Source organism: Paroedura picta, chromosome 4, assembly GCF_049243985.1.
Source record: "Paroedura picta isolate Pp20150507F chromosome 4, Ppicta_v3.0, whole genome shotgun sequence".
NCBI classification, from domain to species: Eukaryota; Metazoa; Chordata; class Lepidosauria; order Squamata; family Gekkonidae; genus Paroedura; species Paroedura picta.
In genome coordinates this window covers 4,520,646-4,649,799 of record NC_135372.1, presented here as the reverse complement: position 1 = coordinate 4,649,799, position 129,154 = coordinate 4,520,646, and the positions used below count along the sequence as shown (strand labels likewise).

The 129,154-nt window shown below is 47.6% G+C and overlaps 1 protein-coding gene and 2 long non-coding RNA genes across 12 annotated transcripts; 2 read left to right on the top strand and 1 right to left on the bottom strand.

Annotated features, from left to right (window-relative positions):
- Positions 1-7,878: 7,878 nt before the first annotated feature.
- LOC143834802 (uncharacterized) lies at positions 7,879-19,562 on the bottom strand. Its single transcript, XR_013229898.1, has 3 exons — positions 18,845-19,562; positions 10,967-11,149; positions 7,879-10,238 (listed from the first exon to the last, which is right to left on the bottom strand). It is a non-coding gene; the product is annotated as an uncharacterized LOC143834802 (long non-coding RNA).
- A 27-nt stretch (positions 19,563-19,589) lies between these two features.
- On the top strand, positions 19,590-57,556 carry LOC143834801 (uncharacterized). The gene is made up of 2 exons (XR_013229897.1): positions 19,590-19,819; positions 55,722-57,556. It is a non-coding gene; the product is annotated as an uncharacterized LOC143834801 (long non-coding RNA).
- Positions 57,557-62,617: 5,061 nt separating this feature from the next.
- LOC143834800 (maestro heat-like repeat family member 5) lies at positions 62,618-71,875 on the top strand. 10 transcript variants are annotated; one of them, XM_077331584.1, is made up of 6 exons: positions 62,618-64,302; positions 65,421-65,525; positions 66,031-66,166; positions 68,115-68,233; positions 70,647-70,730; positions 71,289-71,875. In XM_077331584.1, the coding sequence occupies exons 1-6, from the start codon at positions 64,225-64,227 to the stop codon at positions 71,373-71,375; spliced, it is 609 nt and encodes a 202-aa protein (XP_077187699.1). In that variant the 5' UTR covers positions 62,618-64,224; the 3' UTR covers positions 71,376-71,875. The 10 variants fall into 10 exon arrangements, 7 of the variants coding, with proteins under 7 accessions (XP_077187699.1, XP_077187700.1, XP_077187697.1 ...); XM_077331585.1 differs by lacking the exon at positions 71,289-71,875 and adding an exon at positions 71,091-71,235; XM_077331582.1 differs by lacking the exon at positions 71,289-71,875 and having other exon boundaries at positions 62,618-63,006; positions 64,207-64,302; positions 70,265-70,967.
- Positions 71,876-129,154: the final 57,279 nt, after the last annotated feature.

The following is a 129,154-nucleotide window of genomic DNA, read 5'->3' as shown; positions in this document are numbered from 1 at the left end:
TGGCAGGACCTGTTGGAGACAAATCCATGCTGACTTCCTTGGATCACCAAATTGTCCTCCAGATGTTTGCAGATCGCTCCCTTTAATATCTGCTCCATTATCTTCCCCACAACAGAGGTCAGACTCACTGGTCTGTAGTTTCCTGGGTCATCCTTCCTCCCTTTTTTGAAGATCGGAATAACGTTTGCTCTTTTCCAGTCCTCCGGGACATCTCCAGTCCTTAAAGAGGTTCCGAAGATGATGGACAAGGGCTGTGCAAGTTCTCTGGAAAGTTCTTTGAGTACTCTCGGGTGCATTTCATCTGGACCAGGGGATTTGAACTCATCCAGTGCAGCTAAATGCCTCTCGACAACCTCTCTATCCATGTTAACCTGCCACCCAGACACTATCCTTTGGCTACAGCCATCTCTAGATGTGCCTAAACACTTTGACCTGTGGGAAAAAACTGATGTAAAATAGGCACTAAGCCTTTCTGCTTTCTCTACATCTTTCGTTAGAGTTTGTCCATCAGCACCCAACAGTGGGCCTATTGCCTCCTTGACTTTACGTTTGCTCCTCACATAACTGAAAAATCTTTTCTTGTTACAATGGGCTTCCCTGGCCAATCTTAGCTCACTCTCAGCTTTGGCCTTTCTGATGATTGATCTACAGTGCCTAGTAACCTGTAGGTACTCTTCTTTAGAGCTCTGTCCTTCCCTCCATTTCCTGAACATTTTCTTTTTCTTTCTTAGTTCCTCGAAGTTCGCTGTTCATCCAAATAGGCTTCTTAGAGCTCCTGCAGTGTTTTCGTCTTTCTGGAATAGTCATTGATTGAGCATGCAATAGCTCTTGTTTGAGTAGCGCCCACCCTTCACATGCTCCCTTCCCTTCCAGCATTCTTGTCCATGGTATGACACTCATCATGTCTCTGAGTTTATTAAAGTTTGCCCTACGAAAATCCAACATCCGCGTCTGGCTACAAGCTTCCTTGGCTCCCCATCTCAAAAGGAATTCTATGAGGACATGGTCACTTCCCCCTAGGGTCCCCACCACCTTCACCTCATCCACCAACTCTTGCCTGTTGGTCAGTATTAAGTCCAGTATGGCTGAACCTCTTGTGGGTTCATCTACCATTTGATAAATGAAGTTATCAGCCAGGCAGGTCAGAAACTTGCATGACTGAGGACGCTTCGCAGAGTTAGTTTCCCAGCACACATCTGGGAAATTGAAGTCACCCATGATGACAAGGTCCTGCCGTTTGGATATTTTCTCAAGCTGCTCACAAAGTGCAGCATCCACATCCTCTCGTTGGTCAGGCGGTCGGTAGCAGACACCAACCACCACACTGTTTGTTTTCCCCTCGCTTATTTTCACCCAGATGCTTTCCACTGCAGATATGCTCTCCTTCACTAGAATTTCCTGACAGGTAAGCCCTTTCCTCACATACAGTGCCACTCCTCCACCTCTTTGATCTATTCTGTTTTTTCTGAACAGTTCATATCCATCCACCATTACATTCCAGTCATGAGAATCATTCCACCAAGTTTCTGTGATGCCTACTAGATCATACCTTTCCATCAGCATGAGAAGTTCCAGCTCTTCCTTTTTATTGCCCATGCTTCGGGCGTTAGTATAAAGACAACTGAATCCTTTTACTTTTGGTTCCCTATGAGCTGGCCTTGCCGGTTGGGCTGCCTCCGATCGTTTTCCTTCCATACACTCCCTATGTTGATCGTCTCCTTCCCCTAGTGGCTTTAGTTTAAAGCTCTCCTGATGAATCTCTCCAGGTTCCTGCCAAACACATTCTTCCCCAGTTTCGATAAGTGCAGTCCATCAGGTGCTAGTAGGCCTTCCTCAAGAAAGCCTATCCCATGGTCCCAGAAACCAAATCTCTCCTGCCGGCACCAACTACGCAGCCAGTGATTCACCTCCATTATCTTCCTCTCCCGATGCATTCCTCTTCCCTTCAGGCAAGATTGAAGAGAATACCACTTGTGCCCCCATTTGCTTGAGCTTCCTCCCCAGATCTTGATAGTCTTTTTTAATAGGAGCGATGGTATTCAGGGACATGTCATTTGTTCCCACATGGACCATCACAAATGGGTAGCGATCCGTAGATTTGAGGAGTTTGGGCAGCCTTTCTGAAACATCTTTAATTTTTGCCCCTGGCAAGCAACACACCTCTCGGGTTAGGGGGTCGGGCCCAGCCACATGGCGATCCATTCCTCTTAGCAGGGAGTCTCCAATTACCAGTACTCTCCTTTTTTTTTTCTTCTCAACTCCATTTCCTTCTGTCCCCGTGGCCTCTTCCCTTTGTCTTAGAGTTTGTTTTGGGACCTCTTCCCTTGTTGACCCTTGCACCTCCTCTGCAAGGGCCTGAAATCTATTCTGGAGCTCCAAAGGCCCCGAGAACTGTCTCGCCCTTCGCCGTTCAGTCTTTTTCCGAACTGCCTGCAGAGGCTCCCTATTGTGGTCAATCTCCTTGTCCTCTTCAGGACTGGTTGTATTCTCTTTATTCTCTTTATTCCATGTTGCAGAGCTCTGGACTACGAACTCCTCCCCTTTCTTACTTTGGGTCAGAGTAATAATTCTGTTTTCTAGTCCCCTAATCTTTTCCTCCAAAAGTCTTACCAGCTTACACTTGGGGCAGCTGTAGTCCATCTTGTCTTCTGGGAGGAAGGCAATCATGTCACACTCACTGCAGATGATGGGATGAGTGTCCTGGAGGTCCATTGTAATGTCTAGGCAGTGCAAGTACTAGGGAAATATAATCTACTGATATAATCTACTGATTCTAATTGCTCGGCCAAGAACCCCAGGTTAAGAGCCACAGGCCAAGAGCCCTTTGTCTCTCTCGCTCTTCGGCTCGCGCCAAAGGCTCGCGCCTCTGGTGAGGAGCAGCCCTTTTTAAGCCTCCCAACAATTACCCAGCAATCACCTCACCCAGGCAGAACAATAGCCTCACCTGGTCAGCAGCAACTCTCCCCAGTAGGTCTCTCCACGTGCTCTCAGTTGTCTGAGCTCTGCCTCTGGCGAGGAGCAGCCCTTTTTAAGCCTCCAAACAATTACCCAGCAATCACCTCACCCAGGCAGAAAAATAGCCTCACCTGGTCAGCAGCAACTCTCCCCAGTAGCTCTCTCCACGTGCTCTCAAATAACCCGCCTCTGACACTGGTGCTGTGCAACGCCAGGTCAATAAACAACAAAACCTCTACCCTGCAAAACTATTTTGCAGAGCAAAGAGTGGACCTGGTGTGCTTGACAGAAACCTGGACCAGGGAAGGTGAAACAGTCGCCCTCAAAGACCTAGCCCCTGCCGGGTTCTCTGTCCTTCACCAGTCTCGGTCAGCGGGGCGGGGAGGAGGGGTGGCAATCCAAACCCGAGAGGCTTTCTCCTTCAGGGCCCTTCCTGCGCCGTCAATACCAGGCATTGAATGTGTCGGCCTCGGATGGGGATCAACCGAGAGCGTGGCCATCTGGCTAGCGTACTGCACGCCCAATGCACCACCAGATGCCCTGCCTGCCCTGCTAGAGGTGGTGGCGGCCTGGACGCTATTAGTCCTGGGGGACTTTAATGTCCATGTTGAGCTGCCATCCTCTAGAACTGGGCAGGACCTAGTGTCAACCATGGCGACACTAGGGCTCTCGCAGTTTGTTTTTGGCCCCACCCACCAAGCAGGTCACACCCTGGATCTTATTTTCGGCGTAGGTCTGAATGTGGATCTGGTCACAGCAACTGCCGTGCCATGGTCAGATCACTATGCCCTGAAGGCTCGGCTATGGCTACCACTCCCACCTCAGTTGGGCGCCGAGCAAATTTTAGCTCGCCCGGGAGACTTATGGATCCGATTGGATTCCTGAACGCTCTGCGGGAGCCAATGCCTCCTGGCACTTTTCTCAATGGCCTGGTCAGCGACTGGCATGACAGACTGCTGACTGCCATTGATGAGATAGCTCCCCGACGCTCTCTCCAGCCCCGTCTCAAGCGTGCTCCCTGGTACACCGAGGAGCTCCACAACAAGAAACGGGAACTGAGATGGCTAAAGCAAGTTTGGAGGAAGAGTCGTGACGAAGCCTCGAGAACATCTTATAGAATGCAAATGAAGGCCTATGAGATGGCGGTGAAGTCAGTCAAATGCAATTTTTACTCGGCTACCATCGCATCTGCATGCCCGGCTCAATTGTTTAAGGTAGTTCGGTCTCTCATTGTCCTGGCTGAAGGGCAACAAAACAAAACACTAGCAAATTGGATATCAGCTGTGAGGCATTTGCGAGTCACTTTGCAGATAAAATCTCGACACTCCGCCATGACCTCCCTCCAACCTTAGATACAGAAAGTGAACTAGAGACCCTTTGGCCATCTTTGGAGAAAACCCTGAGTAGCTTCAGATGACTCACGCTGACCGATGGACAGGATACTAGCAACAGCGAGGCCAACCACATGCCCCTTGCCCATCCTGGCTCTTAAGAACAGCTGACATAAGGATAAAGGGCCCCCTCCGGGAGATAATCAATCTATCACAACGGGAGAATTCCCGGAGGGACTAAAAGAGGCTGTGGTACACCCACTGCTGAAAAAAACATCCTTAGACACATGAGAGCCCAACAATTATCGACCTGTCTCGCATTTAGCGTTTCTGGGGAAGATGATAGAAAGGGCTGTCGCAAACCAACTAACAGAGTACCTGGAAGAAGCTTCGGTCCTAGACCCATCCCAGTCAGGCTTCCGGCCTGGTCATGGGGTAGAGACAGCGCTAGTCACCCTGACGGACGACCTCCGTCGCCAGTTGGACCGAGGCGGGTCGGCACTGCTGATATTACTAGACCTCTCAGCAGCGTTCGACACAGTCGATCACGAGCTTCTAGCTCGCCGTCTCATCGATGCCGGAATACGAGAGACAGCCCTCCAATGGCTGATCTCCTTCCTCCGGGATCGTGTACAGAGGGTTGCAATAGGAGAGAAAACATCAGACTGCCAACAACTTACTTGTGGAGTCCCACAAGTTGCGGTCCTCTCTCCTATCCTATTCAACATCTTTATGCGCCCTCTTGCACAACTGGTATGGAGGTTTGGGCTGGGTTGCCATCAATATGCCGATGACACCCAGCTCTTCCTCCTGATGGATGGCCACCCTGACTCCCCCCAGAAGCATTAGCCAGCTGCCTGGAAGCAGTGACAAGATGGATCAAGCAGAGTTGCCTGAAGTTCAATCCTTCAAAGATGGAGGTCCTGTGGCTGGGTAGGAAGGGACCATGTGAGGAAGCGCGCCTGCCTGCCCTGGATGGTGTACAGCTCTCTACAGAGCAAAGAGTGGACCTGGCGTGCTTGACAGAAACCTGGACTCCGCCAGGAACCTAGGCGTGATTCTGGATGCTTCCCTTACAATGGAAGCCCAGATCACAAAGATGGCGCGGCTGGCATTCTACCATCTCCGCCAAGCCAAACTACTAGCGCCCTACCTGGCTCCGGAACACTTAGCCACAGTGATCCATGCGACGGTCACCTCTAGACTGGACTTGGTCTATGCAAGCCTGCCCTTAGCCTTGACCTGATACTACGGCTGGTCCAAAATGCAGCGGCCAGGATCCTCACAGCAACACCGTGGAGGTCCCACATCCAGCCCATTCTCCACCAACTGCAGTGGCTGCCAGTTGAATTCCGGATCAGACTAAAGGTTCCGGTAATTACCTTCAAGGCCATTCGTGGTCAGGGCCCAGTGTACCTGAGGGACCGCCTCCCTGCCTATGCCCCCAAAAGACCTCTGCGCTCCTCCGCCACCAACCGGCTAATGGTCCCTGGCCCTAAAGAAGTCCGCCTGGTCTCGAACAGGGCCAGAGCATTCTCTGTCCTGGCCCCCACCTGGTGGAATGAGCTTCCAGAAGAGATCAGGGCCCTGACGGAGCTTAAACAGTTGCGCAGGGCCTGCAAAAAGGAGCTCTTCCGCCAGGCATTTGGTTGAGACCAGGCACAACCAACAGCGAATGAAGGGCCCCCGCTCTCCCCCCTTCCTCCCAGAACTCCACCAGAGTGCTCTGGACCTGTTGTGCCATTTGCACGGTTGCATTGTTATACTGTTATAATATTATTGTTGTTATACTGTTCACTATACTGTTTTCTGTTACAACCACTGTTATTATTATTATGTATGAATATTAATGAAGACTGTTCCATGTATTATTTATATGTTTGATATAAACCGCCCTGAGCCTCCAGGGAGGGTGGTATCAAAATATAATAAATAAATAAATCAATCAATAAATAAATAAGTGTCACATAATTTTAATATCTTCCAAACATAGGAATATAGAGCATATTGAGGAAACTATACAGAACTTGTGGGATTGTGGGACAAATTATATTGGCATTTTGATGTTATAAGTGTTGAGAATTTATAGAGCTATAGAATAAGTAAATATATTAGTAAATATATAGAAAAAGTAAATATATATACTGTGATAGTGTTTAGATTATTTGTGTTATTAGATTATAAAGCCATAAAATGACAAAATACATATACTGATAAATAGGCTCAGGAGATATAGGTCTGGATTGTGGAAAGGCTAATAACAAAAAAGAAAGGTTGATTTTTGATATTTTGCTTTTGATATTTTGCTTTGTACTCTGTTTTGGCTGTAGTAGGGACACAGCTATATACACATTGCTAAGTATTGGCTATAAGATAATAAGGGGGTATTGATTAACTATATACAATTAAAGTTAGTCAATTTGAATTGAAGGCGCACAAATTACTGTTGACACACAACTAATTTTGTGGTCGGTACATGCAGAAAAAGGAAAGGAAGGAAAGGAAGATACCTAAGACAACTATTTAAGATACCTAAGACAACCTATTTAAAAATTAACAACAGATATTATAGCTTTTTGGAAAAGGAAAAGGGTGATGGCGGGTGATGGCGGGAGCAGCCAAAACCAAAAAAATAAAAGAGTTGAAAGAAAAGACAAAGAAGGTGAAGGGAATTGAGGTGGCAACAGAGGAAGAAGATTAAGAGGAGGAGAGAGTAATAGGGATGTCACAATTGATTAGACTACTAGAAAAACAAAGTAAGGCTATAAAGACCTCAACGGAAAATTTGCTAAAACAACAATCTAAAGAAATTCTTAAAGAAATACAAACCTGTAAACAAGAGCTAACTGAGAAGATCGAAGGACTGAAAGTGGTAGTTGAAGATAATAGAAAGAGATTAGAGGAACAAGAGAAAGAGATTGAAAGTCTACAAACTTGGAAGAAATCGGTAGAGGTAAAGTTGGAGATATTAGAAGTGGAGAACAGATCTAGAAATCTGAGATTTAGAGGAATTAAAGAATCTTTTGGGAGGTAAGATTTAAGATCAGAACTTACAAAAGAACTACAAGAATATTTACCAGGGGAGGAAATCTCCCTAGAGAAGATCTACAGAATTAATTACAAGGGAGAAAAATGGAAGGATCAGCCAAGGGATATACTGACTAGCTTTGCTTGTAAAAGTACAAAAAAACACATTCCAACTTAAAAATCATACAGAACCATTCAAAATAGACAAACAAGAAATACAAATGTTCCAGGATCTCCCAGCTGAAACGCTATGTAAGAGAGCTCAATTCCACTTCCTAAGACAAATCTTATTAAGGAAGAACATTTCTGGAGAATTCCATGTGCTCTAGAGCAATGGTCCCCAACCTTTTTATCACCAGGGACCACTCAACGCCGGGGACCACTCACCGGGGACCACTCAATGCCTTTTACTGAGGCCCGGTGAGGAGGGGGTAGTTTACTCCTTTACTCTCAACCACTGCCCTAGCTCTCTCTGATCGCTATGGTAATGTTTAAACATCCCTTCAAAATAAGATACAAAGACACCACAACAATGAAGTATGTTGTAAAGGGGTGGGGGGGATGAAGTAAAGGGCCAGGGGAGGGAGAAGGCGTCCTTCAGGGCCCACCTCCAATTAGTCGAAGGACCACATGTGGTCCGTGGCCCACAGGTTGGGGATCGTTACTCTAGAGGTGATACTGCCATCGGATAAGAAAACCATAGAAACAAGCACAAGAGCTGGCCAATACCGTCACATCGGACAAAGTTCAACAATAAACAGAACAACGTTCAACAAAATAGAACAGTGAGATCTTTTGGATATAGTAGATCATCATATTATATAAAATTTATCATAGCATATGGAAACGCTGAAAATTATTTGGGTTAACGTTAATGGTTTGAACATATTAAGCAAAAGACAGAAAATCTTTAACCAGCTCAAAAGACTAAAACCAGATATTATATGCCTATAAGAGACGCCTATGAATATTAAACATCAACATTTACTGAAATCGAAAAGACTAGGACAAGAATTCATAGCTGTTACTTGTTACCCAGAAGCATTTACTACAAAAAACAATTCACATTCACATTCTTTAGAAAATGCAGACACTGTCCCTCCAGAGACTGTCCTTGAGACAGCTTATGAAGTAAAACATAATAAAAATGTAAATAAAATCATTAAAATGTACAATTAAAAGCCTGGCCAGATGATAAAAAGGTTAAAAAGGGTTAAATGATTCTCATAAAACAGACCAGAAGTATTTATTTGTACTTGTGTGTTCTTTTTTGTAGCTTTACCCAGGATTAGTTCTCTCTTGACAAAGACGATTCCTCTCCTGTCTCTCCTTTTTACCTCCTCCATTCTCCTGCCTTTCTTGCCCACCTCAGTTTCTGTCTCTTCCCCTCCTCCTGTTTCACATCTCTTCCATGTGCACCAAAATTGCAAGAAGAGATGCAAGTAACATGTGAAAGAACCACATGTAGCTCACAAGCTACTATTACTCTCCTAGGTAATCTTTTCGAGCTTTTTCGTGTAGATATTAAACAGCATGAGATACAAGATGAACTCCTGTAGGATTCTACAACATAAATGCCACAGGGCTAAGTACTAGTCACCCAACACTACCTCATGAAATTGGCTGGGTCATGTAAGAGAAGAACCACCAAAGCACAATCAATGCCCTCCCACAACCCAGCAAGCTTCTCAGCAGGACCCCATAACTGATGGTAATGAAAACCACTGAGAAATCAAAGAGAATCCACCACTAGGTTCAGTTTAAGATGCTGGCTATCACATACACAGCCCTTGGTGGCCTTGCCCCCTCTTATTTGTAGGACCGCCTCTTCCTCTCTGCTCCAACATTACGGGGGCTTCTGCAGGTGGTCATAGTGAACTGCCTGTACACCTGTTTTCCATGTTGTAGGTCTAGCCTTGTGGATTGACCTGCCTGAGGAGATCAAGACAGTTTCCATGCTCCCAGCTTTCCAGAAACAATGGAACAATTCAACCCAGGTCTTTTGGGACAGGAAATAAGGTAACACTGAATACAATTTGTTTGGATAAATAATTAGAAATTGTGGCCTATATCACTGTGTACAGCTTATTGTAAGTAGAATCTTATTATGTAATTCCTGTGCCACTTGAACGTATTCATACATATGCTGTGCTTCAGCTCTTTCTGGTGGTTCCAGACTTCTACAATCTTAAGGCATTGCTTACGGAATGTGCCATTTTGTTGACTGTACTGGCTGACTATATGTGCTCCACTGGAGTCCCTGTGAGACATACGGACTATAAATGTTGTAAATAAATATAAAATAAATGTACAGCAATGTACTCTCTTGGTTGAAGCTATCACTTAGGGCAGCCTTTCGTAACTTGTTTTTTATACTGCTGAGAACCCCCTGAAACATTCTTCAGGCTTCAAGTGGTGCTATCATGCAGAATATGGTTGGGAAGCCCAGCTGTGTACATGCACCTCTAGTTCAAAGCAGCTGAACTAAAGCCTCTCACAATAAGGCATTTATTACCCCTCCCATCCTGGAAAAGCCCCACCAGACAACTCTGCCTGGATCCAAGGGTGATGTTATTCATTTTCTTGAATTTCTATATCACCCTCCCATAAGGCTCAGGGCAGTTTACATAAAACGTCATGGGTATACAGCATAACGTATGACTGACGGCATGATGGAGAACATAGCCACCACTACTGTCACACAGCAGGCACAGTAAAACAGAAGGCACAGATAAGAACACTTTACTATTAACAATTAAATGCATTTTTTACATATTAAATAAAAATAATTCAATCCAAAGCTTTCTATAACTCAGACATTTTCTGTAACACTTGAGGCAATGTCATATCCTCAGTCACAGGACAAGGGACCAATTCATGTGAAAAGGCAACAATATGAGAATCTTTTTCTGTTCGTGCAACAACCTATCAGGAAAAAAAGGTTTAATGAAATTAGATAATACAGCCATAACGACTCTTCAGTTTCCTTTTGTTGCAGTTATTATAAATTTGGGTAGAAATGAGAGGTCAGTGCATCCGAAACGACCAGAATAGTGTGGTCCTATTGGGAAGCAAAACAGCCTTAGGTGTGATTTTTGAAAAACAAAAACAACCAGATTTTACTGAATATGCAAGCTGAAAATCCTTCTCTTCCAAGAAGACATAACACCAGTGTCTTTCAATCCACCCTTCCGCTCACTATGCACGATGACACTGACTTCCTCAGATATATGCATGTTTCAACATATTTCCTCCATTCTTCCACCCTCTCTTCTCTTCTCTATTCAGTCCCAACTTCTACGGTATGCCTCCATACACCCCATCAATCTTCCATTACTCCCGCTGCACTCCCATGACCTGCTGCGCCTCTTGCATTGTTACAACCAAAGTTCAGAGAAGAATAGCATTCGTGATGGCTCCTTCTTCCCTTTCCACAATCGTTGTTTCTGGGTGGCTCCATAATGACCACCACAGTCACCCTAGCAAGGGAGGAACAGGCCATCATGATACTACTTCTTCCCAGGCAAAACAACTAAAGAAATACTGCTGAAAATTAGTGGGTGTCGTGTGAGTTGTGAGATGATGTGAGGAGCTGCAGAAGACAGACTGGAATGGCACATAGGGGTGGGGGGAGGCTCCAAGCATACACTAACCTCAACAGTGAAGACATTCCAGTTGTCATTCTGACTCTACATCATCCACAAAATCTCCTCCACATGGAATGTCAAAAACCATGTTACTTGAGAATGAGAGAGTCATGACAAATGGCCTTTTTCTATTTGACCTGTGGGGTCTTTTTCATTCATAGAGAATTTCAGATTGATTGCAGGGATCCTCTGTAAGACATGAGAAAAAAACTGGAGTATCTGAAGCAAAAGAATTTGAGTGGGCAGACAAGCCGGGCAGATGGCTGGCGCAGAAACTAAGAGTGAAATCACAAAAACAAAGCAGTTTGTTTAACTAAAAACCAAAGGAAAAGAGTATATGAATGAACTAGAAATACAAAAATGCCTCACCAAATTCTTTCAGCAGTTGTATCAACAAGAAGAAAATCTAACAGATAACACCGATATACCATTAAAACAGTTTACAGACTATCATAAAAGAATTTTAAACCAGAAGATAACAACTCAGGAAATACATGAAACAATAAAGTCAACTAAAGTTCAAAAAGTGCCAGGGCCAGATGGTCTAACATCGATCTATTACAAAAAAAATGTACATGTGGTTACTCCAATACTGCTTCTATTATTAAATGAAGTAATTGAGGAAGGAAACAAAAAGTTACCAGACTCATGGAACCAAGCTCGCATTTCTTTAATTTTTAAGGAAGGGGGAGATTGCCTTTCTCCTCACTCATATAGGCCCATATCGCTGTTAAATAATGATTATAAAATCTTTACAAAAATATTAGCAGAAAGATTTTAAAAATGTATTGGAGAAGTGGTGAATATAGATCAAACGGGCTTTATGCCCAGAAGATTAATGAGGCATAATATAAAATTTGTCTTAAGTGCAATGGATTTTGCCAAACAGCAAAAACTCCAGACAGCATTTCTTTTTCTTGATGCCGAAAAAGCATTCGATAATGTCCTCTGGAATTTCCTAATGGAAACGCTGCAAAATTTGGACTGCGGAGACATTTTTTTGAAGTTGGTGGCCAAAATCTATTCCCAGCAAGAGGCAAGAATCCTAGTAAACGGTCTGCTGACAGAAGATATCATTAAAATCAAAAGAGGGACAAGACAGGGCTGCCCGCTATCACCGCTACTCTTCAATCTAATTCTGGAAATGCTGGCAACAAAAATACATGCATCAGATGATTTATTATTATTATTATTATTATTATTATTATTATTATTATTATTTTAGATTTATTTCCCGCCTCTCCCGACAAGCTCGAGGCAGGTCACAACAACTAACCCCATTAAAATTCCCATTAAAACATCAATCTACTAACATGACAGCTAAAAATCCCATCCCTCCCCCAATTATCAAAGCAGTGGAAAGGATAGGGGAGTAGCGTACACTCCAACTCCTAGGCGGGGAGCGATGGCCCTGATTCGCTGACCCCAGCCTCAACCATAGACCTGGTGGAAGAGCTCCATTTTACAGGCCCTGCGGAAAGCTGACAAATCCCGCAGGGCCCGCAGATCACCCAGGAGCTCATTTCACCAGGTAGGGGCCAGGACCGAAAAAGCCCTGGCCCTGGTCGAGGCTAGGCGCACTTCCTTCTTGCCGGGGACGACCAACAGGTTCTCACCCACAGAGCGTAAGACCCTGCGGGGGGCATAGAGCGGTAGGCGGTCCCTCAGGTATGTGGGTCCCAACCTGCATATGGCCTTGAAGGTTAAAACCAAAACCTTGAACCAGATCCGAGCAGCAATTGGCAGCCAATGCAGCTGCCTCAGCACTGGCTGGATGTGGGCCCTCCAAGATGTTCCCTGGCAGCTGCATTTTGCACCAGCTGTAGTTTCCGGGTCAGGGACAAGGGTAGGCCTGCGTGGAGCGAGTTACAGAAATCTATTCTGGAGGTGACTGTTGCATGGATCACTGTGGCCAAGTGGTCAGGGAACAGGTAGGGCACTAGTAGCCGAGCCTGGCGAAGATAGAAAAATGCCTGGCCCGCTACTCTCTTGACCTGAACCTCCGTAGTCAGGGAGGCATCAATGGTCACACCCAAATTCCTAGCTTGGGGCATGATGTTAAGTTGCACCCCTGCTAGGGTGGGTAGACGCGCTGCCTGTTCCCGCCCCCTTCTCCCCAGCCACAGGACCTCTGTCTTGGAGTGTTGAGTTTCAGGTGACTCTGCTCGAACCATTCAGACACTGCTTCCAAACATCTGCCCAATGGTTCCAGGGGGGAGTTCGGATGACCGTCCATTAGGAGATAGAGCTGGGTGTCATCAGCGTACTGATGGCAACCCAGCCCAAAACTCCATATCAGCTGGGCCAGAGGGTGCATAAAGATGTTAAACAATGTGGGGGAGAGGACTGCACCCTGAAGGACCCCGCAATGGAGTCTATAGGGCCACGAGAACTCTTCCCCCACAACAACTCTCTGGGACCAGTTCTGGAGGAAGGAGCGTATCCAGCACAAGGCTGTGCCCTGTATCCCCGTACCGGCCAGGCGATGGACCAACTGTGGTCCACGATGTCAAAGGCCGCCGATAGGTCTAAAAGGACCAACACGGCTGACCCGCCTCTATCCAGCTGGCAACATAAGTCATCCAGCAGGGTGACCAAAACTGTCTCCATCCCGTGGCCAGGGCAGAAGCCAGACTGATATGGATCGAGTGCTGAAGTTTCCTCCAAGGAGCTGGTCCGCTGCAGCCCTCTCCACCACCTTGCCCAGGAACGCTAAATGTGACACTGGGCAGTAGTTAGCAGGTCCAGCGGATCCTGCGATGGTTTCTTCAGGAGAGGGTGGACCACCGCCTCCTTGAGACGCTCAGGAAACTTTCCCATACCTAGGGAGGAGTTGATGATGTCTCTGAGTTGGCCTCCTATCTTCTGGCCACCTCCCTTGAGGAGCCAAGAAGGACAGGAGTCGAGGGGGCAGGTGGTCGCCGTGACCGAACCTAGCAACTTGTCCACTTCAGAAGAAGAGAGCTGCCTGAAGCCATCAAACCTCACTACCAATGGCGCCAACAGGTTTCCAGTTCATTCACTGTATTAATTGTGGCGGGAAGGTCGCGGTGGAGTGACAAGACTTTATCTGCAAAATAGCTCGCAAATGCCTCGCAGCAGATTTCCAATTGTCTAGTGTTTTGGCGCCTCTCAAGGGCAGTGAGTGATCTAACTACCCTGAATAATTGGGCCGGGCGAGAGCTTGTGGACGCGATATCCGTGGCAAAAAACTCACGTTTAGCCACTTTCACTGCCATCTCATACGCCCTCATAAGCGTGCGATAAGATGTTCTTGTAGCCTCATCACGAGTCTTCTCCCGGAGCACCCCCTTGTACCAGGGGGCCCATTTGAGTCGAGGGCAGAGAGGACGTTTATGGGCGATCTCATCTATGGCGGCCATCAGGCTGGACTGCCAGTCCCCCACCATGGCCGCAAGTGAGCCGCCAGGAGGCATTGGGTCCCGCAGAGCATTCTGGAAACCGAGCGGATCCATGAGCAAAAATACGCCCGCCACCCAAGTGGAGAGGGGGTGGTATCTCGAGCCGGACCCGCAGGGCATAGTGGTCTGACCACGGCACAGCCAAAGCTGTATCCAGATCCACCTCTATCCCAGCGCCAAAAATCAAGTTGAGCGTGTGACCGGCATAATGGGTGGGCCCAGCAACAAATTGCGAGAGCCCCAGTGTCACCTTGGATGACACCAGGTCCCTGCCAAGTCCTGAAGAGGGCGCGTCCGCGTGGACGTTGAAGTCACCCATGATTAGAAGCCTCCAGCAGGTGGGGCAGGGCATCTGGCGGGGCGTTGGGCAGGCAATATACCAGCCAGATAGCCAAACTCTCAACTGAGCCCAACTCAATACCAACACACTCCACCCCACCGTTTTCCGGCCCCAGGAGAGCCCTGTAGGAGAAAGCCTCCCGGACCAAGTTTGCCACCCCCCTCCTCTTTTGTGGGTCCAGGATTGGTGATGAATGGAGTAACCTGCTGGGGCCAATTCTCTCAAGGCCACCTCCTCTCCATCTCTCAGCCAGGTCTCCGTTATGCACGCAAGGTCAGCCTTCGACTCCGCAAAGAAGTGTTGCAGAGTCGCAGCCTTATTCTTGATTGACCTTGCATTGCACAAGACCAATGTCAGACCCACTTTCCCCTTAGCCTCCACCCTCACATCCCTGGGGATGGGATGGAGGTTAGAAGGGAATTGAGCACACCCAGAGCGCCGGACGTGTTTCCACGGCCGGGCCCTATACGAGTCACCAGTGCTCCCAACCCTTCTGTTGTCCAACCTCCTCCCCCAGCCATAGCGCCCCTGGCCCGTGATCGTCGGGATCCCAGCCCCTCTATATGTTCCCCCCCTGACCAGAACTCTCCCTCCATAATTCCTCCCACCTACCCCCCAAGAGAGGGCACTAATACACCTAAGCTAGGTCCTTCTCCCTACAACTACATCCCACCCTAGCCTGCCCAGCCCACTTACACTATCACCCGCCCAACCCCACCTCCCCCCACTCACCAATTCTAGCAGCTAGCGAGAGGTGTCCGATCGCAGGGTGAGATCCCGCCTATCTCAGGGGTTCTCTCTGTCCTCCGGCTGATCCTCTCTAATTAGCTGACCTAACCTAATCTCAAGCCTCTCTTGGTGAAGATCTCAAAAATCACCCTTCCATCCACAGCAAGTCAGTATTGACAGCAATAAGAAAGGAGCAGGTCTAAATGCTGTTCTGGCCAGAGCCACTAGGTGGAACCCGAGAGGGCAAAGCTAAACCCAGCGACCAAGCTCTGGGAGATATTCCGGTTGCCTCTGGGTGGCAGTCTGGGGACCAAATTCTCCTCTCCTCCAGTCTTGGTTTCGCTCTTAAAGTGAAAGCATCAAAGGCTTTCCCATCCTCCAGGTCGCACTTCCACTGGTGAGGGATCTCCTTAACTACCGCGTAGGGCCCTGGGCAAGCAGCTCCGCCAGGGAGCCTCCTCCCGTTCCCGCGCTGGTCCAAAGACTGAGGCACGACCCCCGACTCTTACAGCAGGCTCCCCAGACTCCAAAATGCTCCTCCGCTGCCGCCGCCGCATTCTGCCACCACACCAGCCAGGAACCAAGCCGGAGCCCAGAGAGACCAGCTGCAAGTAGTTCTTTCGTCGTGTTACCCTCCTCTCCCAGCAAGCGCCGATTTTCCTCTTCTCCCCCACTGCAGCTGGATCAGGGGGGGATACTCTGGGGGCTCCAAGCTTAGGGAAAGGGGCGCACAGCCCAACAGATGGAGAGAAGATCTTTCGCAGGGCTCTGTACCGTCCTGGGATCCTGTGCTGCAGTCTGGCACTAGCTTGAATCGCCCCTAAGGCTCACGTCGGTCAACCTTCCCCCAGCACAGCTGACTCACGCTGGGGTGGCCTCCGATGCGAGCTCGGTGATGTAATTGGCATGCTAGGCCGCTGTTATTTCCTTCTTTGCGTTGCTGCCTCCTTGAGGTTACTGCCAAGCCAACTCAGTGAAAGGGAAAGGGGGGAAGAAACTAACCCAGTCCCCCAAAAATTGCCAGGGGGAGAGTGCCTGGTAGTCCCCAGGCACTCATAACCAGTGGTGCAGGGCGGAGCTCTAAACCCCTGCGTCCGGCACAGCCGCCATGTTTTCCAAAAAAAAAAAAAGGGCTTAAAGTAGGAAACTAAGAGTTTAGAATAAAATGCTACGCAGAAGATGTGGTGTGTGTTGTAACTGATCCTATTACTTCAATTCCCACATTGTTTGAACTATTAAATTTATTTGGCAGACATGTAGGATACAAGATCAACAAGTCCAAGACTAAAATATTTCTACAAGGAATAACCGATGATGAAAAAGACCTCATTAAACAACTATCTGGATGTGAAATTAATCCAAAACTGATAAAATAAAATTTGACTAGTTTGCTGAAAATAACTATGAGAGAACATGGAAAAAGGTCCAAAGTGACTTGGAAAGGTGGGCAAAGATGAAGATTTCGTGGTCAGCTCGCATGGCAATAGTAAAAATGAACACACTACCAAAGATCAACTTCCTATTCCAAGTTTTGCCTATAGCGTTGGCCGACAAACAGATAAATAAATGGCAATCAGAGCTACATAATTTTATCTGGGCATATAAAAAACATAGAGTAGCAGCTAAAATACTACAAGATGCCAAGAAAAGAAGAGGTTTAGCCCTGCCAAATTTAAAATTATATTCACATGCAGGCATGTTGACTATGCTTTCTGACTGGATGATTGATCCAACGAACAAAGACCTAGTGCTGGATAGAGAAAACTTTTGGACTAGATTTCATGAAATCTTATAGCCATCAATAAATCTAAAGACCAGACAAAAAATAAAGAAAAATCCGTGGAAACATGGGGCTGTTAAAATATGGCAAAAATATAAAGAAAGACTGTCTCCCTCCAAGCTAAAATCGCCCGTAGAGGCATATATGACTTTTTCCCAGCAAGCTAGGATCACATGTCTTAAATATCAAATTATATCAAAAACAAAGAAAATGAAAGATCTGCAAACATTAACCCAAGAAGGATTTTTAATAAAATTGTTAGAATATAATCAATTAAAATCCAGGTTTAAAACAGAATTTAAAACACAGGATAGTATAAACATGGAACTCACAGAATTCAAGGAAATTATCCTGCAACAGAAATCACATCTGCAAGGCCACATATACAAGATATTGTTAAAATATAAGACCGAAACAGAAGTGGTCAAAACTTGCGCAATTAAGTGTTTGACTATTAGTATACTTTGGTATTCTAGACCATACTAGCTCCCATTGTTCCATTGTCACATTAGTCTCAATATTTTGCATCCATTTGATCATACATGGCTTAACCCGTTCCATTTCTGTCTCATACCAATAACAATTTGTATATTTGACCCTGTAAGTGTGGTTTGTCTTGGATTACTAAGTTTTCAAACTCTGGTATTGGAGCCTCTAGATTTAACGGTTGCTGAAACTCTGCTTTAAATCTAGATATTAATTGGTTATATAACCATTGAATTTCTACTCCTTTCTTTATTGTTTGTATATCCTTGAACTTGCCGGTCTTTGATATTAAGTCTTTGTACTGGAGACAAGTCAGCCTTTTCTGTTGAGCTTTCCCAAAATATGCCTCAATTGGTGATTTAATATGGATGGTGCTGGGGATAGTCTCTTATTATATCTTGACCATACGTTCAAGAGTCCACTAATCCAGGTGTTTGCTGCTGCTTTTTGTTTTTTGTTTTCCTGCTGGCCATAGTCTTTCATGGAAGCTATTACCCAAGGTTTTTCTTTCAAATACCAATTCTCTTGAATGTGGTTCCCGAATCCAGTCCACTACATATGTAAGTGCTACTGCGTCTTTATATAGTTTTAGATTAGGAACACCTTGACCTCCTCTCTCCACATCTTGAAGTATTTTAAAAGCAACCCTTGGCCTTTTTCCACTCCAGATAAATTTATTGATCTCTGATTGCCATTTTCTCAGCGTTTTCTCCTGGATCTCTATTAGTAACATTTGGAACAAAAAGTTAAATTTAGGCAACAAGTTCATTTAACCGTGGCCATTCGGGCCAACCAGGACAGTTTTGACTCATTCCATCTTTTGATATCCAGTTGCATAATCTTCCATAGTCTTTCATACTTACCAGTGAAGAGTTCTCGGAAGTCTTTGTCTAGGTAAATTCCCAGATATTTCACCCATTTGGGATTTGTCTCACATCCAGTTTTTTGGTTGATATTTTGCACGTCAAGATCTGTGGTTCATTGATTATATTATATTAATTGGCAAGTGGTTATGTCACCTGGTATGTGTCACTTTTAAAACTCTGTTATTACAAAACACTATTAAATCAACATATATAATGGTATACCCAATATACTTTATAGCCAAGTTATAGAAAAATAGTTACACCAGTGTTCTACCCTCCAATCCTGCAGTGCCTCCTTGGTGTTCTAACTTTACTCCGCTTCACTTCTTCAACCCTTCTTGTCTGCAGCGTTTCATCAGCAACAGATGGGGGGCTTGTCCAGGTTATCTGCACCTGCACCTTAACCTGTCAGGCGCCCCTAGAAGCAAAAAGAGATAAAGGTGTGTTAGGTGTGGTTTGAGAGCAAAAAAGGAGAAAAAAGAGGGGGGGGAAAGTAAATCAGGGCTAAAAAATTGCCAAAAAGAGGGTTTAAAAAGAAAAAGAATAATAATAGAAAGAAAGGTGATTAAAAAATAGAATAAAAATGATGATAAAAAAAACCAATGTGCTAGAAATACCAGCAACCAAAAGGGAAAAAAAAGAAAAGAAAAAGGAGTGTATGCTTTAGTCCACCAGATGGCAGCAGAGTCTTGATAGTCTATCAGTCTCTCCGTATAAAACTTGTATTCAGAGGAAACAGCTCTGGCGGTATACCCATGAGAAGATTCAAAGTCCTGAGGAATCAGCCAGAGAAAAAGAAAGACGGAGCAAAAAAAAAGACCAGAGGTAAAAATGGCACTCCAGATAGAATTTTGCCTCTTTGCACACTCTAGTCCCTGAAGCTGTCAATGGGAAACCAAAACTATTTTCTTCACCAGCTGTCGTTCGTCGCTTTAATGACCTGTTGAAGCTTTCCCAAGCCTGAGTTCTCGTTCTGGCAAGCAGCTCGCGCGAGACCCTTGTATCTGCGTTTCAATCTCCGGTTTATAAACAGTGGCAAGGGGATGTTCTAGTTGTATTAGCCCCTTTTCTACCTCCTCTCACTTATCTTCCTGTCACTCTAGCTTGCTTAAATTAAAGAAAGCAGCTTTCCACGCCGAGAGTTTGTTCCAGGGGAGGAGGTGCCGGGGGAAACCCCCACTCACTGTTTGTAGGCTCGATCTGATGTCTGCCAGTTGTTTTCACTCCGGAGTTGTGGTGAGTCGAAAGTCTTGCAGGAAAATATCCAGTTAGCTTTGTAGATTAAAATAAAGAGCTTTGTTGATTACAGAGTAGAAAAGAGAGAAAAAAGTTTTAAAATGGCGTGCGGCACTTGCTGGACTCTGTGCACACTGAGCTTGTGTTCCATGGGATATTAATTTCCCTGTGGAACAGAGATGTCCCAAAGATTCACATGGAATTCCTGGGTAGATAGTGGGTGGGTTAGCATACCCAAAACCCGATTCTGTCAATCACAGCAGTGATTGACCCTCAGTGGAACAGGAGCTCAAAGTATTCGAGCTATCCAAGTGCCATGTCTCTGCTCTGGTGTTACATACCACCTGTAAAACATTTTATACCAATTTTCTTTGACTATTTCTTGCGCAATTAAGTGGATGAGGAATTTTTAAAAAGTGATTACAGTGGAAGAATGGGAAAACGTGAATAAGTTAACAAAAAGTCAAATCATAAAAGAGAACTGGTTTAAGATGTTTTACCGGTGGTACATGACTCCCAAAATGATAGCTAAAATGGCAAAAGAAAGCAGTAATAAATGCTGGAAATGCAAAAGTAAAGTAGGATCATTTTTTCATTTATGGTGGAGGTGTCCTGGCATAAACAGGTTTTGGAAAAAAATTAATCAAGAACTGGAGAAGATGTTAGGCATTAACTTCAGCATGACTGAGGAATATTTCTTACTGCGCTTTATTCCAGACAATGTTCAGCCCCAAATGAAACCTTTATTTTTTCATGCAACGACAGTGGCAAGAATGGTAACAGCTAAAAAATGGAAACTAAAAGAAATTCCTACAATAGACATGTGGCTAGAGAAACTAACTGAATTGGCGAAAATGGCCAGACTAACAACCTTAATAAATTTCCGAGAAGAGATTTATAGAACAGTGGAAATGGTTTCTGGACTAACAATCAAATAGATAAGGAAAGATGAGGAGGCAAATAAGACCATAAGAATATATAGAAGTCACGTCACAGCAAGGTCCCGAGCCCTGATACTTCAACTAAACAAATAACACCCATCCTGGAGCATACTCTCCCTAACTCTAACCCTAAGATTAGAACTTAACCGGGTGCAAAACTGTAATGTGAACAAATATTTATACTCTCCTTGACCTTTCCCAACACTGGGGAACTTGCTGTGACATGGTTGGGAAAGGCCAAAGAGACTATAAATATTATTTCACATTATTTAACCTGTAAAAATTATGTAAAAATACAGTTTTGCACCCGGTTAAGTTCTCAATTTGGGTTAGTGTTAGGAAAAGTAGGCTTCAGGATTGGTAGGTTTTTAGTTTTGTGGAAGCTTGAGGGCTGGGGAAGAAGCTATGACATGGTTGGGAAAGGCCAAGGAGAGTATAAATATTATTTCACATTATTTTACCTGCAAGAAATATGTAAAAAAATAGGATTTTTGTGCTGCCCTAGCCGGGCACACACAGGGTTAGTTCAAGGGCAAGCAAGTTCAAAGGGCGTACCAGAGAGTAGTCATAAGTTCAAGCAAGTTCAAAGGGCGTACCAGAGAGTAGTCATAAGTCCAGTTCACGTCTTATCAGGAATTGTTAGCTGACGAAGTCCAAAGGAGAACCGAAAGAACTGGTGTAGAGGGCATAATGCTTGTCTGGGACCTGGTTGTCGCTCCCTATCGGGACTTGCCTCTCTAAGCAGCACCCTGCTGCTTTGCTCCAGTTCCTCCACATCTTCCTCCGAGGGAGCTGGCAGAATGAGCTCAGGCAGTGGTACAAAGGCACCCTCTGGAGACGGCGCCATGACAATTTTGCACCCGGTTAAGTTTTCAATTTGGGTTAGGGGTAGGGAAAATACACTTCAGAATCTGTAGGTTGTTGGTTTAGTGGAAGTCTTAGGGCTTGGGAAGATGCTGTGACATGATTGGGAAAGGCCAAGGAGGGTATAAATGTTTTTTCACAATATTTTATCTGCAAGAATTATGTAAAAAATAGGATTCTGTACCCAGTTAATTTCTCAAGTTACAGTTAGAGTAAGAGAAAGTATGCTTCTGGATGGGTAGGTTTTTGGTTTAGTGGAAGCCTTAAGCCTGTTGAAGAAGCTATTACATGGTTTGGAAAGTCCAAGGACTAGTTATTTGGAAAGGCCAAATAACTATTTTTTCACAATATTTTACCTTTAAGAATTATGTAAAAATAGAATATTGCAACCTCTGGAGACGGCGCCATGACAATTTTGCACTCGGTTAAGTTCTCAAGTAAGGGTTAGTGTTACAGAAAGTATGCTTCAGGATGGGTATGTTTTTGGTTCTAAATTTGGGTTAAGGGTAGGGAAAGTACACCAGAATGGGTAGGTTGTTAGTTTAGTGGAAGCCTTAGGGCTGGGGAAGATGCTGTGACATGGTTGGGAAAGGCCAATATTAATATTTTACCTGTAAAAATTATGTAAAAAATAGAATTTTGCAACTTTTTAAGTTAGGGTTAAGGTAAGGGAAAGTATGATTCAGGATGGGTAGGTTTTTGGTTTAGTGGAACCATTAGGCCTGGGAAAGAAGCTGTGACATGGTTGGGAAAGGCCATGGAGAGTATAAATAGTTTTTTCAGATTATTTTACCTGTAAATATTTTGTAAAGAATACGATTTTCACCCGGATAAGTTCTCAATTTGGGTTAGTGTTAGGGAAAGTATACTTCAGGATGGGTAGGTTTTTGGTTTAGTGGAAGCCTTAGGGCTGGAGAACTTGCTGTGACATGGTTGGGAAAGGCCAAGGAGAGTATAAATGGGATATATACCTGCTATTAGCATGTATGCTAAAGACACCTTAAATACTTGGCTAAGAAATTACATCCATACAACGTATAGGAAATCTGCATACCTTTATTACTTTGTATGTCTTCATATAGTTAGCAGATGGAGTCTCTTGATATTGTTTCTTAAAACCATCACAACTAGTAGGAGATTCCGAAATAGTTTCTTTTGGCTTCATCAAGGAATGTCACATATTTAACAATTATGGTTAAATAGCAAAACCAAGTATTGCTATTTCCAAATTCTCTATTATTATTACATGTTATTACATGTCATTATTACATGTCTGACCCTTGGGGTGATGCGCTCTAGCGTTTTCTTGGCAGACTCAATACAGGGTGGTTTGCCAGTGCCTTCCCCAGTCATTACCGTTTACCCCCCAGCAAGCTGGGTACTCATTTTACGGACCTCGGAAGGATGGAAGGCTGAGTCGACCTTGAGCCGGGTGCTGGGATTGAATTCCCAGCCTCATGGCTGCTGCCTTACCACTCTGTGCCAGGAGGCTCTTATTATTACATAGTATTAGGAAATTCTACCATCTACTGGGTATGATAATGTTAAATACTCATTGGCTAATTAATTACGTTATGTCACTGATTAAATCCATACAACGAATAGAAAATATACCTGCCAAGCGTTGCTTAGTGTTATGGAATTCTATCTTTTGCTGCCTATAACCGGAAATACTTGTGCGCTAAGAAATTAGTTTTTGTCATTGATTACACCCATACAACGAATGGGATATATACCTGAAAAATGTTGCACACTTGAACAGGACCTGGCCTGCTGATTCACATAGCATGCATGCTAAAAACACCCTTTTGTTTATACCAATGCGGTGTGTTGTTGTTGTTATGTGCGAAGTCGTGTCCGACCCATCGTGACCCCATGGACAATGATCCTCCAGGCCTTCCTGTCCTCTACCATTCCCCGGAGTCCATTTAAGTTTGCACCTACTGCTTCAGTGACTCCATCCATCCACCTCATTCTCTGTCGTCCCCTTCTTCTTTTGCCCTCGATCTCTCCCAGCATTAGGCTCTTCTCCAGGGAGTCCTTCCTTCTCATGAGGTGGCCAAAATATTTGAGTTTCATCTTCAGGATCTGGCCTTCTAAAGAGCAGTCAGGGCTGATCTCCTCTAGGACTGACTGGTTTGTTCGCCTTGCAGTCCAAGGGACTCGCAAGAGTCTTCTCCAGCACCAGAGTTCAAAAGCCTCAATTCTTTGACGCTCGGCCTTCCTTATGGTCCAACTTTCGCAGCCATACATTGCAACTGGGAAGACCATAGCCTTGACTAAACGCACTTTCGTTGGCAGGGTGATGTCTCTGCTTTTTAGGATGCTGTCTAGATTTGCCATAGCTTTCCTCCCCAGGAGCAAGCGTCTTTTAATTTCTTTGCTGCAGTCCCCATCTGCAGTGATCTTGGAGCCCAGGAAAATAAAATCTGTCACTATCTCCATTTCTTCCCCTTCTATTTGCCAGGAATTGAGAGGGCCGGATGCCATGATCTTTGTTTTCTTGATGTTGAGTTTCAAGCCAACTTTGGCACTCTCCTCCTTCACCCGCATCAACAGGCTCTTTAGTTCCTCTTCACTTTCTGCCATTAGAGTGGTATCATCTGCATATCTGAGGTTGTTGATATTTCTCCCTGCAATCTTGATCCCAATTTGTGACTCCTCTAATCCCGCATTTCTCATGATGTGCTCTGCATACAAGTTAAATAGGCAAGGCGACAGTATACAGCCTTGCCGAACTCCTTTCTCAATTTTGAACCAGTCAGTGATTCCATGTTCAGTTCTCACTGTTGCTTCTTGACCTGCATATAAATTTCTCAAGAGACAAATAAGATGCTCTGGTATTCCCATCTCTTTAAGAACTTGCCACAATTTGTTGTGCTCCACACAATCAAAGGCTTTAGCATAGTCAATGAAGCAGAAGTAGACGTTCTTCTGGTACTCCCTAGCTTTCTCCATGATCCAGCGTATGTTGGCAATTTGATCTCTAGTTCCTCTGCCTCTTCGAAATCCTGCCTGTACTTCTGGAAGTTCTCGGTCCACATATTGCTGGAGCCTAGCTTGTAGGATTTTGAGCATAACTTTGCTAGCATGAGAAATTAGTGCGATGGTGCGGTAGTTTGAACATTCTTTGGCATTGCCCTTCTTTGGGATTGGAATGTAAACTGACCTTTTCCAATCCTGTGGCCATTGTTGAGTTTTCCAAATTTGCTGGCATATTGAGTGTAGCACTTTTACTGCATCGTCCTTTAAGATTTTGAATAGTTCAACTGGAATGCTGTCACTACCACTAGCTTTATTGTTGCTCAGACTTCCTAAGGCCCATTTGACTTCACATTCCAGGATGTCTGGCTCCAGGTCAGTAACTACCCCATTGTGGTCATCAGGGATGTTAAGCTCGCTCTTGTATAGTTCTTCTGTATAATTTTGCCACCTTTGTTTGATCTCTTCTGCTTCTGTGAGGTCCCTACCATTTTGGTCCCTTATCATACCCATCTTTGCATGAAACGTTCTCTTCATATCTCCAATTTTCTTGAAAAGATCTCTGGTCCTCCCCATTCTATTGTTTTCTTCTATTTGTTTGCACTGTTCATTTAAGAAGGCATTCTTATCTCTTCTAGCTTTTCTCTGGAATTCTGCATTCAGTTGGGTGTATCTTTCTCTTTCTCCCTTGCCTTTCACTTCCCTTCTCTCCTTAGCTATTTGTAAAGCTTCCTCAGACAGCCATTTTGATTTCTTGCATTTCTTTTTCTTTGGGATGGTTTTAGTTGCTACCTCTTGTACAATGTTGCGAACCTCCGTCCATAGTTCTTCAGGCACTCTGTCTATCAGATCTAATTCCTTAAATCTATTTGTCACCTCCACTGTGTATTCGTCAGGGATATGATTTAGTTCATACCTGAGTGGCCTAGTGCTTTTCCCTACTTTCTTCAATTTAAGCCTAAATTTTGCAACAAGAAGCTCATGATCTGAACCACAATCAGCTCCTGGTCTTGTTTTTATTGACTGGATAGAACTTTTCCATCTTTGGCTGCAGAGCACATAGTCAATCTGATTTCTGTGTTGTCCGTCTGGTGATGTCCATGTGTAGAGTCGTCTCTTGGGTTGCTGGAAAAGAGTGTTTGCTATGACCATTGTATTCTCTTGACAAAATTCTACCAGCCTGTGCCCTGCTTCATTTTGTACTCCAAGGCCAAACTTGCCTGTTATCCCGGTTATCTTTTGGCTTCCTACTTTAGCATTCCAATCCCCCATGATGATAAGCACATCATTTTTGGGCGTTGCTTCTAGAAGGTGTTGTAGGGCTTCATAGAACTGATCAACTTCATCCTCTTCAGCAGCAGTGGTTGGGGCGTAGACCTGGATCACTGTGATGTTGAATGGTTTGCCTTGGATTCGAACTGAGATCATTCTGTCATTTTGGGGATTGTATCCCAAGACTGCTTTTCCTACTCTCTTATTGATTATGAATGCTACTCCATTTCTTCTGCGAGATTCTTGTCCACAGTAGTATACCTGATGGTCATCTGAATTAAATTCACCCATTCCTGTCCATTTTAGTTCACTGATTCCTAAAATGTCGATGTTCAGTCTTCTCATTTCTTGTTTAACCACGTCCAGCTTGCCTTGATTCATGGATCTGACGTTCCAGGTTCCTATGGAATAAAAATCTTTACAGCATCGGACTGTCTTTTCGCCACCAGTTACTTCCACAACTGAGCGTCCTTTCGGCTTTGGCCCAGCCGCTTCATTCATTCTGGCGCTACTCGTACTAGCCGTCTGCTCATCCCCAGTAGCATATTGGACACCTTCCGACCTGAGGGGCTCATCTTCCGGCGTCATATCGTTATGCCTATTGGAACTGTCCATAGAGTTTTCATGGCAAAGATACTGGAGTGGTTTGCCATTTCCTTCTCCAGTGGATCACCTTTTGTCAGAGCTCTCAGCTATGACCTGTCCGTCTTGGGTGGCCCTGCACGGTATAGCTCATAGCTTCACTGAACTACGCAAGCCCCCTTGCCACAACAAGGCAGCGATCCTTGAAGGGGGAATGCGGTGTACAGAAATGTAAACAATATTTACAAAAGAATGCCTCATTATACCTTTATATGTCTTCATAAGAGCCTCTTGTGGCGCAGAGTGGTAAGGCAGCCGTCTGAAAGCTTTGCCCATAAGGCTGGGAGTTCAATCCCAGCAGCCGGCTCAAAGTTGACTCAGCCTTCCATCCTTCCGAGGTCGGTAAAATGAGAACCCAGCTTGCTGGGGGGTAAACGGTAATGACTGGGGAAGGCACTGGCAAACCACCCCGTATTGAGTCTGCCATGAAAACGCTGGAGGGCGTCACCCCAAGGGTCAGACATGACCTGGTGCTTGCACAGGGGATACCTTTACCTTTACCTTTATGTCTTCATATAGTTAGCAGAAAATATCCCAGAAGTTTATCACATGCTGCAGATGGAGTCTCTTGGGATTGTTACTTACAACCCGGACCAGATTCCAAAATACTTTCTTTTGCCTGCATCAAGGAATGTTACATATTTAACGATTAGGGTTATATAGCAAAAATAAGTAGTGCTATTTCGAAATTCTTATTATTATTATTAAATAATATTATGAAATTCTATCAACCTTAAATCCTCGTTGGCTAATGAATTACTTTATGTCACTGATTACATCCATAAAACGAATAGGAAATATGCCTGCCAAGCGTTGCTTAGTGGAATTCTATCATCTACTGCCTTTGAGATTACCGGAAATACTTGTTGGCTAAGAAATTACTCTATGTCATTGATTACATCCATACAACGAATGGGATATATACCTGCTGTATAGCATGCATGCTAAAGACACCTTAAATACTGGGCTAAGCAATCACTTTATGTCATTGATTACATCCATACAACGAATAGGAAATATACCTGCTAAACGTTGCGCTCTTGAACAGGACCTAGCTTGCTAATTTACATAGCATGCATGCTAAAGACACCCTTTTGTTTATACAAATGCAGTGTACAGAAATGTAAACAATATTTACAAAAGAACGACTCATTTTACCTTTATTTCTTTGTATGCTTTCATATAGTTAGCAGAAAATTTCCCAAAATATCATATGCTGCAGATGGAGTCTATTGGTATAATTTCATAGGACGTCAACAATGTAACTCACATATTTAACTATTATAGTCTTATACCAAAAGCTACTAGTGCTATTTCCAAATTCTCTATTATTACTATATGTTATGAAATTCTATCTTGTACTGCCTATAACCTTAAATACTGGTTGGTTAAGAAATTACTTTATGTCGTTACATCCATACAAAGAATTTCTAAAGGAGAGCATATCTACAGTGGAAAGCATTTGGGTGAAAATAAGCAAGGGGAAAACAAACAGTGTGGTGGTTGGCATCTGCTACCGACATCCTGACCAAAGAGAGGATGGGGATGCTGCACTTTGTGAGCAGCTTGAGAAAATATCCAAGCAGCAGGACCTTGTCATCATGGGTGACTTCAATTTCTCAGATGTGTGCTGGGAAACAAACTCTGCGAAGCGTCCTCAGTCATGCAACTTTCTGACCAGCCTGGCTGACAATTTCATTTATCAAATGGTAGATGAACCCACAAGAGGTTCAGCCATACTGAATACTGACCAACAGGCAAGAGTTGATGGATGAGGTGAAGGAGGTGGGGACCCTAGGGGGAAGTGACCATGTCCTCATAGAATTCCTTTTGAGATGGGGAGCCAAGGAAGCTTGTAGCCAGACGCGGATGTTGGATTTTGGTAGGGCAAACTTTAATAAACTCATAGACATGATTAGTGTCATACCATGCTAAAGACACTTTGCTAATACTTGGCTAAGAAATTACTTTATGTCATTGATTACATCCATACAACGAACAGTTAATATACCGGCTAAACTTTGCGCACTTGAACAGGACCTGGCATGCATGCTAAAGACACCCTTTCGTGTAAACCAAGGTGGTTAAAGGTAAAGGTAAAGGTATCCCCAGTGCAAGCACCGGGTCATGTCTGACCCTTGGGGTGACGCCCTCCAGCGTTTTCATGGCAGACTCAATATGGGGTGGTTTGCCAGTGCCTTCCCCAGTCATTACCGTTTACCCCCCAGCAAGCTGGGTACTCATTTTACCGACCTCGGAAGGATGGAAGGCTGAGTCAACCTTGAGCCGGCTGCTGGGATTGAACTCCCAGCCTCATGGGCAAAGCTTTCAGACGGCTGCATTACCACTCTGCGCCAAGGTGGTTACAGAAATGTAAACAAGTTTTACACAAGAACGACTCATTTTACCTTTATTTCTTTGTATGCTTTCATATAGTTAGCAGAAAATATCCCGCAAGCTTATCATATGCTGCAGAGTCTCTTGGTATTGTTTCTTAAAACCAGCACAAGCCCTATTATATTACAAGATAGTTTCTTATGACTTCAACAATGTAACATATTTAACTATTATGGTCATATCGCAAAAGTTACTAGTGCTATTTCCAAATACTCCATTATTACTATATAGTTTAATGAAATTCTGTCTTCTACTACATATGAGATAACCTTAAATGCTGGTTGGCTAAGAAATTATGTCATTGATTACATCCATACAAAAATGGGCTATATACCTGCTATTGGGATGTATGCTAGACACCTTAAATACTGGTTGGCCAAGAAATTAATTTATGTCTTTGATTACATCCATACAACGAATAGTTAATATACCTGCTAAACTTTGCGCACTTGTACAGGAGCTGGCATGCATGCTAAAGACACCCTTTCGTGTAAACCAAGGTGGTTACAGAAATGCAAAGATGTTTTACACAAAAACAATTACGGTTATATAGCCAAAGCCAGTATTTCTATTTCCAAATTCTCTATTATTATTACATAGTATTATGAAATTCTAACCTACTGGGTATGATAACATTAAATACTCGTTGGCTAATGAATTGGCCTGCAAAAAGGAGCTCCTCCACCAGGCCAAGACCAGACGTAATCTACAGCGACCAAGGGCCCCTGCTCCCCCCACCCCCCCTCAGAATTCAATCAATGCCACCCCCCTCAGAATCCCATCAACAAGCCCTGGACCTGTTTATTTATCATATGCTGCAGATGGAATCTCTTGGTATTGTTACTTGAAACCATCACAACCCTTAGTAGATTCCGCAATAGTTTCCTTTGCCTTCATCATGGAATGTAACATATTTAACAATTAGGGTTATATAGCAAAAGGAAGTACTGCTATTTCCGAATTCTCTTTTGCTATTATTAGATAGTACTATGAAACTCTTATCAACCTGAAATACTCGTTGGCTAATGAATGGTCATATACCATAACAATGGTCATATAGCAAAAGGAAATAGTGCTACTTCCAAAAAGTCTTTTATCATTATATAGTGTTATGTGATTCTATTTACTGTTATCTCATAGGCAGTAGAAGATACCATTGCATACATTAAGCAATGCTTAGCAGGTATATATCCCATACCTTATATGGATGTAATCAATGACATAAATTTCTTAGCCAACCAGTATTTAAGGTGTCTAGCATACATCCCAATAGCAGGTGTATAGCAGTACAAGATAGAATTTCATAACCTTATATAGTAATAATAGAGAAATCGGAAATAGCACTAGTAGCTTTTGCTATATGGCCATAACATGTAACATTCACAAGAGCGCTCTACTGCCTCCAATCAGCTAAGAATCCCTGGCCCTAAAGAAGTCCGTCTGGTCTCGACCAGGGCCAGAGCATTCTCTGTTCTGGCCCCTACCTGGTGGAACGAGCTCCCAGAGGAGATCAGGGTCCTGATGCAGCTTAAACAGTTCCGCAGGGCCTGCAAAAAGGAGCTCCACCACAAGGCATCTGGCCGAGACCGGATGTAATCTACAGCGACCAAGGGCCCCTGCTCCCCCCCACCCCCACCCCCCCAGTATTCAATCAATAAGCCACCCCCCTCAGAATCCCATCAACAAGCCCTGGACCTGTTTGTATTACGATTGTTTACTGTTATACTGTGTTGTGTTTGGTTGCAATTGTCGGTTATCGATGTCCATGTTCTACAGATTGTTTTATGTATGGTTCTCTGTTATAATGTAAACCGCCCTGAGCCTCCGGGGAGGGTGGTATAGAAGTATGATATAAATAAATAAATAAATAAATAAATAAATAAATAAATAAATAAATAAACAAACAAACAAACAAACAAACAAACAAACAAACAAACAAATAAATAAATAAAATAAAAAGTAATTACTATTTACTGTTATCTCATAGGCAGTAGAAGATACCATTGCATAACATTTAGCAATGCTTAGCAGGTATATATCCCATACGTTATATGGATGTAATCAATGACAAATTAATTTCTTAACCAACCAGTATTTAAGGTTATCTCATATGCAGTACAAGATAGAATTTCATAACCTTATATAGTAATAATAGAGAAATCGGAAATAGCACTAGTAGCTTTTGCTATATGACCATAACATGTAACATTCACAAGAGCAACGACTCATTCTACCATTACTACTTCTGATTTCATATAGATAGATAATATCCAGGAAGTTTATCATATGCTGCAGATGGAATCTCTTGGTATTGTTACTTGAAACCATCATAACCGAAATAGATTCCGAAATAGTTTCCTTTGCCTTCATCAAGGAATGTCACATATTTAACAATTAGGGTTATATAGCAAAATGAAGTAGTGTTATTTCCAAATTCTCTTTTGCTATTATTAGATAGTACTATGAAACTCTATCAACCTGACTCGTTGGCTAATGAAAGGTCATATACCCTAACAATGGTCATATAGCAAAAGCTACTAGTGCTATTTCCAAATAATCTATTATTATTATTATTATTATTATTATTATTATTATTATTATTATTATTTATTTGATTTGTATGACCGCCGCTCTCGGAAACCGGCTCGCGGCGGTTCACAACATTTTAATACAGATACAATATATTAACCATTAAAATTCCCCATTAAAACCCCATTAAAACAATGACTAAGTCACAATGATGGCGATTAAAACTATTCCCATACAGGCCCACTGGATGAGCAGAAGGGAACGGAGGATAATTGGGCATAGGATGGAACACTCTGGGGAACCAGGTCAGTTTAATACTGGCCTCCCCCCTCCGGGGAGAGGGGTCCGATCTTAGCCCCGGGCCATCACCCGGCCTTAGACAAACGCCTGGCGGAAGAGCTCCGTTTTGCAGGCTCTGCGGAACTCAGAGAGCTCCGACAGGGCCCGCAGCTCTTCAGGGAGCTCATTCCACCAGGTAGGGGCCAGGACCGAAAAGGCCCTGGCCCTTGTCGAGGCCAGGCGTGCCTCCCGGGGTCCTGGGATCATCAGCAGATTCTTACCCGCAGAGCGAAGTGCCCTGCGGGGGGCATAAGGAGATAGGCGGTCCCTCAAGTATCATTATATAGTGTTATGAAATTCTGTCTTCTACTGCATATGAGATAACCTTAAATACTGGTTGGCTAAGAAATTACTTTATATTGATTACATCCATACAAAAATGTGCTATATACCTGCTATTGGAATGTATGCTAAAGACACCTTAAATACTGGTTGGCCAAGAAATTAATTTATGTCATTGATTACATCCATACAACGAATAGTTAATATACCTGCTAAACGTTGCGCACTTGAACAGGATCTGGCATGTATGTAGAAGAAACCCTTTCGTATTAACCAAGGTGGTCACAGAAATGCAAACAAATTTTACATGAGAAGGACATATTACCTTTACTACTTCTGATGACTTCATATAAGCAGAAGATATCCCGCAAGTTAATCATATGGATTTGGAGTCCCTTGATATTGTTTATGTTGTTTATGATTCGTTCTTTTGTAATTATCTACATTTCTGTACACCGCATTGGTATAAATGAAAGGGTGCTTTTTGCATGCATGGTATGTGAATCAGCAGGCCAGGTCCTGTGCAAGTGCGCAACGTTTAGCAGGTATATCCATTCGTTGTGCGAAATCAATGAAATCAATGACAAAAAGTAATTTCTATTTACTGTTATCTCATAGGCAGTAGAAGATACCATTGCATAACATTAAGCAATGCTTAGCAGGTATGTATCCCATACGTTATATGGATGGAATCAATGACAAATTAATTTCTTAGCCGACCAGCATTTAAGGTTATCTCATATGCAGTACAAGAGAGAATTTCATAACCTTATCTTTAAATAGGACAGGGTTCTATTAAATAAAAGAGTAAGGCCACCTGGGGTGCCTCGCTACCCATGGCCGCGGCAGCCCCGGAGGACTCAGGGTCAGACATCGTGGAGCAGTCCCCGGACGGGGGCCGCCAGCGCCTGATCATCCACGTCCCCATCGAGGAGCGGGCTGAGGACGGTGCAACCACGGTGCCTCTAACAACCCCCCTGGACGCCGGAGACCACCGGACCCCGTCATGCCGAGCCCCGGGCTGCGAGTGCGATGGGGGAATCACCCTCTCCCTCCACCCCGGACGAGGACGAAGGAGCCCCCGAAGATCCGGGAGACGTGGGCAGACTGGTCGAAATGGGCCGCCAGGTGGGAGTCAATTTCACCCGAGGATGCCAACACCTCGTCCCGGCCGAAGAACTCGAGGGTTTGATGCTACGCGTAGGGGACCAGCGGAGAGAAATCGAAGCCCTTCGCCGGGCCGAGACCGAGGCCCTTTGCCAAGCCGAGACGTACCGTGACCTCTGGAATGCCCACGTCGCCTCCGAGAAGGGGAAGAAGGGACGATCTTCCTTGCCCGCATCCCTGCCCGGCGACTCCGCTGCCCAGGCCACCCGAGGAGACCAACAATTCGCCCCCCTGTGGGCCCTGTTGCCAGGCCCAAGCATCACAGCACCCCCTCGCTCGGGTACGGGACTCTCAAATCCCTGGGGGGAACTGCAGCCACGGGCCTCCTCTCCACGTTGGCCCCCCCAGGCGACTGGCCTTCCCTCGCCCAGGCGTGACGACCACGTGGCTGGAGGAGGATGATGCAGACACCAAGCCAGAGCCCCGGCCGGGGCCTGAATGGCTCACAGTCTTCAGCGAGCCGCTCTCGCGCCAAGAACCCCACCGCCTGAGGGGGGAAACCTCACCATCACGTTCCCAGCCGGGGGCCCTGGACCCCGGAACGTTTCTATAAGGCCCTTGGGGGGAACCCCCGACGCGGACCCCCACGCCGCCAGAGCAGCCACCGGCGCCCCGAGGAGACCAACAAGCATGGGAGTGGGAGCGCCCTGCAGCCCCGAGGAGGGGGCCCTATGCCCCTCTTGCTGTGGACACCCGGCACCCACCTCCCCTTCTTCAACCTCAACCGCCTGCCATGCCCCCCCTTCGCCCGCCCGGCTGCCCCCACAACAACTGGACGATGGAGCTGCCTGAGGGGAGCGCCACGACCACTTGGGTGGCCGGAAATTCAAGGTGAAATTCGATGGTTCGCCGGAGAGCCTCACCTACTTTTTAATTATGGTGGATGGTTTCTTGGCGGAGTGGGGGGACTCTTTTCGGAACGAAGCAGACTTGGTCCGCACCCTGGGCTGCAACCTGGAAGGCAAGGACATGGAGTGGTGGATCACCCAGTACGAGCGGGGAACGGAGGCAGCCACCTCCTTAGAATCCTTCAGAGCCACCCTCCGGGATGCCTTCAGGGACCCTTTTCGTGAGCGAAAAGCGAAAAAGGCGCTAGCCGAACTGAAACAGCGGGGGAGGCCACTGATGGACTATGTCATAGAATCATAGAATCATAGAGTTGGAAGGGGCCATACAGTCCATCTAGTCCAACCCCCTGCTCAACGCAGGATTAGCCCTAAGCATCCTAAAGCATCCAAGAAAAGTGTGTATCCAACCTTTGCTTGAAGACTTCCAGTGAGGGGGCGCTCACCACCTCCTTAGGCAGCCTATTCCACTGCTGAACTACTCTGACTGTGAAAAACTTTTGTTGTCCTAGCCCACCCCGAAACCGACAAGCCCTTCATGGTGCAATTCGACACCTCGAACGAGGCCATTGGGGGGGTCCTCCTACAGAGGGCGGTGGGGGGACAACAGCGGCCCTGCGCCTACCTCTCCCGTAAATTCTCCCCCACCGAGCGGAACTGGCCCATCTGGGAGAAAGAGGCGGCGGCGGTCAAAGCCGCCCTCACCACCTGGCGCCACTTCCTAGAGGGGTCCAACATCCCGTTCGAGGTCTGGACCAATCACAAAAACTTGGAAGCCCTGAGGAGACCGCGTACACTTAACACCAAACAAATCTGATGGGCTGACTTCTTCTCCAAGTTTGACTTCACCCTGGTGCACATCCCAGGGCGAAAAAACTTCATGGTGGACGCCTTGTCCCGTATGCACCCGGGCGAGCACAGGGCCCCCCGGGTTGACACGGTCTTTACCCCAAAGCAGCTGGGCCTCCTGGTCCAAACCCGCAGCCAGGCCCAGGTAGCGGGTCAACAGATCCAGGGCCCTCCGCCAGCGCCTCCGGGGGCCCCGCCCCTAGTACCCCTATCGGAGTTCCAAACGGCCCTCAGGCCTGACCCACAATTGGCCGACCTCCGTTCGCAGCTGCGCGCCCACGAGGGGGTCTGGTACTGGGGGGACCGCTGGTATGTCCCCGCCTCCCTCCGCAAACAGATTCTCGAATTTGCCGCGACAGCAAAGCCGCTGGGCACTTTGGTTTCCTAAAGACATGGGGGTTGCTTCGGCGCCAATTCTCGTGGCCAGGGGCCTGCCGCGACGTGGGGAAATACGTCGCGGGCTGCCTGGTTTGCCTTTCGCACAAGCGGGGTGTGGGGAAGCCCCAGGTCCTGTTGAAGCCCCTGGAAGTCCCGGACCGCCCCTGGGAGATTATCTCCATGGATTTTATCACAGACTTACCCCTCAGCCAGGGGAAGACGGTGATTTGGGTGGTGGTGGACCAATTCTCGAAACAAGCCGACTTCGTGCCCTGCCCGGGTCTGCCCACCGCACAACGCCTCACGGAACTATTCGTTGCCCACGTGGTGAGACTCCATGGGTTCCCCCACAAGATAATCAATGACCGGGGGGCACAGTTCGTTGCCAAATTCTGGGGGGCCCTGATGACCCTGGCGGGTGTGTCCCGGGGGCTCAGCTCCGCGTACCACCCCGCCACGAATGGGTAGACGGAGCGAGTAAACCAAGTGCTCGAACAATACCTCCGCTGCTTCCTGAACTACCATCAGGATGACTGGGTTTCCCTCTTGCCCTTGGCGGAGTACGCGTACAACAACGCGCCGCACTCCAGCACGGGGAAATCCCCCTTTGAAGTGGTGCATGGCTACGCCTCACCCCCCTTCTCCACTTTGACGAAACCACCGGGGGACCCCTCCGCTACCCCACCGGGAGTCGACGAGTGGGCGGCCTGGGTATGAGAGGCCTGGGGGGAGGTGACGGAGTCCCTGGGAAAAGCAAAAGCTGACTTCAAATGATGGGCTGACCGGAAGCGCCAGAATTCCCCCCCCCTACACCGTGGGGGACGAGATGTATATTTTCACAAAACACCTCAAGAATAGGCATCCATGCAAAAAGCTGAGCTACCAATTCGTGGGCCCCTTCAAAGTGGTAAAAGTGCTAAACGAAGTCACGATACTGGTGGACATCCCAAAGGCTTATCGCAAAGTCCACCCGGTTTTCCATGTCAGCTTGGTCAAGAAGGCCCCCCCGCCAGACGCTTGGCACCCTCAGTCCCGTCCTCCTCCCCCCGTCATGGTGGGGGAGGACAGCCACTACGAGCTGGCCGACATCGTTGATTCCCATTTCTTCTGTAAACAGTTGCAATACTTGGTCTCCTGGAAGGGGTTTCCCAACTCCGATAATGAGTGGGTAGACGCGGAGGACGTGGCCACTCCCATCCTCCTCCGCAACTTTCATGCCCGCTTCCCCTACAAGCCGGGCCCAGCCCCCGTCGCCACGGGTGCCTGAACGGGGGGGGGCCCTTAAGGGGAGGCGAGTGTCATGAATCCCCTACTTCATGCCATCTTGATCTATCCCGACCCTGCATATTCTCAAACTTCCATGTCTTCCCCGGCCGGTTCTGGCCAAGGCCATAAAGCAATAAACCTGTCTTCTGAGAACTTCACTCCCTTCCTTTCCCAGCGGGTGAGGAGCTTCACCAAATGTATCAATCTTACTGTAAGTGTCCTTGCGGAGACAGCAAAGTCTCAACAATGTGCCAACCTCCCGATAAGGCTCCTGCCATCTGGCAGCCTGGAAACAGGCTCTCTTTTGTCACCTCTCTTCACTCTCCCGCCAAAACCTTCTGAGTTCCCCTCCCCTATCTGGTGGGCCCTATAACTACCCCACCTGCTCCCCCTGTACTTTGTTATTATCAAGATCTTTGCTTAGGAAGATCTTGGCCTGCTTTAGCATTCTGTGGACTTTGCCTAATAAAGCTCTTCTTGGAAATTTGCAACTGGCTGTTGGATTTCGGATGTGCTTTCACTTGGGACTCCACTGGCTGGGCTCAGCCTGATTCCTGACATCCTTTGCCTTCATCAAAGACATATGTGAGGGGTGTGTGGCTAAAGATGTCGTCCTGAGAGGGTGGCAGGGCATTTGCTCTGCTATCTCTGAAGCCTGACAGGGGTCAATTGCGCAAGCAATTGGCAGAAAAGAGGAGGGGTACGCAAACCCCACCTCACCTTTCTACCCAGGAAGTTCTTGGGGCTGTCTCCAATCCTTTAGGGAGTATATCTCCCTGGATTATAGGCTGTCAGTGTTCCAGGTCCAGAGGACAACTGCCATTTTCTATCTCGGACTTTCTTTTCTTTCTTTAATCTTAAAGTATCTGCTTCAACCCTACACGATGATTTACCGCAAATGAACGTTTTGAACTGAGGGGAGGACATCGGCTGAGTTCCAAAACATCATTTACTGCAAGTTTCTCTCATTTTTCTTTTTTTTTTTCTTCTCCGTCTCTCTTCCTGCATCAAAGCCCTTTGTTTCCCCCCTCCTCTTACTCTGCTCTGCCCGAAGCCACCTCGTTATGAGGCAGGCTAATTCTCCTAACTAAGCAGAAGAAGGACTCAAATCAACTCAAATTAATTGGCAAAAGCTCTTATTGTAATTGTTTTGGTTTTCGGAGATAAGAGATAAGAGCTGTGAATGGGAAGATCTCACGAGAACTCTGTGCCAGCACGAGAATATCTGCCTTAACTGACTTCAATACGTCACATGCCAGAGGATAAAACAGAGGACCTTTACTGGCCACTTGTAAAATTGTTCGAGGCCGTTTTTTTTTTAAGTCAAAAACATGTCTATATTAAAAAGAGTGGCTCATCTAATAGAGAAACAGACCCAAGATTTCAAAGTATTTATAGATGGATTGGTCGAAAATATCTCCAAGGAGATCCAAGATGGCAAGGAAGAAGTCTCCAATAGGAATGATGGATCAATAACAGTGGCTGATGACAGCTTTAAACAAGGTGGAAAACCAACAGCAGAAGAGAAATCTGAAATTCATATCTTCAAGGAGATCCAAGATGCCAAGGAAGAAGTCTTTAACAGGAATGATGGATCAATAACAGTGGCTGATGACAGCTCTAAACAAGGTGGAAAACCAACAGTAGAATCTCTTCAGATTTGAAATTCTGGAGACGGAAAAGGGGATGCCGGAGTTCTGCAGCCCAGATAAGGACACCCTTTTTAAAAAGACACACAGCCATCTCAAAGCAACAGTGTACAAAAATCAATCAAAAGAAATATGGATCTGCAGTGAAAGTAACCGATTTAAAGGAGCTCTTTGGGGAAAAAATTGTATTGATACTGGAGTCCAGGAGGTGCAACGGCCTCAAGATTTATCGATGCATATTCTGCGGGAAAGAGTACAACTGCACTTTCCACGCCAAAGGCCAATGGGACAGAATATAAGTCTACGGGAATGACAAGATGTAGCAAGCCTCAAGATGAGACCCCCTTAAGAAGACCGAAAGCTCATATTGTTTTATGTTTAATGTTATACTGTATTCTATATTTCTATTTTTATGAAAAAGAGGAAGCAGTGTCTCTTTCTCTCTTGTTTCTTGTTTCTTTTCTTTGTAGGCATATAGGTAATATAATCATTAGTGTTGGAAAGATAAAATGGGGGTCCCCCCCTTATTTTTTCTTTTTTCTATTAGTGTATTGTTCTAGGGCCAAAGCCTACACTGACCTGTAGAAAATGTTTAATGTTAAGCTTTCAACTTAAATCTGAAAATATACCTGTCAGGATGGCTCTTAGAACGGGTGAAGTATAAATTGTTTTGTAGATGTATCAGAATTAAGGATAAGGACAAGCTATAGAAGACTGAAAGCTTATATTGTTCTATGTTTAATGTTAAGCATTTAATCTAAACCTGTAAACTTTATTATTCTCTGTATTAACAACATATATTGTATCCTACATTGCTATTTTTATGAAAAAGGGGAAGCAGTGCTTTTTTTCTCTCTTGTTTCTTTTCCTTAGTAGGCATATAGGTAATATAATCGTTAGTGTTGGAAATATAAAATGGGGCTTTCCCCCCCTTATTTTTTCTTTATTGGTGTATTGTTATAGGGCCAAAGCTCATACTGATCTGTAGAAAATGCAAAGCTCTCAACTTATACTTGTCAGGATGGCTCTTAGAATGGGTCAAGTATAAATGGTTCTGTAGATGTATCTGTATTAAGGATAAGGAGAAATTATGAAATCCTTTTGCAATTTTTTTTCTTTGTACATCTTTAAGGCAAAGCCCTACTTTCCTCTCCCTTCATTAGGGTATTGATACAGGGCCAAAACTCATACTGTTCTATAAGAAATGTTTAATGTTAAGCATCTAACAAACCTAGAAATATCTGCCAGGATAGCTCTTAGATTGTATCAAGCAACGTGAGGTCTACAATCTCTCAAGTAAGTTGATTAATAATAACTTTTCTTTTGTATATCTAAATAGGCCTTTTTTCTTTTTTAAATGTAGTGGAAATGTGGATGGCTCTTAGACTCAGTCTTGGGCAAAAGTTTATATCACTGTGGAGTCAATGTGGGGTCGTATATTTTCAAATGATGATTATATTTTATTTACTGCTTTTTGTATTAATAACTCGTGTTGCATCCTATATTTCTATCTTTATGAAAATAAAAAAAACTTGTATATATATATAAAAAAAAGACATATGTGAGATTCTTTGATGAAGGCAAAGGAAACATATGTAACAATTAGGGTTATATAGCGAAAGCAAGTTATCAACCTGAAATACTCGTTGGCTAATGGTCATATACCATAACAATGGTCATATAGAAAAAGCTACTAGTGCTAAAGCTACTAAGCATGCTAAAGACACCTTAAATACTGGGCTAAGATATCACTTTATGTCATTGATTACATGAACAATTACGGTTATATAGTATTGCTATTTCCAAATTCTCTATTATTATTATAGTATTATGAAATTATAGTATTATAGTATTATGAAATTCTGCATTCTACTGGGTTTGATAAATACTCGTTGGCTAATTAATTACTTTATATTAATTACTTTACTGATTACATCCATACAAGGAATAGGAAACATACCTGCCAAGGGTTGCTAAGTAACTTCTACTGCGGATGAGAGAACTGTAAATACAAAGAAATTACTAAGAAATTACTTTACACCCATACAACGAATGGGATATATTTCTGCTAAGCGTTGCTCAGAAGCCAGACAGTGAGATATGACATGATTAGTGGTTTCTCCACGCTGGGCAGTAACCCAAAGAGCGCCAGAATCCACGCACACAGGAAGATATTTCCAGGGATTTAAGCGAGGTTCCTGAGTAACATCCATTTGCCAGAGTGGGTAGGCCTCCAGCCCCCGTGGGTTCACACCCTCAGGAGCCAGAGGAGTGAGACCAGCACATTGAGAGCAGGAACGAACAATGTGATGTGCTTCATCAAGAGGAATGTTAAAATTCTTAGCAAGACTTTGAGCATTCTGATGAAAAAATTGATAACCGTAAATACTTGTTGGCTAAGAAATTACTTTATCTCATTGATATCTCCCATACAACAAATGGGATATATTCATGCTAAGTGTTGCTCACTTGAACAGGACCTGTCCTGCCCATTCATATAGCATGCATGCTAAACACACCCTTTCGTGTAAACCAAGGTGGTGTACCGAAATGTAAACAACATTTACGACTCATTCTACCAATACTACTTCTGATTTCATATAGTTAGCAGAAAATATCCTGGAAGTTTATCATATGCTGCAGATGAAGTTTCTTGGTATTGTTACTTAAAACCAACACAACTGGTAGTAGATTGCGAAATAGTTTCCTTTGCCATCATCAAGGAATTATGTAGCAAAAGCAAGTAGTGCTATTTCCAAATTCTCTATTATTATTATTAGATAGTATTATGTAACTCTATGAAATACTCGTTGGCTAATGAATGGTCATATACCATAACAATGGTAATATAGCAAAAGCTACTAGTGCTATTTCCAAATACTCTATTATCATATAGTGTTATGAAATTCTGTCTTCTACTGCATATGAGATAACCTTAAATACTGGTTGGCTAAGAAATTGCTTTATTACATCCATACAAAAATGGGATATATACCTGCTATTGGCATGTATGCTAAAGACACCTTAAATACTCGGCCAAGAAATTATGTCATTGATTACATTCAGACAATGAACGGGATTCATACCTGCTGTATAGCATGCATGCTAAAGACACCTTAAATACTGGACTAAGATACCACTTTGTCATTGATTACATCCATACACCGAATAGTTGTATACCAGCTAAACGTTGCGCACTTGAACAGGACCTGGCATGCATGTTAAACAACCTATCGTGTAAACCAAGGGGGTTACGGAAATGCAAACAAGTTTTACACGAGAACAATTACAGATATAGCGAAAGCAAGTATTGCTATTTCCAAATTCTCTATTATTATTATTATAATATTATGAAATTCTACATTCTACTGGGTAAGAATGTTAAATACACATTGGATAATTAATTTATATCACTGATTACATCCATACAAGGAATAGGAAATATACCTGCCAAGCGTTCCTGTTATGAAATTCTATCTTCTACGGCGTATGAGATAACCATAAATACTTGTTGGCTAAGAAATCACTTTATCTCATTGACTACACCCATACAACGAATTGGATATATTCCTGCTAAGCGTTGCTCACTTGAACTGGACCTGTCCTGCACATTCATATAGCATGCATGCTAAAGACACCCTTTCGGGTAAACCAAGGCGGTGTGCCAAAATGTAAACAACATTCACAAGAGCGACGACTCATTCTACCATTACTACTTCTGATTTCATATAGTCGCAGAAAATATCCTGGACGTTTGTTATATGCCGCAGATGGAGTATCTTGGTATTGTTTCTTAAAACCAGCACAAGGCCTATTATATTAGAAGATAGTTTCTTCAACAATGTAACATATTTAACTATTATGGTCATATACCAAAAGCTACTAGTGCTATTTGCAAAGTCTCTATTATTACTATATAGTGTTATGAAATTCTCTCTTCTACTCCATATAAGATAACCTTAAATACTGGTTGGCTAAGAAATTACTTTATCTCATTGATTACATCCATACAACGAATGGGAAATATTCCTGCTCAGCGTTGCTCACTTGGAACTGACCTGCACAATCATATAGCATGCACCCTTTCGTGTAAACCAAGGCGGTGTAACGAAATGTAAACAACATTCACAAGAGTGATGACTCATTCTATCATTACTACTTCTGATTACATATAGTCAGCAGAAAATATCCCGGAAGTTTATCATATGCTGCAGATGGAGTCTCTTGGTATTGTTACTTAAAAACGTCAAAACCCGTAGTAGATTCTGAAATAGTTTGCCTTCATCAAGGAATGTCACATATTTAACAATTAGGGTTATATACCCTAAATATACCTGCTAAACGTTGTGCCCTTGGACAGGACCTGGCCTGCTCATTTACATAGCATGCCTGCTTAAGGCACACTTTCGTTTATACCGAAGTATAAAGTACAGAAATGTAAACAATATATACAAAAGAACTTTTACCTTTATTTCTTTGTATGTCTTCATATAGTTAGCATAAAATATTCCGCAAGTTTATCATATGCTGCAGTGCTATTTCCATATTCTCTATTATTACTATATAGTGTTGAAATTCTCTCTTCTACTGCATATGAGATAACCTTAAAAACTGGTTGGCTAAGAAATTACTTTATGTCATTGATTACATCCATACAACGAATAGTTAAGATACCTGCTAAACATTGCGCACGAACAGGACCTGTCATGCATGCTAAAGACACCCTTTCATGTAAACCAAGGGAGTTACAGAAATGCTAACAAGTTTTACACGAGAACAATTACGGGTATATAGTGAAAGCAAGTATTGCTATTTCCAAATTCTATATTATTATTTTTATAGTAATGAAAAATTCTACATTCTACTGGGTATGATAAATATTGGATAATTAATTACTTTATATCACTGATTACATCCATACAAGGAATAGGAAATACACCTGCCAAGCGTTCCTAAGTGTTATGAAATTCTATCTTCTACGGCATATGAGATAACCGTAAATACTTGTTGGCTAAGAAAGTACTTTGACTACACTATATTATTATTATTAAATATGAAATTCTATCAACCTGAAATATTCGTTGGCTAATGAAATATACCATAACAATGGTCATATAGCAAGAACTACTAGTGCTATTTCCAAATTCTCTATTATTATTATATAGTTATAAAATTCTGTCTTCTACTGCACATGAGCTAACCTTAAATACTGGTTGGCTAAGAAATTACTTTATGTCATTGATTACATCCATACAAAAATGGGATATATACCTGCTATAAGCATGTATGCTAGACACCTTAACTACTCGGCTAAGAAATTATGTCATTAATTACATCCAGATAACGAACGGGATACATACCTGCTAAACGTTGTGCACTTGAACAGGACCTGGCCTGCCCATTTACATAGCATGCATGCTTAAGACACACTTTCGTTTATACCAATGCGGTGTACATAAATGTAAACAAAATTTACAAAAGAATGACTCATTTTACCTTTATTTCTTTGTATGTCTTCATATAGCAGAAAATATCCCGCAAGCTTATCATATGCTGCAGATGGAGTCTCTTGGTATTGTTTCTTAAAACCATCAGAAGCCCTATTATATTAGAAGATAGTTTCTTAGAACAACAATGTAACATATTTAACTACTATGGTCATATAGCAAAAGCTACTAGTGCTATTTCCAAATTCTCTATTATTACTATTGGGATGAGAGAGATTCAGACACATGAAGGTATCTGAGTGTCAGCAGGAGCAAAAAATCAATGACAGCTCGATTATCTAGGATTGCATGTCTCAGTTCTTTTTGTTCTTCATTAGGTGCTGCTAGTGCTGTTGAAGTAGCGTTTATACTTTTGGCTACGCTACAGGCAAACCCTTGGCTTGAAACTCAACATCAAGAAAACAAAGATCATGGCATCCGGCCCTCTCAATTCATGGCAAATAGATGGGGAAGAAATGGAGATAGTGACAGATTTTATTTTCCTGGGCTCCAAGATCACTGCAGATGGGGACTGCAGCAAAGAAATTAAAAGACGCTTGCTCCTGGGGAGGAAAGCTATGGCAAATCTAGACAGCATCCAAAAAAGCAGAGACATCACCCTGCCAACAAAAGTGCGTTTAGTCAAGGCTATGGTATTCCCAGTTGCAATGTATGGCTGCGAAAGTTGGACCATAAGGAAGGCCGAGCGTCAAAGAATTGAGGCTTTTGAACTCTGGTGCTGGAGAAGACTCTTGCGAGTCCCTTGGACTGCAAGGCGAACAAACCGTTCAGTCCTAGAGGAGATCAACCCTGACTGCTCTTTAGAAGGCCAGATCCTGAAGATGAAACTCAAATACTTTGGCCACCTCATGAGAAGGAAGGACTCCCTGGAGAAGAGCCTAATGCTGGGAGCGATCGAGGGCAAAAGAAGAAGGGGACGACAGAGAATGAGGTGGCTGGATGGAGTCACTGAAGCAGTAGGTGCAAACTTAAATGGACTCCGGGGAATGGTGGAGGACAGGAAGGCCTGGAGGATCATTGTCCATGGGGTCGCGATGGGTCGGACACGACTTTGCACATAACAACAACACAGGCAAACCCTACAGGCAAAGAGTTACATCTGAATTGCAAGATTCATCTAAAGAGGCCACATTGTAAACTCTCTGACTAGAATACCATTCTTTGCGTGATAAGCGACTGCCTTACACAAACAACACAATGAATCTGACACATTAGCTGGAATATAGTTAAAAGTACGTGATCCACATGTGAAAAACCATAGTGGAGGAAGAAATGTGTGAGCATAAGCAAACAAAACATTTTCAACTGAGGAACAATTTACATTAGCAGTGGTACCCAACCCCCGGTCAGGGGACCGGTGCCGGTTTGTGGATCAGTTGGTACCGGGCCGCAGCTCTTCCTTGTCCTCCTCCCTGGCTGCTGCCTCAGGGGCTGCCCTGCCACTCTGCTGCCGGGTCATCTTTGGTGGCAGCCATGGCTGGGGCTCCTCCTCGGCACGACACTGCGCAGTTACTGCTGGCATCGCCCCCCAGAGGGCAGCAGGAAGTCAGAGGCGCTGGCGGGAAAGCAAGTGGAGCAGGGACTCAGGCAGCGGCAGCGATGTCCCTCAGCAAAAGACTACCCTCCCCACCAGGCCTCAGTGAAATTGTCAAGCGTTGACCGGTCCCCGGTGATAAAAAGGTTGGGGACCACTGTTCATTAGGACAAACTTTAAGACAGTGGGGCTTCTTGTGATGTGATGTGCAATTAATGACATGTGCACAGGTAGTATTAGAAGCAACATAAGAGAAAGAGAATCATCTTTGAGTGTGCGTTTATTCCCCAATCATTTGTTAGCAGGTACTACTCCCTTCAACCAAATATCATTTAACAACAGATGTAAAGGAGTACGGACAGGAATTAAGCATGTGGAGAGTAAATTCTGCAAGTTCATAGTGGATTGCAGACAAAAGGTGGATGCATTTACTTGCTGTGCTAGATGGGTCCAGAGATTAAATTTAAGGCAGTTGAGAAGTAGTTGCACCGGACTGGTGGATAGCAGCAGAAAGATTCCCAGCAGAAGGAGAAATGATCTCATGATGTAAAGAGGGTGTGTGAACAGAATTGGCAGTGATAGCCGCAGAAAGTGCAAGGAACAGATTCTCTGGTGTCTCCTGGGCTCCGGTTTGTTGCAGAAGCTGGCGAGCTTGGAGAGTCGTTGCCTTGACAGCCCCCCCCAGGTCACGGGAACTGCTTTGTTGGTTGTTGGCACTCTATGGTGTTATGGAGAGATGTTTGGGAACTCCAGTACTGGGTTGGGCTGGCCTTGGTGCCAAGCCATGCGACCTATGGGCGACAAAAAGATGCATACCCTCTCCCCCAGGTTAACAAAGGAGCCGGTCCATGCCACGTGGACCTGACAGGTAAAAGACGCTAAAAGACCATGGGCAGGGGTAGGATTGGGCATGCCCGAAAATGCCGGTCCAAGGCTGAAACCGGTGTTACAAAGGAGCCAAGTGAAGGTGTCAAATTTAAATGATTATAAACAAAAAGAGCCTTGGAGACCAGATTAAAAGCCCATTGCTGGGTAGGGGGTGTCCACTCTTTTCTATTAATTTAGAAAGTAGGGATTTGAAGGAACAATTAGCGCATTCTACTATGGCCTGGCATGTAGAGTTATAGGGCAAGCCATGAATGAGCTGAATGTCCCAGTGTGAGCAAAAAGCAGCAAAAGCCTGTGAACAGTAAGAAGAACCATTGTCAGTCTTGAGTCGAGCTGGCCGACCCAAGGCCACAAAAGAAGCCAGACAGTGAGATATGACATGATTAGTGGTTTCTCCACGCTGGGCAGTAACCCAAAGAGCGCCAGAATCCACGCACACAGGAAGATATTTCCAGGGATTTAAGCGAGGTTCCTGAGTAACATCCATTTGCCAGAGTGGGTAGGCCTCCAGCCCCCGTGGGTTCACACCCTCAGGAGCCAGAGGAGTGAGACCAGCACATTGAGAGCAGGAACGAACAATGTGATGTGCTTCATCAAGAGGAATGTTAAAATTCTTAGCAAGACTGCGAGCATTCTGATGAAAAAATTGATAACCGTAAATACTTGTTGGCTAAGAAATTACTTTATCTCATTGATATCTCCCATACAACAAATGGGATATATTCATGCTAAGTGTTGCTCACTTGAACAGGACCTGTCCTGCACATTCATATAGCATGCATGCTAAACACACCCTTTCGTGTAAACCAAGGTGGTGTACCGAAATGTAAACACCATTTACGACTCATTCTACCAATACTACTTCTGATTACATATAGTTAGCAGAAAATATCCTGGAAGTTTATCATATGCTGCAGATGGAGTCTCTTGGTATTGTTACTTAAAGCCATTACAACCCCTAGTAGATTCTGAAATAGTTTCCTTTGCCTTCATCAAGGAATGTCATGTATTTAACAATTAGGGTTATATTGCAAAAGCGCTATTTCCAAATTCTCTATTATTATTATTAAATAGTATTATGAAACTCTATCAACCTTAAATACTCTTTGGCTAATGAATGGGCATATACCATAACAATGGTTATATAGCAAAAGCTACTAGTGCTATTTCCAAATTCTCACTGCAGAGACACAGAGCCACACTTTTGGCTTTAAACAGGCCACAACTTTATTCAACCTTTTACTGAGTGTTGGATAGCATGGGGAATTAGGAACCAGCCCTCACGAGCCACAAGGCAGCCATAGATTAATCCTGCAGGTATGCATGGGCCCCTCCAGCATCCCGCCGGGCACTCTGGCATCCCGCTGGGCTCCCTGTGCCCCCAATGCTGGATGTTACAGGGAGGTGACCAAATTATGAAATCCGTTGAGGCGTGAACCTCTGCCGGGTTCCGAATCACCCAGAAATGTGGATCTGGATTCAGGGTCATCCTCCATGAGTGATGGCCACCCAGCTCCACTTACCCACGGCCTCTTATGGAGGCCCCCCCACTAGAGCATGCCAGCACTCAGGCTGGGATTGCTCAACCAATGGTTCCTCCACATGCCCAAAAACCGCCACAGAGCAAGGGGATGGAAATTCCCATGCCCTAGTTCCCACCAACGCTCAAAGCCTGTAGCCATCCAACAACGCATGACACAAGTCATGTAACCAAAGATCCATCCCGCACTCCGATGGACTCCATCAGCCTTGTATAAAGGCCCTGACCGATGATTGATGTCTTGGGTGTGGGATGACCAAACCACCCTTTTGAACCAAAAACGTATTAACTGCCGTTAACCTTCTTCCGTGCACCATCAACTTTTTTGGGGGAAACAGGTCCCCTCCAAACCCAACGTTTTAACAACATTGACCACCAAATCTGAATTCCAGGGAACTGGTAGGTAACATTCTCGAAGTCTTGTCTGATGGAGTCAGCCAATCTAACTGCCATCATGCTGGTGAGATTGTTCTCCCCAAATTATTAATATGTTGGGAATGCCGGTGCGTCGAATGGCCGTGTCCAAGTCAGTCAGCAGAGATGACCAGCGCATTTGACGACCCAGCCAGGATATTTGATAGCGATCTTCCAAACTCCTTGGCTAAGAAATTATGTCATTGATTACATCCATACAACGAATGGGATACATATCTGCTGTATAGCATGCATGCTAAAGACACCTTAAATACTGGGCTAAGATATCACTTTACTATATTCTATCAGCCTGTGCCCTGCTTCATTTTGTACTCCAAGGTCAAACTTGCCTGTTATCTTTTGGCTTCCAACTTTAGCATTCCAATCCCCCATCATTTCTTGGCATTGCTTCTAGAAGGTGTTGTAGGGCTTCATTTTGCTTTAGGATGCTTAGGGCTGATCCTGTGTTGAGCAGGGGGTTGAACTAGATGGCCTGTGTGGCCCCTTCCAACTCTATGATTCTATGATTCTATGATTCTATGATTCATAGAACTGGTCAACATCCTCTTCAGGAGCAGTGGTTGGGGCATAGACCTGGATCCCTGTGATGTTGAATGGTTTGCCATGGATTCAAACTGAGATCATTCTGTCATTTTGGGGATTATATCCCAAGACTGCTTTTCGTACTCTCTTATTGATTATGAAGGCTACTCCATTTCTTCTGCGAGATTCTTGTCCACAGTAGTATACCTGATGGTCATCTGAATTAAATTCACCCATTCCTGTCCATTTTAGTTCACTGATTCCTAAAATGTCGATGTTCAGTCTTGTCATCTCTTGTTTAATGACGTCCAGCCTGCCTTGATTCACGGATCAGTCGGTCCAGGTTCCTATGGAATAAAAATCTTTACAGCATCGGTCTGTCTTTTCGCCACCGGATACTTCCACAACTTTCCACAATTAAAGTCCTTTTGGTTTTGGCCCAGTCGCTTCATTCATTCTGGCACGTACTAGCCGTCTGCTCATCCCCAGTACCATATTGGAAATCCTCCGTCCTGAGGGGCTCATCTTCCAGCGTCATATCGTTTTGCCTTTTGAACTTGTCCATTGGGTTTTCATGGCAAAGATACTGGAGTGGTTTGCCATTTCCTTCTCCAGTGGATCACCTTTTGTCAGAGCTCTCAGCTATGACCTGTCCGTCTTGGGTAGCCCTACACGGCATAGCTCATAGCTTCACTGAGCTACGCAAGCCTCCTTGCCACGGCAAGGCAGCAATCTTTGAAGCGGGTGTTATTAAATAGTATTATGAAATTCTATCAACCTTAAATAGGTAAAGGTAAAGGTATCCCCTGTGCAAGCACCGAGTCATGTCTGACCCTTGGAGTGACGCCCTCTAGCGTTTTCATGGCAGACTCAATACGGGGTGGTTTGCCAGTGCCTTCCCCAGTCATTACCGTTTACCCCCCAGCAAGCTGGGTACTCATTTTACCGACCTCGGAACGATGGAAGGCTGAGTCAACCTTGAGCCGGCTGCTGGGATTGAACTCCCAGCCTCATGGGCAAAGCTTTTAGATGGCTGCCTTACCACTCTGCGCCACAAGAGGCTCTTATCAACCTTAAATACTCGTTGGCTAATGAATGGTCATATACCATAACAATGGTATATAGCAAAAGCTACTAATGCTATTTCCAAATTCTCTATTATTATTATACTAGAAAAAAAGCCCATTTATAAAAATGGGCAGAGTGCAGGCATAGTGCCAGGGCTCCGTACCTAGGAGCTCGCAGGGCAGCTGGTGGGGACAGGCTGGTAAGCGGCGCGGTTTGGAGGCCCGGTGGTGTAAGCGATGGGGAAGGGAAGCACGCATGCTCAGGAGTCCGGGCATACGTGCTGGAGGTAGGGGCGGGGGCAGGGTGTCGGGGCAAGCAACCAGGCATGCGCGTGAGTCCGCGCATGCCTGGTTCATTCGCGTGGCCTGCCGGCCAGCGGGCAAGCCGCGCTGGCTGGCGTCGTGGCTAACAGGACAAAGGGAAGAGAGGGAGAGGGAGCAGGAGGCCTGGCATAAGGTGAGCGCGGAGCAGGGAGTGGGCGGGAGAAGGGTGAGTTGGTGTGGGGTTCAGAAGTGTGGGGACAGGGGCTGGGGTAGAGGCGGCAGATGGTTTTTGGGGCGTTGTGGCGTGTCGGGAAGGGGTTTGGGGAGGGTGGGAGGGTGAGCGGGCTGCGGGTGGGAGGCGGGGTGGGTTGTTTTTTGTTGGGAAGCGGCGGGAGGTTGCGCAGGGGTCTGGGGAGGGTTTGGGGGTTGGGTGGCGGCGGGTGGGTGGCGGAGTGTGTGGCTGGGTGGGTTTTGTTGTCTCGGGAAGCGGCGGCGGGTTGGGAAGGGGTCTGGGGAGGGTTGGGTGGTTGGCTGGCGAGCTTCTATCATTGGCGGCGGGCTGACGCGGCGAGAGGCGCTTTGCGCCTCTCGCCGCGTCAGCCCGCCAGGCAGGGAACCCCCGGGCAGCCGCGCTTTGCGCGACTGCCGGGGGCTCCCTGGGTCGGTGGCCTGACGCGGCGAGAGGCGCTTTGCGCCTCTCGCCGCGTCAGGCCGGGAGGAACTGCGAGCCGCGCTGCGCGTGGCTCGCAGTTCCTGGAGCTGGGACTCGGAGGGACCAATCGGCAGGCGCTTCGCGCCTGCCGATTGGTCCCTCCGATTGTCTGTCGTGAGGAAGGGTCCAATCTGGACCCTTCCTCATCACGGACACATCCCGCCTCGGCAGGCCTTACCGAATTATTTAGTCCGTGGCGCCCGTGGCGCCACGGGCGGTTTAAAGATAGTGTTATGAAATTCTGTCTTCTACTGCATATGAGATAACCTTAAATACTGGTTGGCGAAGAAATTACTTTACGTGATTGATTAAATCAATACAAAAAAAGGGATATATACCTGCTATTAGCATGTATGCTAAAGACACCTTAAATACTCGGCTAAAAATTGTCATTGATTACATCCATACAACGAACGGGATACAACTCATTTAATCTTTATTACTTTGTATGTCTTCATATAGTTAGCAGAAAACATCTTGAAAGTTTATCATATGCTGCAGATGGAGTCTCTTATTTCTTAAAACCAGCAAAAGCTGGTATTACAAGATAGTTTCTTAGGACTTCAACAATGTAACTCACATATTTAACTATTATGGTTATATAGCAAAAGCTACTAGTGCTATTTCCAAATTCTCTATTATTACCATATAGTGTTATGAAATTCTTTCTTCTACTGTATATGAGATAACCTTAAATACTGCTTGGCTAAGAAATTACTTTATGTCATTGATTAGATCCATACAACAAATAGTTAATATACCAGCTAAACGTTGCGCACTTGAACAGGACATGGCATGCATGCATGAACAGGACCTGGCCTGCTGACATACCATTCATGCTAAAACGCAGCTGGAGTCTCACCGGAAGCCGCCATTGACGCGGCAGTGTGGTGGGAGGGAAGGAGGATGCTCCCCAGAGCGTCGGGGCTGCGTGCGTGGCTCAGGGAGCCGCGTCACGTGGGAGGCGCGGGCTCGCGGCGCCTTAAAAGGCGCCACGTGCTCCGAGCCCAGCCTTTTCCCCCCCGGCAGCAGAGCAAGCAACAAGCTTGCTGCTGCTGCCGAGCTCCAAGGGAGGCTGCGCGAGGGCCGGGAGCCTCAAGGGCGGCAAGTGGGCCCAAAAGGGGGCCAGAGATGGCTAGGAGGAACTCGGGAGGGAGGTGAGGAACTCGGGCGAAGAGCCCTGCAGGAGGGGCGGCCGAAGGGCTAGTGCATGGGCCGTGGCTGTACCGTGGCTGTACCGCATGGGCCGTGGCTGTACCTGAGTGTCGGGCCGGGGTGCAGGAGCTCTGCGGATCGCAGGAGCCAGCAGGGGGCCTGAGGCCACAGGAGAGCCACGACGGGGGTGGCAGCAGGCAAGGAAGGGCACGTAGCCCAAGGGAGAGGGTGCCAGGGCTACCCATCAGGGGGGGCAGTCCACTTCCCGAGGGGGGAAAGTCCCAAGGTTCCCGCCCAAGGTTCCTGCGGACTCCATACTCGATCTGGGAGCAAGGCCAGTGGGCCTCCACAGCACAGGGGGGATGGCACGGTCTAGGAGCAGGCCACGGCAGCAAAAGGCACCCAAGTCATGGGAGCGTGGAGCCTCTCCCCTGGGGAGGGCCCATCAGGAGTCGCCGGATTGTGCAGGGGTGGACAGCGTATTGCAGGGCCTTGATGACCCCAGGGGGGAGCAGGCCGCCTTCTGGCAGGGCTATGTGAGAGCCATGTCTCAAATCTCAGGCTCTCACAGAGCAAGGAGTTCGTCCAGCAGCCTTAGCAGGTCGATGGAGGAGCCTGGAGGGGACAGTCGAGGGTCAAGCAGTTAATCTGTGCCTGCAAGCAGATCCCGAGAGAGGCGCAGCAGCCGAAGGACAAAGGAAAGCCACTCTGGTGAGTCCACTTCAGGGGAGGACAGTGGGGATGCCCACAGTGATGACAAATATTGGTTAACGGGGGCCTTTATACCCGGGCTGCCAGCCTGGCTGCACAGCAGGAACACCGATGCACCTCCTGGCATTCATTTGCCCCGAAAACTGAGGGACAAGGCTTTAGATGGTTACTATGTTGACCTTTTTTCTTTCATAAAAACAGGAAAAGGCAGGGACATGGGCAAGAAAAGGTGACAGGAAGTGGGACGATGCAAGAAAACCTTTGTAAACTGGCTAAGGGGGTTTGCTGAATATATGGCGCTTATCCGGAGAGGGCTTATCCGGAGAGGGCTGGCATTTTGCCTGCTACCTCTGTCATGTCCTAGAAGCCTGCGAGTTCAGTGGGGAGGAAGCAGCTATGGACTATGATAAGGAGTTCAGGGAGCTAGCTTCATATAATCCAGATGCCTGCTGGGATCTTAAGCATCAGGATTCCTGGATCATGAAGGTTGGTCCTAGCATCCGACAGAGGAAGGAGAGAGAAAGACGGGCTGCCCCGCTAAAAAGAAGCTTTCCCCTGGCCTGTTGGGATTGAATGTAAGTGCCAGCAGGGCAAATCCGCCCACATCTGTGAGGTGTGCGGGGGGGCACACACAGGGCAATCATGCATGAAAGGGGGTAGTGCCCAGCAGCCCTTTCGAGTGGCCCAATCCTCCTTATAGAAGGATGGGGGATGGGTTTCAGGAGGGCCTTCAGCCACCGGCAAATCCGCCTGAGACACCGTCAGCTGAGCTGCTGAGCCTCGCCCCGACCCCTGTAAGGGTAAGTGCTCTGGAACGCATACTAGCCACTTACCCCGATTGGCGGGCAGCAGTGTATCTGCTGTATCTGCTGAAAACCCTGGTTTTCCAAGGGTTTTAGCATCCCATACATGGGACAAAGGGTGGCAACGGACTGTGACAACTTGAGGTCAGCCAAGGAAATGCCTGATGTGGTGAGGAACAAACTGGAGAAGGAAATGGGGGCAGGCAGGATAGCAGGCCCTTATAGTTCACCCCCCATGCCAAACCTGAGGATTTCGCCGTTGGGAGTGGTCCCTAAACGGGCGGAGGGGCAATACAGGTTGATCCACTACCTGTCCTACCCCAGGGGGTCCTCTGTAAATGACCACATAGCTCCAGAGTTGTGTTCGGTGAGATACGCCTCATTCGACTATGCGGTGGCCATTGTGCGCTCATGTGGGCCGGGAGCAATGATGGCCAACTGCGATGTTCAGTCAGCATTTCACCTGCTGCCAGGGAACCCACGGGATTGTTGTTTGCTGGGGTTCAAATTACAGGGGAGCTGGTACGTCGATAAGGCGATGCCAATGGGGTGCTCCATTACTCGCGATGTATTTGAAGCATTTAGCACATTCCTGGAATGGGCAGCTAAGGAAAAAGGGGGTTTTCAAGCCGCGACCCATTACCTAGATAATTTTCTTTTTGTGGGGGCGGCTGGAGCCCAGGAGTGCCAGGAATGGCTGCAGGTCTTTCAGGAGGTTGCCCAAGACCTAGGGGTCCCATTGGCGCCGGAAAAAACGGAGGGCCCGGCTACGTTGCTTACCTTTCTGGGGATCCAATTGGATTCTGTGGCGGGCACGTTGCGGTTGCCGGATGATAAGCTGTGTGCGCTCAGGGGCCTCTTGGAGGACATGCTGGGCAAGACTAAGAGCACTTTGAGGGAGGTGCAGGCTCTGTTGGGCCATCTCAATTTCGCCTGCAGGGTAGTGGCTCCAGGCCGGGCCTTTTGTGCCCGGCTAGCTAGGTCCACGGTTGGAGTGCGGGGCCCCAGACACCACATCAGGGTAACAAGGGCCATAAAGGAGGACCTTAGGGTGTGGCAGGTCTTCCTGCGACAGTACAATGGGGTTTCTATCTGGCAGTCCCCATTGGCACTTGGCGAGGCACTCCAGGTGCATTCAGATGCGGCTGGCAGCCAGGGCTTTGGGGTGTTTTTTGCCAACCGATGGTGTGCCGAAAAGTGGCCAGAGCATTGGGGCCTGGAGGTGAGGCGGGACCTCACCTTTCTGGAGTTATTTCCGATAGTAGTAGCAGTGGCATTGTGGAAAGGTCGTTTTTCCAACAGAAAGGTCCAATTCTGGTGCGACAACCAGGCAGTCGTGGAAGTGGTCAACAGGCAGTCATCAACCTCTGCTAGGGTTATGGGGCTGGTTTGCCGCCTAGTCCTTGATTGCCTAGTTCATAACATTTCGTTTAAGGCTAAGCATGTGGCTGATGTGCAGAATGAGCTGGCGGGTGCCCTCTCCCGATTGCAGAAAGACAAATTTTTCCAGTTGGCGCCAGAGGCCAGCCGGTCCCCAGACGAGTTTCCAAGAGAGCTGTGGAGCCTTGGAGACAGCTGATACTCCAGGGAGCACTTGGATCACTTCGGCAGCTGGGGAGGTCACCCGGCACTATGCGAGTCCACCTGGCGGGACTTTCCTTTTTTAGCAAGCTGTGGGGGTCGTGGGACCCGGGTTCTTCCTTTCTGGTCCGCAGGGCAGTGGAAGGCTGGAAAAGGGGGGACCCCAAGTGCACTGATGGTAGAAGGCCCATTACATGGCATTTGCTCAAACGGTTGGTGGACCAGCTGGGGGTTATGACTCGTATGAGGCCACGCTAGCAGCTTCAGCATTCACATTGGCTTACTTTGGGGCACTGCACTCCAGTGAGTTCCTGGCACCGACCAGGGCACCCTCCTCAACGGTTTCCCTAGGGAGAGAGGACGTGACAGTGGGGAGGAGGGGTGCCCAGATTTGGATACGACGGTCAAAGACTGACCAGAGGGGGCGACGGGCATTATTGTGTGTATCTAGACTGGCAGGTACCGTGCCGTGCCCCGTGGCCTGCCTAGAGGCCTTCTTGGCAAGACGACCTCCTGTGCCGGGCTACTTGTTTATCTATGCAGATGGGTCCTGCTTATCTCGTTTTCAGTTTGTGGCCATCTTACAAGCTAGCCTGAGAAGGGTTGGGCAGGACCCGGGGTGGTATGGCACGCATTCCTTTCGAATTGGGGCCGCCACCCAGGTTTATACGGATGGGGCATCCCCTGAACAGATCATGGGGCTAGAGACATGGAAGTCCCGGGTATATCGTGCGTACGTATAGCCGGGCAAGGCAAAACATTAACCTGTGGCTTGTTTCAGGGAGCTTCCCAGGCGTGCCGGTGATACACCTTGGGGATAATGACCTACCTGCTGAAAGCCGATTTCACCTGAAGCGGAGAATGCTGAGTGATCTGGAGGCGTTGCGGCAGAGATGGCCTAATACAGTTCTGATATGGTCCCAGATGGTGGAGCGGCGAGCCTGGCGTGAAGCAAGGAACGTGAACAGTGTGAACCGTTGGCTGCGAAAAATTAATGCGGCTGTGGCATCCCTGATGAAGGACCTTGGTGGCTTGGTAGTGGTCCATGGGGACATTGATAAAAATATTTCTGCTTTGTATAGGGCTGACGGGATTCACTTGTCCAATTGGGGGGTGGACTTATGGTTGTCTAGTATATGGGCCAGAGTTCAAGAATGGACTCAAGGTGGTGGTGGCGGGAGTAGGGATGGCGGTCCCTCCTCTGGTGGCGGGGAGTGCAAGGGGATGGAGCCTGAAGATGGGTCAGGGGGTCTAGAAGCAATAAGAGACTCCCCGAAGGTGTTGCCGCCTCAGGATTGAGGGGTAAAATGGGGGTTAAGCTTACCCGGCTGGGTAGCTCAACAGGATCCAGAGGGTGGATGACCTGTGATGGGCCAAGGGAGGTCTATGCCTCCTGAGGCATCACTGGCATCCACTCTATGGGTCAGAAACCCCACAGCAAGGAGCCCTGGAGATCCACGGGGATTCTGGTCAGGGTCTTCAGGCAGCTGTGGGGTGTTTGGGATAAAAAATAGGCCTGAGGGCCAGGGTCAGACTCCCTCTCCCCTTGCTGGCCAACACAATGTTGGATAATTTGTTGAGGTTAATAAAAGCTGTTCAGCGTTGCTTAATGTTATGAAATTCTATCTTCTATTGCCTATGAGATAACCGTGAATACTTATTGGCTAAGAAATTACTTTATCTCATTGATTACATCCATACAACGAATGGGATATATTCCTGCTAAGCGTTGCTCACTTGAACAGGACCTGTCCTGCACATTCATATAAGCATGCATGCTAAAGACACCCTTTCGTGTAAACCAAGGCAGCGTACCGAAATGTAAACAACATTCACAAAAGAACGACTCATTATACTTTTATTTCTTTGTATGCTTTCATATAGTTAGCAGAAAATATCCCGCAAGCTTATCATATGCTGCAGATGGAGTCTCTTGGTATTGTTTCTTAAAACCAGCACAAGCCCTATTACATTACAAGATAGTTTCTTAGGACTTCAACAATGTAACATATTTAACTATTATGGTCATATCGCAAAAGTTACTAGTGCTATTTCCAAATACTCCATTATTACTATATAGTTTTATGAAATTCTGTCTTCTACTGCATATGAGATAACCTTAAATACTGGTTGGCTAAGAAATTACTTTATGTCATTGATTACATCCATACAAAAATGGGCTATATACCTGCTATTGGGATGTATGCTAAAGACACCTTAAATACTGGTTGGCCAAGAAATTAATTTATGTCTTTGATTACATCCATACAACGAATAGTTAATATACCTGCTAAACTTTGTGTACTTGAACAGGAGCTGGCATGCATGCTAAAGACACCCTTTCGTGTAAACCAAGGTGGTTACAGAAATGCAAACAAGTTTTACACGAGAACAATTACGGTTATATAGCGAAAGCCAGTATTGCTATTTCCAACCAGAACGGGTTTCAGATATCAAAGGGGATTTTCCTCAGTGGTTGTTCTTTGACATAAATGCTCAAAATTTAACATTGAAAGAAATTATACATAAAGCTATAATCTGCTTCAATACCTGAAAAGGATATAATCCTGAAATCATTAAGTATTCTATTTTATAATAAAATACTCCTAAATCGTGTATATTTGTTGTTGTTAGGTGCGAAGTCGTGTCCGACCCATCGTGACCCCATGGACAATGATCCTCCAGGCCTTCCTGTCCTCTACCATTCCCCGGAGTCCATTTAAGTTTGCACCAACTGCTTCAGTGACTCCATCCAGCCATCCCCATTCTCTGTTGTCCCCTTCTTCGTTTGCCCTCAATCGCTCCCAGCATTAGGCTCTTCTCCAGGGTGTCCTTCCTTCTCATGAGGTGGCCAAAGTATTTGGGTTTCATCTTCAGGATCTGGCCTTCTAAGGAGCAGTCAGGGCTGATCTCCTCTAGGACTGACCGGTTTGTTTACCTTGCAGTCCAAGGGACCCACAAGAAGAGTCTTCTCCAGCACCAGAGTTCAAAACCCTCAATTCTTTGACACTCAGCCTTCCTTATGGTCCAACTTTCACAGCCATACATTGCATAGCCTTGACTAGAAACACTTTTGTTGGCAGGGTGATGTCTCTACTTTTTAGGATGCTATCTAGATTTGCCATAGCTTTCCTCCCCAGTAGCAAGTGTCTTTTAATTTCTTTGCTGCAGTCCCCATCTGCAGTGATCTTGGAGCCCAGGAAAATAAAATCTGTCACTATCTCCATTTCTTCCCCATCTATTTGGACGAGAATGCTGGAAGGGAAGGGAGTATGTGAAGGGTGGGCGCTACTCAAACAAGAGCTATTGCATGCTCAATCAATGACTATCCCAGAAAGACCAAAACACTGCAGGAGCTCTAAGAAGCCTATTTGGATGAACAGAGAACTTCAAGAGGAACTAAGAAAGAAAAGGGAGATGTTCAGGAAATGGAGGGAAGGACAGAGCTCTAAAGAAGAGTACCTACAGGTTACTAGGCACTGTAGACCAATCATCAGAAAGGCCAAAGCTGAGAGTGAGCTAAGATTGGCCAGGAGGGTGAGCTAAGATTGGCCACTGTAACAAGGAAATATTTTTAAGTTATGTGAGGAGCATACATAAAGTAAAGGAGGCAATAGGCCCACTGTTGGGTGCGGATGGACAAACTCTAACGGAGGATGCAGAGAAAGCAGAAAGTCTCAGTGCCTATTTTACATCTGTTTTTTCCCACAGGTCAAAGGGTTTAGGCACATCTAGAGATGGCAGGTTGACATGGACAAAGAGGTTGTTGAGAGGCATTTAGCTGCACTAAAGGTAAAGGTATCCCCTGTGCAAGCACCAAGTCATGTCTGACCCTTGGGGTGACGCCCTCCAGCGTTTTCATGGCAGACTCAATACGGGGTGGTTTGTCAGTGCCCTTCCCAGTCATTACCGTTTACCCCCCAGCAAGCTGGGTACTCATTTTACCGACCTCGGAAGGATGGAAGGCTGAGTCGACCTTGAGCCGGCTGCTGGGATTGAACTCCCAGCCTCATAGGCAAAGCTTTCAGACGGCTGCCTTACCACTCTGCGCCACAAGAGGCTCTTTTAGCTGCACTGGATGAGTGCAGCCCCCTAAATTTTAAATGTATCAAAGCTGCCCACCAATGAAATTATTCCTTGGAACATAAGTGGCTTGATCCTCCAGTTTGACAGGGGTCGCCAATACTTCCTGGCTACCCGCCTCCCCAAACTTTCCCTGTTCAGCGCTTCCGTATTGTGTTTGTCAATTTCAGCGGGGAGTTAGCATTTAGGTCTGTCAAAGTGCTTTTGGACCAGAGAATTGCCGGTTTTTTGCTGGCTAAATAGACAAACCACACAAGACAAGGTTGAACAAAGAACATGAAACTTTATTTAACACCGGAGTAGAAAAAACGATCAAACACGTCTCCTATTTCTGTAAAGGTGACTGGCTATAGCGTCCCGAACCTTGCACCCCTCCGCATAGATCCTTTTTTTCCTGGCTTCAGGGATGTCTGCTGTATCCTCAAGGACTACAGGTTCTGGTTCAGCCACAGGGAAGGGGATGTTATGTCCCTTGTCCTCGCAGATGTTGTGCAAAATGACACATGTGATGACCAACGGAGTCACATTGTCTATATGCACATGGAGTCGTGACATCAAGCAACGGAACCGAGACTTCAAATGGCCAAAGGCACACTCCACAACATTCCTTGCCCGGGAGTGCCTGAGGTTGTAGTAGCTCTGCACGTTTGTCCTTGGCCGCTTATAGGGAGTCATGAGCCAGCGGCGTAAGGGGTAGACTCCATCCCCGAGCACCAATGCCGGTACACGCACGCCCTCAATGGTGGCGGTGGGGTTGCCGGGAACAAAGACCCCTTCGTCCATGGTTTTCCTGAAGTTCGATTCCCTGAAAACAAGGGCATCATGCCTCCTCCCACTCCACCCCACCTCGGCATCTATAAACCGTCTGGAGAAGTCCACAGTTCCTTGCAGGAGAACAGAACAAAAGTCCTTCCTGTTCCCGTACTCCTTTATGCTTCCCTCGGGTGCACGGATAGGGATGTGGCTTCCATCGACGGCTGCAAAACAATGCGGAAATCCAAGCCTGGAAAACCCATCCATACTCTGAAATAAGGGAAAGAAAAGAATAGAAACCATGGCATGTTAGCGTGGGGTGCATTGCGTATTTGTTGCTCACCTGTCAAACAAGAAAAAAAATTTAAAGGGCAAAGGAGATAGAAGGACACTCACCGCTCCAAGCCGGTCTCTGAGGCACACCACTTTGCTGTACAATTCAGCCTCCATGGCGAGGCAGAACTCCAGCAGGATCTCGCCAACCGTTGAGACTCCTAATCCGAATTGCTGGGCAACTGTCCGGAAGTACTGCGGGGTGGCCAAGTACCACAAGGCGGCTGCCACCCTTTTTCCCACTGGAACAGGGCGCCGCATGCCAGTTACTTGCCTTTCCATGCGGCCACGGAGAGCCTCCACGATTTCAAAAAATGTTCCCCTCGACATTCTGAAGTTGGCAATCCAGTGGTCATCATCCCAGCAAGACCACACAAAATTTTCCCACCAGTCAGCGGATCTTTCGTCCACCCAGAACTGTCTGGGGAACCGGACCTCTGCCATAGCTTGCCAGCGTTTCTTAGCCGCCATGCGTGCCCGTAGAGATCGTTTTCTACTGGTGGTCATCCTTCTGGCAACACGTTGTCAGTAGTCCTCGTAAACAGACCTCCTCTGCGACACGGTGGTATGGATACGCTGGACTACCGCAAGCAACTGACCCAGCAATTTAAAAATAATCCTCTCCATTGCAACGTTAACCTGTGCGGCGGCCAGGAGGCTAGGCAAACACAAGAGTGAGGCCGACCACGTGTCTGCCTAGGTGCATATAAACAGGTAATCTGTGGGCGTGTACTGTGGGCGGGGATTCACCAATCAAACATATCAATGCATCAACCTCTAGTTCATAGAAAACAATGGAAAACCAGTTCCAACGGTGCCAATGATTTAACGATGATTCGTTGCTACGGGGTTTTCGGGGTTTTTTTTAAAAAAAAGGGGAACCCCAACTATTTCGGCTTCTGGGTGGAGGTCAAAGGTGTCCCTGCAGTTTGATTGCCGGCCACAGGAGGCCAGAAGCGCTAAAAAGGGACCTCCTTTGTGGCGATAAGACGGAGACCGGAACCCTGTGGGTAACGAAACTGACAGGAAGTGAAAGTGCCAAATTCCGCAAAAACCGCAGCTGTGCGTTACGGGCAATTTTCGCTACTTAAAGTAGCGATTTCACAAACGGCAACCAAATAGCCAATGGCCCTCAGAATTCCCTGCAACCTCACAGTGATCATTAGGTGTCACTAGTGAGCTGCTTACACTGCTGAACAACAGCCCCACAGGGCTGACTTCACCAAATCACTTGCTGATTGCCATTCCAACACAGTTCTCTTAGGGCGGTTTCTGCGGAGCAGTCCTGTCAGAGGACTCTCAGTCTCACCAACCTCCCAGGGTGTCTGTAGTGGGAGAGGAAGGGAACGGTCCCACTTCGGTACTGCTTGGGGTGGTGAAGAGTGGGATATTTAAAATTAGCTCTACTTCTTCTTCTTCTTCTTCTTCTCTTTAACTGGGACCCCTCAGATTTGGCATCTGTTCTGCTGTTTGATAATAAAACATTCAGAGCTGATTCTGTTGAATCGACTTCTAGGGGGAAGATGTGTGCATCCTTGGCGGGGTGGTGGTGTCCTAATATTTCTCCACCACCAGCTCCACCACTGTCTGTTTTATTTGCAGTCTCTTGAAGCCTGTGCTGGACTGTGAGGTCAGATCCAACTTGGTGAGCAAGACCATCAGGAAGGTGTATTCTTTACCAGCTCTCAAAATGACCAAGCTGAAAGCAGGCAGCCCTACGCACCCAATGCAAACTCAGGTGCCTCCCCCTCCCTGTCCAGGGGGTCAAAACTGAAAAACAGGGTCTCTTGACCAGGAACTGAGTTCAGATTCAGAGACAGGGCAGGTGGGATGGGACTCATCTCCTTGCAATTGGACACAAAGGCCTGACCCATGCCTGTGGTTTCAGGGCACGGACCCCCAGTGTGGTTTTTGCAGGCACCCTGGGAGCAGTCTACTGGGCGCCCACCAAGGGCTCATGGTCCTGTAGCCCAACTGGGCTTCTGATTGGCCCCTGGGAATTTGGTCGGTTTTGCACACTTCTTAAAAAGTCGCTTCAGCAGCAACCTCCACCTCAGCCCAAGATGCTGGTTGGCTTCTTCTTAGAGATGCCTAACCTCATTCCCTGCCTTTTTGTGCTGGCAAAACGGCCTCAGTATTGCAGAAGAGAGTCACAGTCAAGTCTAGCGTTGCCAATTTATGGATTGGGAATTTTGTATAGGTTTGGAGGTGGAGCCTGGGGGGGGGTGAGGTTTTGGAAGGGGATCCCCAGGACTTTCCCCCTCTGGAGTTGGCAACCATCAGCAGAGGGTCACCACATTATCCAGGATTTTGTCCCTAAACTTTCTCCTGTCCTGCTGCATCTTCTTTCTACTGTTTTAGCTGCTGACTCGTAAAAACAGAATCATAGAATCATAGAGTTGGAAGGGGCCATACAGGCCATCTAGTCCAACCCCCTGCTCAACACAGGATCAGCCCTAAGCATCCTAAAGCATCCAAGAAAAGTGTGTATCCAACCTTTGCTTGAAGACTGCCAGTGAGGGGGAGCTCACCACCTCCTTAGGCAGCCTATTCCACTGCTGAATTACTCTGACTGTGAAATTTTTTTTCCTGATATCTAGCCTATATCGTTGTACTTGAAGTTTAAACCCATTACTGCGTGTCCTCTCCTCTGCAGCCAACAGAAACAGCATCCTGCCCTCCTCCAAGTGACAACCTTTCAAATGCTTAAAGAGGGCTATCATGTCCCCTCTCAACCTCCTTTTCTCCAGGCTGAACATTCCCAAGTCCCTCAACCTATCTTCATAGGGCTTGGTCCCTTGGCCCCAGATCATCCTCGTCGCTCTCCTCTGTACCCTTTCAATTTTATGTACGTCCTTCTTGAAGTGAGGCCTCCAGAACTGCACACAGTACTCCAGGTATGGTCTGACCAGTGCCGTATACAATGGGACTACGACATCTTGTGATTTTGATGTGATGCAGCCCAAAATGGCATTTGCCTTTTTTACCGCTGCATCACACTGCCTGCTCATGTTGAGTTTACAATCCACAAGTACCCCAAGTAGAGCCCTCCTGGATAAGGCCAGCCGCCCATCCAGTCCAGCATCCTGGCTCACACAGCAGCCAACCAGTTCCTTCGTAGGGAGGGCCAGCGACAAGGACCAGGCCTGCGCCTGAGTTTGCCTCCTGGCCCTGGAATTCAGAGGATTAGTGCCCCTGAATGTGGAGGATCCCTTTAGTCACAATAGCTCGCAGTCATTGACAGACTTCTCCATGAATTGATCTCCTCCCCTTTGAAAGCTGTTTGTTCTTTTGGACATCATTGTTCCCCTCCTCGAATTTTGCACCTCCCCCCAGCAAACATCCCAGCTGCTGTTTCTCGATTCTCCCACCCTCTCCCTGGAATGCCGGGCCCCAAGGGGGACTGTTTTTGCAGCCTGGGTCCAATGGCCATTTTGCAGGAACTCATTCCCAGCCCGGAGATGCCAGCAGAACTGGTGGGAAAGGGCTCAGTTGAAGCTGCCAATCTGTCCCTGTACCCTTCTTCCCAATGCCAAGAACTCTCCCCTGACCAGGACCCGAGGTTCGGGGCCCCAGGGGGTGGCAAAGTGGACCCATCCCCTGCCCTCTCTCTGGAGAGAGGAACAGGGTCCTCTGGTTTCTCAACGGTATCTACGTAGACATCTTCTTGGACCCCACACATTGTTGCCTGGTTATTCTCCTTTTATTGTCCCCCCCTCTCCTTTTCTCTCTCCCTTTAGGGCTAGCAGAGAGTATGCCAGCCTCCAAGTGGGGTCTGGGGATCCCCCAGAATTGCAGCTCATCTCCAGACTGCAGAGATCAGTCCCCCAGAGGAAAGGGCGGCTTTGGAGGGGGGACTGGGTGGCCTTGGGCCCCACTGAGGTCCCTGTTCTCCCCACACTCCTCAGGAATGACGGCCATTTGGCATGTGAGAGCTGTGTCCCGGAGGCTCACCCTTGGGCTTGTCCTGCTTGCAAATGTGTCTGGATATTCCACTGGAATAGAAGCCCTGCTTTCACCAGCCCTGGCCATGTCTGGCAGACTGATCTTCTCCGTGCCTTGGCTCATGCTAACGGCGTTTTCTTCTCTCCCTTTAGGACTTCTACCAGTAGACGATGAGTGCGTGCAATTCAATGCTCACGAGCCTCCTGTCCGAGATGCCCAACATGGATGGACTTCAAGAAATATTGATAGTAAGGGAACTAGTAACTACTCTAAGGCCTAATAAAAGCATAGTATCATAGAGTGGGAAGGGGCCACCCAGGCCATATAGTCCAAGCCCCTGTTTAATCCAAGATTGAACCACAGAGTTGGAAGGGGCCGGACAAGCGTCTAGTCCAACCCCCTGCTCCATGCAGGCCCAGCTTAAAGCATCGATTCAATGGCATAGAGCCGGCATGCATGGCCTTTAGGGAGCTGCTTAGGTGGCCTACTTGGGGATTCCCTGGGCAGAGCCCAAGGAGAGGAACATCCATCAAGGCCACCTCCCAAAGTGGCTGTTTTCTTGGGGTGAGCTGTTCTCTGCTCCCTGGAGGTCAGGAGAGAAACTCTAGATCAGCCTTTCTCTACTTTCTAACCATTGAGAGAGCCCTGAAACATCCTTCGGGCTTCGACAAACCCCAGGAGGGGTGCGATCGTGCAGAATATGGTTGGGAAGCAGAGCTGTGGACACGCCCACTCGGGGGCCCACCCCTCCCCATCCCCTCCGGGCCCATTATTGGCCATTGTGGGAGGGGGGAGCAGACTGGCATGACCATCTGTGGCCATATCACTTGAGGAAATGTTTAACAAATTTAAATTATGTGTACAAAATTCATCCCACCCCTTCAGAAAACCCTTCCAGGGCTGTTCCATGAAACCCGGGTTGAGGAAGCCTTCTCTAGGAGGGAGGGAGCTCAGAGGCAATCTGAGGGAGCTCAGATTTTGACGTGAGCAAGGCCTGCCCAGAGCGAGGAACAAGCCAGCCTCAGCAGGAGTGGAGGAGCTCTCCAGTGGGGAGAGGACCAGCCCATCGAGAAAGGAGGACCACTCAATGGGAGGGGAGAGCTGGGGAGGACGGGGACCTCCGAGGGATACGATGCCGTGGAGCCCACGCCAAACACCCATTTTTGCCAGGGGAATTCATCTCTGCTCTCTGGCGAGGAGCCATCCTTCCACTTTAGACCCCCAGAATTCTCTCTGTGCATCTTCAGGGTGCCACTGGGCTCAAACGTTGTCCTTTCCAAACTGGCCATTCTGTGAGTGGTCCTTGAACGGAGACTTTGGTGGTTCTGGTTTTGCTTTCTGTCTCCAGCGTGTTCTTTCTTCACAGCACACCAACGGCTGGATGGAATCGGAGATGCCCCACGAGCTGGAAAGAGCCGTGAGGAGCACCAGTCATGTGCTGAAGTTGGCCGCCGAACACCTCGATTTTGACGTGAGCATCCTTGGGAGTGGAAGAGCCCGTCCAAAGGGGTACATCCCGTTACTGAAATGCTGGGCATCTTGTTGGATCCCCCGAAGCAGCTCCAGCAGGGCTCTCCTGATGTTCTTATGGAGGCCATAGCCTCTGGGCTCTGTTGCGGGCCTGCCACAGGAACTGGCGGCCCCGTGTGAGACAGGAGGCTGGACTAATGGACCCCCACTGGTTGTGCGAGACCTCTGAACAAACAAGCAGTGTCTCATGAAATCTCCTGACCTGACGGCAATGCTGTTGAGTGTTTCAGGTGCTGCTGCAACAGTGATGCCTCCCAGTCCAAATGCTCCCAGTCCAAATGCGTCAGCTGCAGGAGAAGAAGTGGGGGTCCATGGTGTTTCCCCTTTGAGGGGGAAGTGGGGGGGGCGAGTCTTCTCTCTGGGCCAGTGAGGCAGCCTTGGGCCCTGTAGAAGGAAAGCACAGCAGGCTTCCTGGGGGCCCCTTCCCACCTCCCTCTCCCTTTCAGGTCTCGGAGGAATTTTCCTTGCTTGGCCAGCTGGTGGCAGTGTTGGGCATGCGGACCATGGACAGCGTGAAGGAGATCGGCCTGCAGGCGGCCGAAGCGATGTACCACCTCCACCACCTGACCATGAGCAAAATGGGTGAGGGGCATGCTGGGAAATCTGAAAACCACCAGCTCAAAGCTCATCTTTATTTATTTGTTTACTGTTGAAATGCTGATTCCGTCCTCTCCTGGCAGACTCGGGGGGGGGGGGGGTCGCAGCACTATTAAAATCCCATGAAGTCCTCAGGGTCCAGATGAAATGTAGTTTGAATTAAAGTTTCCAGCAGCAGACAACTGATGGGCAACAAAACTACCCGACTCTTTTCTGTCTCCTGGTGAGACAAAAATGGCCTCATCCTGGCCAACAGATGCTTGTGGATTTTGCCCCTTCTAGCAGGATCGGAGGGCACCCCCCCCCCACAGAACCCTCCCTATGTGTGATGAATCCCCCTCCCAATTCATATATATACAAATATATATATATATAAATTAAAAGATCTCCTTTTCCCAATTCCTCAGGGCAGCTAAGGAATTGTAATTGTAAAATCATTGCAGCGTAGTATCATAGAGTTGGATCAGCCCCAAGCATCCGGGATAAGGATCTGTCAAACCACTGCTTGAAGACAACCAGTGAGGGGGAGCTCCCCACCTCCTTAGGCAGCCCCTTCCACTACTGAACTAGACTCCTAGAATCCTAGAGTGGGAAGGGACCATGCAGGCCATCTAGTCCACCCCCTGCTCAGTGCAGGATCAGCCTCAAGCATCCAGGAGAAGGATCTGTCCAGCCCGTGCTTGAAGACGGCCAGTGAGGGGGAGCTCCCCACCTCCTTAGGCAGCCCCTTCCACTGCTGAACTAGACTCCTAGAATCCTAGAGTGGGAAGGGGCCATGAGGGCCATCTAGTCCACCCCCTGCTCAGTGCAGGATCAGCCTCAAGCATCCAGGAGAAGGATCTGTCCAGCCCGTGCTTGAAGACGGCCAATGAGGGGGAGCTCCCACCTCCTCAGGCAGCCCATCCCACTGCTGAAGTACTCAGACTGTAAAGAAAGATTCCCTGATCTGTAGCCTGTACCTTTTTACTCATAGTTTAAATCCATGACTGTGGGTCCTATCCTCTGCCATCACCAGGAACTGTTCCCTGCCCTCCTCCAAATGACAACCTTTGCGATACTTTAAGAGAGCCATCCTGTCCCCTCTCCACCTCCTTTTCCCCAGACCTTTCCTCACAAGGCTTGGTCATCTCCTCTTCACCGTCTCCATTTTGTCCACGTCCTTTCTGGAGTGGGCCCTCCAGAACTGGACATGGGATTCCAGGAGCAGTCTAATCAATGTGGGATATATGATGGGACTAGGACATCTTGCGATTTTGATGTGATGCCTCTTTTCATACAGCCCAAGGCTGCCTTTGCCTCCTTTACCGCCGCATCACCCTGTCTGCTTGTCTTTAGCTTCCCGTCCCCAAGTGCCCCAAGATCTCATTCACATACCCTGCTTCCCTGAAGTGTCTCTCCGACCCAGAGTGCTTGGCTCCCTTTTTGGGAACCAAAGGGAGAACTCTGCACTCCTCCTCATGGAATTGCATCTCGTTCTCACCTGCCCTCTTTCCCGGAATGTTCTGATCTCGCTGAATTCCATCTCTGCCTTCTGGGGTGTTCTTCACAACTGAAACCCAACCAAGTAAAGTCCCCAATCCCCAAATACCTGCTATGTATATCCCATTAACCCCCCCCCCGAGTAAATAAATTGGCCTTTCAGGGCTTCCTAAACTTTTCTAAGGTAGGGTCTCCCCCCCTCCTCAGGGCACCCACAGTGTGGAAACGGCAAGATATAATGCAAAAGCGGCAGTAGGGACCAGTGGCCCATTCTGCACACACTGGATAATGCACTTTCAGTGTGCTTTTGCAGCTCAATTCTTCAAAAGGGCATTGAAAGCACATCATCTAGCTTTTGCAGATGGGGCCCAGGCGGGCTGCCTGAAGTGGGGAACAGCCGGCGGATGGGGAAGAAACTAACGCTGTCTTTTCCCTCCCGATACATTCTGATTAGTTAAGGAGATAGAGAAGAGACCCAAGAACAAGAAGGGGAATATCGTGAAATGGGAGCGAGAAGATCTTTTCATTTCCAGCCATTCCGTCTTTCATAACGATGCCTCTAAAGTGGCCAAGGTACTTCCCGAGACCGCCGAAGGTCAGAGTCCTCTGTCCTCTTGGGCGAACCCTTTGTTTGATAACTGTGGGGTGGTAAGAGGGTCTTTTTAGTCACCTTGGGGTTTAATGGGGTATGATCATGTCATCTGCCTTGAGTCCCAGGAGGAAGGCAGACTATAAATGTAATAATACTAATAGAATAATCCTAAAAATAATCTCCCTCCCAGGCCTTTTCTTCTCCCGCAATCCAGAAGGCCACGTGGCAGATTTCCCTTGGAGTTTGGAATCTGGGCTGTGTTTTTAGCAGAACATCCATGGGAAGCCATTCAAACTGAGCATGTCTGGGAAAAGTCCATCTCTGGAAGAGAGTGCTAGAGGAACTTCCCCCAGTCATGCTCAGTTTGAATGTCCAGGTTAATTCTTTGAAGGTGCAGTTTGTGTAGCCAGCTTTTGCCCCCCCCTTCCCCCACAGGATTTCAAAAGCCCAAAATTCACAGGTGGTTTCCTGCCTCTGCTTCACCACCCCGGAATTCTTCTTTGTGGTCTCCCATCCACGTGTTAGCCAAGGCTTGAGTTTCAGAGGTCTCATGAGACCAGGCCAGCCATGGCCAGGAATAACAAAAGAGAAGCCCTGTTGGATCAGGCCAGGGGACGAGTCAGTCCAACACTCGGGGTCTCACAGGGGCCAGAACCCAGGGGCCTTCGGGAGGTCCACCAGCAGGGCCAGAACTCCTGCCTACTATTACTATAGGAATTTTGGAGGTCATTCATTCATAGGGACATCCATGCTACAGACCTGAAAAATCTTCAGATTGGCTGTTCCGATCATTTCAGGAGCGTTGCCATGTTGTTCTGCTGTAGAAGAGGTCAATTCAAGTCCAGTAGAACCTTAGTAATGAACGAGATTTTCTGGGTCTATGGCGTGGCCAAACTGTGGCTCTCCAGATGTCCATGGACTGAAATTCCCTCACAGGGGTTCATGGGAGTTGTAGTCCATGGACATCTGGAGAGTCAGTCTGGCCATCCCTGGAGACTTCAAGAGTCACAGGTTATTGGATATCTGAGAGAGAGCCAGTTACTGGACCCGAATCTAAGATTCAGATCACATATTTAAGCTGCTATACTGGAGAGGCAACTATGAGAATCTGCCCCCCTTTATCTGTGGGTGGCTCCTGCAAAGGCCAGTGGGCCTCTGACAAAATCATCTCTTGTCCAGGACGGCTGGACAAAAGTTAGTTCCCCCTCACGGTGCTGCAAGGCTCCTGCTTGGTCTCGTTGCTCTTCCATCCCGCTCGGTGTCGCCATGAATAGCCGGGGTGAGCAGCAGGTCCAAGAAAAACCCTCAGCCGCCTCAATACCCACACAACAGAACCAGAAAAAACACAATCACTAGAAAGGCCACTTTTGGCCTTCCTAATTCTAAAGTAGGGTACACAGAGACATAGGCAAAATATAAACTTTATTTTTCAAACAAACGTTTGGGTGGCGGCATTCAGAGAGGGGGTTGGTGGAGTGGGTGGTGGCGGTGTTGGTGTTGGTGGGGGGCATATTTACATTAGTTTGTGGCGGGTTGGCGTTTCCATAACCAGGACCGCCCTCTCCGTGAATCTCCTTATTTGGCGAACCTCCTCTACACTTTCGCGTAGGGATTGATTTGAATCCCTTAGGGGATTCAAGTTCAAGACATAAAGCGACTAAAAAGTTATAAAAATCCCCATTATCCCCCCCTGAGGGGTGGACATAGGGAAGCAGTTGTAAGCCGCCGACAGAGTGGTCCACCCCCTCCTGTCCTTGGGCACCTTGTCCGTCATTAGGTGAAAAGGGTAAAGGTATCCCCTGTGCAATTTGACTGTGAATTGTCAGTGTCCCCCCGCCCCCCCCGCCACCCTCATCACCCTTGCCCAGCTCCTGGAAAACTGCAGACACCGAATAAGCCGCCTCCTCCAGCATCAGTAATTGGTGCCGCTCCTCACCACCCACCTGGACGAGGAGATCCAGCCCGGCAGGACTGGCCCCCCCTGCCCCTTTGTACTGCCCCTCTTGATACAGGGCCAAGGCACCCGGGCCAGCCAGAGGAAATGCAGGTGCCAGGAGAGGAGCCCACAGCTTCCTGAGGCAGCGAAAGAGGCAAACACATTGTCCTGGCTGCCCGTCAGGACCATTCAAATAAATACCACCTGTACAGGGGGAAAGAATACCCAAGGAAGACAGGAGGACTCTGGACCCCTTCCAGGTACCGGCCGGGCCCAGGAGGTGCCAGCTACCCCCTTCAGCTTCCGGTGCGGGACAGATCTTGACTGGATCCCCCTCCCCTGCTGAGCTCAGAGACCAGAGAGGCATTCTTCCCCCGCAGGGTTGGAAAAGCTGTGGACTTTCCCATTCTAGAGTAATACGGAGTGTCTCTTTCTTCTTCTAAAACAACACGGCGGAGATGGAGCAGAGTGGAGGCAGAGCTGAATCGCAACAAGGCAGTGGTGGCAAAAGCAAAATCCCGAGAACTGCGAGCAAAGAAAAGGTAAATGCTGGACCTAGATATGGAGGGGGCTTGGCTGCCCCACTGTTTCATCCACTCTGGGAGGAGACATTCTTCTCCAAGGTGGTGGGGCGAACAAGGGGCTGGAGATCTGTTCGCATCATGACTCATATGGCTCATCCATGGACTAACCGGGGTTGACCCTCTTCAGCTTCCGGTGCTGGACAGACCTTGACCGGTTCCCCCTCCCCTGCTGAGCTCCGAGACCAGAGAGCCATTCCTCCACTGCAGGGTTGTAAAAGCATCTTTGCATCCCCCCCCCCCTTTGTCCCTTCTGAGCTGCCCTTGCTGAGGCCGCATCCTGGCCTGGCTAACTCTGTTGTCTGCTTTTTTGTCCTGTAGGTCAGTGGTTCTCAAATTTCCTAATGCCACGACCCTCTGATACAGTTCCTCATGTTGTGGTGACCCCTGAACCATGAAATGATGCAAGGGTTCTTTCACAGAAATTAAACGGAAATTGACCAATGGCATGAAGATCCATTGTTCTTTGGATTTATGTACAATCCATCTTGATTTTACATAAACTGTTTTTTTCCCCAGGGTTTCTTGGTTCAGTTCTTCCACTTGCCCCACCATGCCGATCTCGCTCTTTTCCGCTGCTCCAGACAGACAAATGCTCTATCCTGATCTACTCCGCAAGGTTGTTGTGAGGATAGTGCCTACCCGGCTAAGCTGCTTGCCCTGCCAAGACCCCTGAAAAAGTGTTGTTCAACCTTCTAAGGGGTCCACTTCTGTAGGTCTCGACAGATGTCCTCTCCACCGGTACCCCGTTCATGAAGTGGACAGACTTCGCTGCAGTTGAGAATGATGCCAGCCTCAACCTCTGCGAGTATCTTGTGAGTCAAACCAACGAGAGAGGATTGGGGCCAGGGTCAAGACCCACAGTCCATCGAGTTATTGACTGAGATTTGGCAGCAGTTCTCTGGTGGAGAAGGGCTTGGTGGTGCCCCAGAGCGTATGCGGGAGCGATCATCTCAGTGGTTATGCAAAAGGTTCAACCCTTGCCATCTTCAGGCTGGAGGAGGAGAAACATTTAAGGTCTCCACACAGGCCGTTGTTGAGTTGAAAGACTTGAGGCCTACTGCACAGGGTTGTTGTGCAGATGAAACAGGAGGCAAAAGCATTCAGTTTCGTCTACAGGCCTCATATCTGCAGAGTAATTCCCCTGGCTTGGCTGCTTCTTCCCTCCAGCAGGGAGGCCAGCCAGAGCAGGATTTCAAGTGAGAAGGGGCCCCCTCTGTCAGCCCCCCCTAAAAGGAAAACACAGGACCCCCACAGACTCCCCTGCGTGGCCCTCAGAAGGAAAGGCCTCCCTCCCCTCCTTATTTTGGGTGGGCTGTCAGAGGGTCCTTCCCAGCAGGCCTGGAGGGAGGGGGGCGAGGGAAAGCCCTGACCAGCCCCCTGCCAGCTGCCTCTGTGGTCTGGGCAAAGGGAGGCAAGTGACAGTTGGAGGCGACAGTTGGGGTGGGAGACACATCCTGATTGGCTGGCAGATACAGCCTAATTGGCTGGTTGGGCTGTTGGAGGAAGAAGAAGAAGAAGAAGAAGAAGAGTTGGTTCTTATATGCCGCTTTTCCCTACCCGAAGGAGGCTCAAAGCGGCTTACAGCTGCCTTCCCATTCCTCTCCCCACAACAGACACCCTGTGGGGTGGGTGAGGCTGAGAGAGCCCTGATATTCCTGCTCAGTCAGAACAGTTTTATCAGTGCCGTGGCGAGCCCAAGGTCACCCAGCTGGTTGCATGTGGGGGAGCGCAGAATCGAACCTGGCATGTCAGATTAGAAGTCTGCACTCCTAACCACTATACCAAACTGGAGGCGGGTGCCAGTGGGGCTGGGCCAATCCGCATGTGCGCAGGACAGGGACGGACAGGACCAGGATGGGCTTTGCCCAGGAGGATCAGCCTCCAGCATCCAGGAGAAGGATCTGTCCAGCCACTGCTTGAAGACGGCCAGTGGAGGGGAGCTCCCCACCTCCTGAGGAAGCCCATTCCACTGCTGAACTACTCCTAGAATCCTAGAGTAGGAAGGAGCCATGCAGGTCATCTAGTCCTACCCCCTCTGCTCAATGCAGGATCAGCCTCAAGCATCCGGGAAAATGATCTGTCCAGCCGCTGCTTGAAGACGGCCAGTGGGGGGGGAGCTCCCACCTCCTGAGGAAGCCCATCCCACTGCTGAACTACTCGGACTCTGAAACGTTTTAATCCTGCTATCTGACCAGTATCGCTATTGCAAGGGTTGCCAGTCTCCAGGTGGTGCCTGGAGATCTCCCAGCATTAGAACTGCTCTCTGGACCACAGAGGTCGATTACCTGGGAGCCAATGGCTGCTTTGGAGGAAGGACACTTTGGTATTCTACTGTCCCTCTGCAAACCCCACCTTCCCTCTGCCCCACCCACCCTCCAATCTCCAGGAACTTACTGAAGCTGGAGCTGGCAACGGTACGGTCTTGCCTGCTTCCAGCCTTACTTCGCCGAAGGACTGGAGCATGTGTGGGATGAGGCTGATGCCGAGCGGCCCGTACTCCTCCAGGTCCACGTGTCGGAAGACACACCGGAGAATCTTGACGGACTTGAAGGTCTCATTTTACCTTTACGGCTTCTGATGACTTCATATAGTTATCAGAAAATATCCCGCAAGTTTATCATATGCTGGAGATGGAGTCCCTTGACTATTTCCAAATTCTCTGTTGCTATTATTAGTACTATGAAACTCAATCAACCTGAAATACTCGTTGACTAATGAATGGTCATATACCATAACAATGGTCCTATAGCTACTAGTGCTATTTCCAAATACTCTATTATCATATTATATTATATTATCATTATATAGTGTTATATAGTGTTACAGTATGAAATTCTGTCTTCTACTGCATATGAGATAACCTTAAATACTGGTTGGCTAAGAAATTACTTTATGTCATTGATTACATCCATAGAAAATGGGATATATACCTGCTATTGTATGCTAAAGACACCTTAAATACTGGTTGGCCAAGAGATTAATTTATGTCATTGATTACATTCATACAACGAATAGTTAATGTACCTTCTAAACATTGCGCACTTGAACAGGATCTGGCATGCATGCTAACAAAACCCTTTCGTATTAACAAAGGTGGTCACAGAAATGCAAAAAAGTTTTCCATGAGAAGGACTCATTTTACGAGCTCCCAGAGGAGATCAGGGCCCTGACAGAGCTTAAACAGTTCCACAGGGCCTGCAAAAAGGAGCTCCACCAGGCATTTGGCCGAGACCAGACATAATCTACAGTGACCAAGGGCCCCTGCTCCCCCCCCACTCCCTCAATCAATAAGCTACCCCTTCAGAATCCCGTCAACAAGCCCTGGACCTGTTTGTATTACAATTGCTTACTGTTATAGGCAGTAGAAGATACAATTGCATAACATTAAGCTAAAGACACCTTAAATACTGGTTGGCCAAGAAATTAATTCATGTCTTTGATTACATCCATACAACGAATAGTTAATATACCTGCTAAACGTTGCACACTTGAACAGGATATGGCATGCATGCTAACAAAACCCTTTTGTATTAACAAAGGTGGTCACAGAAATGCAAATAAGTTTTACATGAGAAGGACTCATTTTACCTTTACTACTTCTGATGACTTTATATAGTTAGCAGAAAATATCCCGCAGGTTTATCATATGCTGCAGATGGAGTCCCTTGATATTGTTTATGTTGTTTATGAGTCGTTCTTTTGTAAATATTCTGTACACCGCATTGGTCTAAACGAAAGGGTGTTTTTTGCATGCATGGTATGTGAATCAGCAGGCCAGGTCCTGTGCAAGTGCGCAACGTTTAGCAGGTATATATCATGTACCTTCTAAACATTGCGCACTTGAATAGGATCTGGCATGCATGCTAACAAAACCCTTTCGTATTAACAAAGATGGTCACAGAAATGCAAAAAAGTTTTCCATGAGAGGGACTCATTTTACGAGCTCCCAGAGGAGATCAGGGCCCTGACGGAGCTTAAACAGTTCTGCAGGGCCTGCAAAAAGGAGCTCCTCCACCAGGCATTTGGCCGAGACTAGACGTAATCTACAGTGACCAAGGGCCCCTGCTCCACCCCCACGCCTTAGATTTCAATCAATAAGCCACCCCCTCCGAATCCCATCAACAAGCCCTGCACCTGTTTGTATTACGATTGTTTAATGTTATAGGCAGTAGAAGATACAATTGCATAACGTTAAGAAATGCTTAGCAGGTATATATATACATTATATGGATGTAATCCTATGACAAATTAATTTCTTAGCCAACCAGTATTTAAGGTTATCTCATATTCAGTACATGATAGAATTTCATACTCATATTTCATATTCTCCATCAGCTGCAATGGTTATCAGTTGAATTCCGAAACAGACTAAAGGTTCTGGTAATTACCTTCAAGGCCATATGCAGTCAGGGCCCAGTGTTCCTGAGGGAACGCCTCCCCGCCTAGGCCCCCAAATGAGCTCTACGCTCTACTGCCTCCAATCAGCTAAGGATCCCTGGCCCTATAGTGCAGTACAAGATAGAATTTCATAACCTTATATAGTAATAATAGAGAAATCGTAAATAGCACTACTAGCATTTGCTATATGACCATAACATGTAACATTCACAAGTGCGCTCTACTGCCTCCAATCAGCTATGGATACCTGGCCCTAAAGGCCATACGCGGTCACGGCCCAGTGTACCTGAGGGACCCCCTCCCCGCCTATGCCCCCAAATGAGCTCTACGTTCTACTGCCTCCAATCAGCTAAGGATCCCTGGCCCTAAAGAAGTCGGTCTGGTCTTGACCAGGGACAGAGCATTCTCTTGTTCTGGCCCCTACCTGGTGGAACGAGCTCCCAGAGGAGATCAGGGCCCTGACGGAGCTTAAACAGTTCCGCAGGGCCTGCAAAAAGCACCTCCTTTTATGTATGGTTCTCTGTTGTAAACCGCCCTGAGCCTCCAGGGAGGGCGGTATAGAAGTATGATAAAATAAATATATATATATAAATAAATAAATAAATAAATAAATAAATAAATAAATAAAGGGACGAACGAACGAACGAACGAACGAATGAATGAATGAATGAATGAATAAATAAATATAAATGAATGAATGAGTAAAATAAAAAGTAATTTCTATTTACTGTTATCTTATACGCAGTAGAAGATACCATTGCATAACATTAAGCTAAAGACACCATAAATACTGGTTGGCCAAGAAATTAATTCTTGTCTTTGATTACATCCATACAATGAATAATTAATATACCTGCTAAACGTTGCGCACTTGAACAGGATCTGGGATGCATGCTAAAGAAACCCTTTCATATTAACCAATAATTCACAGAAATGCAAACAAGTTTTACATGAGAAGGACTCATTTTACCTTTACTACTTCTGATGACTTTATATAGTTAGCAGAAAATATCCCGCAGGTTTATCATATGCTGCAGATGGAGTCCCATGATATTGTTTATGTTGTTTATGAGTCGTTCTTTTGTAAATATTCTGTACACCGCATTGGTCTAAACGAAAGGGTGTTTTTTGCATGCATGGTATGTGAATCAGCAGGCCAGGTCCTGTGCAAGTGCGCAACGTTTAGCAGGTATATATCCCATTCGTTGTATGAAATCAATGAAATCAATGACAAAAAGTAATTTCTCTTTACTGTTATCTCATAGGAAGTAGAAGATACAATTGCATAACATTAAGCAATGCTTAGCAGGTATATATCCCATACGTTATATGGATGTAATCAATGACAAATTACTTTCTTAGCCAACCAGTATTTAAGGTTATCTCATATTCAGTACAAGATACAATTTCATACTCATATTTCATATTCTCCATCAGCTGCAATGGTTACCAGTTGAATTCCGAATCAGACTAAAGGTTCCGGTAATTACCTTCAAGGCCATATGCGGTCAGGGCCCAGTGTTCCTGAGGGACCGCCTCCCCGCCTATTCCCCCAAATGAGCTCTACGCTCTACTGCCTCCAATAAGCTAAGGATCCCTGGCCCTAAAGAAGTCCGTCTGGTCTCGACCAGGGCCAGAGCATTCTCTGTTCTGGCCCCTACCTGGTGGAACGAGCTCCTAGAGGAGATCAGGGTCCTGACGGAGCTTAAACAGTTCCGCAGGGCCTGCAAAAAGGAGCTCCTCCACCGGGCATTTGGCCGAGACCAGACATAATCTACAGTGACCAAGGGCCCCTGCTCCCCCCCACCCCCTTAGAGTTCAATCAATAAGCCACCCCCGCAGAATCCCATCAACAAGCCCTGGACCTGTTTGTATTACGATTGTTTACTGTTATATGCAGTAGAAGATACCATTGCATAACATTAAGCAATGCTTAGCAGGTATATATCCCATATGTTATATGGATGTAATCCTATGACAAATTAATTTCTTAGCCAACCAGTATTTAAGGTTATCTCATATGCAGTACAAGATAGAATTTCATAACCTTATATAGTAATAATAGAGAAATCGGAAATAGCACTACTAGCATTTGCTATATGACTGCCTCCAATCAGTTCTACTGCCTCCAATCAGCTAAGGATCCCTGGCCCTAAAGAAGTCCGTCTGGTCTTGACCAGGGACAGAGCATTCTCTTGTTCTGGCCCCTACCTGGTGGAACGAGCTCCCAGAGGAGATCAGGGCCCTGACGGAGCTTAAACAGTTCCGCAGGGCCTGCAAAAAGGACATCCTTTTACGTATGGTTCTCTGTTGTAAACCGCCCTGAGCCTCCAGGGAGGCCGGTATAGAAGTATGATTAAATAAATAAATAAATAAATAAACAAACGAACGAACGAACGAACGAACGAACGAACGAATGAACGAACGAACGAACGAACGAACGAACGAACGAATGAATGAATGAATATAAATGAATGAATGAATGAATAAAATAAAAAGTAATTTCTATTTACTGTTATCTCATACGCAGTAGAAGATACCATTGCATAACATTAAGCTAAAGACACTTTAAATACTGGTTGGCCAAGAAATTAATTCATGGCTTTGATTACATGCATACAACGAATAGTTAATATACCTGCTAAACGTTGCACACTTGAACAGGATCTGGCATGCATGCTAAAGAAACCCTTTCATATTAACCAATAATTCACAGAAATGCAAACGTTTTACATGACAAGGACTCATTTTACCTTTAATATTTCTGATGACTTTATATAGTTAGCAGAAAATATCCCGCAGGTTTATCATATGCTGCAGATGGAGTCCCTTGATATTGTTTTTTTGTTCTTTTGTAAATATTCTGTACACCGCATTGGTCTAAACGAAAGGGTGTTTTTTGCATGCATGGTATGTGAATCAGCAGGCCAGATCTTTGTACAAGGGTGCAACGTTTAGCAGGTATATATCCCATTCGTTGTATGAAATCAATGAAATCAATGACAAAAAGTAATTTCTATTTACTGTTATCTCATAGGCAGTAGAAGATACAATTGCATAACATTAAGCAATGCTTAGCTGGTATATATCCCATACGTTATATGGATGTAATCAATGACAAATTAATTTCTTAGCCAACCAGTATTTAAGGTTATCTCATATGCAGATAGAATTTCATAACCTTATATAGAAATAATACAGAAATCGGAAATAGCACTACTAGCATTTGCTATATGACCATAACATGTAACATTCACAAGAGCGCTCTACTGCCTCCAATCAGTGAAGGATCCCTGGCCCTAAAGAAGTCCGTCTGGTCTCGACCAGGGCCAGAGCATTCTGGCCCCTGCCTGGTGGAACGAGCTCCCAGAGATCAGGGATCACGGAGCTTAAACAGTTCTGCAGGGCCTGCAAAAAGGAGCTCCTCCACCAGGCATTTGGCTGAGACTAGACGTAATCTACAGTGACCAAGGGCCCCTGCTCCCCCCCCCTTAGAGTTCAATCAATAAGCCACCCCCTCAGAATCCCATCAACAAGCCCTGGACCTGTTTGTATTACGATTGTTTACTGTTATAGGCAGTAGAAGATACAATTGCATAACATTAAGCAATGCTTAGCTGGTATATATCCCATACGTTATATGGATGTAATCCTATGACAAATTAATTTCTTAGCCAACCAGTATTTAAGGTTATCTCATATTCAGTCCAAGATAGAATTTCATATTCATATTTCATATTCTCCATCAGCTGCAATGGTTACCAGTTGAATTCCAAAACAAAGGTTCTGGTAATTACCTTCAAGGCCACACGCGGACAGGGCCCAGTGTACCTGAGGGACCGCCTCCCCCGCCTATTCCCCCAAATGAGCTCTACGCTCTACTGCCTCCAATCAGCTAAGGATCCCTGGCCCTAAAGAAGTCCGTCTGGTCTCGACCAGGGCCAGAGCATTCTCTGTTCTTGCCCCTACCTGGTGGAACGAGCTCGTAGAGGAGATCTTAAACAGTTCCGCAGGGCCTGCAAAAAGGAGCTCCTTTTATGTATGGTTCTCTGCTATAATGTAAGCCTCCAGGGAGGGTGGTATAGAAGTATGATAAAAAAGAAATAAATAAATAAAATAAAAAGTAATTTCTATTTACTGTTATCTCATAGGCAGTAGAAGATACCATTGCATAACGTTAAGCGAAAGACACCTTAAATACTGGTTGGCCAAGAAATTAATTCATGGCTTTGATTACATCCATACAATGAATAATTAATATACCTGCTAAACGTTGTACACTTGAACAGGATCTGGCATGCATGCTAAAGAAACCCTTTCATATTAACCAATAATTCACAGAAATGCAAACAAGTTTTACATAAGAAGGACTCATTTTACCTTTACTACTTCTGATGACTTGATATAGTTATCAGAAAATATCCCGCAGGTTTATCATATGCTGCAGATGGAGTCCCTTGATATAGTTTGTTGTTCTTTTGTAAATATTCTGTACACTGCATTGGTCTAAACGAAAGGGTGTTTTTTGCATGCATGGTATGTGAATCAGCAGGCCAGATCCTGTACAAGTACGCAACGTTTAGCACGTATATATCCCATTCGTTGTATGAAATCAATGAAATCAATGACAAAAAGTAATTTCTATTTACTGTTATCTCATAGGAAGTAGAAGATACAATTGCATAACATTAAGCAATGCTTAGCTGGTATATATCCCATACGTTATATGGATGTAATCAATGACAAAATTTCTTAGCCAACCAGTATTTAAGGTAATCTCATATTCAGTACATGATAGAATTTCATACTCATATTTCATATTCTCCATCAGCTGCAATGGTTACCAGTTGAATTCCGAAACAGACTAAAGGTTCTGGTAATTATCTTCAAGGCCATATGCAGTATGGGCCCAGTGTTCCTGAGGGACCGCCTCCCCCACCTATGCCCCCAAATGAGCTCTACGCTCTACTGCCTCCAATGAGGTAAGGATCACTGGCCCTAAAGAAGTCCGTCTGGTCTCGACTAGGGCCAGATCATTCTCTGTTCTGTCCCCTACCTGGTGGAACGAGCTCCCAGAGGAGATCAGGTTCCTGACGGAGCTTAAACAGTTCCGCAGGGCCTGCAAAAAGGAGCTCCTTTTATTTATGGTTCTCTGTTGTAAACCGCCCTGAGCGTCCAGGGAGGGCGGTATAGATGATTAAATAAATAAATAGATAAATAGATAAATAAATAAATAGATAAATAGATAAATAGATAAATAGATAAATAGATAAATAGATAAATAGATAAATAGATAAATAAACAAACAAACAAACAAACAAACAAATAAATAAATAAAAAAGTAATTTCTATTTACTGTTATCTCATACGCAGTAGAAGATACCATTGCATAACATTAAGCTAAAGACACCTTAAATACTGGTTGGCCAAGAAATTAATTCATGGCTTTGATTACATGCATACAACGAATAGTTAATATACCTGCTCAACGTTGCGCACTTGAACAGGATCTGGCATGCATGCTAAAGAAACCCTTTCGTATTAACCAATAATTCACAGAAATTTCTATTTACTGTTATCTCATAGGCACTAGAAGATACAATTGCATAACATTAAGCAAGGCTTAGCAGCTATATATCCCATTCGTTGTATGAAATCAATGAAATCAGTGAGAAAAAGTAATGTCTATTTACTGTTACCGCATAGGCACTACAATATACAATTGCATATTCAGTACATGATAGAATTTCATACTCATATTTCATATTCTCCATCAGCTGCAATGGTTACCAGTTGAATTCCAAATCAATGGTTCTGGTAATTACCTTCAAGGTCAGGGCCCAGTGTACCTGAGGGACCGCCTCCCCGCCTATGCCCCCAAATGAGCTCTACGCTCTACTGCCTCCAATAAGCTAAGGATCCCTGGCCCTAAAGAATTCCGTCTGCTCTCGACCAGGGCCAGAGCATTCTCTGTTCTGGCCCCTACCTGGTGGAACGAGCTCCCAGAGGAGATCAGGGTCCTGACGGAGCTTAAATAGGTCCGCAGGGCCTGCAAAAAGGAGCTCCTCCACTAGGCATTTGGCCGAGACCAGACATAAACTACAGTGACCAAGGGCCCCTGCTCCCCCCCCACCCCCTTAGAGTTCAATCAATGCCACCCCCTCAGAATCCCATCAACAAGCCCTGGAACTGTTTGTGTTACGATTGTTTACTGTTATAGGCAGTAGAAGATCCAATTGCATAACATTAAACTAAAGACATCTTAAATACTGGTTGGCCAAGAAATTCATGTCTGATTACATCTATACAACGAATAGGTAATATACCTGCTAAACGTTGCGCACTTGAACAGGATCTGGCATGCATGCTAAAGAAACCCTTTCGTATTAACCAATAATTCACAGAAATTTCTATTTACTGTTATCTCATAGGCACTAGAAGATACAATTGCATAACATTAAGCAAGGCTTAGCAGCTATATATCCCATTCGTTGTATGAAATCAATGAAATCAGTGAGAAAAAGTAATGTCTATTTACTGTTACCGCATAGGCACTACAATATACAATTGCATAACATTAATCAAGGTTTAGCAAGTATATATCCCATACGTTATATGGATGTAATCAATGGCAAATTAATTTCTTAGCAAACCAGTATTTAAGGTTATCTCATATGCAGTACAAGATAGAATTTCATGAGACATCGGGAATAGCACTCTTAGCTTTTGCTATATGACCATAACATGTAACATTCACAAGAGCGACGACACGTTCTACCATTACTACTTCTGATTTCATTTAGCAGATAATATCTGGGAAGTTTATCATATGCTGCAGATGGAATCTCTTGGTATTGTTACTTGAAACCATCATAACCCTTAGTAGATTCCGAAATAGTTTCCTTTGCCTTCATCAAGGAATTTAACAATTAGGGTTATATAGCAAAAGGAAGTAATGCTATTTCCAAATTCTCTTTTGCTGTTATTAGTACTATGAAACTCTATCAACCTGAAATACTCGTTGGCTAATGAATGGTCATACACCATAACAATGGTCATATAGCAAAAGCTACTAGTGCTATTTCTGTCAGGAATCAGGCTGAGCCCAGCCTGTGGAGTCCCAAGTGAAAGCGCATCAAGAATCCAACAGTCGGTTGCAAATTCCAAAGCAGAGCTTTATTAGGCAAAGTCCACAGTAAGCTAAAGCATGCCAAGATCTTCCTAAGCAAAGATCTTAATAATAACAAAGTACATAGGGGACAGGTAGGGTGGATATAGGGCCCACCAAATAAGGGAGGGGGACCCAGAAGGTTTCGGCGGGAGAGTGGGTAAAGGTGACAAAAGGGGTTCTGTTCCCAGGCTGCCAGATGGCCCGGAGCCTTATCGGGAGGTTGGCACATTGTTGAGACTTTGCTGTCTCCGCAAGGACACTTACAGTAAGATTGATACATTTGTTGGAGCTCCTCACCTGCTGGGAAAGGAAGGGAGTGAAGTTCTCAGAAGACAGGTTTATTGCTTTATGGCCTTGGCCAGCATCGGCCGGAGAAGGCATGAGAGTGTGAGAATATGCAGGGTCAGCGGGGAGTAAGATGGCATTAGGCAGGGGGGTTCATGACACTCGCCTCCCCCTAAGGCCCCCCCCCCGTTCAGGCGCCCGCGGCGACGGGGGCCGGGCCTGGCTTGTCGGGGAAGCGAGAATGGAACTTGCGGAGGAGAAGGGGGGCGGCTACGTCCTCCGCATCGACCCACTCATTGTCAGAGTCGGGGAAACCTTTCCAGGAGACCAGATATTGCAACTGTTTACGGAAAAGGCGGGAGTCGACTATGTCGGCAGGCTCGTAGTGAGTGTCCTCCCCCACCATGACGGGGGGAGGAGGGCGTGATTGTGGGTGCCAATCGTCCGGCGGGGGGGCTTTCTTGACCAAGCTGACATGAAAAACAGGGTGAACCTTACAGTAGGCTTTGGGAAGTTCCACTCGTATAGTGACTTCGTTCAGCACTTGCACCACTTTAAAGGGACCCACGAATTGGTAACTTAGCTTTTTACACGGCCGCCGGTTCTTGAGGTGTTTGGTGGAAATGTACACCTCATCCCCCACGGTGTACGGGGGGGAGTTCTGGCGCTTACGGTCTGCCCACCATTTAAAGTCCGCTTTCGCTTTTCCCAGGGACTCGGTTACCTCCCCCCAGGCTTCCCGCACCCAGGCCGCCCACTCGTCCACCCCCGGCGAGGAAGCGGCGGGGTCTCGCGGCGGCTTTGTGAGTGTGGGGAAGGGGGGCGAGGCGTAGCCGTGCACCACCTCAAAGGGAGACCTCCCCGTGCTGGAATGTGGCGTGTTGTTGTAGACATACTCCGCCAAGGGCAAGAGGGAAACCCAGTCGTCCTGGTGGTAGTTCAGAAAACAGCGGAGGTATTGCTTGAGAACCTGGTTCACCCGCTCCGTCTGCCCGTTCGTGGCGGGGTGGTAGGCTGAGCTAAGCCCCCGGGACACCCCCGCCAGGGTCATTAAGGCCCCCCAGAACTTGGCAACAAACTGGGCCCCCCGGTCGCTGATTATTTTGCGGGGGAACCCGTGGAGTCGTACCACGTGGGCAATGAACAGTTCGGCCAGGCGCTGCGCGGTGGGCAGGCCTGGGCAGGGGACGAAGTGGGCCTGTTTCGAGAATTGGTCCACCACCACCCAAATCACCGTCTTCCCCTGGCTAAGGGGCAAGTCCGTGATGAAATCCATGGAGATAATCTCCCAGGGGCGGTCCGGGATTTCCAGGGGTTTTAACAGACCCTGGGGTTTCCCCACCCCCCGTTTGTGCGAGAGGCACACCGGGCAGCCCGCAACGTATTTCCCCACATCGCGACGGGCCCCCCGCCACCAGAACTGGCGCCGCAGCAGGCCCCACGTTTTCAGGAAGCCAAAGTGCCCAGCGGCTTTGCTGTCGTGGCACAGTTCGAGGATCGATTTGCGGAGAGAGGCGGGAACGTACAAGCGTACGTACAAGCCCTATACCAGACCCCCTCGTGGGCACGGAGCTGCGAGCGGAGGTCGGCCAGCTGCGGATCCGGCCCTAAGGCCGAGCGGAACTCTGACAGGGGCACCAGGGGCGAGGTTCCCGAGGGCCCCGGCGGGGAGTCCCGGACCGGCTGCCCCGCCTTGACCTGGCTGCGGGTTTGGACCAGGAGGCCCAATTGCTTAGGGGTAAAGATCGTGTCCACCCTGGAGGGGCGATGTTCGCCCGGGTGCATGCGGGAGAGGGCGTCCGCCATGAAATTCTTACGCCCCGGGATGTGGACTAGGGTGAAGTCGAACCTGGAGAAGAAGTCCGCCCATCGGATTTGCTTGGCATTAAGCGTGCGCGGCTTCCTCAGGGCTTCCAGGTTTTTGTGATCAGTCCAGACCTCAAACGGGATGGTTGACCCCTCCAGGAAGTGGCGCCAGGTGGAGAAAGCGGCTTTGACCGCTGCCGCTTTTTTCTCCCAGATGGGCCAGTTTCGCTCGGTCGGGGAGAACTTGCGGGAGAGGTAGGCACAGGGCCGGAGGTTCCCCCCCTCCCCCCTCTGTAGGAGGACCCCCCGATGGCCTCGTTGGAGGCATCGACTTGCACCACGAAGGGCTTGTCGGTTTCGGGGTGGGCTAGAATGGGCTCGGAGGTAAACAACCGTTTGAGGTGCTCGAAGGCACGGGTGCAGTCCGGGGTCCACAGTAGTGGTGCCCCCGGATGGCCGTCCCTGGCACCCTTTCCTTTGGTTTTCAGGAGGTCGGTGAGGGGTAGGGTCACCTTGGAAAAGCCGGGGAGGAAGTCTCAGTAAAAATTGGCGAACCCGAGGAAGGATTGGAGCTGCCGGCGGGTTCGGGGGGCCTCCCAATCCAGGACCGCTTGGACCTTTGCAGGATCCATCCCAATTCCCTCCCCGGAGACCCGGTAGCCCAAGAAATCAACCTGGGGTTTGTGAACCTCACATTTCGGAAGCTTGGCGTACAGCTTATGGTCGGCGAGGCGGCGCAGGACCTCCCGCGCCAAAGCCTGTTGCTCCTCCTCCCCCTTGGAATAAATCAGCACGTCGTCTAGGTAAACCACCACCCCCCGGTACAACAGGTCGTGCAGCACCTCATTAATTACATTCATGAACACGCCCGGAGAGCCGCTTAAGCCGAACGGCATGAAAAGGTTCTCAAACTGTCCGAGCGGGGTGTTGAACGCCGTCTTCCACTCGTCCCCCTTTGCAATGCGGACCCGAAAGTAGGCATCCCGCAAGTCTAGTTTGGTAAAGATGCGCCCCTCCCCCAGGCGGCTGAGCAAGTCTTTAATGAGGGGGAGGGGGTAGGCGTTGACGCGAGAAACGGCGTTGATCGCCCGGTAGTCGGTGCAAAGTCTGAGAGTGCCGTCCTTCTTCTTGGCGAACAAGACCGGGGCCGCCATGGAGGAGGTGGCCGGGCGAATGAAGCCACGGGCCAGGTTCTTGTCCACGAAGGCGCGTAGCTCCCGGAGTTCGGCCGGGCTCATGTTGTAGAGTTTCGCCTTTGGGAACTTCGACCTGTTCGATGGCGCAGTCAGTTGGGCGGTGGGGTGGAAGCTGGTTGCATTCCTCCTCCGAAAAGGCTTCAGCCAGGTCCTGGTAGCAGGCGGGGATTCCTTCGTCCGGCTCGGGGTAGAGGCCCATCACTCTCAGCCAGGGGTTGAGTGTGGCTGGGCTTTCGGACCACGGGACTACGGTCCCCACGACGGCCACCGGCGGTGCCTCGGGTTGGTCACGGTACCAGAAATGCAACTTGCAGTTTGGGTGGGAGAACACAAGGCGTTTCTCGTCCTAGTCGATCTCGGGGCGGTGGAGGTCCATCCAGTCCATGACGAGCAGGATGGAGAAACCTGCGACGGGGGCGACGGTGAGTGAGAGGCGCTCCCAGTGGGGGCCCAGGTTTAGGGCAAGGGCATTGGTGGCGTGGCGGATGGCCGGAGTACGGGGCTCCCACCGGGGCTCCGTCCACCTGTCGCATGATATACGGTTTCGCCAAATCTTCCAGCCGCGCACCCAGAGCCTGCGCAATTCCAGGGGTCACTAGGGAAGTAGAGCATCCGGAGTCCACGCATACTTGGACCTCGACCCGGGTGTCGGCTTCCTCGTTGATCAGTACCGCCGGGAGGAGGATGGGGTGTAGGACTCCTCTTGGGGGCACCGGTGTGCTGACTGGGAGGGTCCGCCGAGGGGCGCCCGGCAAGACGGACCGTCCTCGTTTCCCGAACTGTCCGATTAGGAGGATTCAGGACTGGCCTGGGAAGAGAGCTCCACGTCCGTCGAGGAGGTGGCCGGGGCGAGGAGCGCCCTGGGCCCCCCCTGCTTACTGTCTGGTTTGTCCGACGGGCGCTGGCGGTTGGAGGCCGGGCGGGGCTTATTCCTGTCTTGTTGGGGGAGGGCTTAGTTTTTGCCAAACGCGTCGGGCAGACCGAGGCGAAGTGCCCCCCCGCACTCGTGGCAGAGCCCCAGTTGTTTGCGTTTTTCATGATCGGGCGCCGGCGCAGCAGTGGGCAGGGCGGCAATCGGTTTGGGGACCACGGGGGCCCTGTCCGCCTGCGACGTGCGCTGCAGGCGAGCCGCCTCCTGGCGGCGGTGGTAGGCTCTGTAATCAGCTAGGTTCGCCTCGATCACCCTCGCGGCGTCGATCCACTGCTGGAGGTCGCCGTCCTCGGATGGTCCTCGGTTGAAGACCCCGTCGGCCACGGGGCGATCCAGGCCGTCTACGAAGGCGGTGATGATCTGGGTGTCGTTCATGGTGGTAATCCTGGCCGCGATGGCGCGAAAGTCAATGACATAGTCCATCAGGGGTCTCCCCCGCTGCTTCAGTTCGGCCAGCGCCTTCGTCGCTTTTCGTTCACGGAAAGGGTCCCTGAAGGCGTCCCGGAGGGCGGCCCTGAAGGATTCTAAGGAGGTAGCTGCCTCCGTCCCCCTCTTGTACTGGGTGATCCACCACTCCATGGCCTTGCCCTCCAGGTTGCAGCCCAGGGTGCGGACTAAATCTGCCTCATCCGTGAAAGAGTCCCCCCACTCTGCCAAGAAGCCATCCACCATAATCAAAAAGTAGGTGAGCCTCTCCGAAGAGCCATCGAACTTCACCTTGAATTTCCGGCCGCCCAGGTGGTCGCGGCGTCCCCCGCGGGCGGCACCGTCGTCCGGCTGCCGGGGATGCGGTTGTCGGGCCGGCGAGGGCGGAGGGGCGGCTGGCGGTTGAAGTTGGGGATAGTGGGGCCGGGTGTCCACGGTGAGAGGGGCATAGGTCCCCCGCCTCGGGGCTGCGGGGCGATCCCACTCCCACGCTCGTTGGTCTCCCAGGGGCGCTGGGGGCATCTCTGGGGGAGTGGGAGTCCGCGTCGGGGGTTCCCCCCATGGGCCCGATAGAAATGTACCGGGGTCCGGGGCCCCCGACCAGGAACGTGATGGTGAGGTTTCCCTCCTCGGGCGGCGGGGTTCGTGGCGTGGGGGCGGCTCGCTGAAGACTGTGACCCGGTCGGGCCCTGGCCGGGGGTCAGGTTCGGTGTCGGCATCGTCCTCCTCCAGCCAGGTCATCATGCCACCCGGGCACGAGAAGGCCAAGTGCCTGGGGGGGGCAAATGTGGAGAGGAGGCCCGTGGCTGAGGCCCCCCCCAGGGACTCGAGAGTCCCATACCCGAGCGAAGGGGTGCTGTGATGCTTGGGCCTGGCAACGGGGCCCGCAGGGGGGCGAATAGCAACTCGGGTAGCCGGGGCAGTAGAATCGCCTGGCAAGGATGCTGGCAAGGAGGATCGGCCCTTCTTCCCCTTCTCGGAGGCAAGGTGAGCGTTCCAGAGTTCACGGTAGGTTTCGGCTTGGCGAAGGGCCTCGGTCTCAGCCCGGCGAAGGGCTTCGATTTCTCAGCGTTGGTCCCCCACGCGTAGCATCAGGCCCTCGAGTTCTTCAGCAGGAGCAAGGTGTTGGCGTCCTTCTCGGGTGAAATCGACTCCCACTTGACGGCCCATTTCGACCAGCCGGTCCGCATCTCCCGGGTCTTCGGGGGCTCCCTCGTCCTTGTCCTCGCCCGGAGTAGAGGGGGGAGGCGATTTCCCCGTCGCACTCGCAGTACCGGTTGCGGCGTCTTCTGGCTGGCGGCCATTTTCTTGAAGTTGGCTGCGTGTATTCCGAAGCAGGGGGCTCAGTTGTGCTGTGGCTTGACACGGCGAGAGGCGCTTCGCACCTCTCGCCTGGTCAAGCCGCTGGGCAGGGAGCCCCCGCGAAACGCGTCAAGCCGCAGCACAACTGAGCCCCCTACTTCGGAATACATGCAGCCAACATCAAGAAAATGGCCACCGGCCAGAAGGCAGTTGCTTCCTTGAGCGGCGGCTTGACGCGACTCCCTGGGTGGCAGCCTGACGTGTCGGAGGTACTTCGTGCCTCCGTCACGTCAGGCCGCCAGCAAGAAGCAACTGCGAGCCGCGTGAAGCGCCTTCTGGCTGGCGATGTACCGAAATGTAAACAACATTCACAAGAGTGACGACTCATTCTACCATTACTACTTCTGATTTCATATAGTCAGCAGAAAATATCCCGGAAATTTATCATATGATGCAGATGGAGTCTCTTGGTATTGTTTCCTAAAACCAGCCCAAGGCCTATTATATTAGTAGATACTTTCTTCAACAGTGTAACCATTATGGTCATATAGCGAAAGCTACTAGTGCTATTTCTAAATTCTCAATTATTACTATATAGTGCTATGAAATTCTGTCTTCTAGTAGATTCCGAAATAGTTTCCTTTGCCTTCATCAAAGACATATGTGAGATTCTTTGATGAAGGCAAAGGAAACATATGTAACAATTACATATAGCATGCATGCTAAATACACCCTCTCGTGTAAACCAAGGTGGTGTACCGAAATGTAAACACCATTTATGACTCATTCTACCAATACTACTTCTGATTACATATAGTTAGCAGAAAATATCCTGGAAGTTTATCTATGCTGCAGATGAAGTCTCTTGGTATTGTTACTTAAAACCATCACAACCCGTAGTAGATTCCGAAATAGTTTCCTTTGCCTTCATCAAGGAATCTCACATATTTAACAATTAGGGTTATGTAGCAAAAGCAAATAGTGCTATTTCCAAATTATTATTATTATTAGATAGTATTATGTAACTCTATCAACCTGAAATACTCGTTGGCTAATGAATGGTCATATACCATAACAATTGTAATATAGCAAAAGCTACTAGTGCTATTTCCAAATACTCTATTATCATTATATAGTGTTATGAAATTCTGTCTTCTATTGCATATGATAACCTTAAATACTGGTTGGCTAAGAAATTGCTTTATGTCATTGATTACATCCATACAAAAATGGGATATATACCTGCTATTGGCATGTATGCTAAAGACACCTTAAATACTCGGCTAAGAAATTATGTCATTGATTACATTCAGACAATGAACGGGATGCATACCTGCTGTATAGCATGCATGCTGACACCTTAAATACTGGACTAAGATACCACTTTGTCATTGATTACATCCATACAACAAATAGTTAAGATACCTGCTAAACTTTGTGCACTTGAACAGGAGCTGGCATGCATGCTAAAGACATCCTTTCGTGTAAACCAAGGGGGTTACGGAAATGCAAACAAGTTTTACACGAGAACAATTACAGTTATATAGCGAATGCAAGTATTGCTATTTCCAAATTCTCTATTATTATTATTATTGTATTATGAAATTCTAGATTCTACTGGGTAAGATAGTGTTAAATACACATTGGATAATTAATTACTTTATATCACTGATTACATCCATACAAGGAATAGGAAATATACCTGCCAAGCGTTCCTAAGTGTTATGAAATTCTATCTTCTACGGCGTATGAGATAACCGTAAATATGCCGCAGATGGAGTATCTTGGTATTGTTTCTTAAAACCAGCACAAGGCCTATTATATTAGAAGATAATTTCTTAGGACTTCAACAATGTAACATATTTAACTATTATGGTCATATAGCAAAAGCGACTAGTGCTATTTCCAAAGTCTCTATTATTACTATATAGTGTTATGAAATTCTGTCTTCTACTGCATATGAGATAACCTTAAATACTGGTTGGCTAAGAAATTACTTTCTCATTGATTACATCCATACAATGAATGGGAAATATTCCTGCTAAGTGTTGCTCACGTCCTGCACAATCATATAGCATGCATGCTAAAGACACCCTTTTGTGTAAACCAAGGCGGTGTAACGAAATATAAACAACATTCACAAGAGAGACGACTCATTCTACCATTACTACTTCTTTCACAACCTGTAGTAGATTCCGAAATAGTTTCCTTTGCGTTTATCAAAGAATCTCACATATTTAATAATTAGGGTTATATAGCGAAAGAAAGTTATCAAACTGAAATATTCGTTGGCTAATGAATGGTCTTATGCCATAACAATGGTCATATAGCAAAAGTTACTAATGCTATTTCCAAATACTCTATTATTATTATATAGTAAATTACTTTATGTCATTGATTACCATACAACAAATTGTTAAGATATCTGCTAAATGTTGCGCATGCTAAAGACACTCTTTCATGTAAATCCAGGGGGTTACAGAAATGCAAACAAGTTTTACACGACAACGATTACGGTTATATAGCGAAAGCAAGTATTGCTGTTTCCAAATTCTTTATTATTATTACAAAGTATTATGAAATTCTACATACTACTGGGTATGATAACAAATACTCGTTGGCTAATGAATTACTTTATATCACTGATTACTTGTAATAGGAAATATACCTGCCAAGCGTTGCTAAGTGATATGAAATTCTGTCTCCTACTGCGTATGAGATAACTGTAAATACTTGTTGGCTAAGAAATTACTTTATCTCATTGATATCTCCCATACAACAAATGGGATATATTCATGCTAAGCGTTGTTCACTTGAACAGGACCTGTCCTGCCCATTCATATAGCATGCATGCTAAACACACCCTTTCATGTAAACCAAGGCGGTGTACCGAAATGTAAACAACATTCACAAGAGCAACAACTCATTCTACCATTTCTACTTCTGATTTCATATAGTCAGCAGAAAATATCTCAGAAGCTTATCATATGCTGCAGATGGACTCTTGGTATTGTTACTTAAATCCATCACAACCCGTAGTAGATTCTGAAATGTTATAATAATAGAGAATAGAGAATAATAGAGAATTTGGAAATAGCAATACTTACTTTCGCTATATAACCGTAATTTTTTCTCGTGTAAAACTTGTTTGTATTTCTGTAACCAACTTGGTTTACACAAAAGGGTGTCTTTACCATGCATGCCAGGTCCTGTTCAAGTGCGCAACGTTTAGCAGGTAACTATTCGTTTTATGGATGTAATCAATGGCATAAAGTAATTTCCTGGCTAAGTATTTAAGGTGTCTTTAGCTTACATGCTAATAGCAGGTATATATCCCATTTTTGTATGGACATAATCAATGACTACTTTCTTAACCAACCAGTATTTATGGTTATCTCATATGCAGTAGAAGACAGAATTTCATAACTATATAGTACCCCTAGAGGTTCGCGCAGACCTCATCCAGTTTGCCCGCAAGCAAGGGCACCGAGGCAAGGAAGCCTAGAACGGGTAAAAGAAACCGGCTGGTGGCCTGCCATGCGCTAGGAAGTAGAGCAGTGGGTTCAGAACTGCCTCGCCTGTGCCATGGTCCACCCGCCCCATTCCCAGTTGACGTCCTTCTTCAAAGAACTCGATAAAGTCGCGGCTAAAGTTGAACGTTCCCAGGAGTGCTCGGAGCGAATGCGTGTCAGTGGCGGCTGGAATTTTTGAGATAACCTCCACCCTTTGGGTGTCCGGAGTTCACCCGTCAATCCCCAGGGAAAGCTGCGCCTTCTCGAGGCTTGCTTTAAAACCTGCATCGCGTATCAGGCCGAGAACTTCCCGGGTGATTGCACGGGTCTTTTCTTCACTGTCGGAATGCACCAGAATATCATCCACAAAAGATAAAACGTGGTCTCTGGACTCGGGTTGGAGTCCTTCCCACATCTTTACCATGTGTTTTCCCACATCTTTACCATATACGGGGATTGGAGTGGAATCCTTGTGGGGTTTGCTTAAAAACGTACTGCTGGCCTCTAAAAGTGAAAGCGAACTTGTACCAGCAAGATTCGTGTAGCTTCTTCGAATGAAAAGCGTTAGCCAGATCCAAGTACCGAGCTCCTGTAGCAATGGCCGCCAGGATCTCGTTGTACTTAGCCACGACCGGAGCAACTGGAGGAGTCACCGAGTTAAGTGCGCGGAAGTCTTCCGTCATCATCCACGTCATCATCCACGTTACACTGTCGGCCTCCAGGACGGGACATAGGGGAGAGTTACAGATTGATTGCATTGGGGCAATTACATCCCATTTTAGCAAGCCCTCTATAGTCCTCCCTATGCCGGCCTCTGCTTCGGCTGGGTAACGATATTGTTTCTGGGGAGGGGGATCCCTTCCATCGATCAAGACACACGCGTCTCGCACGGTCCCACACTCCGCTTTGTCCTTCACCCAAACCTCTTTGAACTCCCGAACCCATGGATCCGTGTCGATGGGAGCTAAAGGAAAGGGGGCAAGGGCTGAACAGCGGTGAATCGCTGAAATCTCTGTCGGTCCTCCTGGGATCTGCCCCAGGAGGCCGTTTGCTAAGTCAATGGTCAGTTTATGTTGCCTGAGAAAGGGGACTCCGAGAATGCCCGAGTCTTCTCCCTTGTTCTCGCAAGCCTCTAGCTGAGTCTGTAGTTTCCCTACACTAATAGGGATTTTCTTCCAACTGTTGGCCCTGTAAGCTCCTCCTCCACCAAAACCGGCAAGAGCTCTGATTTCTGGCATCAGGAGTCCAAAGGCTGCCAACCTTGGGTGCAGAATGTTCAGGGCAGCTCCCGTGTCTACAAGGAGATTGGTGGAAACGCTTTCCCCGGAGGTCCCGATGTCCGCCTGCATCATCGGCCTCCCCCAGAAGTCCGGCTTAAGTTTAGCCACCACTTCTTGAGGAAGGGGTGGGGACCTCAGGCACCCCTAGATCAAGCTGTCAAAGTCCGGCTCGGTAAAATATATCGATTTTCGCCGGTCTGCCACGTGGGGCTACAGGCTGGGGAGGCTCTACCTCGCTCCGGGGGAGCTTCCCATGGGCTAGGACCAATTTGTCAAGCAGCTGTCTATCAAACTGGGTCATGTCCATTCCTGCTTCTTTGAGCTTGGCCCACAAGTATCTCCGTAAGGAGTTCTCTGGGGTCCAAAGTTGAGTCAGGGCAGTTGGCACTGCTGGCTGAGGGTTCATGGGAGGGGGCAGCAGGGCAGCAGTTGGAACGTTTTGGGAAGGTTCTGTTTCCTTAACAAAGGGATCCTTCTCGTTGCGGAAACTGTTGCTCCTGCCATTGCTTCTAGGACCCTTTCCTGTGTGAGCCTGTGGTGGGTCCACGTTCCCGTTCCCTCTAGGGCGGGAATGGGGGCCATTGTTGGCATACGTGACCGCTTGTACGGGCTCCTGACTACTCTGTCTCTTCCTCCCCGATGGGGGAGGAACTGGACCTGTCACTCTCGCTATGTCCGTGATTTGTCGGAGCTTCTCCTCAAGCTCGCCCCAGTTCAAAGCGGCTGCAATAATCCATGTCGGATTATTGATGCCTCCCAGGACGGCCTCCTTGAACTCGGGAGTGTTGTACTGGGGGACGCCGTTGCCGTCCACCTGGACAAAACCGGATAGCAGACCCAAGAACTGCTTGCGGCTGCAATATACATCTGCGCCCTCGTCCGCTTTCTGCTTGACCATGTATAACAAGCCAGTGAGCGGCTGAGCTGGCCAGAGTATTCTGGGTACCTCGCAGATCCACTCTAAACGCGCATATGTATTCAGCCCACGTGATGTAATGGCGGAGTTCAAGGCAGCTAGTTCGGACCCTGTCATGCAGAGCCTTGCTAGTTGGCACAAGTCTTCGCCATTAGCATCGGTGTGCTGTTGGTAGACCGCAGATAGTCACTGCACTCCTGTGTCCCTATTTAGAGCTCCAAAGCCATCTGCAATGGCTTTCGCCTCATGCGTCTTCCAGGAAGGACTCTCTGTATCTCAGATCTCTTCACGTGCCCACCCTGGGTGGTGCATTGGATTGCTTCCGTCTGGTCTGGGTTTACGGGGGCTGGAGCAACCCAGTCAGGGTTCACCGGTGGACCCTTGACGGTCTCTGCGGGTGCCGATATCGGATCAAAAGAGATCAGATTGGGCACATCTGGGAGTCCGTGAGGGTGCACTGCTGAGATTAGGGCCGTTTGGACTCCTAACCTTTCCTCCAAGGAAGCAATCTTATGTTTACACGCATCGTGGGTTACACTTGTGTGTTTAACCTTGTTGTTCTCCATGAGGAACTGCGCTGCTCCTCGGATCTTCACTTGCTCTGTTTCCAGCTCGATAATGCGAGCCTCTGCTACCTCAGCTCTTTGCTTTGTGGCCTGGAGCTGACCTAATTCCTGGATGGTCTAAAGCTGATGAGCCTTCTCCACCCATGCACTCAAGCGCTCAGTTCTCATGCCCTCCATCTCGTCGGAGAGGTGGATTATATGAGCCTCATACTGTTCCAGGAGATCAGCTAACTGGGCCTCCCGTTGTTCGAGACGCAGTCAGTTGAGCTTCAGTAGGGCATCCTTCTCTTCTAGGGCATGTTGCAGCTCAGCAATCTGGGCTACACTGTCCTGAAGGGCAACAAACATACCCCAAGTGGCATAAGAGTGGCATAAGAGTCCTTACAATCCACAAGTACCCCAAGGTCTCGTTCACACACAGTGCTACCTAGAAGCGTATCCCCCATCCAGTAGGCATGCTTTTCATTTTTCTGACCCAGATGCAGAACTTTACACTTATCTTTATTAAATTGCATCTTGTTCTCATTTGCCCATTTTTCCATTGTGTTCAGATCTCGTTGAACTCTGTCTCTATCTTCCGGAGTATTTGCCAGTCCTCCCAATTCATCTGCAAACTTGATGAGTAGTCCCTCCACCCCCTCATCTAAATCATTAATAAATATGTTAAAAAGTACCTTGCCGAGCACCGAGCCCTGAGGTACCCTGCTACTCACCTCTCTCCAGTCTGATGAAACACCATTGACAACAACTCTTTGAGTGCGGTTCTCTTGTTACCCAAATTGCTGGGGATAGCAAGAGGCTGGGTAACACAGGATCTTTACTACCAATTTTTACGGGGTCCTTTCCCTGGAAGAAACCCTTTTTAAATGAAGAAGACAAAAGCTTACACTCATGGGATTTATTTGGGGAAAATATTGGGATACACTCAAAACACACACAGAGCAAAAACATACATACACTAAGTTCTACAGGGGGACAAGTTACACTAAGTTCTACAGGGGACAAGTTCACTAAGTTCTACAGGGGGACAAGTTCAAGATACTGCACCTTTCTTGGATCCAAGCAGCCCAGACACAGGGTTGACGACATCAGGGGTGACAGGATGCCGGGTGTGGATAACACAACACACACACACACAGGGTGTGCGCAAGGCTTGATATAGTGTTTGAAATTCCCGGGCCAGCCCCAGAGACTGCCCACTGGGAGGTCCGTGATTGTTGATTGGTCTCTGATATTATGCGTACCTGATAGGTGAGTTTGAACTGTGATGTCACTAGAGTGGGAGGTGTAGAGTAATCTCATCAAATAGAATAATACCTTGGCTACGTGTAATGTGTGGCTAATGGCCTTGTCTTTGTTTTATCAGGAAGGACTGGGGGAAGACATTTGGGGATAAGAGATGGTGCTAGACAGAAATTACCCTGGACAAGAGAGACAAAAGAAGTTGCAGTTAGTACCTTGAAGGGATATTCCTTTCCTGTAGATAGTCTAATGGTCTTTGGCTGGGGGGGGGGGTGATTTAGATAACGTGCACATTTAGCTCAGTCAGTTGGGCAAGGAGGAAATGTAAGAAATCTAGTGAAGCTCAAACAAAATGGAGACTTAGCCTGGCTTCCTAGGTTTCCTAAGGGGCCCTACTGACTCCATAGTCAGTCTCTGCCAGGCTGGTTTCTGTGTGTGCCAACCTGCTCAGAGTCCAGTCATGGGCTTCTGTGCATGAAGATATCTCTGTGTGAGGCACCCTTCCATTATGGGCTACCTCTAGGGTAACATTCCCCCCCCTTGAAGGCTTGTGTCAGCCGACACATGGCTTCACCCATTAACCAAATAGAAATCAAGGATTGGTCACCCATTCTGTGTCAGAAATATTAGTAAAGAGATTGGAAGAGGGTTCAGGTACAATGGATCAAGGGACTATGGGCCATTCTATAAAAATGTGAATCCAATCAAAAATAAAACAAAATTTAGTTTATGTGATGTAGGTGTCATGTTACCTGGAGAGTCTTTGGCTTCTTGGATCCACCTTACTAAAGAGAGAGGATTTCTATTATCTAAAGCTAATACAAACTAAGTATGGGGAGAATGGGAAGGGTGCATAAACATGGGGAGGAACATAGGGAAGGATAAATAAATACAATGACATTAACTGCAATGAAAGGAACTGAAGAACATGGAGGATTGCTACAGGCGTAATGCAATAGACAATATTGGATATACGTGGCACAATGCAATTTGAAATACAGACAATTAATTGAAATAAGTGACTGGCATGGCATAGTACAACTGAGTAACAATAGCTTGAAAAACTTCCTCCCCCCCCCTTGTTCCATTGGTGAAGGTGGGAGAGTAGTCCAGTAGTTGAAGGTTGATGAAGATGGGTGACTAGTCCAGTGTTGCTATATATATGCATATATATACTTGGTTGATCTTATAGGACATTGCTGGGTGAAGGTTGCAAGGAGGTTCCTCCATGTGGGTGAAAAAGCAGCTTTGGCGAGGATCCATTTTATGAGAGAGCCACTGGCAAGAGGTTGTGGCAACAAGCAAATAGCTGGAGATGTGTACAGGTCTGGGTTAGCTTGCAAGTTGATCTTCTTCCCCCCCTCGTGACTAAAATGGCAGGGGAAGAGGCAGTAAAGGCACTTATCCAGGGCATCTGAGGGTATGCAGGGTCAGAGGTAGCATATAGAAGAAGCAGCAGGCAGGGCAATGAATATTCATAGAGCAGGAACAGCAAGCATCAGTAGTTCACCAGCAAGTAGGCTGGGGCAGAAAGCGCAGAGCAGCAGGTCATGACCACAGGAACACATCCACAGGAAATGCAGGCAGAGGGTTGCTGTCATCTTGACCAGGTCAGGTCTGGAGGTTGGCGAGCAGGATATCAGTGAACCGCATGCTGGCAGGACCATTAGGAATTGGTTGTGTGATGCACAAGCCTGGAGCCTCCTCAGGGCAGACTTGGCAGACATGGGTTGCAAGAATATTTGAGCGGCCCAGAGCGTCAACAGCACAGTGGAGCTGAAGAGCTCAAGGGGGAGACACCCAATTGAGAGAGAAGGATGAAGCTAGACAAAAGTTTAATGGAGAAGTGTGTGCAGCTGCAAGGAGTGATGCTGCAAAGTCTGCTGTGACTGGGCTCAAGTAGGCACCCAGCCTGATGGATATACAGATTAGGAAAAATACTCAAAATTTAGAGTTTTGAAGACAATGAACTCAAATGAAAGATTGCAGCAGAGGGGTGCCCCCATAAGTGACTGTCAAAAAGATCCACTGTGGTGGGTGCCCACCATGACCTTTCAGAGACTGAAAATAGAATTTAAGAGAAGCTAGATGCCATCTCCAGGGAGGGAGATGGAGATTAGAGTGCACTCATAAGACAAGGGAAGGAGGTTGCCAAACTCCTGGTGAGAGAAACCTGGAAGATTGCTATGGGTGACGGAAGCAAGATGCTTTGTAGAAATACACAAGATGAGAGAAAGTCCTGTAAGAAGGTTTTGGAGGCTAGGTCTACTGGACCTAGGTCTACTTCACTGTTGTGTAAAAAGAAGCATTCAGAAAAAGAATCAAAGAGCCAAAGTTAAAGGTTCCTGCAAACATGTTGCAAATGGTCTATGAATGAATAGATTAGCAGCTCAAATACACACATATATATATAGGGGGAAAAAAAAGAAGAATTGCTAGATAGAATCTGGTCAATTGCTTCCCAATTAATAAGCACAAAAAGAAATAGATGCTCTGATATGCAATAGGTTAAGAGCATAAGCAGAAAACCTACTACAGATTTTTCTCTATAAGGAACATAAGATAAATCAAAACACACAAAAAAACTTCAAAAACAAAACTTTGATTGTGATCTATAAAGATCTTGCTATAAAGAGCACCAGAGAGGACTCCTAATTAAAAGAGGACTCAAAAACATGGCAAAAGAATTTGCAAAATATTGTGGATTGACATAAACAATCTAAAAAGTTAGAGCACATAAGCACAAATCTAAAAGCAAAGGTTTCTTAAAAAAATGAATAAAACCAATAACTTCAAAGAAAATTTCAAGGTTGAGGTATAGAAACTTATTTTTCAGATTGAGATCTGCCTGCTGGTAGGCCAGGCTGATTAGATGTAAAAGTTACATTGGAGTACTGCTGAGAATATGAGTGGGAAAGAATGAATGAGGAGAATATGAAGAATCCCATTACACAATAGTGTGTCAAAATAATTGTGTTTTTAAGGAGGAAAGACTGTTCCTCTGTACATACACAGAGTGCCTTTTCATAGGAGTCAGGCTGAGTGGAAGCCTGAGTACCCAAATGAAAGGTCTGTATGAAGCTTTCTAAACATATTCAAAACAAAAGCAAAATTGCAAAAACAGATTTTTAAACAAAATTGTCTTATGAAAAGAGGGGGGAAAAATGTTAACTGCCAATTAAAATTTGAAATAGGAAGTAAAAATGTCAGAGGGAAGGAAAAGCTATGGAGGGAATGCCTTTTCTCAAAGAGAAAATATTTCAAATACTAAAAGTAGCCAAAATTGTCTTAAAATAAAAACTAAAACAAAACATATTTTAGAACAGAACTATTTTACTGTGCTCTCCCCCCCCCCCTTAGATTCTCTCTGAGGTAGGGGTCAGTCTTTAAAGAAACAAATCTTCTTTCCTTCCTGATTTGAGAAGAAAGAATACTTTCTGTCCTTTGTTATGTGGATTAGTTGCCTGGATGGGGGAGAGCAAGGCATGAGTCATGGGGCTGAGTGCCTAGGAAGGCAGTTAGACAAAGAGAGTCTGTTTCAAGATTGCAAAATAGTGGCTGTTTCAGTGTGACTGCAACTATAGCTGGAGGCTCTACTAATTACAGCCAAATTTAAAATTGGGAGGTTTAAAAATAAAAATGGAAGCACACATGTTGAACAATCATTTTTCATGTGTAAATCAGTTCAGTGGCCCTGGAACTATTTGTGGAAGTTGAGAAAATAAGCTGATTATATCATTGAATTGGAAATCTGTTAACTTTGCTTGCAACATTAAATGGGAGGAGAGAAGCTAAGAGAAAATTGAAAAAGAATGTTGTCCTTGCAACAAATTCTTCCCTGTTAAAAGAATTGTTGTGAACTTGGATTTTGGAACTCTGTACAGGTTCAGAGGCAAGGTTTCCTTCCTGACTCTGAGATGGGGGAACTGAGAATATTTCCTCTTCTTTAAAGACAAGAGGTGAAGCTGGGTTACTGGGTCTACTGTATTTTCTTTTCAATTTATTATCTGTGTGGCTTTGGAAATCCAGGACATTTTGCAAATGGGTTTTTACATTTAAAAGTTCACCCTGGAATTCTTTGTTTTTCTTATCAAGATCCTTAATTTCCAAATCTTGTTTCTGGGTAAGAGTTTTAAATTTCTCTATTTCCTTCTGCCAGTCCTTAGGGGGTTGAGAAGGAATTTCTATGGGGCTAGTTTTCTGTAGCTCACATCTAAGTATGTCTCTGTTCCTCTTCTCTCTAATGATCTTTACAAAGGCACACATGAGTACAGATGTTGGTTGGTCATGATACTGGGACATGTCTGCTCCAGTATTTCTAAGTTCCTGCCATAGAAAAGTCCTGTTACTGATTCTTTTATTGCGCTGCTGATGGGCAGAATTTCTAGTCTGGAAGTATTTAGGTTTGAGATTATTTGGGGGAAAATTATTTGAAGGGAAACCATTTTGTGGCTTACTCCTTTCTCCTGACTTTTGTTTGCTCCAGCCATTAGGTGGCTGCAGGGAGCGATTGTCTCTATTCCTATTAAAATTGGGGTGATTCTGATTAAAGCGGTTCTCCCTCTTGATCCTGTACTGAGAGTGGAGACCACTGTTTGCCTGAATGTTTAAATTTTTGGAGTCCTGGTTAGTGGGAAATTCAAGAGTACCTGATTGTCTAAGCTGGCCTGCAATGGGGAGCTGTTTCTGGATTTCCTGCCTCTCATTTCTATCTGCAGGGGTTGTAACTAGAACTGGGTGGAAGGGAGCTGAATTTTCCCCTTGGGGTTCTATGAACATTTGGGGGATTATTGTTTCTGGCAGATGCTCAGAAGGTAGAATGGGAAGAGTCTCTGGATGAATTGTGGCAACTAGAGCCCTCTGGAGCTCTAACTGCTTTTCAAGTTGCTGCATTTTTCTATGGCATGCCTCATGGCTTACTTGAGCATGCTGAACCTTAGTTTGGGAATGTAAATATTGGGCAGCATGTTGAGTTTGGGTGAGCTGGTGACTTAGGTCTCCAACCTTTTCTTCTGCCACATGAGCTCTGTAAGTGGCAGTTTCTAATTGTTCTAGGGTTTTTTGGAGCTCTGATGCAAGTCTGACCTTGTCAGCCCAGATATCTTCTTTCTCACCTTGGAGCAGGGTTATCTGTGTTTGGAACTGGGCATTTTCAGCCTTTAAGGCTTTTAATTGATCAGCAGCCCCAGTCAGAGCTACGAATAGACCCCAACTGGCATATACATTTTTCTTGGAACTCCCCAGTTTCTTTGCACTGCATAAAGCAGTAAAAGTTTCTTTTAGTATTGCCAATGGGTCAGAACCCGAAAAGGAATCTTGCTTCCATGGGTTTTCCCCTTGTTTAATAATCCATTTTGTTAATTTGTCCAGGTGATCATTGGACTTAAGTTTCTTTGAGAGGTCTACCTTTTCCATTTTTGAGGTACTGCACAAACACTTGAGAATTCTGAAAAGCTCTTCTTTAACGAACAGGTCTGAGCTTTTCTTAATGAGCACTGAGATCTTTTAGTGAGCACACAAACATGGACTAGAGAATCTGGCTAGCCTTTCGGGGCGTAACCTATGAGAACCTTAGAACATAATGTGGCTTGCCTTTTCGAGACAAAGCCTAAGAGAGGAGTGCCTGCTTGATCAGGGCAGCACTTCCAAGCCAGCCTTTCGGGGTCCTAGCCTGGTTGGAATCTAGCCTTTCGGGGTCTAGTTCCTATATGAGAAAGTGTAGGGAATGAGGCCAGCCTTTCGGGGTCCTAGCCTGTGAGGAAAGGAATTTAGCCTTTCGGGGTCTAATTCCTACAGTAACACACAAAAGTCAAGAGCAGGGATCCTAACTTTTCAAGCTAAAGTCCCTCCCAAGAAAGTAAAGTTCAGTAACACCCTGAAAGGATTGCTATCAAACACATGCACACATTACTCTCATCAAATTCCAAAAACACAGGGTATCTTCACAGGAAAAATTCCCTATGTCTGTACTCTGAGAACAAACACATGCATTCACTCTTTCAGACATACAGGGTAAGTGCCCAAGCTTTTCCCACCAAAATATGTTATCAGAGATGCAGGGTAGTGCCCACACATTCATCAATATCTGTTCTCAGAGATACAGGGTAGTGCCCGCACATTCTCCACCAAAATCTGTTACCCAAATTGCTGGGGATAGCAAGAGGCTGGGTAACACAGGATCTTTACTACCAATTTTTACGGGGTCCTTTCCCTGGAAGAAACCCTTTTTAAATGAAGAAGACAAAAGCTTACACTCATGGGATTTATTTGGGGAAAATATTGGGATACACTCAAAACACACACAGAGCAAAAACATACATACACTAAGTTCTACAGGGGGACAAGTTACACTAAGTTCTACAGGGGACAAGTTCACTAAGTTCTACAGGGGGACAAGTTCAAGATACTGCACCTTTCTTGGATCCAAGCAGCCCAGACACAGGGTTGACGACATCAGGGGTGACAGGATGCCGGGTGTGGATAACACAACACACACACACACAGGGTGTGCGCAAGGCTTGATATAGTGTTTGAAATTCCCGGGCCAGCCCCAGAGACTGCCCACTGGGAGGTCCGTGATTGTTGATTGGTCTCTGATATTATGCGTACCTGATAGGTGAGTTTGAACTGTGATGTCACTAGAGTGGGAGGTGTAGAGTAATCTCATCAAATAGAATAATACCTTGGCTACGTGTAATGTGTGGCTAATGGCCTTGTCTTTGTTTTATCAGGAAGGACTGGGGGAAGACATTTGGGGATAAGAGATGGTGCTAGACAGAAATTACCCTGGACAAGAGAGACAAAAGAAGTTGCAGTTAGTACCTTGAAGGGATATTCCTTTCCTGTAGATAGTCTAATGGTCTTTGGCTGGGGGGGGGGGGTGATTTAGATAACGTGCACATTTAGCTCAGTCAGTTGGGCAAGGAGGAAATGTAAGAAATCTAGTGAAGCTCAAACAAAATGGAGACTTAGCCTGGCTTCCTAGGTTTCCTAAGGGGCCCTACTGACTCCATAGTCAGTCTCTGCCAGGCTGGTTTCTGTGTGTGCCAACCTGCTCAGAGTCCAGTCATGGGCTTCTGTGCATGAAGATATCTCTGTGTGAGGCACCCTTCCATTATGGGCTACCTCTAGGGTAACACTCTAACCAATTCCCTATCCACCTAATTATCTGAAAATCCAGATTGCAGTCCTTCAACTTATCCATCAGAACATCATGGGGAACCTTGTCAAAAGATTTACTAAAATCCAAGTAAACGACATCAACCGAATTTCCCCGATCCAGCAAACCTGTTACTTGGTCAAAAAAGGAAACTAGGTTGGTCTGGCAGGACCTGTTGGAGACAAATCCATGCTGACTTCCTTGGATCACCAAATTGTCCTCCAGATGTTCGCAGATCGCTCCCTTTAATATCTGCTCCATTATCCCCACGAGGTCAGACTCACTGATCCGTAATTTCCTGGGTCATCCTTCCTCCCTTTTTTGAAGATCGGAATAACGTTTGCTCTTTTCCAGTCCTCCGGGACATCTCCAGTCCTTAAAGAGGTTCCGAAGATGATGGACAAGGGCTGTGCAAGTTCTCTGGAAAGTTCTTTGAGTACTCTCGGGTGCATTTCATCCGGACCAGGGGATTTGAACTCATCCAGTGCAGCTAAATGCCTCTCGACAACCTCTCTATCAATGTTAACCTGCCACCCAGACACTATCCTTTGGCTACAGCCATCTCTAGATGTGCCTAAACACTTTGACCTGTGGGAAAAAACAGATGTAAAATAGGCACTAAGCCTTTCTGCTTTCTCTGCATCTTTCGTTAGAGTTTGTCCATCCGCACCCAACAGTGCGCCTATTGCCTCCTTTACTTATAGCTCCTTTACTTATATGCAATAGCTCTTGTTTGAGTAGCGCCCACTACTCACATGCTCAAGTAATACTTGCTTTTGCTATATAACCGTAATTGTTCTTATGTAAAACTTGTTTGCATTTCTGTAACCCCCTTGGTTTACACGAAAGGGTGTATTTAGCATGCATGCCAGGTCGTGTTCAAGTGTGCAACGTTTATCACGTATCAACTATTCGTTTTATGGATGTAATCAATTACATAAAGTAATTTCTTAGCCAACCAGTATTTAAGGTTATCTCACATGCAGTACAAGAGAGAATTTCATAACACTATATAGTAATAATAGAGAATTTGGGAATAAAATTATTAGCTTTTACTAAATGACCATAATAGTTAAATATGCTACAATGTTGAAGTCCAAAGAAACTATCTTCTAATATAATAGGCCTCGTGCTGGTTTTAAGAAATTATGTCATTACTTACATCCAGACAACGAACGGGATACATACCTGCTGTATAGCATGCATGCTAAAGACACTTTAAATACTGGGCTAAGATACCTTATGTCATTTATTACATCCATACAACGAATAGTTAAGATACCTGCTGAACTTAACTTAGTCCAGTATTTAAGGTGTCAGCATGCATGCTATACAGCAGGTATGCATCCCGTTCATTGTCTGAATGTAATCAATGACATAATTTCTTAGCCGAGTATTTAAGATGTCTTTAGCATACATGCCAATAGCAGGTATATATCCCATTTTTGTATGGATGTAATCAATGACATAAAGCAATTTCTTAGCCAACCAGTATTTAAGGTTATCATATGCAGTAGAAGACAGAATTTCATAACACTATATAATGATAATAGAGTATTTGGAAATAGCACTAGTAGCTTTTGCTATATTACAATTGTTATGGTATATGACCATTCATTAGCCAACGAGTATTTCAGGTTGATAGAGTTACATAATACTATCTAATAATAATAATAATTTGGAAATAGCACTATTTGCTTTTGCTACATAACCCTAATTGTTAAATATGTGAGATTCCTTGATGAAGGCAAAGGAAACTATTTCGGAATCTACTACGGGTTGTGATAGTTTTAAGTAACAATACCAAGAGACTTCATCTGCAGCATATGATAAACTACCAGGATATTTTCTGCTAATTATATGTAATCAGAAGTAGTATTGGTAGAATGAGTCGTAAATGGTGTTTACATTTCGGTACACCACCTTGGTTTACACGAAAGGGTGTATTTAGCATGCATGCTTGTCGAGAACGACTAGTTTGGGCAGCGCGGGGGGTCCAGAGAAGGAGCGTGCTGACAGGAGCGGAAACCTAAGAAAGGAAGATACAGAGGAAGAGATCCCAACAGACCCTCTTTGGATACAAAACTTACATAAAGGGATGTGGGGAATCAGTTCGCCAGGGGTGGGGGAAATGGTAGCACAGGGGCAGTCAGTACAAGCGGGGAGAGCAAGGGAGAAACCCAGGGCGGGGCGGTGGCGGAGAGACGCGGAGTCCCGGAAGGGCGAGGTCCGCCTGAGAAGCCCGGAGGGTGGAGACAGGGGCTAGAGAGGCTACTTAAGGAAGCGTCAATGAGGAGATGGGGTTGGAGGCGTAATGAAGGAACTACCCTGAACCCAGGAGCGGGAGAGAGAATACCGACTCCATTCTGAGACGCTGTTTCCTACAGATAAAGCCTTCTAGTCCCGGGTCTCCCTCACCGAACAACGTGGCGGACCCGAAGCGTGGCAAAGACCCGGCGGACCCTGACAAATTGGTGGCCCGTACGGGGATTCCCGGGGGTTTGCCTCGGCTTGTTCCAGTAATTCCCCGCATTCCCCCCAGGCATTCGTTTGCAACTCCTGGCTCCCTATTACGACCGGCGACGTTTCAAGCCCCGGCACGGGAGGCTGCAGGAAGGGGGCACCTTACGAAGGCAGTAGAAACTCCTGGGGGGGGCAGAAAGTACAGACGCGGCCATGGAACAGGGCACGCAAGGTACTCGCCCTGGAATGGACTTTGAGGCTTTCGGGCGTTGGATGACCGAGCACCAGACTCAGGTAATGGAACGAATAACTAGACAAAACCAAGAAGCACAGGAGGCTTTAATGCAGAGATTCCATCAAGCTATAACTACCTTAGCTCCGCCAGCAGGCAGTATCGCCCCAGGTGCAGCTGGTATGGCCCCATTGCCCAAACCTCCAACCTTTTCTTTAACTAAAATGTCGGGAGAGGATGACATTGAAGCTTTTTTAGAAGCTTTTGAGAGGACTGCGGAGGCAGCGAAGTGGCCGAAAGAACAATGGCCCTTTGTGTTGGGTCCTTATCTGATTGGAGAGGCTCAGGCCGCAATGAAAGCGTTAAGCCGCGAAGATGCTGCCTCCTATGAAGCCTTGAAATCGGCTATATTGGATAGATATCAAATCACACCTGAGACTCAACGACAGAAGTTCAGGGCTGTGACCTATCAAGTCACTGAACGACCCAGAACAAGGCTTCGGGACCTAGCGTCTCAGTGGCTGTTGCCCACCACGGAAGAGGGTAGGAGAATTGTGGAGGCTGTAGTAATGGAACAATTACTAACCATACTTCCTTCCCGAATAAGACATTGGGTAGCTTGCTGGAAGCCTCTTACTCTAAAGGAGGCCACGGAGTATTTGGAGAATATTGTGGCGGCCGATAAAAGGAGTACCCCGCGAGAAGGTAATAGACCAGGAGGGCACTGGCGGGACGGGGTTCCCAACAGAGGAGTTGAGTTTGCCACTCGGGGTAGAGTGAGGACCGGGGCCCCGGGCCGAGGAAGTGTGGGCTCGAGTGACGGACGCTGTGCCAGTATGGAAGGGCGAGCCCGGAAGCCAGGACCGGAGGGTGGGAGGGGACGAGAAATGTCCATGCCTCCTCTTCCCTTAACCCCAGGTCCCTCTAGAGGTCCTTGTTATACATGCGGGCAGTGGGGGCATTTCCGTAAGGAATGCCCCCTCATGGAATGTGATCTAGGATGGGGTGAAACCTTGCAGGCAGCGACAACAAAGAGTCTGGTGAAACCCGCAGCCCTGACAGTGCCGGTAGCCTTGGAGGGGGTGCTGCGCCAAGCCTTACTGGATAGTGGCAGCTCAGTTTCTATGATTCGCAAGGACCTAGTACCAGAAGGGATTCCCATACATAGATGGACAAGAGTGGCCTGTTTCCATGGGCACCTGGAGAAATGCCCCATTCGGTGGATGACCTTGCACTACTTGGGAAAGGAGCAAACTATAGAATTGGCCCAGGTATCTAAATTACCCTATGACCTGCTGTTCGGGAGGGATGCTCCGGATTTCCAGCGGCTGCTGGTGAGAAGTCTCGCACATAGTCCCAAGGAGACCTGCATCGCCCAGGAGGGAGAGGATCCTGGAGAGGGACCTTCCGGGCAGGGATCAAGGAGGCTTCAACCTGCCCTCCACCCTCAGGAAGAGGACAGTGAAGAAGAAGGTGAGAGAGGCATGCACGGGTCAGATAATTCGGAGACGGACGTGCAACAAATCTGGGCCAGAGATCCGGATTTTGTGGAAGCTCAGAATCACGATCCAGCTTTAGAAGACCTCAGACAGGCGATGGCTGTACAAGACGGCCAGGTAAGAGATAGTAGACGAGCGGAAAGGTATCCAACGGTGATAGTGGAACAAGGGGTATGGTATCGGTTACAGAAAGATCGGGGGGTGGAGAGAAGACAGTTGTTGGTTCCCTTAGCATATCGGAGAGAGGTATTGGAGAGTGCCCACGAACATAACTGGGCAGGGCATCAAGGCTCTCGGGGTACACTGCTCAGAGTTCTACAGCGATTTTTCTGGACAGCAGTGTCGAGTGATGTCCGGGATTATAGTAGATCATGTGACATCTGCCAACGAACTTCAAATCGGGGGCCCCCAAAGGCTCCTCTGCATCCGTTGCCAGTCATCCAGGTTCCGTTTGAACGGATCGCAATGGATTTCGTGGGACCTCTGCCGCGGACGCCAAGAGGTAATCAGTACCTGTTAGTGATAGTAGACTATGCCACCCGGTACCCTGAAGCGGTGCCTTTGAAGACTATGCGCAGTGCCGGGGTGGCTCGCACTTTAATGCGCTTGTTTTCTCAAGTAGGATTACCGCGTGAAATCCTGACAGATCGGGGTTCCCCGTTCACTGCCCAACTTATGCAGAGAGTGTGCCAGACCCTTGGGATACAACAGATCTTCACGTCAGTTCATCATCCTCAAACCGACGGGCTGGTGGAGCGGATGAATGGGACGATAAAAGGCATGTTACGGTGGCTCGCCTATCAAAAGGCTGGAACATGGGATCTGTATTTTTGTTTGCTTTTGTTTGCCATCCGAGAAACCCCACAAGCTTCTATGGGCTTCTCACCATTTGAGTTGCTGTACGGCCGCAACCCCCGAGGTATTTTGGAGGTGGTAGAAGATCAATGGGCTCCCACAGAGAGGTCCCCGGGCCGAGAGCCCAAGGACTATGTCAGTCAGTTGAGGCAGCGACTACACGAGGTACGGCAACGAGCCAAAGACAATCTGCTCAAAGCCCAGACGGCTCAAAAGCAGAGATATGACAGGGGGGCGAAGCCGCGAACTTTTACAGTGGGGGAGGAAGTGTTAGTACACAGAGACAGCTTGGGGACGTCCGCGGGAGACTATTGGAGAGGACCGTATACCATCACGAAGATATTGGGTCCTGTGACATGTGAGGTACAGTGTGGCCCACACCCCCGTAATAGAAGACCGTTACATGTTAATAGTTTGAAACACTGGTATGAGAGACAACCGGATCAAGTCCATCTCGCAAAGAATCCGGGAGAGTTATCAGATGGTGCCGGGCCCTGGACTAACTCCGCTCCAAATTCACTACCCGTAATAGATATCACGCTGGATCCCCGGCAGGTTCAGGAAGCTCAGATAGTAGTCCAGAAATGGAAAGATGTGTTTAGTAACGTGCCAGGACGAACGCACCTAGCTACACACAGAATTCGGACGCCTGAGGGGGTAACCGTACGGGCCCCCTGGAGACCTATTCCCCGGAAGCGGTGGCCAATAGTACAATCTGAGGTTGAAGACATGCTCCGGATGGGGGTGATTGAGCCTTCTCAGAGCCCCTGGAGGAGCCCTATTGTGCTCGTCCCCAAACCTGATGGCAGTACAAGATTCTGCGTGGACTTCAGAGAGGTAAACCAAGTTGCACAATTTGACGCCTATCCGATGCCCAGGGCTGAGATCCTAATTGAACAACTAGGGGAGGCCAGATATTTGTCCGCTTTGGATCTGACAAAAGGATACTGGCAGGTCCCTGTGGCCCCGGAAGATAAGGAGAAAACGGCATTCGCCACTCCGCAAGGACTCTTTCAGTTCCGGATGATGCCTTTCGGGCTCCGTGGAGCAGCAGCTACCTTTCAGCGGCTGGTGGATCGGGCTTTGGCCAATTGTGGAACTTTTGCGTGCGCCTATATCGATGACATTTTGATATGCAGCCCAGATTGGACCACACATTTGGAACATTTAGAGAGAGTCCTAGAGGCTTTACAGCAAGCTGGTCTTCGAGTAAATCCGAAGAAAAGTCGTATTGGGTTTCAGGAGTTGCAGTACTTAGGCTACATTGTAGGGAAGGGAATCCTGAGACCCGTACCGGACAAAATCACACAGATTCAACAACTGCCACGCCCTGGCACAAAAAAGCATCTTAAGAGATTTTTAGGCATGATAGGTTATTATGGCAAGTTTATTCCCCATTTTTCAACCCGAGCCAGTGCCTTAACCGATTGTTTACGTAAAGGTCAACCTAACCTGATTGAATGGACATCAACCAGACTACAGGCATTTGAAGACTTACGTAAACAGTTAGCTGAGCCACACCTTTGCATAACCCCGACTTCCAGAAGCCATTTATAGTGCAGACGGACGCGTCGGGTTCGGGCCTCGGAGCCGTTCTCACCCAAGAGACCCTGGATGGTGAAGTACCTATCTTATTTCTGAGCAGGAAATTATCCCCCGCGGAACAGAAATACTCCGCGATTGAAAGGGAAGCTTTAGCTATCAAATGGGCGGTGGGAGCTCTCCAATACTATCTCTCAGGTAACACCTTCCAACTTGTTACGGACCATGCCCCGTTATTGTGGTTATATCGGGCGAAGGATCAGAATCCTCGACTATTGCGATGGTATTTATCATTGTTGCCCTTTGACTTTGCGATCCGTCACCGAGCTGGAGCTCGTAACACCAACGCTGATTATCTTTCCAGGGTCTTCGAGGACCACGACGCCCTACCCGAGGGGGGGGTGATGTCGAGAACGACTAGTTTGGGCAGCGCGGGGGGTCCGGAGAAGGAGCATGCTGACAGGAGCGGAAACCTAAGAAAGGAAGATACAGAGGAAGAGATCCCAACAGACCCTCTTTGGATACGAAACTTACATAAAGGGATGTGGGGAATCAGTTCGCCAGGGGTGGGGGAAACGGTAGCACAGGGGCAGTCAGTACAAGCGGGGAGAGCAAGGGAGAAACCCAGGGCGGGGCGGTGGCGGAGAGACGCGGAGTCCCGGAAGGGCGAGGTCCGCCTGAGAAGCCCGGAGGGTGGAGACAGGGGCTAGAGAGGCTACATAAGGAAGCGTCAATGAGGAGATGGGGTTGGAGGCGTAGTGAAGGAACTACCCTGAACCCAGGAGCGGGAGAGAGAATACCGACTCCATTCTGAGACGCTGTTTCCTACAGATAAAGCCTTCTAATCCCGGGTCTCCCTCACGGAACAACGTGGCGGACCCGAAGCGTGGCAAAGACCCGGCGGACCCTGACAATGCTATATGTTTGTGCAGGACAGGTTCAAGTGAGCAGCTCTTAGCTGAAATATTCGTTGTATGGGTGTAAAGTAATTTCTTAGTAATTTATTTGTATTTACAGTTCTATCCGCAGTAGAAGATAGAATTTCATACTTAACCCTTGGCAGGTATATTTCCTATTCCTTGTATGGATGTAATCAGTGATATAAAGTAACGAGTATTTATCAAACCCAGTAGAATGCAGTATTTCATAATACTATAATAATAAAAGAGAATTTGGAAATAGTAATGCTTGCTTTTGCTATATAACCATAATTGTTCATGTAATCAATGACAAAGTGATATCTTAGCCCAGTATTTAAGGTGTCTTTAGCATGCTTAGTAGCTTTAGCACTAGTAGCTTTTGCTATATGATCATTGTTATGGTATATGACCATTCATTAGCCAACGAGTATTTCTGGTTGATAACTTGCTTTCGCTATATAACCCTAATTGTTACATATGTTTCCTTTGCCTTCATCAAAGAATCTCACATATGTCTTTGATGAAGGCAAAGGAAACTATTTCGTAATCTACTAGAAGACAGAATTTCATAGCACTATATAGTAATAATAGAGAATTTAGAAATAGCACTAGTAGCTTTCGCTATATGACCATAATAGTTACACTGTTGAAGAAAGTATCTACTAATATAATAGGCCTTGGGCTGGTTTTAAGAAACAATACCAAGAGACTCCATCTGCAGCATATGATAAATTTCCGGGATATTTTCTGCTGACTATATGAAATCAGAAGTAGTAATGGTAGAATGAGTCGTCACTCTTGTGAATGTTGTTTACATTTCGGTACACCGCCAGCCAGAAGGCGCTTCACGCGGCTCGCATTTGCTTCTTGCTGGCGGCCTGACGCGACGGAGGCACGCGTCAGTTAACCTTGAGTGCTGAGTCAACCTTGAGCCGGCTGCTGGGATTGTTCTGTTCAAGTGAGTAATGCTTAGCACGTATATTTCCTATTCCTTGTATCGATGTAATCTTGGGCATAAAGTAATTCCTTAGCCCACTATTTATCATACGCAGTAGAAATCATGCATGCTATATGAATCAGCAGAACAGATCCTGTTCAAGTGACCAAGGCTTAGCAGGTATATTTCCTATTCCTTGTATGGATGTAATCAGGGACGTAAAGTAATTCCTTAGCCTACAATGTTTCCGGTTATCATACCCTGTAGAAGATAGAATTTCATAATACTATGTAATAATTATGCAGAATGTGGAAATAGCACTAGTAACTTTAGCTATATGTAGCAATGTTAAATATATGATTTACATGGTTGAAGTCCTAAGAAACTAACTTGGAATATAATAGGGCTTCTGGTGGTTTTGAGAAACAATACCAAGAGACTCCATCTGCAGCATGTGATAAACTTGCTGGATCTTTTCTGCTAACTATATGAAGACATACGAAGTAATAAAGGTAAAATGAGTCATTCTCTTGTAAATGTTGTTCTCGTGTAAAAATGTTGTTCACGTTTCGTAACATCCGCTTTGGAATACACGAAAGGGTGTCTTTAGCATGTAAGCTATATCTGGCAGATGCCAGTCTCTCCGGAAACATCTTTTCAAGTGCATTCCGATGCATCTGGCAGTTTGGAGTTTGGGGTTTTCTTTTGTAACCGATGGTTTGCTGAAAGGTGGCCACAGGATTGGGTGGGGTCCCCTATCCTCCGGGATCTCACCTTTTTAGAGTTATTTCCTATTGTGGCGGCAGTTGTCATTTGGAAAGACCTATTTCAGGACAGCAAAGTTTTATTTTGGTGCGACAATCAAGCGGTCGTGCGCATTATAAATCGGCAATCGAGCAACTCCCCGGGTAATGTGTTTAGTGAGGAAGCTAGTCAGGGTTTGCTTGGGGAGCAACATCTCGTTTGCGGCCCGTCATATCCCGGGCGCCACTAATGAAATAGCTGATGCTCTGTCTCGATTCCAGGAGCAGAGGTTTTGGCAGTTGGCGCCAGAGGCGAACCTGTGTCCAGACCGGTTCCCGGAGGAATTGTGGAGGATTGGCTTGGAATGATCCTCGAGGCCGTGGAACACTCCCTGGCTCCGACAACACGTCAGGCATATTCAGCAGCGATTTGGGGTTACATGGAGTACACGGAGCAGGAAGGGGGCCTTAGGGCCTTACCTCCAACAGAGGAATTAGTGCTGCGCTACCTTGTCCATTTACATTCCCGTAAAATGTCCCCGGGGTCCATGAACACCCAAGTGGTGGGGCTTTCCTTCTTATGCAAAACCAGGGGTTGGTGGGATCCATCATCATCCTTTTTGATCCGCAAAGCCATCGCAGGATGGAAGAGGATTAGTCCAGCCACAGCTGATCCCAGACGGCCTATTTCGTTAGACATTTTGAATCGTTAGACATATTGAATCGATTGCCTGCTGTATGCATTGATGGTTATGAGGTTGCTCTTTTTGCGTCAGCGTTTACTCTTGCCTTTTTTGGGGCCTTTCGGAGCTCTGAGCTTGTATCGGGGTCCCGTTCGAGCACGGGCGATCAAGCAGTTGCGAGGGGGGATGTGCACCTCACTGATGAAGAGCTGCACATCACCCTTCGTCGTTCAAAAACAGATCAGCTGGGAAGAGGATCTTATATAGTGTTGAGAAAAAAGTTGTGCCGACACTCCCTGCCCGGTTAGCACCGTGAGGGTCTTTATAGCCATTCGGCCAGAAATTGACGGCCCTTTGTTGATTCACAAAAATAGCACTTGCTTGTAACGGTATCAGTTTGGGGCCGTTTTAAGAAGCACACTCCACCAGCTGGGCCTACCGGCAAAGCAATTTGGCACCCATTCATTTCGCATTGGGGCGGCAACTGAAGCAGCTGCTTCAGGAGTGCCTCCGGATGAACTCAGGGCATTGGGCCAGTGGCGTTCAGTCGCATATAAGAAGTATGTGCGTCCAGATTTGTTGCTGTAACGTTTCCATACCGTATTCCATGTTGCAGGTCCGGTCCAGGTTGCTCTGAAAGTGCTGGTTATCGGGCACAGTATTGTCCATTGGGTTGCGCATTACGCAGTAAGATCCGGTTGGAACAATAACCTGGGCCTGGTTGGTTGTTATCGTATCTCCTGGGCAGGCCGCCGAGGTCTGCGCTGGGCATCCCTGCTAAAGGATCTGGATTCAGCCATCCGTCGCACCGGGGTTCCTGACATTTTGATAGTACAACTTGGAGAGAACGACCTCACCAGTATAACAGCAGTGGGCCTAGCGGATGCCATCAGACAAGACTTCAAGCAACTTACCTGTCGTTTTCCTGGCCTTCGCATCTGGAGGTCTACCTTGTTAGAACGGCGCAGTTGGAGGGGGGCGGTTTCCCCAAAAAAGGTTGACGTGGCCCGCAAAAGGGTCAACAAAATCGTTGCCTAGTTCCGGAAGGCGGTGTGTGCATCCCACACCCTGACATTTGTCATCGTTTATGTGCCTTGTATAGGGCGGATAGAGTTCATCTCTCCGAATGTGGGATGGACTTGTGGTTGGATGATTTGAGGCATGCCCTGTTGGGTGTTTCCAGTTTGTAAGAGCGTTGGCGGGAGCGCGACGATGGGAAAAACCCATCCGCTTGCTCTGTGGCAGGTTTTTGGGCATGGGGGGAGGAACCATTGGCAACAAAACCCAGCCTGCGTGCTGGCATGCTTTTGTGGGGGGCCTCCGTAAGAGGCTGTGGGTAAGCGCTGCCGGGAGGCCATCACTCATGGAGGATGAGCTGGGACGGCGGATACGCATTTCCTGGTGGCCCGGAACCCGGCAGGGGTTCACGCCTCAAGGGGATCCCAAGAGGTGGTCACCTCCCCATTCTATCCATCAGGGAATTGGGGGCACGAGGAGCCTGGTGGGGTGTTGGAGGACCTCGTGCATACCTGATGAAGTTGCGTGTGGCTGCCTTGTGGTAAGGGGACCACAAGAGGGCTGGTTCCGTTCTCCCCCATGCTCTATCGTTCAATAAAAGTTGTGGCCTGTTTAATGCCATTAAGTGTCTGTTGGTTTCTTTGGCGAAAAGTATTCCCTTGCACGGCAAGGGCGAATGGGACTTACCCCGGGCGCGTTTGCTTATAATATCATAGGGCTAACTTATAATATCATAGGGCTTCTGCTGGTTTTGAGAAACAATACCAAGAGACTCCATCTACAGCATGTGATAAACTTACAGGATATTTCTGCTAAGTATACGAAGACATACAAAGTAATAAAGGTAAAATGAGCTGGTCTTTTGTAAATGTTGTTTACATTTCCGTACACCGCATTGGTATAAATGAAAGGTGTTTATAGCATGCATATTATATGAATCTGCAGAACAGGTCCTGTTCAAGTGAGCAACGCTTAGATCCATTATACACGGGGATTTTAACGCACATTCGGGGTGGAATGGCGGCGACTAAAATCACCGATAACGCAACGGGCTGCAGATTCGAGGCACGCCGCCGGAAAAGTCGCGTTAGCGGAACGCGGAAGAAACCGCAGCTTCCTTGACAACCAGGGTCCAATCAGACGTGGTGCCGAAGGCGCCGCGTGCGTAATCGGCGAGTTCTGGGTTTAGCGGCAGAGCCAGAATCGAAGCGGCGGCTGGAACGCCGCGCCACAGAGGGCACCCAAAAGGAACGGGGATAGAAAGGCGCCCGGAGATCCCCAAAGGGGAGGGGAAGCAGGGGAGCCCTGGATGCAATGGGCCGGGGCGCTGAGCTCCAGCGGGGGAGAGGGGCAGCATGTCCGTATGAGGAACGGCACAGAGGCCACGACAGCGACCACCCACCAATCCCCGACCCCTCCCCCAAGCACAAACGACAGCAGAGACGAGGGTGTGGGTGAAACATACCATCTTTATAAAATAGTCAAAACAGTGTAAAAAAGTGCAATGCATAGGAAACCATACAAACACGGGGGTCTAGGAAATACAACACGCGAGGGGAAACAGTAAAAGAAAGGGGATGACCTAGGGGACAGATGGACCGGTGTAGCAAACACGGGGAGGGGCGAACTGGGAGGCAACTAAGGGGACGGCTATGCGGCGACACCCAACCCTCCCCAAAGTCCAGCTTCAGGGCGGCGGGAGGTGCGCGACGGCAGCTCACGTGGGCAGCGAGGAGGGTCCGGCAGCACAGCAGTCCGTTGAGGCACCTCCTGCAAGTGGGGAAGAAAGGCACCCAGTGAGAGCGGCGCCGGTACCGGAGGTCCCTACAGGGCCATGACGGCAAGGCAGCGCAGATCAGCCAGGCATGTGGCCCGGGTCCGCACAGTTGCCCATTGCCGCCATACACACCCTCCTGCTGCTGTAACATCCATACAGGAGCCCCAGCCTCCGCCCACATCAGGTCGAAGACGTCTGCGTGTGGCGGAGGCGGCCCTGGAGTGCCGGCAGCTATGGCTCGCAGAGCCGCAAAGAAGGTGGCCCTGAGCCGTTCGAATTTCTCCCGGCAATGGCGGGGTGTCCGGGAGTACCCGGAGGCCTCCAGGTATTCCGAGGCCGCTCGGAAGAGGTCAAAACAGTTGACCAGCTGCGCCGTAGTCATAAGGCGGCGTGACGCGCCCATGGCCAGGCAGTGGAGAAAAAAAAGGTCCACGGCCCGGCATTGCCAGCGGGAGCCGTCACGCCATTCCCTCCACGTGCGCAGCATGGTCGAAAGTGACCAGCCGCGCCCAGGTACCGCCCCTTCCCACCACGCCCCCCTGCCGTCTGAACCCACAATATCGCGAGGGCGGGCCGGGGACGGCCACCGAAGACACCAGCATCCGCCGGGGGGGCTCCGCCGGCCCCACATGAGCCCCCTAGGCAGCGGGGGCCACGGCCAGGTAATGCTCCCAGGTGGGTGGCCACCTGGGCAGTGGGGCGGGGGACTATGCCACAGGCAGGCAACCCACCTCCTGTCTATGACCCCCACCAGGGCCATCAACAGTGCCAGTATCGCCTGGGGGAGACAGCGACCATGCCGGCCACATGGACGAGGAGTCGGGCGGGACCCAGGAGACCACGGGTACCGTAGGTCCCCAAGTGGGTGGAATAGGTGGAGTGGGAGCCGCGCCAAGGTCCGGCCAGCAGCTGGCTCCCCAGGTGACTTGGCCCAACGGCGGACTGCCACCCCGGGCCAAGGCACCGCCCTTCATGTCGCCCGCAGGTGCAGCATGGGGGGACGCTCCGGACAGAAGCCCAGTGTCCCCGAACGTGGCCTCCGAGCGACAGGGGGAGGGCTCTGCAGGTGCGTGCCACGGCGCGGAGGGCCAGGGGGGTGCCCTGGGAAGCTCGGTCCCCAGCACACCAAAACTATTCACATATGCAGGTGAAGGCGTTGGGGATGGCGACGGCGGCGAGGAAGGGGAGGGGCCAGCCCTGGACCTCGGGGCGCTCTCTGCCAAGGAGCGCCTACAACGGGAACGCAGGCGCCGCCGCCGCGTCGCGCTCCTCACCACTGTCGGGGAACGGCTACTGGAGCAGGGGTAGGAGGACCTGGATGAGCGGCGCCATTTCTAGACCACCCTGCTGGAGCTCAGGAGGGCAGAGGGCGAGCGGGAACACCAGGAGTGGGCAGGGTTCCAGGCCCTGCACCGGGAGACGATGGCCGTACCAGCTGCCTCCCTCGTGAGAGCAACAGGGGTCCTGGACCGCATCGCGACAGCCTTGGAGCGGATGACTCCCATGGATGGTGACCCTGGCCCCGCCCCTGCCATCCCACCGGCTGAGCCACCCCTTGCGGTTCCCGTTGCGGGGCTTGTGGAGGCCCCGGTCACCATGGCACAGGGGGAGGGGCAGCGAACTGGATGGATGGTGTTGAGGGCCCCCCTCCACGCCGCGGTGTGCGGGGGCGAGCCAGGGGTGCCGCAATGGGGGGCCGACGACGGCCCCGGAGAGACCGTGGGCTGCGGCGTTTGTAAACAGCGAAAAATAAATGGCCTTCCCGTCAGTAGGGTGGCCCTTACCTTCCCCTGTGACTCGTGTCCGTCATTCACCTGGCGCCCCTTCGTGGCCGGCGGTCGAACATGTAGGCATCCACTGCGTCCGTGAAGCTTTGCCCCTGCTGCCATGTGCGCAGCAGCTCCCGCCGACTGGACAGCCCTTCCTCCTCAACCTCGATGGTCTCCCTGGGCGGCATCTCCATACGGAGTTCCTGGCCGTGTGGCTCGCAGACGTTGTGCAGGATGACGCAGGCTATGATCACCAGGGTTACGTTCACCAGGGTTACGTTCACTGGAGGCAGGAGAGCAGGCATCGCCAGCGCCCTTTCAGACGGCCAAACGCCCGTTCCACGACGTTGCGTGCGTAGCACAGACGGCCATTGAAGTACGCCTTCATTGCTTTCCGTCTCGGGGCGTAGGGTTTCATGAGCCACCGGCGTTGGGGGTATGCCCCATCAGCAACTATGAGGGCTGGCACGCGGACACCCTGCATCATGACGGTGGGGTTCCCCGGGACGTACGCCCCGGCGTCCATGGTGGCGCGTAGGTTAGACTGCTGGAAAACGAAGGCGTCGTTCCGCCGACCACCCCAGCCTGCCTCCACATCAATGAAACGGCCTGTGTGATCCACCGTCCCCTGGAAGATGACCGAACAGAAGCCCTTCCTGTTCCCGTATTTGTCGAAGCGCCTCCCGGAGGCACGGATGGGGATGTGGCAGCCATCGACGGCTCCGATGCAGTGGGGGAACCGTAGGCGGCCGAACCCATCCATGATCTGTGGATGAGAGGGGGAGTTAGGCTGCGAGGATGGTGCCCCTTGTTCCGCTGGCCGCCACTGTGCCCTGCCTTGTATACCTATCACGCCGACCCCGTCTCCCAGGCACACCTCCGCTTCCATCGCCAGGCACACCTCCCGTATGATCTCCCCTGCCATGGCGACCCCAACACCAAACTGGTGGGCGACGTCTCGATATGTGTCCCCTGTGGCCAAGTACCATAGAGCAATGGCCACCCATTTCTCCACGGGGATGGGCATCCTCATGTTGGTGGCTTCTCTCTCCAGCCGGCTCCGTAGTGCTGTCACGACCTCCTGGAATGTGCTCCGCGTCATGCGGAAGTTATCGATCCAGTGGTCGTCGCTCCAGCTGGTTCAACATAGTTCTTCCACCAGTCTCGGCTGTGCCATTCAGCCCAGCGGGCCCTCGGGAACCGCACTGTGGACAGGGCGTGCCACTGGCGGATGGCACCTCGCCTCCAGGACTGAGAGGCACGCCATCATATTCCCCATCTCCGCCATGCGTGCATGGCTCGGCGCCGCCTCTGCTTCCTTTGTCGCCGCTCGCGTTGCAGGACACCTGTGGCTGTCGCCAGCATTAGAGCGTGTATTATGACAGCGATTACTGATGCCACCTGTGCGGCCACCACCACCGGTACCTTATGGTCCATTGTGTATCTGGGGCTCACAGCTACGGCGCTTGCTCCCTCCCCCTCCGTGCCCGGTGGACCCGGCAGGACTGCGCCTGCGCAGTCTGCTTCCGCCCTTCCTGGCTCCGATGTCCGACGCGGTGCCCACTTGCCGACGCAGTAGCGCACTAGCCTCGCTTCCTTTGGCTTGCGCATCGACACCTCGACACCTGCCGCTCCAGGTTTACCGCCGTCACACCCCGTTCCGTGCATAACCGGTATACTTCGTGTCTTCCCCCTCCGCTTTTTCCATGTGACCCAAATTCGCCATTTCGGCGGCCGTGCATAATGGGCCTTAGCAGGTATATTACCTATTCTTTCTATGGATGTAATCAGGGACATAAAGCCCGCAAGTATTTACGGTTATCATACCCAGTACAAGATAGAATTTCATAATACTATGTAATAATAGAGAATTTGGAAATAGCACTAGTAGCTTTAACTATATGTAGCAATGTTAAACCCGGGGTTACACGGTTGAAGTCCTAAGAAACTAACTTGGAATATAATAGGGCTTCTGCTGGTTTTGAGAAACAATAAGAAGAGACTCCATCTACACCATGTGATAACGTTGCAGGATCTTTTCTGCTAACTATATGAAGACACACAAAGTAATAAAGGTAAAATGAGTCGGTCTTTTGTAAATGTTGTTTACATTTCCGTACACCGCATTGGTATAAACGAACGGTGTTTATAGCATGCATGTTATATGAATCTGCAGAACAGGTCCTGTTCAAGTGAGCATCGCTTAGCAGGTATATTACCTATTCCTTGTATGGATGTAATCAGGGACAAAAAGTAATTCCTTAGCCGACAATGTTTCCGGTCATAATTAATAATTATGCTGGATCTTTTCTGCTAACTATATGAAGACATACGAAGTAATAAAGGTAAAATGAGTCATTCTCTTGTAAATGTTGTTCACATTTCGGTACACCGCTTTGGAATACACGAAAGGGTGTCTTTAGCATGTAAGCTATATCTGGCAGACGCCAGTCTCTCCGGAAACATCTTTTCAAGTGCATTCCGATGCATCTGGCAGTTTGGGGTTTGGGGTTTTCTTTTGTAACCGATGGTTTGCTGAAAGGTGGCCACAGGATTGGGTGGGGTCCCCTATCCTCCGGGATCTCACCTTTTTAGAGTTATTTCCTATTGTGGCGGCAGTTGTCATTTGGAAAGACCTATTTCAGGACAGCAAAGTTTTATTTTGGTGCGACAATCAAGTGGTCGTGCGCATTATAAATCGGCAATCGAGCAAATCCCCCCGTGTAATGTGTTTAGTGAGGAAGCTAGTCAGGGTTTGCTTGGGGAGCAACATTTCTTTTTCAGCCCGTCACGTCCCGGGCGCCACTAATGAAATAGCTGATGCTCTGTCTCGATTCCAGGAGCAGAGGTTTTGGCAGTTGGCGCCAGAGGCGAACCTGTGTCCAGACCGGTTCCCAGAGGAATTGTGGAGGATTGGCTTGGAATGATCCTCGAGGCCGTGGAACACTCCCTGGCTCCGACAACACGTCAGGCATATACAGCAGCGGTTCGGGGTTACATGGAGTACACGGAGCAGGAAGTGGGCCTTAGGGCCTTACCTCCAACAGAGGAATTAGTGCTGCGCTACCTTGTCCATTTACATTCCCGTAAAATGTCCCCGGGGTCCATGAACACCCAAGTGGCGGGGCTTTCCTTCTTATGCAAAACTAGGGGTTGTTGGGATCCATCATCATCCTTTTTGATCCGCAAAGCCATCGCAGGATGGAAAAGGATCAGTCCAGCCACAGCTGATCCCAGACGGCCTATTTTGTGGAACATTGTGAATCGATTGCCTGCTGTATGCATTGATGGTTATGAGGTTGCCCTTTTTGCGTCAGCCTTTTTTGCGTCAGCCTTTTTTGCGTCTTGCCTTTTTTGGGGCCTTTCAGAGCTCTGAGCTTATATCGGGGTCCCGTTCGAGCACGGGCGATCAAGCAGTTGCGAGGGGGGATGTGCACCTCACTGATGAAGAGTTGCACATCACCCTTCGTCGTTCAAAAACAGATCAGCTGGGAAGAGGATCTTATATAGTGTTGAGAAAAAGTTGTGCTGACACTCCCTGCCCGGTTAGCACCGTGATGGCTTTTATAGCCGTTCGGCCACAAATTGACGGCCCTTTGTTGATTCACAAAAATGGCACTTCCTTGTCACGGTATCAGTTTGGGGCCGTTTTAAGAAGCACACTCCTCCAGCTGGGACTACCGGCAAAGCAATTTGGCACCCATTCATTTCGCATTGGGGCGGCAACTGAAGCAGCTGCTTCCGTCTTTCACCTGGCACCCCTTTGTGGCCGGCAGTCGAACAGGTAGGCAGCCTTTGGGTCCCTGACGCGTTGCCCCTGCTGCCGTGTGCGCAGCCGCTCCCGCCGACTGGGCAGCCCTTCCTACTCGTCCTCGATGGTCTCCCTGGGCGGCATCTCCAGACGGAGTTTATGGCCGTGTGCCTCGCAGATGTTGTGCAGGATGACGCAGGCTATGATCACCGGGGTTACGTTCACTATGGTGGCCTGGAGGCAGGAGAGCAGGCATCGCCAGCACCCTTTCAGATGGCCAAACGCCCGTTCCACGACGTTGCGTGCGTGGCACAGACGGCCATTGAAGTACGCCTTCACCACGTTCCGTGGCGGGGCGTAGGGTTTCATGAGCCACTGGCGTTGGGGGTATGCCCCATCAGCAACTATGAGGGCTGGCACGCGGACACCCTGCATCGTGACGGTGGGGTTCCCCGGTACGTACGCCCCGGCGTCCATGGCTGCGCGTAGGTTAGACTGCTGGAAAACGAAGGCGTCGTTCCGCCGACCACCCCAGCATGCCTCCGCATCAATGAAACGGCCTGTGTGATTCACCGTCCCCTGGAGGACGACCGAACAGAAGCCCTTCCTGTTCCCGTATTCGTCATAGTGCCTCCCAGGGGCATGGATGGGGATGTGGCAGCCATCGACGGCCCCGATGCAGTGGGGGAACCCTAGGCGGCCGAACCCATCCATGATCTGCAGATGAGAGGGGGAGTTAGGCTGCGAGGATGGTGCCCGTTGATCCGCTGGCCGCCATTGTGCCCTGCCTTGTATACCTACCTCGCCAACCCCGTCTCCCAAGCGTGCAGAACAGGTCCTGTTCAAGTGAGCCATGCTTAGCAGGTATATTTCCTATTCCATGTATGGATGTATTCTGGGAAATAAAGTAATTCCTTAGCCCACAAGTATTTTAGGCTATCATACCCAGTATAAGATAGATTTTCATGACACTATGTAGTAATAATACAGAATTTGGAACCAGCACTAGCAAAGTTAAATATATGAGTTACATGTTTGAAGTCCTACGAAACTAACTTGAAATATAATTGGGCTTCTGCTGGTTTTGAGAAACAATACCAAGAGACTCCATCTGCAGCATGTGATAAACTTGCCGGATATTTCTGCTAAGTATACGAAGACATACAAAGTAATAAACGTAAAATGACTCAGTCTTTTGTAAATGTTGTTTACATTTCCGTACACTGCATTGGTATAAACGAAAGGTGTTTATAGCATGCATTTACGGTTATCATACCCAGTAAAAGGTAAAGGTAAAGGTATCCCCTGTGCAAGCACCGAGTCATGTCTGACCCTTGGGGTGACGCCCTCTAGCGTTTTCATGGCAGACTCAATACGGGGTGGTTCGCCAGTGCCTTCCCCAGTCATTACCGTTTACCCCCCAGCAAGCTGGGTACTCATTTTACCGACCTCGGAAGGATGGAAGGCTGAGTCAACCTTGAGCCGGCTGCTGGGATTTAACTGCCTTACCACTCTGCGCCACAAGAGGCTCATTATCATACCCAGTACAAGATAGAATTGTTTACATTTTGGTAGACCGCATAGGTATAAGTAAAAGCATGCATGCTATATGAAAACAGGTCCTGTTCAAGTGAGCAACGCTTAGCAGTTACATTTACTATTCCTTGTATGGATGTAATCTGAGACATTCCTTACCCACTATTTATCATACCCAGTAGAACAAGGAATTTCATAATACTATGTAAAAATGAGCCTCTTGTGGCGCAGAGTGGTAAGGCAGCCGTCTGAAAGCTTTGCCCATTGAGGCTGGGAGTTCGATCCCAGCAGCCGGCTCAAGGTTGACTCAGCCTTCCATCCTTCCAAGGTCGGTAAAATGAGTACCCAGCTTGCTGGGGGGTAAACGGTAATGACTGGGGAAGGCACTGGCAAACCACCCCGTATTGAGTCTGCCATGAAAACGTTAGAGGGCGTCACCCCAAGGGTCAGACATGACTCGGTGCTTGCACAGGGGATACCTTTACCTTTACCTATGTAAAAATGATAACAGAGAATTTGGAAATCGCACTAGTAGCTTTTGCTATATGTAGCAAAGTTAAATATGTGAGTTACATGGTTGAAGTCCTAAGAAACTAACTTGGAATATAATAGGGCTTCTGCTGGTTTTGAGAAAATCCATCTGCACCATGTGGTAACCTTGCAGGATCTTTTCTGCTAAGTATATGAAGACATACAAAGTAATAAAGGTAAAATGAGTCATTCTCTTCTACATGTTGTTCACATTTCGGTACACCGCTTGGGAATACACGAAAGGGTGTCTTTAGCATGTAAGCTATATGTGACAGATGGCAGTCTCTCCGGTAAAATCTGCAGAACAGGTCCTGTTCAAATGAGCAAGGCTTAGCAGGTATATTACCTATTCCTTGTATGGATGTAATCTGGGACATAAAGCCCTCAAGTATTTACGGTTATCATACCCAGTACAAGATAGAATTTCATAATACTATGTAATAATAGAGAATTTGGAAATAGTACTAGTAGCTTTAGCTATATGTAGCAATGTTAAATATGTGAGTTACACTGTTGAAGTCCTAAGAACCTATCTTGGAATATAATAGGGCTTCTGCTGGTTTTGCGAAACAATACCAAGAGACTCCATCTGCAGCATGTGATAACCTTCCGGGATCTTTTCTGCTAATTATATGAAGACATACAAAGTAATAAAGGTAAAATGAGTCGATCTTTTGTAAATGTTATTTACATTTCGGTACACCACATTGGTTTAAGTGAAAGCATGCATGCTATATGAATCTGCAGAACAGGTCCTGTTCAAGTGAGCAACGCTTAGCAGGTATATTTCCTATTCCTTGTATGGATGTAATCTGGGACATAAGGTAATTCCTTAGCCCACTATTTATCATACCCAGTAGAACATGGAATTTCATAATACTATGTACTAATAATAGAGAATTTGGAAATAGCACTAGTAGTTGCCTGGCAGGATGGCAGTATGGCAGCAAGAAAGACGCGACACCAAACTCATTTGGAATGAATAAAGGCCACAGCTTTTATTAACACAACTCTAGCAGGAGCGTTGGCCTGGCATGAGGAGGAAAACCTCAAAACCCGGTCAGCAGATCGCGCTTTGTTAACGATCCCAGATGGCGCCCTGAAGTCCCTGCCATGGCATCAGCCTGAAGCAGGAATACTCCTTGCCAGCTGGGAACACCGTGGGAAGATGGTTTTTGTAGGGCCCATCGGGTGTAAGCCTCTGTCTGAGTCCCTAAACCATCCGGCAATGTGAACATGCCATCCCAGCCGGGTGGCACGCCCGCTCACATACGCGCCATCTCTTATGGAGACCCCAATGCCGGGAGAGAACTGGTTCACAGACCTGTCTCCCCCAAAAGGAATCCTCCCATGCCACCCGCCAGCTGTGACAATACAATAACACTTATAAAATTAAACATCTAAACTAGGGAGGGAGGGAGGGAAGCTTCCTACTGCGCCGTCCGGGAGGAAAGAGGCAGAGCGTGCCTGCTCTGCCCCTTAAGAGGGCATTGCCACGCCCTCCTCCTCCCCCGCCCGCCCGGAACGCTGCGCGCTCAGGCGAGCCTCATCAAGAGGCTCCCTGAGCAGCCCCGGAGAAGTGCGTGGAGCGGCTCCAAGCCGCGGCGCGCCTTCCCGCCGCTGCCCGCCCTCCGCGGCAGCAACTAGGAGCCGGGGTAACTCGCCCGACTCCCATTGCCTGGCAGGATGGCAGGATGGCAGCAAGAAAGACGCGACACCAAACTCATTTGGAATGAATAAAGGCCACAGCTTTTATTAACACAACTCCAGCAGGAGCGTTGGCCTGGCATGAGGAGGAAAACCTCAAAACCCGGTCAGCAGACCGCGCTTTGTTAACGATCCCAGATGGCGCCCTGAAGTCCCTGCCATGGCATCAGCCTGAAGCAGGAATACTCCTTTCCAGCTGGGAACACCGTGGGAAGATGGTTTTTGTAGGGCCCATCGGGCGTAAGCCTCTGTCTGAGTCCCTAAACCATTTGGCAATGTGAACATGCCATCCCAGCTGGGTGGCACGCCCGCTCACATACGCGCCATCTCTTATGGAGACCCCAATGCCGGGAGAGAACTGGTTCGCAGACCTGTCTCCCCCAAAAGGAATCCTCCCATGTCACCCGCCACAGAACCAGGCAAAACCTGGTTCCCGCCAACACTCCTACAGCTGCAGCCAATCGCACAAGGCGGCTCTTATTCCATGTAGCCAAATATCGCAGCCCCAATCGGACAAATGCACACCGTCCCTGCGGTACAGTTCTTCCAGCCGATAAGAAATGTCAGGGTGGGGAATGACTAGCCCGCCCCACGCCTGCAAGAATTTGGCTACAGTCTTCTGAACTCGGCGCCTGGCAAGATCCACTTTAGATGGATCTAAAGCCCCCCTCCATGTACGCCGCTCTAACAGCTCGGACCAAATGATCTGGGTCCCCAGGATTCTAAAACGTAACAAGCTCAAATCATCGTAAATTTTACGAATTAACTCTAAACTCTTAGTCTCTGCCAAGTCATTTTCGCCCAGCTGTATGATGACGACTGAAGGGCGTCCCGCTCTGAAGACTTCATCGGCGACGACAGGCACTAAGGATGACCACTTCATCCCCCGATGTCCGGATCAGGTTATATCGATGTGATCACTGAGGCCGAGATCTTTTTCCCATCCCGATCTGGCAGCATACCGACGATGCTGTGCCCGACTATAAGCACCGACCGAGACCTTACCGAGTAAACTGAAGAAAAAGGCAATTAGTGACCAGCCTCGGGGCGAATATATGTCTTGAAAGCAGATGTTCTCCAACGGCCGAGGGCCATAATCTGCTCGTTGGAAGCACCACTCTGGAAAGCTTGAGTGGCTGCTCCGATACAAAAGGAATGGGAGCTATAAAGATGTGCCTGAGCGCCAATTTTAGTTAAGCACATCCTAAGAATCGCAGAAAACTGGTATCTAGACAGGCAAGACCCATCCCCATGTATTAACAAAGGGCCAGAAACAGCAGGCCGCCTAGCCAAAAACTCGGCCATGCTGCGTACTGGACAAGGCAAGTGTGAAGGTGCCGAATTCAAAACAATGGAGGAACCCCGGCCTCTTTGATCGGTCTTTGATCTTCTTAAACATATTTACAGCTCGGAATCAGACACTGAGACATCGTTAATTGAAAGCATGGCCCGAGTATGGCGATGACGGGAAGGTGCCAGAAACTCGCTGCCTCGAAATGCGCCATAAAATGCTACTGTAAAAGCAGCCTGCATCAAAATCACCTCATAGTCTGAAAAACAGACCTCCTGTAACTGAACAAGGAGGTCAGCCAATAAAGGCAGAGTTATAGGTCTTCTGACATCATGAGTTAATGGAGTTAACCTCCGCCATCCTTCGACGGCCCTTCTAGCTAAAAATGAGTTGTATGGGTCCCAATGTCCCAGTGCCTTGCTAAAAAATGACAGGCTAGCTAAGTGTATTTTCATCGTCTTGGGTGAAATGCCTTTAAATCGTAGGTGAGCTAAGTAACTTAACACTACCGTCTCTTCTGTGGGAACAGGAGGCAAAAAACCTAAACTAGAGGCAAATCTACAAAATGACAGGAATGCCCTCTCGTAAACCCGCCTTGTTGACATCGCTAAAGAACCCATCACTCCTTGAAGAATTAACTGTCGCCAAGGTTCCAAAGGTGTTCTGGAAAGGCTTCTGGCTCCTTGTTGGCCTCGGGTATCAGAGAACAAAATTTTTCCATCTGCAATCGAGATAATGCATCTGCAATATCATTACAAGTCCCAGGTATGTGCTTCGCTGTAAAGTGAATGTTAAATTCCAAACAGGTGAGTACCATGCACCTCACCAACCGCATAACTCTCTCGGAGCGAGAAGTCTGTTTGTTAACAATGCGTACGACTGCTTGGTTATCACACCAAAACAGAATCCGCTTGTTAGCGAACTGTTCTCGCCACAAGGTAACAGCCACCAAAATTGGGAAGAATTCTAGGAATGTTAAGTCCCGTAGCAACTCTGGCCCCCACTGCTCTGGCCACCGCCGGGCACACCAGCGATTAAGAAAGAATACACTGAAGCCTAGGCTACCTGCAGCGTCTTAATGGATTTGCAAATCTTCCCCAGGTCTAAGATGCGTTTGCCAGATGGAAATCCCATTAAAGTTCGCAAGGAACTCGGACCAAACAGCCAAATCTGCTTTCATCCCCTTTGTAATTCTAATATGGTGATGAGAAGCTCGAATTCCGGCTGTTGATCGTGCCAGGCGCGCACAAAAAGCCCTACCGGCGGAAACTACTTTACATGCGAAATTAAGATGACCAAGCAAAATCTGTAACTCCTTCAACTTACATTTTTTCTTAGTCCCCATTTCCTGTAATAAGTTTTTTAATTTGCAAATCTTGTCTTCCAGCAGCCGTGACGTGCCAGCCATAGAATCAAGTTCAATTCCCAAATAAGTGAGTTGGCATGCTGGGCCCTCCGTTTTTTCTTGTGCCAAGGGAACACCTAGCTCCATGGCCACCTGCTGAAATGTGAATAAGCGGTCAGCACATTCCTGTGAGCCAGCAGGGCCAGCAAAAAAGAAGTCATCCAGGAAATGAGTGACCTCCCTGAAGTCACCCTTGTCTTTTACCGCCCATTCCAGGAATGTACTGAAGGCTTCAAAGGCTGCGCAGGCTATGGAACAGCCCATCGGCACAGCCTTATCCACGAAGTACTGGCCTTGGAATTTGAAACCCAGAAGATTAAAATCCTCTGGGTGTACAGGTAATAAGCGAAACGCCGATTGAATATCGCATTTTGCCATAAGGGCCCCTTGGCCACAAGCCCTCACTATTTCTACTGCATGATCAAATGGGGAATATTTGACGGTGCACAGCTCCGGAGCTATTCCATCATTTACTGATGAGCCTCTGGGGTAGGATAGGTGCTGAATCATCCTAAATTGCCCAGGCGTCTTTTTGGGAACGATTCCCAATGGGGAAATCCGCAAATTCTTGAATGGGGGAGCCACAAAAGGGCCTGCAATACAGCCAGCCTGACACTCCTTCTCAATTTTCGTTTGCACTATGCTTGGCATATCTTTTGCCGACTTTAAATTGTGGCAATGGAATATAATAGGGCTTCTGCTGGTTTTGAGAAAATACCAAGAGACTCCATCTGCACCATGTGATAACCTTGCAGGATCTTTTCTGCTAAGTATATGAAGACATACAAAGTAATAAAGGTAAAATGAGTCAATCTTTAGTAAATGTTGTTTACATTTCGGTACACCGCATTGGTATAAGTGAAAGCATGGATGCTATATGAATCTGCAGAACAGGTGCTGTTCAAGTGAGCAACGCTTAGCAGGTACATCTACTATTCCTTGTATGGATGTAATCTGGGACATAAAGTAATTCCTTAGTCCACTATTTGTCATACCCAGTAGAAATCATGCATGGTATATGAATCTGCAGAACAGGTCCTGTTCAAGTGAGCAACGCTTAGCACGTATATTTCCTATTCCTTGTATGGATGTAATCTGGGACATAGCCCACTATTTATCATACCCAGTAGAACATGGAATTTCATAATACTATGTACTAATAATAGAGAATTTGGAAATAGCACTAGTAGCTTTTGCTATATGTAGCAATGTTAAATATGTGCACCATGTGATAACCTTGCAGGATCTTTTCTGCTAACTATATGAAGACATACAAAGTAATAAAGGTAAAATGAGTCGGTCTTTTGTAAATGTTGTTTACATTTCCGTACAGCACATTGGTATAAACGAATGGTGTTTATCGCATGCATGTTATATGAATCTGCAGAACAGGTCCTGTTCAAGTGAGCATCGCTTAGCAGCTACATTTACTATTCCTTGTATGGATGTAATCTGGGTCATAAAGTAATTCCTTGTCCCACTATTTATCATACCAAGTAGAAATCATGCATGCTATATGAATCTGCAGAACAGG

Coding starts and splice junctions, on each gene's coding strand:
- LOC143834800 (XM_077331582.1), top strand. CDS start 64,225: ATGAGTGCGTGCAATTCAATGCTCACGAGCCTCCTGTCCGAGATGCCC. Junction 64,303..65,420: donor GACTTCAAGAAATATTGATA/GTAAGGGAACTA, acceptor CTTTCTTCACAG/CACACCAACGGCTGGATGGA. Junction 66,167..68,114: donor CCTGACCATGAGCAAAATGG/GTGAGGGGCATG, acceptor CATTCTGATTAG/TTAAGGAGATAGAGAAGAGA.